Raw genomic sequence first — 144,179 nt, 5'->3', positions numbered from 1 at the left:
CTAATTATCAATTTACAGCTCAGCTAATTTTTTTTTTTTTTTTTTTTCCCAGAAGGACATGAGCAAACCATTTCTCTCCCTATTTATAAATACAGGAAAAAAAATCCTTCCAAGAAACTCAGGATGAAAGTTATATTAGTATTTTTTACCTCAATTTTTCTGTAGGCTGATTAAAAACAAAATAAAAAGCATGACACAACTTTAGTTCGTACATTTATGCAGATTAACAAACCTGTCTTTTTTCAAGAGATTATATAAACAACCTTTTCCTCTGATCTTTGCTTTCATCTTGCAATATGATAAACTATTTATTTATTTTGTACTAGGAAAGAAAAAAAGATAATAGATTCAACTAAGGAAACAGATTCATGTTAGGGCAAAAAGAAGCTTAGGAAGTAATTTCTTCCTTGGATTCCTGTGAGCCAGTATTGAAATTATACTCCTAAAACCTCACTTTCAAAGCTATGACTAAAATCCTTGATTACAGTCGCCTCTTCCGTCAGGAAATTATTTCATTTTCCACATTTCCATTTCCGTGCAGTCAAGCAGGACTACTTATATCTTCCTTCTTGAATTAAGTGTCTTGAAGGTCTCAGGTTAAGGACCTGTTATATGAACACCATTCGAATTTTGCACTGTGATGAGCTGATTCAAATCACTCCAGTATTCTCCATTCCACCTTTCTAAGGTGTGCTTAAAACCACAAAACATTTGCATGAGCAGTTATGCCAATTGATAATCTGGAAAAAAATTGTGTCCATAATTTCTTTGGAAAGCCGAGGGCTCTTTTTTCAGCTTTCTGAAGCTAGATGCAAGGATTATTTATTTATTCATTCATTTCATTTAGTTATTTTTAATTTTTTTAACTGATAAACATAGCTTTTCAGCTTAGGGCAAAAATGTGAAAAAAGGTGAAATGGGGTTGTGACTAAAAGCAATTCCACCTTTACTTTCCTTATATACCCCTTGAAATTCAAATGTATTTAAATAGAAAAACTGTAATAAAAAGGAGACATGATAATCAGGAAACTGCACCTTTTATTAAATAAAAGGCCATATATTCAGTAGTTGTGGCTTGTAAGTAGAATGATCACAAAACCTTTCAACACTGTTTCCTAGTATTTCCTGGATTATTAATGTGTTTTTCTTACTCTTCACTGTCCTTTTCAGTAATGGCAGAAAAAATTGAGCCTGACTAGAAATATAATTCAGTATTTTCTTGGAATGGGCAGATTGCTTTTTGGTTTCATTAGTGGATTTTTAAATTTTATTTTACTGAAGCAATGCATTGGGTTTGCAGAGCACTAAGTGCAGAGACAAACATGGGATTACTTTTTTGCAGAATCATCAGAGTAAAGAGAGGACAAGAACAATTTCTTTCCTCTAAGTAACAGTGATTAAGTACTAGAAAAATGAAGGACTGGCAGCACCACTGTGGTTCCCTCATTATAGCTGTTAAATTTACTTTGAAATCAGATTATAATTCATATTTATGTCTTGCATTTAATGTCTTCAGTTGAGATTAGTTTTTGATCTGCATATATGGAAACAAAAGATTATTACCTGCCTTTTTTATTGTCTTTTTGTTCTTATTATAACTGAGATTTGCATGGACTTTAGCAAAAGGGTAAACCTTCTCCATGTGTTCTTACTTCTGCAGAGAGGAAGCTGGGGAGAAAATGGGACAGAGTGAAATGGTGCCAAGAATAAGTGGTTTAGTGGTTTGGATGGCTCTTGATCCTGGCACAGGGAATGTTTTCCCCTGGTTGCCTGTGCTTTGCACCATTCAAAGCTGAAGAGATGCATAAAAATTACCTAAATGGATTAGATCAGTATTTGGTTGCTTAGTAAGAATTTGGGTGGTTAGTAAGAATGCTAAGACACAGTTGAAGATAACTGGAGCAGTCATTTTCTATATTCTTTGATTTTTCCAGACAAGTTCAACACCCTATTTAGTGAGTATAATCAACAAAAAAATTGTGGGGTTTTTCCACATGAGCTTTTCATGGCTCCTTTAGAAGCTCTTTTATGGTCCTGAGGATTTTGTACATCCTTAGAGAGCTGGAAAATAATTAGTCCACAGGGGGAAAGAGTTCCACTACAGAAGACCATGGAAATTGAGGTTCCCAGACTAGATTTTTTTTTTTTTTTCCCCCTTCTCTTTTCTCCAGCATACATTGGCAGTTCCAAGCACTTACTCTCCCGAATTTTAATCCAAGCTGTCTGCTTTCCCGTCTGGCTTCTGTGGCTTGATTCCATCAATCTCACATTGCCTCATCTTTGTTTTAGAGCTTTCCTCTTATTAAAAAAGAAAAAAAAAAGAAAAAGAGAAAAAGAAATTCATGTTACCATCTTGTCATATACTCAATAAAAGAAGAGTGGGTTTGTAAGGCAAAATTTCTTCCACACCTTAACTTTTTTTTCCTTTAAAATGCATTAATTTTTTTCACTTCCTGTTAGTCTTTCTCATATGTGTTAAAATAAAAATAAATAGCTAAATTTTAAAAAAATTTAAAAAAACAAACAAAAAACCGAAATTAAAAAAAAACCACAAACAAACAAACAAACAACAACAAAAAACACCCCAGGAAAAAAAAAAAAACACCAACAAAAACCACACAACTCTTCTAAACATTTGGGAGATGTTTTCTACATACTTCACCCAATTCGTAGGTAAGATCTTTGGATCACCATGTTTGTAGTTATCAATATTTTCAGTTATACATTCCTTATTGACACACACAACTATTTATTTATTCATTCATTTAATTCATATTCATTTATTTATTTATTTTAAATTGTCTGTGTTGTCTGCGACAATGTTCACTCTTGAATTTGAAAATTCTCTCTCTTCCATGTGTAAAATCTATCTCTGGTTTGCCAAGCCCTTCAATCTCCCCTTGATGATTTGCCAACAAATGGCACATAAAAGCAGTACTGCTAAAGTGATGCAGTTCTCCAGAGCCCCTAAATACCTTTATGTGCTGAATTAAATGTAGCTCAACCTCCCCCTGACCCAGAGTTCAGCTCTGCCTCCATGTCTGGGATCAGGCTGCTCCACAGGGAAGAGGGCCTGGGAGCTGACCTTGGCATGGCAGGCACTGCTGAGGTGACAGCAATCTTTTATCCTTATCAATTTAGATTCCTTGTGGTCATGGGGAATTCTTATGTAGGAGAAGAAAGGAAAATCTGTAATTTTACATTCACAACCAGGGCCTTTCCCAGCTCCTGTGCCACTTTGTGGGTGACCTCTGTAGGCTCAGGGACAGATTTTGTCCAGGTAGCCTGGGGTTTGTTCAAAGCAGAGCACATCTAACATGCCCCTTTTTCCTTACAAGCTCAGTCAAACCCCAACATTTTTCCATCTACTTCTATCTAAAATACATTATCAGATGGATGCTACTGAAAGTTTCCAGCTGCAGAATTTGTACTAGATGCTTTGTTTTGGTTTGGTACCTATTCCCTGTGTTTGTATTGATGCAGAGCTTTAGGTGAATACTTGTTTCTCTTCTGCATGCTCCTTTTCTTGAGTGGATCATGGTCCTAGGCTACACCATATGAATTATGATGTACTATTGTTAAACACTGATACAGTACTGGAAGCTTGAATTATATGAAGTCAGGATATTTCTTTGCAGTTTTACTTAAATACTTTGAACAACACTCATCTTTGCTAAAAAATGTAATAATACTTGGTTAAAATTTGAGCTCAGCTAAAGTGTTTTAAAATAAAGGGGATTAGAAAAAGCATATGTTGCTGATGTTTGGAGGAATCTTCCTGTGAAGTTGTTTCGCTTTTCCTTTTCCTTTTTCTTTTTCTTTTTCTTTTTCTTTTTCTTTTTCTTTTTCTTTTTCTTTTTCTTTTTCTTTTTCTTTTTCTTTTATCTTTTTTTCCATTCATATAAATCTTTTCTTTAAACCTCCTATTAAAAAAAATAGGACTTGTTCTTAGGACTTAAGTTACATGAAAATCAAAACAAATCTTTTGGTGAAATCTATTTTATTGGGCTAAAGAGAGTTAATGAATTAAAGGACTTATCTTCGGCCTTGTACGGTGTTGGTTTGGGCTGTGTTTGCCTCTTCCCCCAACACACCTGGGTAGGTGGGTACGCCCCTGGCTGTGAGGCAAAGGAGACAATTCCTACCCTGAGCAAGTGTTCATTCATTCTGTCCCTACACTGCCCCTACTCCCTCACTACAAGGAAGACATTGAGGGACTGGAGCATGTCCAGGGGAGGGAGCAGAGCTGGGGAAGGGGCTGGAGCACAGGTGTGATGAGGAGCTGCTGAGAGAGCTGAGTGGGCTCAGCCTGGAGAAAGGGAGACTTGGGGAAAAACTTATTATCTACGGCTCCCTGAGAGGAGGGTATAGCAAGACAGATTATCAGGATTCCTTTCCATTTTTTTCTGTGTAGCCCCAGTGTGCTTCAACCGCAGCATTTCCCACAGTAATTTGGAGCTACTTCTTCAAATCTCAGCTGGCATCACAAAAAAGAGAGAAAGGAGGACAAATTTCAAAAGGAAAACTTCTGTACCTAAAATCCTTTTCTTCCAGTTCTAGAATAGATGAAGTGAAGCCTAGAACAGATCATCATCTATTTATATCCTCAGCTTTAAATATCACATCGTCTCTTGATAAACTTTTTCTGTTTTTTCATATTTGAGAAAAAGTAAAGCTGCTTCAGTTTTTTGGTGCAGGATTTTGTTGTGTTTTTTAGGGTTTTTTTTTGGGGGGGGGGGTGTTGTGGTTGGTTTTGGGTTTTTTTTGTGAAACTGTCCAACTCCCAAAGCTCAATAAAGTCTTGAACAGAGTAGCCTTTAGGACTCAGACAATATCTGGGTCATAAAGAAAGATGTCAGTGACATTTTACCACTTGTTTTTAAGTTTTCATGGTCTTTCACAGTATTTTCTTGAAGTTCCTAAAACAAGGACCTAAAACTGCTGCTAACACCTCCAGTCAATTCACTCTGATCTTGTAATCAAACAAGGCTGCAGAGAATCTGCCAGGCAATTTTTCTGTAAAGTGTTTGAACCTTGCAGGCATATTTCTAGTGCCAAAAATCATAACAGAATTGAAAACCTCTTAGTCAGGTACAATCAAGTGTGAATCTTGGTCTCTGGGTGTATAAATTTTTACATTTAAGGCATGTTAGTGTTAACAACTTGACAGCTTGTCTGAAACAATTAATTCTTTAAACCAAAGGATCTCTCCTGTCATAACTTTTTACCATTATCATAGAAATGTTTGAGTACAGCCTGACAGCAGCCATCCATTTTCTTTAAAGTAACTGGCATGATGATGATGATAATGATGATAATTGCAATTCTATTATTCACTCTGTGAAACAGGCACCAAATTTTTTACTAATTTCTGCCAGATTTACACTTCCTTTTAGTAGTAATATATTTAGAAATTATTTTTCTACGCTTTAGTATTTTCCTGTTGAAAAAAGCCCTACTGACACTTTATGTGTGCAATCAATGTTCACATATTTATTCCAATTTTAACAGCTAATCAACACTTTTCTAGAATGAAATTCTACCTTCTTACAAAAAAACTTTTCCCATCACACTCTGGTTAAATATCAATAATAATAATAAATAAATCTGAAGCTAATGTCAGGTAGCCATTTGCAACCTTTGCTATTCTAGAAATGAGAATGACTCTTTGAGGCTCTATCAGCTGGCTGAACATCTGTTTGGATCTTAAAGGGAACTGATAGAAATAAATAGAAATAAAATCAATTTTCATTTATTAAGAGATATAAGGTTTTGCTTCATTTTAGTAGGTTGATTTTTTTATTTTTTCAATAAGGCTATTTAGATATGATTTTCTGAAATTAGCAGATTTGTAGTTCATATTTACTTCAGATTCATGTCAGGAAGTTCACTGAAACTCAGGCTTTTAAAATGTGGGCTTTTTCTGAATTTAGTTTGATCTTTGTAGGCTTGCCATGATACCACTGCCTCCTTTTGCTTGGATGTTATCTTCTATGGATTTTGATATGGTGAATCTTTTGAATAATTGAATAATATATTGATAAATGAGCCTGAGACGATCAAACTGCTCCTGAAAAAACCTTTATCGAGCTTTAAAAAAAAGAATAATTTCAATAAATACCAAATACAGTTTTTAACTTCATCATTTGAAGACAATTTTTTTTTTTAATCTTGATCTTAACAAATTGTTTAGGATTAAATAGCTAAAAGAAAACATTTTAGCTAAACTAAACCTGGTCAGCATCTACTTCTTTCAGTTTCCTGAGAAAGCTGTTTCTCCTTCTCTTTTTCTCACATTGTTTTATTTTTATCGCAGATTTGCAGAACATTGTTAACCTTAATTCAGAGCTCACTAGACATTCTGTAAGACAGCACCCCACTAAAAGCGGGCAGTTAATGACACTGACTTCCTAGATTTAAAGAGGATGGAGAGCAGAGATGCTGATGCTGTTTGTTCCTGCACCACTGTCCCAATCTACATCTGCTTTCTGTGAACATCTTTGTACCCACTTCTGTAAAGTCCATTCAGTTTCTTTTTCTCTTTGGAAGTTTACTTCATGCTGCACCCCTAAAGCCTTTTTCTGACTGTCCTTATCTCCAGTCTTCCTTTCATATGTGTATTGACAGTCCTTTGGGCTGTTCTTGCCTCCTTCAAAATCTGGCTCCAGAGGAGGGAGCAGCTTGAATTGATGAAGTGCTCATATCCCATTTTTTTGGCTGGATTGACTTTCAGTCATATTAAATTAATTCACATCTGTGGACTCCCAGTGCCTCTAACACACAAAACTCTTTTAGGATGCCCAATATGCAGTGATTAGAGCTCTCTTGTGGGCATTGTGGTCAGACTCTTCTTTCATGACTGACTTAACTAAAAGTTTCAGAGGGCTTTGGTGGCAAACACAAGCTGAGAGCTTCTCTCTTGGTGCTTCCTCCTCTATCACTCTCTTTCTCTTACTGATGGCTGTAACTATTGGCTCAGGATGATTTCAGTGGCCTTGAGATCTACAAAATTTATCTCTGACAGCGCTGAGATGTGAATTATTATTGATGCTGAGGCAGACCGTGCATTTATGGGGAGCTTGTTTCAGGGTTTCACCACTGTAACTATGAAAGAGTTGTCAGACAATATGATTTCTGCTGCATCCTAAGTTCTCTAATTGTTTATCATATTAACCTTGGGTGATCTTGCAATCTCCTGTCTGCAACATTAATCAGCTGACATCATCCTGTGTTCTGAAAGGACATTATCAAATCCAAAGACCAGAACACATCTCCAATGAGAAGGGCAGTGAGGCTTGGTGACCTGAGAAAGGGGATTGAAAAGACCTTTACTTTTTATCTTTGCCATATAACCTCAGATGAGTCACTCTCATCTTTGGATTGTTCTGTCTTTTGTCTGATGGAGAATTGTCTGAGCTGCTCTGCATGCAGCTTGGCACACAGGCTGTGGCTGCTCCTGGACTTACTATTGCTAAAACCAGGAGCTCATCTAGGCTGGGTCCATTCCAGGTCCAAGTTATCATCAGAAGGCACCTGCTGTTCTGCAGAGAGACCTATGCTCCAATTACAATACAGACCTAAACAACATCCAGGTTATCTCAGTGTGTTTTAAGAATTATTGTTAGCCAGCAACTAATCCTAAATGATTTTCAGTGGGAAGATTACAAAAATAAAAGATTGCTCAAAGGTGTCACAGTGTCCAATTCACGCTGACCCACGCGACCACAGGCTAGCTCAGAGTTTCACTGTGGCAATGTGGTAAGGTCAGAGCGACAGGCTTAAGCGTGCCTTGGATCCCACCCTCAGCGACGGGCACGTAGATGACGTAATTGACCCCGGCAGATAATGAAAGGCGGACTCTCCCGAGCAGGATGTAATGTAGGTTTATTGAGACAGAGGGAGTGCGGGGCTCTGCACGCTGCACCTGCTGCCCAGGAGAGACCCCGAGGCCAGGCGTGCGGCAGGTTTTAAGGGTGGGTGGAAACGGGGGTGGCGACAACCGGTCAGCCAGTCACAGGGACTGGGGGGTTAACTGGGGGTGTGAACCATGGAACTGGGGACCAATCACAAAATGAGGGGAGGGGGTCTCCCGGGCCCCAGCCTATCACTCGGCACCCCTCCTGGAGGATTCTAGAAGCCAGGGAAGGGTCTCTGAGTGACAGACAGGGACCACGAGGAGAGAGGGGGGGAATTGACAGCGACAGGTGCAGGGAAGGGATGAATGACAGAAAACGTCTGGTTTTACAGTAGACAAAACAACCAATGCGGAAGGGAAAACCAATGCAGAACACAGGGGTATACAGTGAACTAAACCATTATAAAAATAACTTTAAATCTTACAAAAATAACTTAATAACTTAATAAAAACAATTCTCACACCACCACACAAAGGTTCAAGGAATTTTAGTTTGGGCAATTTGGGCTGGTTGTTTTTACTGTTAGGTGGTTGGTTTTTGTCTTTTTTTTTTTTTTGTGGGGGGGGCGGGATTGTTTTGTTTTGTTTTCCCTTGTTTGGATTTTTTTGTTGGTTTTTCTTCTGGTGATTTTTTTTTTTTTCCCTCCATCACCCCCAGCTGAAAATGGTCACATTTGTAATATGAGCTCATATTTGATGGGAAGAAAGGTTGAAGTTCAGTGAAGTCTGGCTAATGAAATACTTTTGCCATGGACTGTTCTGCAGCATGACAAACATATAAAAGGGAAAATTGCACTAGAAGGACAAAACCACCGTACTTGTGAAATGCAAATGATTTATGTAATACTCAAAGAAATATTTCAATAATCCTCACTTGGTAAATGAATTGGTTTTATTGTGGGATGAACTTCATGAAAGGTGAAGCAGATGTAAACCTACACAGAGATCAGTTATTTGATTTTGGCTGCAAATACAACACCTTTCATAAATGGTTTGAATTCACTGGATCCCTGGGTTAAACTGATGGACGTTTGTGTATCTGACTGATACTTTGTGTATCAGTAACACAATCTTTTCCTGGCAATGATATATAGGGTTAAATGGCCTAGGGCTTTATTGGAACCAGACACAAAATATTCCCCCAAATTCTCTTTAGGGGATGAAGCAGTGTGGCTCAGAATATTTGACACTGATTGTTGGGCACTGACTTACTCAGCACTGCTCTGTCAGGTATAAAATGGGTCTTTGTGCTCCCCAAACTCAGCCTGATGCTTTGGATGCATCAGGAATGCTGAAACTTGTGCCAAAAATCACTCCCGTGAGCTACATTAGAGAGCTTTGTGGAGAGGGTCAGTCCAGGTAATTGTATGCCTGCACATGGCCCAGGCTTTGTGTAGGGGTTTGGCTCAGTCTAACTTCAGTTTGGGGAATTTGGGACCATCTGCAGCAGGTCTGCAGGGTGTTTGGGATCATCTCAGAGCTGTGCTTGAGCTACTCAGCAGTACGAACAGCAAGAAATGTCTCTCGAGGCATAAGATTAAAAAAAAAAAAAAAAAAATCATGAAATCATACCAAAACTGCTGACATAAAAGAATAAATGCAAAAAATTCCTTATGTTGGCTTCAAAATTACCAATTGATCTGACAATTGGTTTAATTTAGGGTGACTTGAGTATATTACAGATGCTAATTTATGCTCTGGGCCTGAGCTCAGCACTGTGCCCAGTGAGAGCCCTGCAGCTGAGATTTTGTGCAGCCTAAGCTCCTCACTGCCTGAGTACAAGAGGACTCGTGTTGTCAGCACCTCCTAAGCAGCTGCTTTTCAAACTGAGCTGTTTGCTAGGAATGACCTTCAGTTTTTCAAAAGCACAAACACCTGCCCCCTGTGCATATTGGGAAAAAAAAAAAAAAAAAAAAAAAAAAAAAAAAAAAAAGAGAGAGAGAGAAAAAAAAGGAAACCAAGAGCAAAGGTAGACAGAAGACCATGCACATCTTGATGGGAATCTTTTATTTATTAATATTTTTCAATTAATAAATTCTTAACTACTGCTACAGGTCTGAACCTCTATTCAGGCAGAGTGAGGCTGGCAAGATACTCATAAGATAACACTTACTGAGGAAAAAATCTATTAGAAAACTATTCAGCTATGTTGATGTGGTGAATGGAACAGTTTTATTCCATTAGTATGCATTCAACAAAGAGGAGTTAATTAGTTTTGAGAACTTCTGATATTTCAGTAAAACTTTTGACTAATTTTCAGTTGGGTTTTTTTTTTGCCTTCTGGGGATCCTGTCAGTATTTTCAATTAACAAATTTCCTTGCACAAGCTCTTCAAAGAAATGGTGTTAGAAATAGAGGAGGGCAAGGACTGCATTTTTCATTTCATACGAAATACACAATTCCTTTCTTGTTATAAAAAGCAGCAAAAAAAGAAAACAGTCAAGTTTTGGGTATAAATTAAATTTAATAATTCTGAACCAAGTTATACAAATTAATTCTCTGTAGTAACTTACATATTAGAACTGAAATGGAAAATCACTGCTACTGCCCCATTCTACCCCACAGTAAACAACATTCAAAGACATCTATCTCATTTGTTCCTCTACCAGGCAAGAGTTTATAACTCTTAAAACTTCACACGAATTATCAGTATTTCTGGGGAAGTCCTGCATCCTTTGTTGGTATTTAAGTACTTGTAAGAGTATATGTGACCTTCAGGCTTTGCTCTAGTATTAATTAAAAAGTTTTTTTGCAAACATTGAGGCTTTACTATAGTATATGTAACCAGAACCTACAGTCCACAGTGAAAAAAATGTGTTTTGTCTTTTTTTGTTGGAGAAACCTGATGTTCTTTTTAAAATGGTATGTGAGTAATAGATGCTTATGTTCCATTTCAGCATTATACATTTATCTACAGTAAACATGAACTTTGATCTATTATATTAAATGATGACACAAATGCATCAAAGAGATGGATTTTTTTCAGCCAAGTGCCTAATGTAAGGATTGTTGGTGATATAAGGACTGGCTGAATGATCCCTGGGTCTGGTACACAGGAATTCATGGTGCAGAGAAAAAAATATGTGTTCAGATTAGTTTTCTTCATGTTTACAGTCAGATAACAGTACTCAGAGGCTGCAGCTATACTGACCTGTTTCTGTATTGTTTTATCTATCCTGCAACATTGAATCATCTCTTGAGAAGAATCTACTATCCTTCAGATATGGCTTTCATTCAATTATTATTACCCCACCATAAAAATCTTGATTTGCTCCCCAAAATCTCTTTCTTTATCCTTGTTTCCTCTTCCTCCCTGATCATGAGCTTTCCTCAGCTCTAAGAACTGTGAAACTCATACTCTTTTTGCTTCCTTCATTGATTCTCTCTTCTCCAGGCAATTATCTCAGCCTTCTCTCTTCTTGCCTTCAGGGCTTAAATTCACTAAAAACTTCCTCCCTTTCAACTGAGTGTTTGCAGCAATTATCAAACCAATCATAGCTCCCAGTTTTCTGTACTCTAAAATTAGTATGTTGAGGCTGATGATTTTTTTTCTAACTTCCTTGATATTTCTATACAGTCAAAAAAATTCTGGTCAGTTCTTCTGCACTTCTTCCACCACATGCACTATAAATTACATCACTCAAAGTTCTCACTACATCCCTGACTGTATGTCTAAAATGTACATTTGTAAAGATTTTTATCTATGGTATTGTCTAATTTCAGGTTATGGAAAATAAAGAACCGTCAAGAAAGGACTGTAGCAACAGTAGAACAGTCAAGAAAGGAATGTGAGATCTGAGCCTCCATAAACCAATTCATTATTGGGCATCTAAAGTCATCCTTGAGTTCCCTTGGACACTTCTCAACTGTTTGTTTCAGCTTCCTTCCTCCTGGGATGAACTGCTCTTGGTTCTTTAGAGAATCTACTGCAGTCAAGCACTACCTTGAAAGAAAATATATGGGCTTTCTTCAGAGATAGACACAGACAGCTTTTAACATGGGTTCAAGATTTAAAAAAAAAAATAAAAAATTTGCATCATTATTACATTTTTGGATATTTTTTTAAATATCCCACATGAATATCATCTCACTCAGTAGAAATAATAGAGCTTATTTATTTCATTTGTACTAATGTAGTAGAGTGATAATGATTCTTTTCATGATTAATACTAACTTCTCAGTTAAATGTTATGGTAAACAGCTGTAGGTTAAGCTGCTTTGTATATATTTTATATTCTCTCTTACCATTTTTTAAGAAAAATCCTGCTGTAGAAAGCAACAACAATAAAAGAAGGTAGGAGTTGCACTGTATTTAACAATTATTTTACTTTGATTTGTGTGGTGTCTGTTGAAAGGCAGCAATGGAGGAATAGATATTAAAAGGAAAAAATATTTATATGATTGGTAGCAAAAAAAAAAAAAACAAAACAACTCCAATATCAGATCAAGCAAAATAATGAGAAGTCAGTTCGGGGGATTATCATGTGAAATGTCAACTCTGATATTCCAGTAATAGGAATCCTTCAGTTAAAGCAGATCAAAAAGTCTGCAACAAATCTTTCCTGACAGAGTTTTAAACAGATCTTTAATGAAAATTGTCTTGTACAGAACATTTTAATTTTCTGGGACAAATTTCATACATAGAAACTGGTGCCAGAATCTTGTAGCAGCCTTACTTCAGGTCTCTCATAGTTACACTAGTGTGACTCCCTCAGAGGCACAGACACCTTTCCCAGGATGCTCTCAGAGGGTGAAACATCTCCCTTCACACAGCACAGACATTGACATTATATGAGTCAAATTCATACTGAAAATACAAGGAAAAAATTAGTATAAGGCACCTACTACAGTAAATATGATGTGCTTTTAAGTACATTTTAAATTGAAGAGATAATTTTAAAAATATTTCAAGTTATCTCTGATAAAAAATATTGCCAATTAGTAGTATTTAAAAAAAAAAACAAACAAAACTTTTACATATTGTACTAGAACTTGTTGTCAAACAAATGAACAAAGAAAAAGAGCAGCACACAAGATTTTTTTACACTAATTCTGAATGACTTTTGAGTGATCTCATAATGATCTTGAATACTTGAATAGAAGAAGGGAGAGTAATTTCTGTTTCTATGACGTGATTGGTAAAGTATAGATTTTTTTTTACCAACTTTTTTTTTTTTTCTTTTCTTTTTTTTTTTTTTAATGCTGGATATTATGAGAAATAAGCTAGAGTAATTTTCTAATTAAATTCCATTCTCAATACAATGCTAATATCTATTTCTGCTGAGAACATATCTATCTTCCTAGAGGACAGCCTTGGAATTGTTACTCAGTATATCTAAGTATATAAGGGTTTTAAGCTAAAATTTATTTTTCATTTCTGCTCATCTTTAACAATGAGAAAGATCTAGTTGCCTGTAGATATATTTTATGAATGATTAAGTTCTTACATTTCTAAATTTAGGTGCTTTTATTCATATTTAAAAACTTAAGGTTTAGGCTTCCAAGTCTGAAATTTTTGGCAATGAGGGCTTCAGTCAGTTTATAATACAAACTGTGCCAGAAGCAGCTCATTTCTGCCAGGTTACCACCTGGAAATAAGAAGATAAATCCATGGATTTTGATGTGATTCATGTTGATCATTTGATATTATTGCAAACAATTTTGTGGTCTATAATTACACACATTCATCAGATAGAAAAATTACGGGGGAAACTGAAGGTGGGTTTATGTCAACAAGTTCAAATGCAGAAGAATGATTACCATGATGGTGTGGGATTATGGTCACACTACTGCTATCACAAGAGAGTCTGCATACAAACTGGTTCTTACACACTGCACTGAGATCTGCTTTGCACACTGCACTGAGATCTGCTCCATTCTTTTAGATGTAGCAAGTTGATATCTATTACTGAATGCAACTCTGTGTCCCTTCTTACTTGGTCCTTTTTTCCTCTTCTAATTGGGAAGCATGAAGGATCCTTCAGAATTTTCTGTGTCTGTGTGTGTGTGTGTGTGGTGGAGAAAGTGAAATTGGATCACTCCCAAAATGTCAGGTGTTTTAATTCAGTTTTCTCACAGGCCACTCTGTCACATACCTCTATCAGTAATATTTCAGAAGTGTTTTATGCTGAGATTTTGGCCCAGTGCAGCAGCACCTTCCCAAAGGGTTCCTGGATGAGATTTAGCAAACAGACTACTCCAGGGATCCCAGCAGGCAGGTTTCAAGTGTTGAGCTCTTTGGGTGACTGACAGGTCATTAACATGGGTGCAGGACTCCTTGTCAGCTTACCTCAGTGTCTGGCAATGCTTCAGGGTACACATAGGTGATTGATGTAGCTACAGCATACAGAGATTTCTCCCTGGATTTCAGATAACTTTCCACCAATAATTTTAATGAGATATATGTGTTTCAGTGGAATACAGCAATAACTAACTAAATAATATTAAAAAAAAAAAAAAAAAAAAAGAGGGGGGAAGAGGAAAGAGAAAAATGGTCACTTCTTTGAATGTCAAGTATTCTTCAACAATAGGAGAATCATTAACTAGATCCATTTTGAATATTAAAACCGAAATTTCATTTAAAAAACCAAAACATTTTTGCATCTTGCAGACTTGTGATTAAGGTGGATATTACAAAATTATTCTGTGAAGACTGGAACCAGTTATATGCCTTTGGTAAACTGGGAAAAGCAGGAGCTAGTGACTGTCTTTGAGAAATGAGATAATTCTCCTGTATTACTTAAACTTCTTCAGGTGGTGTTTTGTTTTGTTTTGTTTTGTTTTGTTTTGCTTTGTTTTGTTTTGTTTTGTGTTTGTTTGGTTGTTTGGTGGGTTTTTTTTTTTTTTTTTGTTTTTTTTTTTATTTTTGTTTTGTTTTTTTACATGAGGTAAGGAGATCTTTTCTGTGTTGTAGTGGAGGAAACTTTTAATATGATCTACACAATACAGAGTCCCAGAAGTATGAAATATGTTTTTGGATTATGGGAATTGTATTCAAAGGGATGTCCAGATTTTTAAAAGTTTTCTCTGCAATATTACCAGCTGTCCTGGGGTGACTTTATGATGCTGAATTGTATACCCATTTGTCTGTTTACCCCAGAAATAAGTTCTGCACTTTTAAGTCTGGTTCTAAGAGTGAAGCGGGGGGAAAGAAGCGCGCAGTTTGTTTTCAGAAACTGCACTTGCTGCCCCTCATCCTTCGCAGACTGTGTTGTCTGCAGGACAGACAGACAGCGGGAGAGAGCTATCCTTTGCTTTTGGTTAATTTTTTTAGCTACCTGAGGAAGAGAAATTCCACGGACTGTGGCTTTCCTTTTCTTGGAAATGATCAGCCCTGCTCTGGACTGAAAACCCAGAAAAACACCGGGAGCTCAAGCCAGTGGCCCACTGGGGTCCAAGACGCAGCATTTTCCAATGCAGGAGGGACTGATACGAGACTGAGCTGAGCTAAACCCCATGAAAAGGACTCTCTCTCTGAATTTGCCATCTCTTGAGAACAGCAGGGAATTTTATCATTTAATATTATTCATTTTTTCATGTTTGTGAGTACTTTGCTTGCTAAATAAACAGTTTTTTCTGCTTTTCTTGAAGGAAGTTTATCTCCTGAACAGGCTGGGAGAAGGGCTGCTGAATTTTGCCCTTTAGGAAAACATCTCTTTGGAAGTTCCTTTCCAAATTTGTCCCAAACCAGGACACCAACATTTATCAAACAGTGAATATTGGTCAAGAACAGTAAGTCTGAGTGTAATTCCAAAAGTCTAGCTCCCATTGAGAGGAATCCATTTGGTAGCCATTATTTCACTTGTTCTGAGCTGCTTTCCTTTCTTGCTACCCAAACGTCTTGCAACATCTCTGGGCTGATTAAATCTCTGTCTTAGTGCTGACAAATACATATCTCAGTGTATGGAAGCAGAAAAAGTATAATTTATTTTAGTTTTTACTTTCCACCCTAGAAAAAGAATGTGTGAAAAATACATTGTGAACAGAAATTCATGGGTAGAAATAACCTTAAATTGGCAGCTGTTGTTATTTTACTCTTTGTTGATGCTTCTCTACTGTGAGAAAGGCTACTTGACTGATGCTATGAGCAAAGAAGATAATGATTGTAAAACAAAACGCAAATTAACTGTAATAAAATTATTCTTTCTCCTGTGACAAAATGTAGGATTTCTGGGCATTCATCCATTCTTCATTGTATTTGATGCTGTATAAACACATGCCTACTGGCTGGCCTCTATTTTTGAAGTTTTCAGTTTTTAGAAACATTAATCTTTTTTTTTTTTTTTTTTTTTTTTTTTTTTTTTTTTTTTTTTTTTTAATCTGTGCAAAGGGAATGCTAACATGTGGCATGAGGCTTTGTCAATACAAAGGAGGCAAGTCAAATCAGGAACAGACAATTCATTGTGCTGAATCAGTGGAGACAGAAGCCACATGATAAGTCTTTATGCTCCATTTTTTACCTCTTGCCCTTGAGATCCTCATTGCAATCAGTGGGTAGTAGAGCATCATGCTTTAGGGATACACCAATCTGCTCAGAAATAGCTGAGGGATTCCCATATGACACTTTAATGTCTTCTGCAGGTATCTTTATGCCACTGTAGACATCACTAATGTCTTTAGTATTAGTGTAATAGGCCCCTGGGGGGCTTAGTAAAGACATTACATGGTCCTGTAGCATATTAAGACATTTGTCAATTGGCACATGTTCTGGTAAAGCAAATAACATCTGTAATATATTCCAAAACCATCACTGCCAAATAGAAGCAAGTCAATAATCACAGGAGTCTTATTCAGTGGCTCTGGAAAGCTGGGGTGTTCCTGTTGTGGTCTGGGAGGCCGCAGTTAATTTTCATCAGTGTGCTGGTTGCTGGATAGTTTTTAGGTCTCCTCAAACACTTCTTCCTCAGCCCTTGCTCTTTCTGTGTGCATTCAACACAGCAGATGCTTCATTACAGTCCTGTGCCACCAAAGGCTCATTCCGTGTTCAGAAATTTTGTTCCATGTTGGTCAGGGATTTGTTTTGATGGTGGAATAAACTGAATGAAGGTGAAGCTGGATTTGTTGTTACCTAATCTCCTTCATTTTGTCCGGCTGTCAAGGCCTTTATTTTTCTGTCCACCCTCACTCTTTCTCTGTGAGGCTGTGAATCTGCTGTGCTTAAAATCACTCCACAGGACACCTCTCCCAGGATAAGATGACTGAAGTGAGTGATGCCTGAAAACCAAGACATAGAGAAGCATACTCTTCAGCACAGATGTGTTTGTGAGTTTGGAGCAAAATAGAGAGCAGTTGAGCTTGAAAAGGACCGCTGGACCTCATCTTGTCTAACACCTCTGACCAACAAGTTCAAAATAACCATGTCTTTCTTTCTATACAAGACTTTCCAAATCATATTTGAATGCAAATATGCTGACATGAATGTAACGTGGCAGAAAAATACAATCCTGCATATAAGTAGGATAAAGTCCTCAAGCACTGAGATAATGCTTCTGGGAAAATAAAGATGAAAATAGTTACTCACATTTCTAAGGTAAATATTCCAATTTTTTTCAAAGGCATATAAACATTACTCTTCTTATTTTTCAGGTAGGAATCTAAAATGATGAACATTTTTGAGAAACATTCTGGGAGCCTTAAGTCGCAGGAGAACATGGAACAGGAAAAATGTGATAGCTCAGCCACCAACTCTCTTCAGTCTATCCCAGACATGTATATGTTGTTTCGTCTAAAACAAGATACCCCCCTGGTATCTGCATAGTAGAGCCTCATTTGAGCTTACCCACAATTTTACTCACTCACTGCGTTTATTTTCTCATTCCTTCTCCTTTTGTCCTGTCTCTGCACTGTAGATGAAGTTTCATTAGCATTTTCATTAGTGAGGCTAAATTAATAACATGAGTTTCTTGTCTCAGAGTGCTGCTCTCAGAGCTTCCAAGTATAGCCCAGACACATGGTTTGGGCTGGTCACTCTTGAGTGCCAACAGCTGAAAATAGAACTGAGTAAAAGTTCACACTTTTTCTAAGAGCATCAGTGCAAGTTCCATGTCATTAAACTTCAATTAAAATCTCAGACTTACTAGCAACTATGCTCAAATTCTTATGATCTCAGCTTATCTTTTGAGACACAATATCTCTGCATCATTCTTCTGAGAGACGTAGTGCTTATAACTGTATTTTTTTCAAAAGTATGTGTATTTTCTTGTGGTTTCATTGCTGTTTCTTTCAGAATGTGACTCTTCACAAAAGTCTGGTCCTTCAGAAAGTCTTTTATTCAAAAGCTGAATTTTTTCAACTTCAACTGTCATGGCTTAGGAACAATTTTGTTTTCATTATTTGTATAAGGTAGTCTTAAGTGCCATTCTCAAGAAGAGGAAAAACAACAACATCAAGAAAAAAACAGGGAAGTATTCAGTTTAATGCTGAACTGAGCAAAGAAACGTACTGTTCTTCCAATTTGAGTTGTAAGGAAGAGGGTTTGAGCTTATATTTCCCATGTGTCAGACACTGACTGTTGCTTCTTGCCTTTAAGTATCTTCTGATCACTGCCTTTTGATTACCTTTACTTTTCTAAGCTATGTGAAGAATAAGTTGAACAGTATCAGGAAAAGTTTCTGTTCAGTCACTCAACTGTTAGAATGCTCCTTGCTATGGTTTTAGCTTTGGACAACTGGAACTATCCAAATAAATTTTTGAGCATGGTTTAGTAGCTTCCCTGAATCTGAAAAGATTCCTAAATACATTTGGATTTATCTATACAATTTTAGAGTTTAATGATGTGGATGCATCTGACTCTGTGACAGATATTTCAGTATCAGAGGATCATCCTGGAAATGTTTAATTTACATCTGCATCTCTTTAGAGATTTATTTTGGTCTCAGTCAATTCCCTTTCCAGAGGTCTATGAAGTTTTTGTTATAATTTTTATCCATTTTGATATAATGCACAAGACTTTACTAACTGATCGTTGCATAGAAAAATTAATCAGTTGAAAAGTAAACTAGTATCCCAAGGAACTTTCAATCCTCAAAACTAACACAAGAGTGGGAAGAGATGATGGAGTAGAATAGTTTGGGACAGTGAAGGGCAGGAATATGAAAATAATACAGTCTAAATCCTTAAGCCTCAGTCATACAGACATTTAAATATGCACCTTTACTTTATTATCACTATGAATTCTATGTTGCAGGACAGAGCCTTATTTGATACTCAGAGGACATGAATTCCAGAAAAGTAATGGTAGGATAAATCCCTCCTGGATTCTAGAAGGGAGGCACTTTTGGATTGTTTGCAATTTGTTTGGTGTATTTTCACAAAGACAAAGCATGCTATAGGGGTTAAGATTTTACACTGAGATTTGAAATACACAGATTCTATTTCTTCCTTCACTGTAAATTTTCTTTCTGACCATGAACATTGGTTACTGTGCAGCATGGAAGAAAATGTAGGTGGGTACTTGGCCAAAACAGATAAAGCACTCAAAAGGAGGCATTAAGGTGTACTAGTTTCTCCAAATAACCAAAGAAAGAATGTAATTTCTGAGACATGATGCATCTAAAGCTGTGCAATAAAAGGTAAGAGAGGAATATACTTAGTTTTGTGGAGCTTAGGTATCCAAATTAGGTTTGCACAAAGGGGGACTTCTGCCTGCTTGGGATTCAGAAAACTGTTTTCGTCTTGAAAACATACAGTTGAATGGATAGAAATGTTCCTCCTTAAAAGATAACTGGAGGAAATAGCAGGGAAAATATCTGCTCAACTTAATTTTGGAACTTGGAACCAAGGGTGTTGCTGAGTTCCAAAGCAGGAAGAGTTTCAAGAAGAGCTGCTTCACCATATCTGCATGGAGTATGTTGAAGAACACACCTAAGACATCACCAGGCCGACTGGGGGACACACCTGGAAAATAGAGTGATAGAATCAGAATGGGAATCTCTATCTAAATTCTCCTGAAGTCCCAGTTTAGACAAGCTTTGAGATATCAGAAACCCTTGCTTTGTGTTTTCTGTGTAAAATGGGGATAGCAGCCTTTCTTAGGCAGATTGTGTGATATCTACCTCTCAAAAAGTTTTCTCAAGAAATACAGGCCACATGAAACCCAAGTCTACTTCTACTTGATCATGCTAAAAACAAGTTTGTCATCTGTCAGCCTTACTACTTTTCATATCGAACAATTGTGTCCATCTTTCTTTGTGGAAGCTTTAATTTTCACTACTCCATACATTATGTCAATGACTGATGTGTAACAATGCCCTCTCCAGTTTTGCACCAAACTTGTTGGCTTTGTGGTTGACTTCAACTGTATTTCTTCCACAGCAATCCAACTTGCATCTATAGAATGACACTTCAGTCATTAAGTCAAAGAAGTAACAATGAATGAGGCATCAGGACCTATTCCAGGTTTCTTGACTTCTCCAAGGGGCCTTTCTATTGCTTCTGTCAGGCTTGCCATTCTCTTATCACTGAACTCCTCTTTGGGATTTCATCTTTGTGCTCTAATGAAGCACCTAGAAAGTAAAAAGGAATGACAGTCTATTTCAGATCAGTGCAGTGTGGTGGTGCAGAACTGTTTTATTAGGTTTTTATAAGAAGTTTATGTTATGGTTCATTTCACTGTATCCCCAATTCTGTGTCCCTTTTGTGTTGTCTGTATAATAAGGTGTTTTGTGTCAGTCCTCCCACTCCTCGCCTGACTTGTAACATCCCCTCTGCCCCAACCCCCCTCTCTGGGGCAGCTTGTCTATCACTTTGAGGAGCCCTCCCAGGTTGCAAAATCTCAGGGAGAAGGCTTCAGGTGATAGGCCCCCTGGGGGGAATTCCTTTAGCTTTGGATTTTAGTGGTCCAAGGCTTGGGGGTGGGCACACCTTGTTACCCCCTGAATTCCCTGATTTGTTGTCTTGTGGTACCCCCCCTGGAACCCCTCCCCTGCTTATAAGGGGTAGGAGGGGGATTCAAACTCTCTCAGCCTCTCAGCCGCTCAGCTCGGAGCTCTGAGCCTCTCTGCTCCTCAGCTCTTGAGCTAATAAACATCTTTTAACCTGCTAAGCTGAGAGCCAGCCTTTTCTCTTCTGCTGCTGTTGGCTGTCACAACACTATTGGGTCCAGCTGCTAAGCTGGGAAGCCGAAACAAACTGGGACCTTCTGTGGCTGTGTTGACTCGAGCTAGCCGGAGGTCATCTCCCGCCCGGTGCGGGACGGAACCAGACACAGTGCAGTACCAGAAAAAATTTTGAGTTCTGCAGACACTGGTTTGAGTACCTACTATGAAACAAACATGAAGTGATGAAAATCAAAAAGTCCTATAAGGAGTGTCTGATAACCACTTTTTTAGATTTGGTCAATAAATTTGTGAGAAGATATTTATTTGTCTTCAGGTAAGTAGTTCACGATGCTCCCAGATCACATGGTGTCAGAATTTGACTAGAAATTCTACTTTCTTTGACTGGAGGCATTATCTGCTGAAATGTCATCTTTTTCATTAAATGCAAAGCCAAACCAAGATGCATGTCTGTAGTTATCACTACAGAGCTTTGCACTCCCTGAAAAAAATACGGCCAGGACTACAACACTACAGACAGAGTCCAGGTTTTGTTAATACATTGTGGCAATGAAACTTATTCCTCAGGTTCCATTGCTTACAGGATACTTATGCAGAATTACTGAGGATTATTAAGTGGAAGAAGGTGAAATGACTCTTACTTATATTTTGGTACCCTCAAATGGATTGTAAGTATGTCATGTGTCCAAAATATTATTTTGATCATTAAATAAGCTTCATTGAAATTTTTGTACAAAGATAAGGAAAAAGAAAGTAATTAGACAAGGAAAACAGAGCTTTACTCATTAAGATTTCTAAGAATCTGAAAACCAAAAGAACTCCTGTAATGTAACAAAGTTGTTCCAAAGAAATCAACTTCTTTGATCTATTCCTTCACAGTCTGTCTTTGAGTTTGGTGAGTATGGTGTTGATAGCAGTTTTGGTAAGTTGGGCTCAGATTTGATTCTATCTTGTCTGTGGAGGCCAGAGTGGCACTGATGAAATGTAGAAAGGAGATGGGGAAAAAAAAATAATTGAGGGAGTCCAGTTTCCACTACACTGATTTTCTCTCAGAGTGCATCAATGTGAAAATGAAGAGGTAGAATACTGTCCTCATGGAAAGCAAACAAACAAACAAACAAACAATCAAAACCAAAACAAACAAACAAACAAACAAGCCTAGAAGCAACTAGATTTTTGGATGCAATATAAGAAATGGCATCAGGATGCAACTTTTGCAATGCAAGAATTTGTGTCCCACCTTCTCCATCTCTCCAGTTTTCCATCAGTGTCATATCAAAGGCATCATCAAAGCCTTAGGATTTAATGGGGAGGAAGATCAAAAATAGGTATTTTATAACCTATGTCAGTGTCCCCTCACGCTTGGCAGGCGCACAGGCTAGCTCAGTTCTGCACTGCCACAGCGTGGATCGGTTGGGGTTACAGGCAGGGCAAGTAACCTCATCCCGGTAGGTTCTTGGTTCTCCACACCAGCGAGTGGACCTGATGGAGTTGCGACTGTGGCGACAGAAAAAGGGTAGACTCTCTTGAGCAGGGTGGAAGGTAGTTTATTAAGGGGAGTCCGGCAAGGAGCTCCGCCTCAGACCACTGCTGCCCAAGGAGAGCAGAGATCAAAGCCTGGCGGCCACTTATACACAGGGGAGGATCCAGGGTGGTGACAATGGGTCAGCCAACCAGGGAACACAGGGCTGTAACAGGGGGTATCAACTTCTAAACCATTAACAAATCACAGGAGGGTAGGAGGGGATTCCCCAGGCACCAGCCTGTCACTCGACGCCTCTCCTGGATCTTTCCAGAATCCAGGGAAGGGTCTCAAAGTGACAGACAGGGCGACCAAGAGGAGAGAGGGGGAATTGACAGGGACAGGTGCAGGGAATGACTGATTGGCAGAAAACGTCTGGTTGAATAACGAACTCATAATGGGGAAAACTATTACAGAATACAGGGGGGTACAGTGGATTGAACCATTACAAAAATAACTTATAAATCTTACAAAAATAACTTAATAACTTCATTAAACAACTCTCGCACCACTACAATAACCCTTCTAATTACCAGATGTTATTTTGATTTCAGGAGAGCACAAAGAATTAATAGCCCAGTTTTCTTATCACTGTTGATGTTGGCTCTATGGAAAAACACTTGGTCTCACCTTTCTTATTTCTTTTTTCTATTTAGAATGTAAAAACATTTTGTATGGCATGACCTATTACTTATTCATCTCTATAAGAAACAAATATATTAATTTCATATGCAACTGGAAATTCCCTTAAAAATCTATCAGCTCTCAGGATGTTTGCTTGATGACATTTGGTCAGAAATCCATTCCGAATGCATAATACCCCCAGCCTGAATATCACTGAAACCTGAAGCGAAAAAACAAATGCCTTTGTTAGAAATCTGTACAAACTTTGGCATCAAAACAACAAAATAATCCCAAAATATTTCATCCAACACTGCAACTCAGAAGGGAGAAAACAAGGAAAAAAAAAAAAAAAAAAGCTATTACCAGGAATGATTGTGTGTTCAGGACTGCTTACTTCATTGGAAAGTAAAATGGGCCATATCCAGCTCACCAAGCGTGTGGAATATATATCAAACATTAGAGCCTGACATCCTCTATTGTCCTGGTTGATGAGAGCATGTGTTTGAACAGAAAGGTCATGCCCAGTCATGTGTGCTGAGTGTTTAGCTGGTAATGCAAAGTCAACACTTTTTCTCCCCTTCCTTCTCTCTTTGTTTAAGTGGTAGAATACTGACACAATACAGAGGATTGCCTTGATTTAAAATCCTCACCTGCAGAATCTTAGAAGTTATTTAGATTCCGCTTCATAGCAAAACTTTTCCAAACAATATGTAATCTTGAAGTATTCCTTTGTTAGCAGTGTCCCTCTGTCAGTAACAGTTTTGCTGATGTATATCCAGACCTCAATAAAAGCTATGATGAAGGGCAGTAGATTTTCTTGTACTTTGTATATATCTATGTCTGGTTTTGAATCATCTCTATCTACATGCATTTCTGTCACTTATGCAAAGAGATAAGTTGAACAGCAAGGATGGTGGAGGTGAATAGTATTGCCTTCAAATGATAAGTAAGATGTCAGAGAAACAGATGTATTTTCTCTTCACATTATATATTTCTGTCCCTTTACAAAATACATGACAACTGAACATTGCTAGGCATATAACCCTTTTGGCAGGAGAGCTTTTTATCCCAGAAACAGGGAAAATAGTGAGAGTTGACATTTGAGACACTATGATCAAATTGAGAGACCATTTGATTTCTGATGGAGCAGAAATTATATTTTCTCCAATAACAAGTGTTAGATTCAATGAGTTATTATGACCTTAAGCAGTTCCAGTTCTGTCACTGATGCTTGAATAATTCTATGTCCTTATTTCCCCTCCTGTGCTTTGATCATCTTGTCTGCTCAAAAGGTACATCTAGACTACCCTGTATTAATTATGAGTACAACATTTAGTATGATAAAGTTATTAAGAATCACAATTTCAGATAAAATTTGTGATGATAAAAATGATAAATATGATAAAAACCCTGCCATTTTCTTGATGTCCGAGCTCATCAGAGCAATGCAGAATAGGAAAAAAAAGCTTTGGCCTTGGCACTTGTAATAAAAGTTTAAACTATAATTTAGATCTTCATAGAAAATATTTATTTAATTAATTTATTAAGATATCTTTCCATGAGAAAGTCATTAGCAAACTTACATCACTCTTCAGCCCATTTGGGTAATATGGTGGTCTCTTTATCTTCTAGCAATTACCATCTGTCACCTGAATGTTTTCTCTAGAAAAACAGGAAAATGAAATTTATTATTTGAAATATCAGATGGCAGAATATTGTGTTGTGTTTCATACATTCAGTTGCTACAGTTTTGAAAACACTTGAAAGATTTGACACTTATAGAAGAAATAGGAGCTTGTCCAAGACTTCAGTTAAAAGAGAACAATAAAATCTCCATGGTGGTAAACACTGCTGATTGACTGTTCTTTCTTCAAGTTAATTTTCAGAAATAAGATGTGTAATGCAGATGTGCTCTGTTTGACGGGAGGGGAAAATGACTTAGGTATAAATCTGCCAAAATCATTGATTATCAGATATTTCAAGTATAAGGTATCACAAAGGAAGGATTAGATATCTTGTTAAGGTACTTGAATGACATACCTAGTTATTTAAGATAAATATTACATGGCTTGACCATTCTTTGATATTATGGAATAGTGAGCTGTGATCCACAAACCCTTTTTACACTTGCTTTTTCTGTAGGAAGCACTCTCAGAACCATACATGACAATAGGTGCCAAGTGTTGGAGAATATATACTAATTAGGCGAATCCCAGGAAGCTCAGATCTAATCCTTGTGCTGCTGTATTGTTTCCTATGTCATGTAGACCACTAAATGAAGGATTTATCAATATCCTCTCAATATACTTCTGTACAAGATTTGCTTTGCAGCAATGTCAGAGCCTTTGGCAGAAAACGTAGAGATGGTATTGCTCCTTTCACCTGACCATTTATCCAGCATAATTCACTAATATTTTTTTCTTTCTGTCAACCAGCAAGGGATTTCTCATATTTCATGCTTCTACACTATTTGGGGTCTTCTGTGTGGTGTTTTTTTGTGTGTGTATGTGTTGTTGTTGTTGCTGTTGTTGTTGTTTGTGGGTTTGTTTTTTGGTTTTTTTTTGGTTTTGTTTTGTTTTCGGTTTTTTTTGTTGTTGTTTTTTGTTTTTATGGTGTTGTTTTTGGTTTTGTTCCCCTCCCCCCCCCCCCCCCCCCCCCCATTTGATGCTTCTGGGCTGTGTGCAGAAAGCTGTAACAGAAAGAGTCCTATTTGAAAGCCTCTGACCTCTTCTGAGACACAGGTAGGCTCCTCATGAGGGCATAGGGTGAAAAACTTTTACTTAAAGAGAAAAAGTTGAAATATGTTCTTGGCACATTTAATGTCAACACTGAGTTTCATGTAATCTCGAGAAACTCTTTAATAAATGTGCTCAGATGGAAATATCTGCCTATTCGCTAAAAGTTTGTGTACCTTGTAAGCAGAGAACAAACAAGCTACTATAATAGCAACAATAACATCAAAAACATATATTTATATTTACTCCAGAATTCAATGTATTTTCAAATTCTGCTACTATAATTTCTCTTTGGAAGCAAAGAGAGCAATCTGTTCATCACTGCAGAATGAATTTACTAGGCATAAAATGATTCAAAGTAGCTTCTCCAATCAAGATAAAAATACTTCCATCTTTTTCGTCAATAAATGCCACTAAGACCCCATCAGCTCTTATGCAGAAGACTTATGTCCAAACAAAAAAATTAATATCGCAGATTTGACTCTAAAATAAAAAAAAATTATAAAAAATATACATAAGCATTCATTTTTATAACAGGAGGAGGAAAAAAGAGTGAAGATATCTGAAGAAGTAAAGATTCTGGCTCTGATATCTTTTCCCTGTTTCCTTTGATCTGTTCTTACTCTTATTGACATATATTGAAGCAGATGCAATTAGCAGTAGAATATTTGTGTATCAGGAAAGGCCATCTAACAAACCCACACTTGGCCACAGAAAGGTGAATGTTCATCCAAATATATAGGAAGAGAATTTTTAAAAGAAAAATGACTCTTCAATATGCAGTTACTAGATAGAGGTGCTGGAGTGTGTCCAAAGAAGAGCAATGAGGCTGCTGAAGGGTTTATAGCACAAGTCTGATGAAGAGCAGATGAAGAAAGAGCTGGTCGCAGGGGAGAGAGACCTTATCACTTTCTACAACTTCCTGAGGAAGTGGTAAAATGGAAAAGGTCTCACATTACACCAGGAGAGGTTTAGATTGGACAATAGAAAAAGAATTACACTGAAAGTGTAGTCAAGGATCAGAACAGGCTGCCCAGGAGAGTTGTGCAGTCATCATCCCTGGATATATTTAAAATATATGTAGATCTGGCACTTAGGGACACATAGTGGTGGGCTTGGCAGGGTTAAGTTATTGTTAGGACTCAATTATCATAGAAGTATTTTCCAACCCAAACAATTCTATGATTTTTGTGATTTATACTGTCTTTGATTAGGTAAAAGTCTAGGAAAAGGTGCTCATCAATAGCAGGATATTGTGGGTTTCCAAAATCATCACTGAAAACCATAGTCCCCATTAAAAGGAAAACGGTATCTCTGTAGGAAAAAAAAAAAAAAAAAAAAAAAAAAAAGTGTTCCTTATTAAGTTGTACTAACTCCTTATTTAAAATAAAGGAAGGAAAATGAAGAATTCATTTCTATCTATGCCAGCTATGGCCATGTTCTGTTACTCATTTGACTTTTATTAATATTTTCTTATTCAGCTCAGTCATTAAATCCAGTGAGACTATATTACAAGGCACTTCTGTCTGAGTAAGGGTGATGTATTTTGTCCAGTGGATCAATTTCCAGAACAGCATACTTCTCTTAAAGGGAAGCAGAATTTAGCAGCTGGATTAATGAAGGAGTGAGGTCAAAAACTTTGGTTCAAGCAGAGCTGTCAACTAAAGCTTCATACAATGACACACATCACAAGTCAGGAGGGGTTTTGGAAACAGGCAGTAGAAGGTAAAAAGGGGAACAGCTTTATGCCTTGAGCCTGGAGACTAAGACAGTAACTGAATCAAGTCATGTACTGAAATAAATTTTCACTTGATTAATTATTCTCATCTAAATTCCTTAAAGAGCTTCTGGCGATGAACAAATCTCAGCATGCACAGTCTGCATGAGTGCAGAAAGTGTCTTATATTGAATTGTTGACATGAATCTTCGACCCAAGATGATTCACAAATTAGACAAGGAATTGAAATAGCAATTTGGGCTTTGCAGAGACAATTCTCCATGCCTGTGAGTCAAACTGTTCTCATATCTGTGTTGCCAAGGGCTATATCTATCAAAGACAGTGTGGCAGGCTTTCTCCATTAAGATGAGCTTTGGTCATTTTTGTATATATTTTATATATTTTGCTGCAGATATAGCTAAGTGGTTTAGATTGATGATTTTACAATTACAGAATAATTTACTTATTGAATTCAGGTGTGAAAAGAGCCATATTTTAAGCATAGTTGCCTGCCACATGTGCAGTGGAAATTCTCCCATGGTCTTTAGTCAACACTGGGTAAGTGTAGTGCCTAGAAATACTACTGTTTTTACATACAGAGGGTTCAAGCTTTCATTCTTCATAAAAAAATGACATAAAACCATGGAAAGCATATTGGGGAAAAAAAAAGTTCATAATATGCTTCATGAATATTCAGATGATGTAAAGTTACAGACCAAAAAATATCAACTTATGTATTATAGTTAACAGAGAAAAGTAAATTCCTCCAGATGAGTAAATTAAATTATCTAAGGTGCATAAAAATTGTTGTTGTTGTTGTTAGTAGTAGTACTAGTAGTGCTAGTATTAGTAGTAGGGGTATTACTTTTCTAAAAGTGTCTGTTTCTCTTTAATGACTAAGGTGAGCAGAAGAGCGGTTTAACAATTTGAGTCAGTGAAGTGAATTTTAACACTCTGAAGGTGCTGTTGATCATCCAGGGCTCACAGCCAGGAGATGTGCTAACATATTCAGAGATATAATTAACTTTTATATGTTTTAAAATAATCTTAGAACCATTAAAGTTGGGAAAGACCTCCAGGATCATCGAATTCCACCTTTGATCAAATACCCTTGTCAACTAAGCCATATCACTGACTATCACATCCAATCATTTCCTGAACACTTCCAGGGAAGTGCCATCACTTTGCTGGGCAGCCTGTTCCAACACTTAACCATCCTTTCAGTGAAGGAATTCTTCCTGATGTTCAGCCTGAACCTCCCCTGGCACAACTTGAGCTTATGTCATCTTGTCTTGGTGCCAGTTTCCTGACAGAAGAAACCAACCTGAACCTGCCTACAATCTTCTTTCAGGGTGTCGTGGAGAGCAATAATGTCTCCCCTCCTCTCTCCTCCAGACTAAAGACCCCCAGCTCCCCCAGCTGCTCCTCATCAAACTTGTGCTCCAGGCCCTTCCCTGTCTCTTCCTCTCTCTGGACATGCTCCAGCACCTCAATTTCTTCCCTGTACTGAGGGGCCCATAACTGAATCCAATCCTTTTTCACTAATCACTTTCCAGCCACTCTGCCCCAAGCCTGGAGCACTGCAGGAAGTTGTCGTGACCCAAAGACACAACCTGGCGTTTTGCCTTGTTGAATCTCACACAGCTGGCCTCAGATCACTGATCCAGCCTGTCCAGACTCCTCTGCAGACCCCTCCTACCCTCCAGCAGACCAACACTCCTGCTGAACTTAGCATCATCCATGAACTCATTGAGAGTGTATTTGATCCCCTTGTACGGTTCATCAATAAAGACTTAATTCTAGTACTGTATTCCAGTAGTGTATTCTAGTATGTTCTTGGGAACGCCACTGGTGACCGGCCACCAACGGGATGTAGCACCATTCAACACCACTTTCTGGGCCTGAATACATAAATTATTAATAGTCAATAGTAAAACCTTTAAAAATATGTGTACAGATCACATCTCAAAACTATGACATTAAAAAAATACCCTGCACTTTTTGAAAACTGTGATAACCGAAGTTTTTCCCAATAATTCAGCATCTCTAGGAGTGATTGCGAAGACAGTGAACAAGGGTTCATCAGATGGCCTGACTCCTCCAGCTTTAGAAAAAAAGAAAAAAAAAAGGAGATATCTTTCATATTTTCCTTTTGTCAAGAAATAAAATCTGATATCCCTGAGAACTGGTAGGACCATTATTGATTCATTTACTGAGTAATCTTATATTGCAATTTTACACAGCATAAAGTGCTCTTTGGTGGCCTAAACCCTGATTTTTGAGCAAAACAAATATTATAGTATAAACAGAGGAAGGGAACTACCATATGTTTCTTTGCTTTATTTAGTCCTTTATGTGGACGGTAGTGTTTCATAATAAAGTCAAAGGTTTCCGTGTGGGGGGGGAAAAAAAAAAAAAAGCTTTCAAAGCTTTCAAGGAAGCATTCTCCCTTGACAAAGACCAGTCACAAAAAAGAAGAAGAAGAAAAAAAAAAAAACCAAAACAAAACAAAAAAAAAACCCAAACCACACACCTGTCACAATCTTTTTCTTAGTCTCCTTATTTATATCTGGTTTTAAAAAGATTATTTTAATTACCCAGCTCCGTTAACATGAAATATATTAATACAGGAACATTCATTCACCCCTCATACTATCCATTCATCTAGCCTAAATTTTCCCTTCCCTATAAAACCTTCCAAAGGATGCAGAGTAAATGTGTTCTTGGTAATATGATCTAATAAAATAGTGTATATGAGAATATTGTGAACAGATTATTTTTCAATTAAATTATCTTTCTATTAGAAGTATATCTGCTGAGTATTTTTCACCTTGGCTTTAATGTACTTCATATATTTATTTAATGAAGATATGAATGACAATGCATTCATTCTAAATTTCAGTTTTTGTAATGGAGTGGTCTTTTCAGACCTCAGCAGGACCCATATATTCCTGTGCTGAGGGCTGTACAAACATACAAAAAGGTGATTGCTCTTGCTCTGATTAATTTATTATCTAAGAGATAAGCCAGACGCAGGATACATCTACATGGGCTCTTGCCTTCTGAGCAGACATGAGCTCATTCTATTTGCATCCAAAGCAGATGGAAAATTTTTGTCTGCCTGTGCTCCACATTAACTGTAAGCCTTGTGAATACAAATAGCATCGTGTTGAGCCCAAGCTACTGAGTGCTGATGAAAGATGTTTTATCTTAACTTGTGTTTAGGGTTTTCCATGACACCTTCTCTCAAGCATGGGTAAAATGAGCTCTAGTCCTCTGAAAATTATTATCTAGATAACTCTGAAGAATACAAAATGGCAGTTTGGAAGAGAGCAGCATGATTTTTGGAGATGTCTGGATGGGTAAGACAAAGGACAGGAGTGGCAGTTTCTTGGGGAAGGACTGAGTAACTGCAATTTAAATACAAAACTCAGTCCAAGGCAGCATGTGTGCCTGTGTGTGCTAGTTAGTCATGTCTGAGAGTCATTTAACTCTTGGAGTGATCATTTAACTGTCTAATAATTAGCTTTATTAATGCAGCTACTAATTTGTATTCCCTCTGGAGAGAATGGACAAAAGCAGATACTCCCAGAGATGTTACCTGTCCAATTGCCTCATACACTTAAATTACAATGAACAGAGTCATCTGCGGGTGGGACTTTTCTCTCCCCTCCTGACTACTGATTATAAGACTGCGCTTTCATTTCTAGGTTACAGAACTGCTTCCCCTTGATTTTGAAATGCTTAATATTACCTTAAGTTGGCTAAGTCTCTGTTCTGACCTGAAACTGCCTTCAGCTGCTACAGGACACTGCTTTCATTCTCCTTCAATAACCATATTTTCTGGATTTATTTTCCTTATTTTCTGCTGCTTTGCCCTGTAGATTTACAGTCACCAACCCCACTCCTAAGGAAATATAAAAAGAAGGAAGCAAAAATAAGAGAAATATAAAAGTGATTACAAATCCATTTTACACTCACCCTCACCCAAGCTGAAATTATCCTGTTCACTGGGGCACAGGTGGTGATTTTCCTAACTTGATTTGGTCATTAAAAATCCTCTAGCTGCTTCAATACTTTCTCCCTGAGGCCCCTATCAGCACTCTCTTCTCCAGTGATTAGAATAGAGCCGATTGGCCTTCTGAACTTATTACAACTCTTTTTCTAATGATCTCATAATGACTGCAAACCTGAGCCCAGCAACCTGACAGATAATGATGTCAATTATGCAAAACAGAAATGAAGGCTTTGAATCTAATAGACTGTATCGGGGGAGTGGGGGGAGGGGGCTTATTTATAGTTTCACTGAATAACTGTCATATTTCAAAATGTGTCAGTAAAAGTTAATAAAGGGGAGGTTTGGAATATACAAAGAGATTCTGGTTACAAGACCTTTGATAAATTTTAAAAAGATGGGAAGTTCTTCTTTCCTTCTCTAAGTCTTATGATTGTTTTTGACTCTTGTGCTAATCCAGTGAGATTTTACAACTTTAGTCCTCTCTTACTCTTTTGCAGTGGAAGTCCTATGGGGAATAACAAGGTCTGTAGGCATGTCAACAGTAAATGTCAATGAATTTGGTTTTAATGACCACTTATTGGTAAAATCACACTCTAATAATTTAACTATGAGGAATTTTTTTTAAAAAAAAGTATGTATCTGCTATGATTATTTTTGTTGTATGTTTATTTAGTTTTATTATTTATTATGCTCTAATCATACACTAAGTTTCCCATTCCTCTTGGTTATGAAGAGCAACCTCAACTCTGTGGCATGTTGCTTTAAAAAGTCACCGCTCATGGATTAAAATATGAGAAAGAATTTTAGACACAACAAAGAATGATTTAGCTGTCATCCTTGAATAACAAAAATTTGTTCTGCTTTCTTGGAAAGCTCCTAAAACTGTGTGAGAGCAGTGCTTATATGAGGTGTGCCATGGAGCCCAGTTTGTGTTAGGACATCTCATCACACAGCCAGTGAAATAAGTGGATTCCAAGTCCTAGCCCAGATTTCCCTTTACTAACCTGCATTGTCCTGTTCCAGTTACTCCCACCTTCCCATGATCCCCAGGCAACAGTAACCTTGTAGCTCTTAATTCTCATGGTATTTTGACAGCCCCTAGTGAGCTGTTCTTTTTAGACCTCAAAGATTAAAACATCACGGTATCATAGAACCTCTGAGACCATTGAGTCCAACCAAACACAATTAAGCAATGGCCCCATATGCCAATCCACATGTTTTTTGACCACTTCCAGGGAAGGTGGTTCCATCACTACCCTGTGCTGCCACTTCCAATGCCACCACTCTTTCAGTGAAGATGTTTCTTCCTAAGATCCAATCTAAACTCCTGGAGCAACTTGAGGCCATTTCCTCTTATCCTTCCACTTGTTAACTGGGAGAAGAGACTGACGCTCCACTGTTTTAAAATATAATTATTGCTAACAAAATATTAATTTGTCACAGAGTAGCTATAAAGTGATGGGTTTGGGACATTTTGTGTGTTTTCTTGTGTGAGAAACCAGGGCCTGCACAATGGAAAGTCAACGATACAGAGCATGATACTTGTGTGGTGAGAATAATGGCATTACAGAAGAGGGAATGTGCTTTGTTGTGGTGTTTCAGTATAAGGCTGAACCTGGGAAATGTGAAAATTACATCTTTTTTCCCCCTTACTTAATATGACCAAAGGCAGCAATCTTTCAAGCTGTCATGCTACATTGCCCTTTCTAAAAAGCAGTGATAATACTGCAGGCAGTTCCAGCAGTAGAAATAAAAAGTGCCTGTAATCAACGCAAATAGATGCATAATATTCTGCAGGTCTGATACAATACATAATGCAATTGACAAGAGAGCTCTTATTGTTTTCCACAATGCCAGCCCAAACCTCAGCCAGCAAAGATGTATCCCAAAAAATCATTCAAACTTGGTTATATTTCTCACATTAGGAAAAAATAAACACATGAATTTTTCAAAATCAGATACTCTTAATAAGGCTCTAGGATCCAATAATTTGTAGTGAATCATGAGTACTCCTTATATAATTTATTGCAACGTTTGCAGATGACTATTTAAATGGTGTTATTTATAGTAGAATAGGAAATGTGCTTGCAATGGTCTCAGTATTTGCCAGTAGAGAGAGATGGTGAGAAATCCGGCACAGGGGCAAGCTCAGAAACTGGAACTGGAAAAAAGTTCTACAAACTTCAAGTTGAAATATCGTCTCACCATAAATGTCAGATTTTTCTTTACAGTGGTGCTACTGTGCCATCCAGGATTTAGCACAAAATGTGCCAGTCTCCGTCACGGATTCTCATGAGGTATTACCTGTAGAGAAGCCTCTCTTTGCTCTGGCTGATCACAATTTGGCTCTGTGCCAGCCCCACCTTGTGACACCGAGGAGAATGTCTATGTCATATGTCAAGCGACTTTCTAGGGAGATCAATCAACAAAAAAACCCCACAAAAACTCCAAACCACTAAAAAAACACAAAGAAAACACAACAACAACAACAAAAAGAAGAAAACAACAACAACAAAAAAAAAACCAAAAAAACCACCCCACACACTCCCCAAAACACTGAAGAGAAGGAAGAGATCAAAAAAGTGAACCCTGAGACTTTAGGTTGCATTTTGGTGCTGGAACCAGAACACCATGAGTCATGGCTATTTCTCTCTTGCATTGTCAGTAAAACGGAAATTTAATATTTCTATCTCTGTATTTTTCCCAGTGATTAAGGGGTGCTGTAAATTCGTAGATCATTTCACCGAACTGATGGATTTTTAAATATGTTGCCCACAAGTCATCCATTAATTAAACAAACAAGCAAAATACTATTCATTCTTCTTTAGACAACTTGTATATGCATGCAGGTAATAACTAGGCTTTTTTTTTTTCCCAAAAATATTTTCCTTATTATTTGATCTCTTTAGACTAAGAATATTTTTATACCTTACTAGATCTTTGAAGTTACCCCATGGTACTTATGTGTTACCTCCATCAGGACATGGGTGTTTGCAGGATGTCCTATGATTAAGAGAGATAATACCACTTATTGCTGTCAGCAGTGAGACAGACGGTAAATATTGAAAAACTTAGTTTTAGAGAGCAGTTCTAGAGTAAGTAACTGAATGAGGCATCATAGATATTGTGTTTAACTTCTGTTGTGTATTACTTTTTCACAAATAATAATAAAAAAATATGATTTTGTAGGGGTTTTTTTGATACTTATAAATAGAGATGAGATTCCAGAGATATTATTGATTATAAAGCATCAAATTATTGTTCGTATTTTCATGCCTGGACTCCAGCACAATGGTACCAATGTTTTGTGTTCTTGTAGCGTATTGTAGTGGATTGTGTCTTGTAGTGTAGTGTCTGATTTGCTCTTCACTACAGCTTCTTAATATAATAAACACACTGATCCAGAAGACACTTGCTTGTACTGCAGTGCTTTGGATTGCAGATAATGACTTTATGTTTTACAAGAGAAACTGCTACTTTGTGGAGCAGTCCCACATTAAAAACTTTCCTTTGAATGCCCCAGTGCAATGACCATTTTTGGAACACAAAATACACATTGTAGTGCTTCAAAATAAAAGATATTTAGTTCCCATCTTACATTTAATTGATTATTTAATATTAGCACTTGCTGCTAAGGAGTATGTTGAGAGTGGTATTGTCAATGAAGGAACCAAAGATACATGTGTAATACCAATACTTTTATTTTCTCTACATGCAGTTACATCATCTGTGATGGGCAGGACTATTACTCTTTCTGCCCAGAGAAAAAGATATATAGCAATAGTTATTAAAGAGCAACAGGGGAAATAGATAGCACCTACTGAATGTGTCTGGAACTTTCATATCGTTGTAAAAGAAAAGCAAAATCTTAGGTTCCAGGTATGAGTAATGCTCTAGTTCAGCTTCTGTGCCCACTCCACTCAATGTTTTATTTCCTGCTGTAAGAGTTTTCCATTTGGAAAATTACAGAGTAATTTGTTTTCCTATAAGCTAAAAATTCTATCAGGTTTAGGAACAGACTTGTATGTCTCTGAGTGTGTGACTGACCCAGACGTGATTTTCTTACCATTTAAAAGACTCACAGCTGATTATTACTTATTTTGTCTATATGTTCAGGACTTTTAAAGTAAAAGCCTTCCCTTTTCTGCATTTCGGAAATACATGTTAAAAGAAAGCCAACTCTGAAGAGTTTGCACTGGAAAGAGAAAACACAGCAGACAAATATGACAGACAGATGGTGGGAACACAAGGTATCAAGAGGACAATCTCTCCCAATGTCATAAGCAGCAGTCATGACCCACCAGCTGCCTACCTGCTGTCAGGATTCCATAGATATCCTCACAGAGAGCAGAGAAGGAAAAGAAGTAAAGTGGATATTGGCTGTAAGTATTACAAAAATACTTCAGCTGGAATTCTGGAATGTTATCATATCTCACGATCTGGCAAATCCTTTGGATGTGAGGTTAAGTAGGATTGTGCATTCACCTTTCATCCTGCTGACCATCCATGGACAGCCTGACTTAATGGCTTTTGTTTTTCTTGCCCCCCAATAACATGACAGTGTTATTTATGACAGATGTGAGCATTGCAAAAATAACTCCCTGAAATTTCTTATTTGTCAGTCATTTAAAAAAAAAAAAAAAAAAAAAAAAAAAAAAAAAAAAAAAAAAACAACCACAAAAACCACAAAAACAAACCACATTTGGGACATGGGAATTTGGCGCCTTGTAAGCAGCAGTTGACACAACCATGAAACTGAGGATGCAAAATACATTAAATTCATCACTGCTCAATCACCACATAGTCCTTGTTATTTCCCGCGCATGGCAAATCCAGACTTTCTTGTGTGTAAAAAAAACCACCTGAGGTTTTATAGGTGTGAATGTACTTCAGGGCCTGGGTGTTTGTACAGCTGCTTGTTCAGTGCCAGTACAGCCCCAGCCCTGGCTGGACAATGGCAGTGGCACCCCAGCACTCAGGTCATCACCCAGTCCTCCAGGATGACCTTTGAGACTTGGAGAAAACATGTGGGACTTAAAACAATTCGTGATTGAGAGTGTCTCCCTCCATTTGACAATGATGACAATGAATTTCCTGTCCATGCTTGCCAGCAGCTAATTATTTCCTCCCTCCTCCAGATCACAGTGAGAAATGATACCTTAAGCCACAAATAACAGCAGTTCATTAAAACAAAAGGGAAGCTGGTGACCACAAGTTCTTTTGTGGCTTTTCCTAGTGAGGTGGTAACTTTTTGAGACAGGATGCCCTCTAAGGGCTCATCTTCATGACTGATGCAATGGAAGTGAAAAAATGGATCAGAACAGGCACATGAAAACTTCCTATGTGTGTTCATGCAGCTCATTCATACAGTCTGATGTTATCAAGGAAACCGTCACTTGCACAATGTTCCTGTTGGGAAATGTTCTAAAAGTATAGAGCAACAATTTGGGAAACATATTTTGGACACCATAAAAAAAGGTGAAGGAGAAACTGGAGAATCCTATTCCTTCCACCACCATTTAAAAAAGTTCAAAGATCAGATCATCTAGTACTAAATTTGCCCGGGAATACATTTGTTTTGGGTTTTTTTGTATTTTTCTTTTCTGAAGGATGAATGCTTTATTTTATCTTGTCTAAAAGACTGAGGGGAAAAGTCACTATTCAAAGTCTAATAAATAAAAATTGTCTTGTTTTAAGTCTTCCTGGATCTACAGAAAAAGAGTGAAGGGGAGGGCAAAACACTGGAGAGAATATCATGATAGTGAAGAAAAAAAAAAAAAACAAAAATGGTTTGGCGGGACCTCTGGAGGTCTTTTAATCCAACTTCGTACTTTGTGTGGGACTGCTGTTCTTCATGGGCTAACAAAGGCTTACTTAGACAAGTCTGGAAGACTTCCAGGGAGAAAAATTCCACAAAGATAGTTAGATCTGAGAAGCTGAGATTTGTTATGTTCTTAATTTCATGAGTATGACCACCATTTACAAAGAGAATATGGGGCTGTGTGAAGATGCTCCAGGTGCCAGAGCTGAGGCTCCCCCGCAGCCTCTGGTGCAGTCCATGGTGAGGCAGGTGTGCCCCTACAGCCCATGGGGGTCCATGGGGGAGCAGAGAAGGATCAGGGGGATGCCTGAAGGCGGCTGTGACCCTGTGGGAAGCCTACGCTGGAGCAGGCTCCTGGCAGGACCTGTGGCCCATGAGAGGATCCCACATGGGACCAGATTTTCTGTCAGGATTTGTGACCCCAAGGGACACCCACAGTAGAGCAGAGTGTTCCTGGGGCACTGTACCCTGTGGGAGGGACCCACACTCTAGCAGTTCAAGAAGCACTATAGCCCATGGAAGGACTCATGTTGGAGTTTGTGAGGGACTGTATCCCACAGGAAAGACTCTGTGCTAAGGCTGGGCAAGAGTGTGAGGGAGAAGGAGAGGCAATGCTGAAGCATTATGACTGACCACAACCCCATTCCTAGTTCCACTGTGCCATTCAAGGAAAGGAGGTAGGAGTGTTGGGAATAAAGGTGAACCTGGGAAGAAGGGAGAGATTGAGAAGTGTTCTTAAATTTGTTCTTATTTCTCATTATCCTACCCTGATTTTTATTTACAGTAAATTGAATTAGTCTTCCCCAATTCAAGTATGTCTTTTCCATGATGGCAACTGGTTAATAATCTCCCTGTCCTTGTCTCAACCCATGAGGTTCTTATTGTGTTTTCTCTCCCTGTTTTGTTGATGGAAGGAGAATGATAAAACAACTTGTTGGATTTCTGATGTTCAACCAAGGTTAACCCACCACAGAACCAAAGTGCAGATAACTACTCAAAGTGCTTTTCAGAAGTAACCAGTAATCTGAACTCCTCATTTTACTTTTTAAAATAAATTTATATTTAATTTTTGTAAAAGACTAGATTCTTTAAAGAAAAACCAAATTTTTAGAATCATAACAGTTAAAAAAGGAAACAAGTCCCCCCTTAACAATAATAAGGCAGCATTTCCTGTGCTGTGCACATTTGGCAGTAGGACTGGGATAAATGGAACCTTCAGTTAAACGAAATAATACAGGGGGTGCTGCATCTGTGAATTAGCTGCATAAAGATAACTGAGGCAGGTAAATGCTGAATAAAACTGGATGGTGTACATTAGAGAACCAATTGCAACTGTTAGCAAAGGTCCTTTCTATTAGGCTGTTCACTAAACACTGATGCCAGGCCAGCATTTGAAATGAATGGTTGCAGATCCTAATTTGGTAACTGGTATGGATATGCTGGAAGCAATGAAAATATGTTGATTTTGGTACTTAACAAGGAATAACTGACGCCTTAAAACAGAAACATTATTCTGTAAATGCTGAACATCTGTGTTCTCCCTGTGACTGCCATAGTAGAGATGAGATTTTCTTAATCTAGTTTCCAGGATGTATTTAAATTGGAAAATTAGACCTTCCATCTACTCCATATATGCCTAAATGTCAAACTTTGAAACCTACAGCTTTTTAGTTAAGGATATGACACAGTGTGGGTCATGTTCTGAGCCAGGATCTCAGCACAAAAAATTGTCCAAATTAATAGAATTTGAAGAAATTCCTTTCCCATTTTAACTCAGATGTCCTAAGTGAAACTCATCCTAGGTGACATCATTGCCCTGCACCCTCCAGAGAAATTTAGTTTGCTATTAATAGCATTTTTTCATTCACAACTTCACTCTGAGACCCTGTGTGGCCATTGCTGTCACAACTTTGCTGTCACAGAAATCCTCATTTTTCTCTTTTATGAAGCATCAAGTTCCTACAGCAACTTTTGTTCCTAAATAGAAATTACTTATATTGCTAAGGTAGAACAAAAAGTCACAGAGGATAAGTACTTGGGAATTATTGAATGTTACTTAAAATTAAAAGTTGAACAAATTTATTTTATGGTTATAGGAGAGAGGCCCTGATACAAACATGTACATATCCTTGCCTTTAAATTAACTCCACTGAAGGCTGTGAGAAGCGTAGCTCCATTCTTCTGATTGTGGTGGTGCGTGTTTTAATTCAGTTGTTTCATGTATTCATATATATTTAGTGTAATGGTTTGTTCTCTGTATTGGTTTGAACTTGTTTACCACTAAGTGAGCCCTCACCGTTTTCTGTCAGTCATCCCTTCCCCCTTGTCCCAAGCTGTCAACCTCTCTCTCTCCCCTTGGGCGCCCTGTCTATCACTCCAGGACCCTTCCCTGGCTTCTGGAAAGCTCCAGGGAGGGCGTCGAGTGATAGGCTGGGTGCCTGGAAATCCCCTCCCTGCTTTTTGCGATTGGTTCCCTGTTCGAAGGTTACTCCCCTGTTACACCCCCAAAATGTTCTTATTGGTTATTCCAGAAGAGACCACACCTATTTTGTTTTCCCTTTTAAGCTCATGCACGGCTGATCCCGCTGGCTCTTCTGGGCAGAGGGTCAGAGATGCTGAGCTCCGTGCTGCCTCTCCTTCCAATAAAACCCTGTTGTACCCAGCTCGGAGGAGTCGCTTTTCATTTAGCTGCCGTGGGTTGCACTTACCATCTGCTGGCCGTCGCTGTGTGGGGAACCAAGTCCCCACAGGGAGGAGGTGGCTTGCCTGGCTTGCCACCCTGACCTTACACGTTGCTGCGGTGCACGAGACTGAGCTAGCCCGTGGCCGCGCTCGACAGCGCGAGGAACTGCACCGCGACATCTGATGACTTCCTCATAATTTCCTGGCTGTCAGGTCCTTTGCAGCTGTCTCTTCTGCAGAATGAACAACCTCCAGTCCCTCAGCCTTTTCTCACTGGCCAGTCCTCTAACCCTGAACATCACAGTGCTCCCCACTGAACTTCTCCCAATTTGTAGATGTCTTTCTTTTCTGAGGGAAGACAAAAGTAGACACAACATTATAGATGCAGTCTAAAATGTGGGCTGATCCCATGCTCTTTATTAGTCAAAAAGGTGATCTCAATCTTCCACTCTATTGAGTTCAAGTTTGGGCTGCCTCTAGCTGACTGAGGAAAGACGTAAACTGGAGAATAACAGATCACTTTTACTGGATACCTCTGCTAAAGACTTCTCTCTACACAGACTGCAGAGAGCAGTAGAGACTGTTAAGTCGGGTGGTATGGTTTAGTTTAGTAGGGGTGACAAAAAATATTCAACGGTGAATGTTGGGGAGGAAGAAGCCAAAAAACCCTATAAATATGATTATATTTATATATTCTGAGAATGAGAAACCTGTAAGTGAGATAGAATTGAAAGTAAGTTTTGATGTTTGAGGTGTATTAGATACTGGATCTCTGGGAAAACAGTTATGTGACCATCTGAAAGTTACCTGCAGCCAGACCCAGAGGTCAAATGGAATGTTCTGTCTCACCCCTCAATGTATGGTTCATCCCACACCTGTACCCCTCCCCTGAAGTATCAGGTATCTGTAACCCCATTGGCCCAAGTCCTGTTCCAGCCCACCTTGAAGACCCCTGATAAGGGGTCCCGGGGGGCTGGACGGTCTCTTTGCTCTTTGCTCTTTGCTCTTTTTGCTTGCACCCTTCCCTGAGGACTTTCCTCTCTTGGAATTTCCTCTCCCTACTTCTCCCTTCCCCCACTTTCCTAGGCCTTGCCACGAGCTGCAGCCTAGCGGCTCAGAGCAAGGCCTCCACATCCCTTACAATAAACCTCATCTTCTAAAACCTAACTTCAGAGATCTCTCGTCTACATTCATCTACACCGTCCTGGAGTCCTCAGCAGCAGGAGGAAGCTATTTCTACAATTGGCGCACAACGTGGAAAACGCCGGACCCAGCCTTTCAAGCTGCGAGAGACTTCCCCATGGACGGTAACTAAACTACCAGTTGTATGCTAATCGGTGTCGTGAGCACAGTATATCGCTGCAGGGCAGCGTGAGGCTGGAGCTCTTTAAAGTTGCCGAAGACAAAACCTTGAGCACGAGGATCGTTACTAAGTAGCGAACACTCGGAGCTCTGAGGAGGTTTTGTCTGGCGTCCCTCGAGCACAGACGGCTGCTGCTGAGCGGCGGCCACTGGGGCTCACGGAGGGAGTTTTGCCGTGGTACGTTGCCACGTGCGTTGAGCGCGTGTGGGCACTGCTTTGCACTGCCCGCACTGAAGCGCCGAGGGGAGGTTGGAGTCCCGAGCACGGAAGAGCTGTTCCGGAGCAGCGCCTGGAGCCGTGACTCTGAAGGGGACCCTGCGCAGTGTCCTGAGAGCCGACTGGAGTGTCTGGCCAACCCCTACGTCGGATCTCGAGTGAGGACCTGCTTCTGCGACATCGAGGTGAGCTACACTGGTGTAAAAATGGGGCACTGCCATTCTACCCTTGATAGAGATCTCTATAAGAAACTTAAGTATCTTTTACACTGCAATCACAGTACTTTACATAAGCAAGAGCTGAAAGACCTTTTAGAATGGACTCTAGTTAACTTTCCCAATGCTGACCGTTCAGCCGTCTTTACCAGAGACTTTTGGGACTCAGTTGGAAATAGACTTTTTAATGATATTTCACTGAAGAATTTTGCTGCTGCTGAGCTCGTTCCAGCTTGTAGGGCCCTCGTTGAGATCTTTGCTACAAAAAATGCCTCTGCAGCCACGACATCTAGTCACGCCGCTCCCGGAGATCCCCTCCGCGTGGCCGCCGATCTGCAGCGGAGCCCGCCCCCCTCCCCCCCCTCGCCGCGCCACGTGGTTTCGGCACCCGCGGCCCCGCCGAGCGCCGCGGCCCCATTCCCCACCCTCGTGGCCATGGCACCCGTTCCCTCGGCCCCTACGCCCCCACCGGACCCTGCGGCCCCTCCCACCGCGCCCTCGGTCCCGTTCACGGCTGGAATTCCTGTTACCGGGGCTCCCTCCCCCCGCTCCGTTGTGCCGGGCCCCGTCCCCGTCTCTGCCCCTTCGAGCCCGCCCACTGACAGCGTTCCAGCGGCGCTTCTCGCTGCCGGCACGGCGGCAGCCCCGCCCCCTCCATACCACGCGGCCCCGGCTCTACCCCCCCTCCCTGCCGCGAGTCCCGCCGCTCCGCCTGCCATGGCTTTTGCGGCTGTGGTTGCCGCCGTTGCCGGACTCCTCCACAACCAAGCGGTCACAGTCTTGCAAGCAGCACAGAGTCCCCTCGCAGCGGCCGACGCGGTGCTGGCGGCGCAGCCGCTCTCGCCTGTGCCCGCCGCTGCCTCGCCGCCGCCGCCTTTCTACGACCCGGTGGTGCCGGCTGCAGCGGTGCCGGCGCCCGCGGTGCCGCCGGCGCCGGTACCGGCTATCCCTGCAGTTCCCCTTGCGCCCGTCACTCCCCCGCGTGTTCGGGCGCCTGCAGACTGCCCCAGCCCCACGCCGCGGCGGATGCTCCGGCCCGTCCCCGTCCCGGCTCCGCAGAGTGCCCCGGCCCAGCCTGCGAGCTACCAGCGGCTGAGTGCCGCGGCACAGACGGCGGATGGCCGGGCACGCCCAGTCCCCGCTCCGCGGCGTGTTCCACCCCGCCCCCCCCGTCCCTGCCAGAGCGACGGCTGCACCGGAGGCCGGGGCTGTGGCCGAGTTCGCAGCACGACCCCCTGCCGACGTGTCCCCATCGCACGGTGACTCTCCGGAGCCCCCAGCCGCGGCTCCGGCGTGTCCTGTGCCCACAGGCTTCTTAGAGATCCCTCCCACGGTTCCTGCTGCGATCCCTGCGCCTCCGCCACGTCCCGCGCGCCCCATGCAGCCCGCCGCCGTGATGACTTCCTACGCCGACCCCGTGCACGCAGCGCATTCGCATTTCGCGCCAACGCGCCCGGCCGCGTCACCGCCTGTGATACAGCCCCATGCAGAAACCTACGCTCAGCCGGAACTTGTTACAGTGCCATCGCAAATAGTCCACACTGCCGCGCGTGCTGCACAGCCCCCGACGCCACAGACTTCAGCAGTTTCTGCACAACCACAGCCTTCAGCAGCCCCTCCCCCGTCCACGACCCTGCACACAGCACAACAGCAACACGATTCTACAGCGACTTATATGTATCCTTCCGCGCCTCTTCCACCGTCAGACCTACATGCTACAGTGACAGCTTCATGCCTGACGACTCCTCCCGCGGCTTCAAGTTCCTCTCAGATGTCTTCACTGACAAGCTCTCTGCCTCCTGCATTCCTGCCTGTGCCTCCTGCATCCCTGCCTCTGCCGCCGCATCTTGCATTGTGCCCAAGCATGACGGAACCACAGCTTGGCACACAAGCCTTGCAACGAGAAGGGGGAGGATGGAATGTGGCAGCCACTTTAACAAATACAGGACAGACAGAGAACTGTTTTGCCCTTGCAGCTGCCAACTCTCTCAAATCTGAGGATCCACCACCACCAATCTCGATTTTGGAAGGTCCCCAGAAATGTTCTGATGACCTTCAACTGACAGACTGGCATGAAGTCACACGAGAAATTTGCAAAGAAGAAAATCTAAATCCTCTAGCTATGCCTGTGATATTCAGCCAGCAAGCCAGAGGTCCCAGAACATGGACACCTATCCCATCTCAAGACATGAAAGAATTGCGAAAAGTGATAAAGGACAGTGGCATCTGCTCTCCATATTTTAAAGAACTGCTGAAAAATACCCTAGAAAGAACACAGCAAACCCTAAAACGCATTTTAAGTCAAGAGAAAAGGAAGAAAGCTCAGTATGTTTATAATTTTCTGAACAGCTCTGCAAAAGAGCCTCACCCTCACATTTACAGACATTTCTTGAACACTAAAAAGGTAAAACTGAAAGAACACCCCCCAGTTTCAATTAAAAATTTAAAATCAAGACAGTTAGAAAGACCATATAATCCTGTAACATGGGGGAAGAGGTTTGCATTTGCCTCCACAGAAAGAGGACTCAAGTGGGTCCCAGTGAAGAACGTGAAGCAGTACCACGCATCTAAGCCCGCTGAGACCCCCACATCAGCCAGTACTTCTGCAAACCAAGAAGCAAGCACCCAGACCTGAGCTGCGCAGAATCATCAGGAGAAGATGATCCGCCAAAAGCAGCCCAAGAAAAGACTGAAGTTTTATCATTTGCGCGCGTGCATGTTACTTTTGTTCTTTTGTTTTAGTTTTTGTAGTGAAGCTTTACCTAAGTCAACCAAAGATGAATGTCTGAGTTGTTTTAGCTAAGTCTGCAGGCTCTGATACCATCTGTCTATCCGACAGAAGCCCTGAAAAACCTGTTTAGTTAGAGTACCTTTTCCAAAAGATTTTGAAGGTTTGTGCTGCATGAATTTATCTGATCACTCTGTTTCCATTCATAAACAATTGCAAGAATTGAGAGATTTAGCTAGCCAAATTACAATAGATGACCCATCCTGGTTAGACAATTTGTTTGATGGTTTGAGCTTTGCACCTTGGCTAAAGGAACTTTGTAAGATAGGTTTGATCATTCTAATAGTTGTAGTTGTAGTTTTAGTAGCGGTTCCCTGCATACTTCAGTGTGTGAAAAAAGTAATGAGTAAGACAGTGTCTAGTGTTTTAGTTGTTAATAAGAACGGGGGAGATGTTGGGGAGGAAGAAGCCAAAAAACCCTATAAATATGATTGCCTCTATTCTGAGAATGAGAAACCTGTAAGTGAGATAGAATTGAAAGTAAGTTTTGATGTTTGAGGTGTATTAGATACTGGATCTCTGGGAAAACAGTTATGTGACCATCTGAAAGTTACCTGCAGCCAGACCCAGAGGTCAAATGGAATGTTCTGTCTCACCCCTCAATGTATGGTTCATCCCACACCTGTACCCCTCCCCTGAAGTATCAGGTATCTGTAACCCCATTGGCACAAGTCTGTTCCAGCCCACCTTGAAGACCCCTGATAAGGGGTCCCGGGGGGCTGGACGGTCTCTTTGCTCTTTGCTCTTTGCTCTTTTTGCTTGCACCCTTCCCTGAGGACTTTCCTCTCTTGGAATTTCCTCTCCCTACTTCTCCCTTCCCCCACTTTCCTAGGCCTTGCCACGAGCTGCAGCCTGGCAGCTCAGAGCAAGGCCTCCACATCCCTTACAATAAACCTCATCTTCTAAAACCTAACTTCAGAGATCTCTCGTCTACATTCATCTACACCGTCCTGGAGTCCTCAGCAGCAGGAGGAAGCTATTTCTACAGGTGAAGGACAAGGAAGCTGAATATCATTCTTGTAGACTGCTCTGTAATTTCCATTCAAAATTGATTCTTCAAGTAAAAAGTTGAGGCAGCAACTGAAGGCTCCTAATGACACATTTTGTGCTTGGTCTATTGCAAGAACGAGGAGAGACCATTAGTTTGCAGTGCTGTCAAGACAGGAACCTTTCACTGAGATTAAGATGATGTGGAAACAAAAAGGATATTTTCTCTTTTTGCTGCAACCAAGGAACTTCAACTTTCAATTGATGATTCACAGAGGACTTTGTGTGTTCAATGAGAGGGAGGGACAGAAGGAAAACCCAGATTAGCAGAGTATCACTTATAATTTATGAAATATTTTTCAAAGCTGAGACTAGAGAATTACAGATCTCCTGGAAAAAGAAACCCACAGAAATAAAATAAAAAAAGAAAATTAAAGCTAAGATTTCCTGAAGAGAGATCTTAGCAGAAAATGGGTGTCATGTACAGCTAAAGCTAACCTGTAGATGTGGAGTATCGCAGTCTAAATCCCTAATCTAATCTCTTACCAATGCACATTTTTCTTCCATTCAGTAGGTTTTTAAAATTTTCTGCTCTAGTCCAAGAATACATATTCCTCCACCACCTGAATATGGTCAACACCAGCTCATAAGGCTCAGACAACAATGTCAGCTCTCAAAACACTTCAATTTTCTGTAATTAAAAGGTTCCATGAACGACCTGGGAGCCACTTACCATGGTTCCATGAACCACAAACACCACTCGGATTTCAGTTAGAGAATCAATAGTCTGTGTCATTGTATCTTCTGATATATCTGGCCCTGTTTCAGGAAATACTTCAAAATTTACAATTTGTTAGACTTCAGTGGTCATGAAAATTGTTTTTAAGGTGGAGTGATTTACATAATAATGATCTCTTTTTTGTGTGTGTAATTGAGGAGGGGTATTCTGTTTGTTTTTTAAGATTAATTCTATTTTTAATTTCACTTTAATCTTCTTTTTGATATAATTTCTTCCACTTTTTGCAAATAGACTTGAAGAATAAACTGGTCTTTCTAAAGTTAATAAAGACTTGATTCTGCTGTTGGCAGGAGAAAAAAAATCAATTTTGTGATAAAACTCCTATTTTATTAAAAGCTGTTAAAATCACAATTAAACACATGGTGTCCTCTAAACATTCAGTGATTTTATGGAACGAAGGACCTCAAAATCTTTTGAAATAAACTCTTTCCCATCCATTTAGTGTTTAAAAATAGGAATTTACTTCTCATGTTATTTAGGTGTGTTTTGGAAATACACATTAACTGTTTGTCAGAAAAATATGACCTACAAACTCTGTTTAAGAGACCTCTCTCCTCATCCACTCTTTCTGCGTAAACTTTTCTATCCCTGTATTTCACTCATCCACTCTTTAGTCAAGTGTCCAGTCTTCCGAGTCTTGTTTCATCTTTGCAATTTTTTTTCCCTCCAAATAAGAAAATAAACCAGCCACCCAGCAATTCTTGGATCTAGCTGAATTCTTCCATTCCTGGAGCCAGATTTGTTCACTCTCAAGACAATCAAACTCACTCAGCTATAAAAATCATCAGACTGAAGTAGCAAGGGTGTTAATTATTTTCAGTGTTTGTTGGAGGCTATTAAGAAATTAATAAATTAAACTTGATCGTGTTTCCAGGAACTGCTACAGTGCTGATTAACTGCTTGTTAAAATAAGGAACATAGATGAAGCATTTCCATGTAATTAATCTTTTCTACTCCTCATTTCTTCTTTATTTATTGACCAAGATATGCTTTCTGAAAGCAGGATTTAAGCCTAGGAACAGTAGTGACACAATATTTTGAACGGAGTCAAGCACTTTGCCTATATAAATGTTGTATGTATATCTTTGTGACACACTGCAGGGAGAGACTTGGGGAATATGGGATTAATCTTGTTTTATTCTTAGAAGTTTACAGGCTGGTGAGAGATATTCAGGCTAGCAATACAAGAGCCAAACAGTTTTGCATAAAGTCAGACACCCACCTACATAAACCCCCTTCACTGAACCTGGGCTGCACTTCAGCGTCTCACCATACTTCACCTGAAGTTCAGCCAAGCCAAGACCAACACATTTATCTCAGCTATATCCGTAACTCAGGGAAAACACTTCGTTCCCACAAAAAACTTTGATAAGCACATAAGAATACAAATTCCTCTCTGAAATAAACTAGAACTTTGGGTTTTACCTAACTTTGATTAAGTCTTAGTGAAAGGTTTGTTTCTAGCTATGAAGTCATGCATTTGTTTCCAGTCCTGCTACGATCCTATTCAACCTGTCACATAAAGGCAGCATCAGAATACTTAGTGGAAAGTTTGGCTACCAGCTAATAACAGCCTGGTTATGGCCTAGTGATTCACACTGATGTATTGAGAGGTCTTAGATCTTCTGTCAAGCTTCATTTACAGTGAAAATGAGCCAATGACTCTTGTCTATTTTCCTTCCCAGGCTATCAGACCAGTCATCTCCTGACCATGTTTGTTACCCCTAGGGAAGGGCACAATTGTGCTGATAATCACTTTCTTGATTCAGTCTGACATGCAATTTCTCTTCTCCAAATCCAACAAGTCCTTTTTAAAATACACTTCTTCCAAAACATGCTTAAGGATTATATCTCCCACACAGAAACAGGCATTACCTGACTAATCCTGGAGTTAATGAATACACCTTTGAACAAACGAAAAAAAAAAAAAAAAAAATTGATCCTTTTCAAGATAGTGGCATTACTTTAATGTGGTATTTCCTCTTATTTCCATCTCCTTGCCTTTGCTGGTATTTGCCTGTTAGAATTAGAAGTTCCTCACGGCAAGGATGACTCACTTCCTGTAAGGCAGCTAGACAGCTGTAGTGACAAAAATAATAGTTAAGCAATAACTGCTAATGAGCACTGCTGGTGTGGGAGTTTTATTATTGTGTTAACCTTAATAAATAGAAACAGTTGAAATTTGTTTCACAGAAATTATTTTGTTAGAAAGTTTTTTCTTTGACTGAAGGCACTTTCATGGAATGGGACTGCTTCTTTTGGGGTGAAATAAGCAGAACCCATTTAGTTCCTGAAGGAAGGAACCTCAAAAGCTCTGTCTGACATAATTACATTTGCAATAAAAAGAAAATTGTAAACACATTTTACAATATGAGGCATATACACTGCACATGCATACATGTCTTTCATTCATTCATTCTGTCTGTCTGTCTGTCTGGTTCTGGGGGCAGGGGTGAAGAGTGAACAAAATTTGAGAGTCTGAGTCCCCTTTATTTTTAATTAAACAGTTTACTATGAAAACATTAAATATTTGACTCAGCTGAGATACTGAATTGTTGTTGCATTGCTTTGTCTAATCAATAACATGCATATATATGTGTGTCTGTGTTTGTATATATTTGTACAATAGTGGAGTTAAATTTGTTTGGTCTTCCTCTAATAAGGTTTTTAAGCCATAATATGCAGATGAGATACCAACTCTTATGTCCCATCTGAACAATCTGTTCTCGGCAGAGTTGTCCTTGCCCATTGAAGAGTGGCTGGAATTGGATGATCTTTAAGATCATTTACAACACAAACCATTCTATGACTCTGTGTTTCCATATCCATTCTGCCATAACAATTTAAAATACTATCTTCACTGGACTGGAGTGAAGAAAGTTATTTAGCTGTAACAGATTTTGCCCCACAGCTTTTACAAAGTGATGGTGCCAGCCTGAACAGTCAGTTCTGAACTTTGCAAACCCTCACCCTACAAGCATAACTTATTTTAAAGCCCCAAAGGACAACTTGGTTTACACCATGGGGATTTCACTTAGTTTTTGAGCTGAAACCACACAAAATGTTCATGAATAGATATTCATCTTTGTATTAATTTAAATCTTTTACCATGTTCCATTATGACTCTGCAAAGACTCATTATATCCAAGGTGACCCTACTTTTAATTTGGGTTTTTCAATCCAAAACCTGAAAAAATTTTACTGATTAATGGTTGGCTTAACTGCAAGAAGAAATAAATGTCCCAAACATATCCATTTTTTTTTCTTTTATTTGCATTTACTGCATCCCACACACATGAACTAAGCACATTTCTATTTTTCCCTCCTTCTGCTTTTTTCACCAAATCAGCAGCTGTGTTGAGGGGGATTGCTCTCATCTAACATAAGTTGTTTATGAAGCACATATCAAAACTTAATTTCTACCTCTGTAGTTTGTAGAAAACCCATTTTATGGAGATGACAGATTATTTGAAGACTTAAAGGTAGAGTGTGGGATACAGTGAGCTTTGAAGTCCAGACCCTGAAGGACAGACTTAGAAATTGTTTGTAACCAGCAGTTTTGTTCACAATTCAGACCGTTTAACAGCTCAGCACGAGAAGGGCCATGTAGTAAGGCCAGGGAGATCACCAGGGAGGCCACCTGAGATTAAAATGTTGATTTATGAAATATGCCTTTCTTTCAGTTGCTCCTACAGGACTTCCAACTATTGTAAATGTGCCTTTCTGGATTAGGCTGTAATGATTAAAATTCTATCTTCCACTGAAAGTAAGTGCTTAGAACTGAATATGAAATGATGTACTTAAAATTTTCCATATGAAATCCAATGATAATCACACTTTACAGCATAAAACTACAGGGCCCGATTAAGTTTGACATTAACACAAACTCTAACAAGACATTACCAAGAAAAATAACATACTCAAATCAGACGATTCAGCTCTTGCCACATTAAGGAAGTAATAAGCTTCTAATATCTTTACTGCAAGACATAGCAAAAAATAGAAAAGTGTCTTTCCTGTCAGATGTTTTAACATAAAATCAAAACAGATAAAAAAGAGAGGAAATGTAGCTTAAGCAGAAGTAAAGCAAGAGTAGCCAGAGGCTGACCTATATTTGAAAAGTAGAAAAACCCAATAGCAATGCTCACTGTAGCTCCAAGAATGCAATTTCAAGTATTTTCCATGGTATCCTATGAAGTGGTAGTGATACAGCCTGAATCTGTGCAGCAGCTGCTGCAATGATCTATGAGAATTATGAGCAATAAGTCCAGGAGGAAGTTGAGAATATGCCCTCTGAGCAGCTGAATCCTTCTCACCTCCCACTGGACAGCAGATCCTTCTTACTGTGCCCTACATGTCCAGAGTACCACGGGGCAATTTTGTTGCCTTGCTTTTTCCCACTCTCTGAGCAGCATTATTTTGTAATGAACCTCAATCAGACTTCATGATTTTTGCAAGTCTATTAGTCAGAGAACCTGCTTTATCTTTCCCCCTTGTAATGGGATTTGCAAAACAATTATACATTGCTGTCTCAGTTGATGTGCCTCGGACTAAAACCTTACACATGACTGAATTAGTTTATCACAGTAACACACACACTCTAAAACACACCTCTGCTACCTGTCACAATAGCCAAAGAAATTAAAGAGAAAACTGGGAAGTTCCTAACTGTTGTTGCTGTAGCTATTTTCCAAGTCTATTGCAATTAATTATTTTAAGGGTGAGAATAACCTCTGCTCTCATCCGCATGTCTCCAAGTACATTTGAAAGGTTGGAAATGTGTTGATTATTCTTCTCTATAGAATAACTGAGGAAAATTAAATTTTCGACACAAAGGAAGAAATTCTGTGTTCTTCTGGGAAAGCATTAGGGCGAGCTCTGTACTCAGTAATTGACTGCACCTGCAGTGCAGGGGAGATATGGGACAAAGACCACCTGTAGAGCCAGTGTTTCTGCCGGAGTAACTTTACACACTAAAAAAGTCAAGAAAGATGCTTTGTTGAGCAGTTATTAGGATTAAATGGAAGTGAAAGGGGTGCTGACTAAACTGAAAATGGGTTTTATGAGTGCACACAAAAATAGTGCAATCAAAGAGTATTTTAAAGATTTTTTTACCACTCCTTGTTCCTTTAAGTCAGGAAAAAAAATCCAGTCTGAAAAAAAGAAAAAAAGAAAAAAAAAAAATCATCTTATGCTTTTTATCCAGTTCAGTGAAATGTTACTGAAGTCCAGAGGGATCAAGAATGCAGAAGGGAAGATATCCATGAACGATTGACAGAGCAGACCTACTGAGTCCCAGCTAGTAACCTCTGAATTACAGAAGAGCCAAACCGGATAGAACTTTCATCCTCACTTTGTTAGAGATTCTAAATAGCTACCCCAAGATGCAAAGGTTTTTAAAATTATTTTTTCCCTCTTTATTTTCCTTTTTACCTTGTTGTTGTTGTTGTTGTTGTTGTTGATTGGTTGCTTAGTTATAAGGAGGCAAGGAGGATGGAAATGGTTGTGATTTTATAATGTTTAAAGGTCCAGATATGGTAACTTCCCAATCAGTGTATTTTTTCCCAATATTTTCCCTGCTCTTTCTGTTGTCCTCTTCTATATGCTACTGTACATCTGTTCTCTTTTGTTATTTTTACTCAAAGCTGGCAGGATTTGTTTCTCTTCCAGCACACTAAGTTAAAAAAATAATCCTGCATTGGGTATAAAATGCACTCCCATGAGATCGACCCTTTTCTAATGAAGTCAGATGTTTTAGTTTTTTCATATACCAGATCATTTACTCTGAGATAATATAAATTTACAACTGGAATCACAGTTGACACCTGGCAGTGCACTAAACAATACAGGGCTTCCAATCTACATCATTAGTTGCTCATGCTTTGCTGAATCTCTCCTCATTAAACACCAAATCCTGTCTCCAGTGAAGTCTCAGCAGCTTGTTGGTCACTGGGGAGATCCTTGTGAAATAAAGAAGTTGGGACACTCTACAAATGCCACGAAAATCGAAGGCTGGAGCAGCTGTGCCTCTAGTTTCCTCTATTCCTGGCAGAAAAAGCTTGATGATATGCATGATGGTGGATTCATCATTTACATTTTCCATTTCCCTTATTTGCAGCAAATCCCTGATGCACGTTGGCAGACACAGGATCTGAAGATGAGCTGGAGATACTCATTACACACACAGCCTCCTCCAATCAGCAGAGATATGTTAGCTGTGGTGCAGGAATAGCTATCACTTCCCACAGAGATAAGGACCAAAGGGATATTCTTCCAAAGCTATAAAACCAGGGTAATTTGATAGCGAACTGTAGAAAAAGAGTTCTGGAATCAAGCAGCTGCAGAAATCTGCTTTCCTGCCTCACTGCTTTACAAACTATCTGTGAACATTATACATCTATGACTCAACCATGGGACAAATCTGGGGGGCATTCCTAGAGGCTTGGTACTGTTTTGGTACATGTTTCATGGCGGTGGAAAGAAGCAGATGTTATTTCATTTGAAATTAAGCCCCATGCTAGATAGGCCTAGTTAACTCTGTGGTCTCGTATTCGTCACTGGTGACCGTTTCTCAGAGCAGACCTTGGACTAGCATTGAATCATTTCTTCCTTCTGAGACAAGTTATTGACTCAGTTGGAAGGTGGCTGAGCCTTGACCACATCCAGCAGAATTTTTGACTGTGCACTCCGTGTTGCTAGATTAGGTTTACATGAAGGAATATAAAGGAACTTCTTATGAAGGGATATAAAAGAACTACTTATGTCAGTATCAACTACAGGCTAAGAAGCATTTTTCCAGCTCAAGCTCTCTCTAGTGCTTTGTATCACTGGGCAGATACAAAAGAAGTGACTGCAGAAATGAAACTTGATGAGATTTATTTAATGTGCCCAAGCAATTCATGTTAACAGTAAAATAGGCATTTGCATAAAAAAATAGCAAACCAACCAAACTTTATTAAATACTGATTGCTAAAGTGAATCAGGATCTGGAATGCATAGAGGGGAAATTTTGAAAGTGCTTTCAGTAGCAATGGAGTTATTTGAGTACTAAAACTCTCAGTTGTTACACTGGTCACCTTCAACGTTGAAAAACTCATCTTTGCAGCAGGGAAATATTGGTGATGTTAAGTGTAGACAGCTCTTGAAAGTGAAGAGAATGGTACTTTGGATTTAGCAAGGAACCCATGAACCCATTTCTGTATGTGTTTGTGTAGTTAAGAAATGGCTAGTACAGGTTGTGAGGAATTAACATACTCTTGTAATATTCAGCAATTGCATTCAACATTAAAAAATCAACATTTTTATGCTTATAAAGACTGAATGAAAACTCTCTGGACTTGTTTTCACTTCTAAAAGAATAGCAGGAGTACTAAATTTGTTTGTGGTGAACAGAAAAAGCCACAGATAAGGAAAAAGAGCATTTGGAAAGCTAATATTACTTCTGATACTGATAGAAACTGAGTGGGTTTCAATCAGTGTTCTGCAAATTGTGTGGGAATATAATAAGTAAATTTATCAGACCTATGAATGCTAAGAAAATAAAGATTTGCACTTGATCTAATTGAAATTTGTTAGGAATCTGTGTACTGAGAAAATGTGGAAGAAATTGTTGGGTTAGCTTGACTGCAGAAAAACATTCCATTACTTTACCCCTTATATTTATTGGTTTTGGAATCACAAGATTATCTGGTAAAAAGAAGAAAGGAAGGCTGTTCTCTGGCTGTAATACAACTTTTGCTTTGTTATGTCTTGAGAATTCTGGAAGTTCTTGCATAAGATAAATTTCATTACTTGTCTACCTGAGATACCTGGATGATTGCTTGTGACAGGAAAACAGGTTTTCATTACTTTGGGAATGAAAATAAGGCCTTGGACAGAGCATGACAGTGGGGTGTCCATGGAAATGTCCTAGCCTTATCTTTGTTCACACTTGCTCAAAGTCTTCTATTTCTCTTTGTTGTAAAAACAACCAAAAAAGGTTCAGACCTTTGTTTAATGGGCTTTACACAGAATCGTTTCAATGGGAATATTTTGCTTTGCAAGAAGATGAAGACAGCATGGAATAAAAGCTGCCTGGGAAAATCTAACAAACATGATTTTATTGGTGAATAGCTGTGAGTTATTGATGACTGGATAATAAATAAGGCAGACAGTGTAAGTAATTGTACTTGTTTTGGCTGGCATAATGTTGATTTTTTTCACAGTAGCTCATATGGCGCTGTGTTTTGGGTTTATGACCGAAACAGTGGGGCTGAGCTGCCTACTGGTTTATATGACAACAGTAAACCAGTAAGATACAGACAGTGGAGCAGAACTGCTGCTAGGACTGAGCAGAGATGTTTACTTGCATGGTATCCTTTCAGTCATCTTTTGTTGCTATCAGTTTTCTTTCAACATTTTCCACCCGACTTTGTGGAGTACTCAGAGCTGTGTCTGGTGGTTGGTTCCAGCCCAGCTCTTGAGGTTTGGCAGAGCCATCTGAAACACTGGTTACACACAAAGTGACAAAGATTATAGTTTTGAAAACCCACGGTGGCAACTGATGCATTCTCTTTCAGCTATTTCTATTGTTGCTGCTCCTGTCAATAGAATGGACTCCTATTGTGACATTTCTTTCTTTTCTCCATCAATCTTTGTCTTAAAAATGACAGTTAGAGTCCTTACATGTCACAATCTCTACTGCGCGGCTGAAATAACCTCCTATGGATGCTGAGATTTAACTGCCTACTATGGCAGACTTTTTTAGGAAAAAAAAAAAAACCAACCCAAAACAAACAAACAAACAAACAAACAAAAAAAAAAAACCCAACAACAAAAAAAATCCAGATAGAAACAGGTTTCTGAAGAGAGGCTTTGTTCAAAGTAAAGTTAAGCAAGACTTCAAGTTTTATACTTTGGATCTGATTTGAAAACAATGCTAGCAAGGAAAATTGATGAAGGCTAAATATCATGAGGTCTTTGTAATCGTAACCAAAGGAGTACACAAGAAGTGAATTTGTCTCTTGCTTTTTGTAGAAAATGTCTATCTCGAAATTCATAGCTTCTTAAGAGACTTTTCTGTAAAATTTATGAGTTACTTTATAGTTGAATTATTTTTGCAAATTTTTGATAAGAAAATACAAGTAATCTGGTATGAATAGCAACCCCACACTCCCCAGACCAGTAGTGTCTGCAGTAATGGGGAAAATAAAAAGTCAAGTTTAAACCTTTTTTGCTGAGGCCTGTCACAGCCTGAATGAGGGTATCATGCTAATTTAACAAAAATTGCTGTTTTGACTTTTTTTTAAAACTTTCTAGGACAGCAAATATTGATTCAGTTCCATACATACTGAAGAGTTATAATTGTACCCACATGAGGTACCCAGACCTTGGCTCCAGGAACCAGTGTAATTGGTGCAGGAGGTAGGAATGAGGAAGAAATAACTTCCTCTTGAACAAAATGGGAAGGAGGAAGATTGAGTGCTTCAGAAGATGGTTCTCTAACCCTTAAATCTCTTCCAACTTCTAGAGAAGTCAGTTGATTTTTTGCTTTTGGTTGCCTCATAGTTTTCCCTCTCCTGTGTTATTAAATTAAAACTTTAGGACATATTTTGGAACTTCATATTCCTGACCATGATAATAGATTCTGAGTGCAACCATTCATAATTGCTATCAATAACAGTCTCTGGTGACTCTAGGGCATGGTCAGTATGAAACTGCTTTTGTAAAGAGAGTTACACCATCTGTTCTTATCCCTCAGGGATAAGACAAAGTATGTTTTCTACAGAAGAACTTTCTGTGCGTAAATGGTGTGTCAGAAACAAAAGAAACAGCCAATCAGTAAACTCAGAGTATATTCCAGTGGAACTGGGCTTAGAGATGTGATTATCTGATTGAGGATGTTAGGACATTATCACAGTTTTTGGGTGTAGGGAGAATAAGGGTTGCGACCTACACCTTACTAATGGCAACACTGTGGATAAAATATCTAGAAACTATCTAAAAACAAGATGTTGACATTGTCAAAGACACAAACCAAACCTTCATTCTGTGTTAATTAGGATTTCTATTTACATAATTTCATGGGACTACCAGTACTGCACTCGTCTGTGATTTGGAGGGTACATATGAGTCAGAACCTTTTATTTTTGTGTGTCTTTTTTATGTAATACGATTTTTTCTTCTATGTCTGAGAAAGGCTTTTCCTTTTAAATAACCTATGTGAATCATAAAAAGGGAGAAAAAGTCACACCAGGTATGTGAACATCATTAAAGAATATATTAATGAGGAAAGAAGTGTATAGTTCACTAAAGCACTTGGCTGATTCCTTTCTTTATCCAACTTTGAAAACTACTACAGACTAAGTGTTTTGCATTTGAAAATATTTTTGAAAATAATCTGAAAATAATTCTGCAACTTATTCTGGTGATTTTTGCTCTATGGTCTGCTCAGTGCTTTCAGATTTTCTTGTGATTTTTGTTATCACTGCCTTTCCCTGTGTGCAGTTGCATGAAAGACTATTAAAGCTCTGCTCGGGAGCTTAGGCTCAGTAACAAATGAGTGAGGTTTTGTAACTTGTGTGCCAATATGACAGATCAAACAACATTCCTTGTTCTGCAGCCATTGGATGTGAAGGCTTCTTCAACCTGTGAGTGCTCTTGTTCCTCAGCACATATACTTTATTCATACACTTCTTACTGAACCTCCTATCTAGAAATTTTTAGGTACCCTCTGACAAATAATCTGTTTTAAGGACTCATCTTTTTTTTTTTTTTTTTTTTTTTTTTTTTTTTACTTATAGCCCCCAATATTCCTGCTTCTTCAATTTGCCTTACCTTCAAATCCTTCAAATGTATTCTCAGTGTAGTCTTCATATTTCACTGTTTCTTTATAATTGTAGCTTATCTAGTATTAGCTGGGCTGAGTAGTTGGGTACCCTGACTGATATTAAACTGGTTTTTGTTTTAGGTGACTCTGAAGAATCATTGTCTTTCTTAGATGTGTTTTGTCTGTTCACATCATTGAAACATAAGCACTTTAAGTGGTGATGGTAAGAAGAAAGGAGAAATAAAAGTGTTTAGTCTGTATAGTGATATTTCTGATATTCTTGTTCATTCATTAGAAGTACCCAAAGTCCCAAAATAATGGCAAAGTTTTTGTGTGTTTTGCCTTGTACAAATGTGTAACTCCAAAACGCTTCTGCATATGGGTGATTGGCTGCAATGATGAGGTGTGCCTGTTTGTTTTGGGTTTGGCTTGGTTTAGGTGATTTTTAGGGTTTTAAGCAGCTGAAGAAATAAGTAAGGAAAGAGGAGGAAGTGACAGAAGGCCTTACATTTTGATTCAAATTTGGTCATATGGCTGCTAAGACCCAATGACCTCTTGTATGACTTTTCATAAGCATAACAAGGGAGAGATGAATTTGTGGACCATGGAAATACAACAGCAGCTTCCTTACGGTTTCCTTACTTATTCTCTATCCATTGTGAAATCAAAATACTTTGTTGCCTTCCACAAGTATAAAAATCATTTTCCATTGTTTACCTAGGATTGTTCATCTGGAAAAATTCCTTGGCTATCTGACAAAATGTGGTTCCTTCCTCAACATTATATTTAATTTGCCCTTTTTGACTCTCATACCACAGCATTCTTATAGGTCAAGAATCAACAAATTACCTTAACCATGGAATTAAATTGACTCAATTAACTATTTGGCTCAGTCCCTACAAAGGCAGTGAACCATAAGTATGTACTTTACAGTTAAGAACATACTCAGAAATCTCTCTAAATCAGGGACAGAGTTAATTATGTTATTTTACTCTCACACTTTAAAAAAAAAAAAAAATACCCTTTCCATAAATCATGTGATTAGACAGTACCTTTATTCCTTATTTAAAAACTAGAAAAACAGAAACACAGCAACACTTCCTTTTTTTTTTTATTTTTTTTTTTTTTATTTCTGTATACTTTAACATGTAGAACTCTCTTTGTAAATGAAGAGATGAATTACTGTACAGACATTGATCCTGCTTAATTTCCCTGCAGATTCAACACACTTTATTCTTTAAACAAATATCTCCTTTGAGTTGAGAAATGGCACATGCATTGTTATTAAACTACCATTGCTCATGCAGTCACTGCAGTATTTTTCAGGTCCTCAGCCTTGGGACATCTCTGTGGATAACACATTTGGTTATCATTTTAACATTTGAGCTACTTACCCCATAAGAGGATATCTCTGCAGCATCATGATCTAGGTACAGGGAACATTTTCACAGTTCATAAACAATTATATGTGTCTCTTGCTAAGCATTATCACCTTAGAGTATTTGGATACCTAATTTTTTATTATTCTTGCAGTTGTTTTCTTCTCAGAAAGGCAATCACCATACTTAAAATGCATAATTAAAAAATAATTGTAATGCAACTCTTCTGCCAGAACTTGACTGGCAACAAGAACTAGGTTTTAATGTGAAGAAATCAATATTACCACACTCATTAGAGCCTCCATACAGAAACATGAGAGCTAAAATAAGATTTCTGATGCTCAGTGACCTAGTTTTCCCCAGTCTCAAAATTAATTAGCTTAAGAAACAATATTTGTATTGAATGAGGAAAACAAACCACCAAGAAGACAGCTAAGCAAGGCAAGCTCCAATCATAGAATGATAGAATTTTAAGGGTTGGAAAGGATCTTAAAGATCATCTTGTTTTAACCCCTCCATTATAGACTCCTCCCACTAGACAAGGTTGCTCAAGGCCTTACCCACCTGAAAACTGCCACAGTTGGAATTCATAAAATTTAACTGAACTATTTTTCAGTCATTATCCCTTGGGAAGCAACCATTCTGAAGCCTTCTGTTTCTCCACTACACAGTAAGTCTATAGGGATCTTCTTGGAAGAATCCTATGGGAGAAAGTCATGGATGGAGTCATGGAAACAAAGGTCCCAGGAGAGTTGATTGATTTTCAACCATCATCCTCCAAGCTCAAGAGCAAAAATCATGATTAACAAGAGGGCAAAGAAAGGCAGCAGGAGTCCTGTGTGGATGAAGAAGGTAGTCCTAAAAGTGTGTAACATAAAAAGGAACCATAAAGGAGGTGGGAGGAGAGACAGGTTTTCCTGGAGGAATGTAAGGGGAATTCGCAGTGTTGGGAAAACCAAAGCCAAGGTGGAACTGGTGAGAGACGTAATAAAAAAGATTAGAGAAAAGGTGGATCTCCTGCTAAGGAGGCAGGATACCTGATGATAAAAGACAAGGAATTCAGTGGCTTTTCTAAACAATCCTTTACTGATAAGACAAAATCAGGAATCCCCAGTCACTGAGAGCAAAAAGAAAGCCTGGAATAAAGAAAACTGTCTCTTGATGGAAGATCAGGTCATGTCAGGAAACTGGCTATACAATAATCCCTGCTCTGTAACAGGACACAGCTATTGGTGCTGAGGCAGGTCAGTGTTGTCAGTGAGATACCTCTGTTGACTATATTTTAAAGGCTGTGTCAGGTGGGGAAAAACAAAACAAAACAAAACAAAACCCAAAAACAAACAAACAAACACAAAACAACAACAACAACAACCACTATGAAAAAAAGAATATGTCAATCCTATCTTCAGTAAGGGAAAAATAGTATCCAAGGAACTGCCAGCTGGTCCTCTCTTCAGTTCCTGGAGAGGTAATGGAGTGAGTGATTCTGGAAGCCATTTCCAAACATGTGAAGGACAAGGAGGTGACTGAGAGGAGTCATCGAGGATGTATGATAGGGAAATCATGCTGATACAGGGGACAGTACCATTTAACGTCTCCATTAGTGGCTTACATGCTGGGATAGAACACACGTGGAGTGGATCTGCAGAAAGTACAAAGCAGGAGCAGATGATCCACAAGGCAGTTGTGATGACCATCAGAGGGACATTGACAGGCTGGAGGAAAGGGCAGATGGGATGAAGCCTTATGGAGTTCAACAGCAGGAAATGCAGATTCCTGCACCTGGGAATACCTACACAGGCTTCCCTGTATGCCTGGTAAAATGTAAGTGGTATAGAGAGGTTTCTGAGAGGTGTGGAGCTTTGTAAGGGACTTGGACTTCTTTAACATTAAGGGAAGCTGAGACTTGAGTTGTTACAGTTGGTTCCCCAAATACCTGGGTCTTATTTTTGAAACTAGCAGATTTTAAATAGGATTAGAAATTAAGTAAAAGAGAGAAGGATTCACTGCTTCAGGACTTTTTGTATCAGAATTCTCTACACTGTTTAATTTGTACTAAATCTCACAGCTTTATCGGTGACTTCAAATTAGCCAGCTGTTGTTTCCTGTTGAGCACTGTCAGAAAGCGATTGCTTAATAAATTCAAATTTTCTCTGAATAGCTTTAAAGAGATAGAGACATTCCCTTGCAAAGTTTGCTGTGTATTTGGCAAGTCATTGGTAGAACTTATTGAGCTTTTCTGAGAACTTTTGAGAACTTTTCCTATCACAGGAAGTAAAACTCCTTCTCTATGTCTAGTTGTGCTACAACCTTCTTGCACTATTTCTTTGTTACCCTAAAGAGGAAAAGAATAAAAGAAGCATGGGATTCTGTCTAAAAACAGGAAGAAAAAGCACTGAAACACTTTATAGAATCAAGAAGATCGTGTTCCAAGGCTAACTTTCTAATATATATAGACCTGAATGTGTATCTATAAATTGTATATAGCAGAAAATTTAGTAATAGAGTTTAAACATGTTATAGCTTTCAGTAATACTTTAATGATGTAATACTTTAATGAAACTGGTGGCAGAATTTCTATTGGCTTCTGTGTTGCCATAATTTTATTTAATTTTTTTTTTCATTTTGGTATTTCATGAACCAAGAAAAATCCCTTCCCACCCCAAATCTATTGTACTGATGTATCCTAGTCTTAATGAATCTTAAAGTAGTATGGATTAGTGTATGAGAATGTAAAGACCCTGAACTACACCTGATAAAAGATGCAAGTATGATAAAAAGGACTTACTAAAAATTTAGGCACCTGCTTATGAAGCTGTATACCAAAGATCCATATGCACACCTGGCCTTTTCTCCTCATCATCCGCATTTCTCTTGTTCAGAACATATTTTGGTTTTCACTATAAATTCCCAAACTGGTTTCCTGAACTAGTCTGGAGGTGACATGCACAGTGAATTGTTAAGATAGATGTTCAAGCTGCCTTCTGAAGGCACTTTGTTCCAAAGCAATATAGTTATGGTAGAATAAATTATCAGGGTTTGGTTGTTTAGGTTTGTTTTTGTTGGGGTTTTTTTGTGGTTTCCTTTTTGTTGTTGTTTGCCATAATTTTTGGTGGTTGTTTTTTATTGGGTTTTTATAATCAACTTTACCAATTGATTAGTTCAAACCTAAAAATAATAGCTCAGATTTAAAAATAGAGGGGAAGAAAGGTAATCTGGATGTTCAAGTTCATTTATAATTCTAGTCTCTGTCAACAGCACTCAAAATTAATTACTACTGATATTCTGAGAACTTAAAAAACCCTAAAACAACAAAAATGCAAATGATAATTAAAATTTAGAAATATTTTTGTGTCCTGTCTGTACTTCAGTGTCTTACACTTCAATGTGAGTCACAATTTCCTCATTCTAAACTGAAATTTACTACAACGTGATTAAGCCTCAAGTCTCTTCCCACCATTCTTTACCAGGAAGTTTATTGGAAGACATTATTAATCCTACTTTGTGATTCTTACTCTGCATTCTTATCCCTTCTTTTCTATCTCTATAGGTTTTTTATCATCCAACCATATTACAAACACTACTTACATTAGTGTTTTACAGATTAACTTTACCAAAAAATTCCTTTACTTCTGAAGTTTTGTAAAAGTAGATTTCTGATGTCTGTAGCCTTCTGGCTCTGTGTTTCATAGCTGTCATTAATGAAGTTCCTGTCTCAAATAAAGTACCCATTCCAGCCAATGCTTTTCCTGTACCTTTTGCTGGTATGGATTGTCTGAAGTGATCTAATTTTGTTGTTAATCAAGACCTCTCAACATTTCCACAGGGGGTTCACGATTTTACATCACTTCCCTTTTAGTGAAACTTCTTTGTCCTTTATAGTTGTGAGATATTTTCCCTCAAGATGCTTGAAATTGAAAATTAAGTTTTAAAGATATTTGCAGGGATGCAAAAGGAATGACAGACACATAACACACAGGCTGATCATATAGGCATCATTTGCCAAAGAAACAGGCAGACAAATGTCTGTTTTGAAAATGAAAAAATAAAAAATTCATATCAACATTGTAACTTTTTCAATAAACCTGGATTAATATTTTCAGTACAGCTTAAAATGTGCATAAAATAGTAGCTAGCATTTCACTGGGAAACTTGAGACATGTAAATTATTATGTGAATATTATAACATTTTATATGTTATATATATATATCTTAATTTCCTGGGTTTTTTTCCTTTTTCAACTCATTTTAAGGTAGACATCTAAAATTTGTTGGATACATTGCATTCTAGAAATGGGCATTTAACATTTCACATAAGCGATTTTGGTTGCTGAAACATTAACTTCTTGTGTCTTTTGATATTCTTGTGGGTATCCACAAATTTGTGTGGGGATGACAGATGTGCACAGAACTCAAGACAGTCACTTGTGTTTTTCTGGTGCAGTGTACGGAAGCTGGGCATTTCTAAGAGGACACTAGATGCCCATATTCAGTCAGTGAAATCCTACTGCAGGGGGAGAGGGTTCAGACATCTATATGAGGTGTCTTCAGTTCAGGTGTCTGTGATCCAAGCATCTCATCCCCTGCCATCCTCAACAAAGACTTTGCAAGTGCAGTCATTGAGGCCTTAGAGAGAAAGGTAGCTGTAATTGGGATATATCTCAACTTTCCTGTCTGAATTATTTCCCAAATGTCTCTGTTTGCACGATAAATGCCTAAAGTTTGATCAGATGAATTTTCAATTGTGTGTCACAGAGCTGTTGTATACTTCTCTTCACCTAAGTGAAGTCGTTATTGCTGTGTCCACACAAAGGAAGCGGGCTCAAAGGCGGGAAAGGTAATGCTAAACTAAAAAAGGGCTGATTTAGATAAGATATAAGGGAGATTTTTTTTTTTACAATGAAGGTGGTAAAACAATGGAAAAGATTGCCCAGAAAGGTGTTGGGCACCCTGTCTCTGGAAACACTCAAGATCAGATTGGATGGGGCTTTGAGCAGCCTGGTTGAGTTGAAGATGTCCATCCTCATTGCAGGGACATTGGACTAGAAGACCTTTAAATATCCCTTCCAATCCAAATTATTCTACTTTTCTGTTGTCGTGGGCTTTCCCCGACATTCAGGTGGTTTTAGAGTCTTTTTGCCCTCTGCAAAGCTCTGTGCCAAACAGATGAAAGAGATGGAGCCTTCAAGTTCTGATTTTTCAAGGTTGCATGCTTCGTTTATTTCTCTTATCTTACAATTTTCTCAGTGCCCAACAAGATGTTCGCAGCTGCCTGGACATCTGACGACTCCTCCCACCCAGGGCTGTCCTTATCTTTTATACTAATTGCTACGTATTCTTTATTTATCATTCCTTGCCAATGCCTATTACTAATACTAAACAGGTCATCTCTACCTTGACCCAATCCCCATTAACCTACTTTGTGCCAACGTCACTGCTGAAATGGAGTGAGGGAAGAAGAAAGAAGAAGCAGGAGACAACGCGCCAGATTCTCCATCTTGCCCCCATTCACTTCAATGCTAGAAATCTAAATTTACTGTTTTTTCACCCTGTGATAAGCGAAACTACAATCTTTCACACTCTTGTGGCCTGCAAACCCTCTCGCAGTGCAGGAAGCCTTTCCCATGGACTGAGATCAAAGCCAATGTCTCTCTGAGCTCTGGGCCTGGGTCCCAGACCCCCCTGCCCAGGTCTCTGACCCTCCAGGGCAGCCAAAGGAATGCCCTGGACTCCAGCATTCTGTAAGCACTTCTCAAGTGTTTATATATTTTGATTACAGAAATTACTTTTGCTATGGTACCTTCAGCAGAATTGTGAAGAGCCACAACTCTATTGTCTAGAGACTAGGTGATGAAACAATTAAAAGTTTTGTTCTCTCTCTTGGAAGCTGCATCTTACCTTGTGTCTTAGATACCAAACTTTTCAGTGCAGGGCTGCCTCTTTGTGCAGCAGTTGTTAGCAGGAGAGGCTATTTGAATAACACTGAATATTGTTTTGAATATTGTTAACCTTGAGTGTTTTTAAAAATGTGGTTTAAATAGAACAATTTTTACTTTCATCAATGTTCTTTAAACTATAGTAATAAAGTTCAGCTGTTTGGTAGTAGTAATGAATTATCACACCTTACAAACAGAGAAGACAAAAAAGAATTTAGAAGAGGCAGCAGCACTGGCAAATCCAATCATGGACATTTATTTCTTGAAAATTATTGCATATTATAAGTTTTTTCCAGAGGACTCTACAGAAATCTCATTGTACCTATAGCTGTAATCCATTTTCTGTTGATATTTCTGTTGTTGATGCTCTGTAGTCCCACCTTTCCTTTCATGGATGTCTAATGATGCCTTTTGGTGGCTGCTGGCTTTGAAGTGTTTATTTGTTAAGCAGCTTTGCTATTTGCCTCCTCTATACTGCAACAGGTTACTTTGGTGTGGGATACTTTTAGCTTTCCATCTTTATGAGATGTGTGGCTTGGCTGATAAACTGCAAGCAATGGTTTCTTTACATGCCTTTTCATCTTGTATGTGGTTTTTCATCATGGTGCTCTGACATTCAGCTGGGCTGGAGCTTGTTTAGCCTAATTGTGCTTGTTGGGGTTCACTCCTCCCTCTTTGTCTATTTCACTCTTTAATTTCATAGTCATATTTATTGTTATGTTTATGTCTCATAGAGGCTTTTGATGTAGTTCAGTGGGAGGTGATGCTATTTTAACACAGTGTTTTTCTGGTAGCATAGCTTGTCTAGACTCCAAAGTTATGTGAAGTTTTCCCCTTACTGAGGACTGTTTTACATTTACAGAGGAAGAAGCTGGCTGAGATTCTGAAATGTGAGAGCTCTTCTTTGTCTCATTACTCCTCTGTGATACTCATTTCTGCTATTCTTGTGCTGATTGGATTTTTTTGCTGTGCATTTATTTATTCTGTGGCTTATAAATAAGTCATATTTTCTTAAGTATGGATGACAAGCTTTTGCCTTGGCCTGATTTTGATCTAAAGTGAATCATAACACAGTATAAAAGCTGCTTTGCAAGTGATAATGCTGCTTGAAAAATGAGCAAAACACGCTTTAAAAATATCTTCCACCTTAATGTCCATGTAGAATAGAGACTCCAGGGTGCAACCCAGTGAATTTGGGACTGTGTGAGATCAGCTGTAATGTACAAACCTGCCACTTGTGGATTGGGAGAAATGATGTGCTAAACAGTTCATTGCCCGGAGCTGTGTATAAATATTAGATTCAGGTCAATAGTATCTGCAGCTGTTATTTCACATGGCATGGTGAATCTGAGAGAGCAGAGGATATGAAGAAAATTAGAGCTGATAAAAGCAAATGTCTGACTTGCCTATGAAATTCAGGGTCACAAGAGACCAAAGCAAAGGTTTGCAATTAAAATTAAGGAGCCTAATTTTCAGTCAGAAAAGAGACTGACCCAGAAGCTGGAATGTGTTGTTCTCCATAACACATACAGAAGAGACTTTTTAACTATTTGGTCTTTTTCTTTTGCCAGCTTTACTAGACTAGGGTAGATTTCTGTCTGCTTTCCAAAATCCTTTTGGCAGAGCTTTGCAGAATTTTTTCTAGGTTTGCATTTGAATTCAGGTTTCCAAGCACTGCATCTTTCTTTCTTTCTTGAATTCCCACCGTTAAAAACTGAATCTTCCACAACCCTCAGATTTAGTAAAGATATATTATTATGCATAAAAATGTAATTAAATCAATGCTCTCAGAATGTCTATGCTGAACAAAATTTAATAACAATCACTTGAAGAGTATAATAGTGTGTAAGACTGTGGGTTGCAGTACACTCCTCCAGGTGAGAACACATTTAAAGGGCCATAAATGTCCTTCTGCTGTCTGCTCTGAAATGAACCTTTTCCTTGTGCTGAAAGGAGATTGGGGAACGTATTTCCATAAGATGGGGAGATATGGCAGCACATACTGGCAACCCTTTAAAGGAATGTACCATGAATGACAGTTTTTAATGTCAATAATGGATCTCCAGCAGATGTTGCCAGATGGACAAGGGATCAGTAAGAGACAAGACCAAACTTCTAATTCCTCAGTGCCATAGGTTGATATTTTGTGTGCTTGACTGAAGAGTTAACATGTTTTTTTCCACTAATAATACATATATATATACACACACACACAGATACATACAAGAAAAATTCTACTTGTGGAAAAATATACGCAATGCAATGAACTTTTGTTAATTATTCTGACACATTATTCCCCAATGAGGAAAGTATCTTTTGTCTTCTACTTGTCATGTTTTTATCAAAATGTGTTGAAATATTTATTATTTCTGTTTTATATGGTAAATATATTACACCATAAGTTTTAAATTTATGTTCTTCTATTGAAATCCACTATTTTCAGCCCAAAATTTATTGATAGTCTCTATTTTTTTGGTTTGCTTTTTTTTTTTTTTCAAAATTTAAAAAAAATCTCTGTGTCCCTTCCCTTCCCTTCCCTTCCCTTCCCTTCCCTTCCCTTCCCTTCCCTTCCCTCCCTTCCCTTCCCTTCCCTTCCCTTCCCTTCCTTCCCTTCCCTTCCCTTCCCTTCCCTTCCCGCACCTTCCCTTCCCTTCCCTTCCCGCACCTTCCCTTCCCTTCCCGCACCTTCCCGCACCTTCCCTTCCCGCACCTTTCCTTCCCACACCTTCCCTTCCCGCACCTTCCCTTCCCTTCCCACACCTTCCCTTCCCGCACCTTCCCTTTATTCATCCTTATTGGCAAAGAAAGGGAGAGATGACACACCATGGGTGTCCGACACTGCTTTTTATTCTGTTTGATATAGAGACTAAATATCCACAGCAATATCCAATAGTTGTGTTAAAGCAAATTAGACTAAGAAGGAACAATTTCTCAGTGATTTCCATAATAATGGGAAACAACTGGTTGGGTCACAGAGCATGTTCTGCTCCAGCATACAGTGCCTGTCAGGTCAGTGAGGAAGCCAACACACTCTGCCTCTCTAGACAGCCAATAAGAAAGAAAAGAAAACATGGGAAAGGTTTGGGTGCTGACACTTCAGGAAAGCTGGATCAGATGTCTGAAAATGCTGCATTTACTGTTTGGCTGCTTGATAGTTTCTAGAGGGTGTCCATGTGTCTCTGAAAAGATGGAAGCTGTACTTGCAAGCTCTGGAAAGGGAGACATTTAAAAAAATGCCGAAGAAAGTAGAAAAAAGCAAGAGGAGTTTGCAGCAAATAAATAAAGTAAAATTTAAAAAATCATATAAAGAAGGACGATTTCATATGATCATAGCATTCCTGACCTATTTTTTTCTAGCCTACTCTTAAAAATATCTATCAATGATGATTTCAAAAAAGTATTCTAGTGCCTCACCATCTCTACCCTTCATCATCTTTCTAATATCCAGTGTTTGAACTTCTAACCAGAGTGGATATTATTGAGGATTAAGTCCTTTATATTTCCTCTTATATTCCATGTATTTTTGTCTCCTATCAGTCTTAGTCGTTCTAAACTAAGCAGTAATGATTTCTTCAATCTTATCCCTCAGTTCATATTCTCAAGGCCTCTAAACTCAAGGTGTTAATCTCAGACCATTCTCCATCAGTCCCACAATGTTCCTGAGTTGTTTTGCACAAAGCAGAACACATAAATGAAGACTCATCATGTGAATTTGATTTCACACATAGAAAAGTGATCAAAGCCCCATGAAAAGCAGCAGTGCAAATTTCACATGATGTCTAGAACCTGGCTGACCAACCTAACTTAAATCATGAAGAGATCATGTTAGATAGGAGCCCCCTAAGAACAAATCTTTGCCTAGTAAATTAGTGCTGTGTCAATAAAACAATTCATTTTGATATATAGCAATGATCTTGCTCAGAATTATTTTTGGCAGCATTAATGCTTACAGTAATTTGTAAAATATAGATAGGCCACATGAACTAAATCCCAGATGAAAGAAATTTGGTAAAAGTGTTCAAAATGACAAGGATCTTACCTTTATTATGGCAGTATCCTTCAAACTGTTCAAAGAAATGTTGCATATCAGAATGCTATTATGAACTCCAGTTTCTGGGTTTAACACCAAGTCTGTTTCAAATTGCCTGGGTACGAAGTGGAAATATAAGTGTCAGTCCATGTGAAATTTTATTCAACTTTTAAAAAATACTGTTTAAATCAGTCTTTGAAGAGTGAAGGGCACTCTTTTTGTTTTCTTTAAGTTGGTTTAAGGCTTTCTTGTCATATCTTAGATCGGTAATAGTCTTCCACTGTTAGGTAAACTACAGAGGAAGAGAGCCCTTAATCCCTTTCAAGTTTTTGCCTTCTCTTCCAGATAGCGACACTGCAAAAAAAGACAAAAGGACAAAAATAACATTTTTTGACAGTGCTCAGAGAGCTGATAACAGCTGCACTTTTGTGCATCATTACTGCAACATCAGAGAAGCACAGCCTGTAACTTCAGCTGCATAACCCTTGGTGCTTGGGGAATGTACAGAGAGTTGTGCAGTGAGTTCCTCATCACATAGCAGCAACTTCGAGATGCTTTTGACACATGGGTACATTGCACCTGAGGCGTGCAAGATGTTATGTCTGTAATATTGGAATAAGAGAGTAAAGCATGTTCATTGTCCCAAGTGATGTAGAATGTCTGTAAATGTGCTGAATATTTCTACCAAGAAAACGAACTAGTTTCTTCTTCTTGAAGTATTGCATTCATGTGTAGGTGATGAGTAGAGCAGGAAAACTGGGTGAAATAGGTCCCTTTTTTGATAGAATTCTGACTTTCTGTTGTGCAAATTGACATCATCGTACTGTAGTTGGCAGAAGTTCTGTGGTTTTACAGAAGATAAATAACTACCCCCAAATATTGGCATTTACTAGTATTTATTATTTATGACAATTTGTATTAAATTTTTATCTCTCTAGCCAAGTGTTTCCTGTGCATTTTCCCAGAAAAGGCCACAGACCTTGATCCCTGCTCCGAGGAACTTGCTGTCTGACCTGTAATTACTAAGAAACAGCTAAGTCTGGCAAATACTAATTTTGTGCAAAGGCACTGTATAGTCTTCAGAGATCTTCACAAAGGGAGGCAACAGAGATTGGAGAATGTCTAATCCTGAACCATTAAGTATTTAATTCCTTAAGTGAATTTGTGTATATTGCAAGAAGATGAAGTGATTTCTCTATAAATTCAGCAATTAAAATCTTTTATGGGTTTTTGTTTGGTTGGTTGGTTTGGTTTTGGTTTTGGTGTTTTTGTTTTTCATGGCTAGGGGGTACCATACCAGTCATTTGGAAGAGTTAGACACACTGTGATTGCCAGCATATATGTCATACACAATCTCTCTTACTTTAAGCTTCAGAAAACAAGGTGAGCGAAGCAGAGATGTGTCTGGCCCCAGACACCTCACAGTGATCACTTGACTAAGCAATGAAGCACCTCTGCTCTTCACTGCACCAGTGAAGTCTGTGACACTGTTAGGTTTGCGAAGACCCATTGAAATACCCATGGCATTTCCTAAACTATATTACAATGGGGAAAAAAATATATAAATAAAAATTTCAGCGTTGTGGGGTTTTTTGGGTTTTTTTTTGTTTTGTTTTGTTTTGTTTTGTTTTGTTTTGTTTTTTAAGGTCAGCCTCAGCCTTTTGAGGAAGTTCTGGCTAAAGAAAAACAGAACATTTTTTTTGTGGTCGCATCTCAATCTTCTCTGACTCACCTGCTTTTGAAAACAGGAAAAATACATGGACTTAAAAACTTTTTTTTTTTTTTTTTTTTTTTTTTTTTTTTGGCATTAAAAAGAAAATTCGTATTCCAAATCTATAGTCTAACCCTTCAAGCAAATGCAAGATTATGCTGAAGTGTGAGAACAAAACCATAGCAGTATAGCCAAACACAGATTGTTAAAATTTGCTAAATTATGCTTTAGGACAATTGATAATTCCAGATTTTTTAGAGACTGTGTCTCATTGTCTTTCCACTGTTCAAATGTATAAATGTAAGAGACTGCCCGTTGCCACAAACAATGTCATTAAGAAAGACTAAGAATACAATCATTTATCTGGGTGTGAATGAGAACAAAGGAACATCATTCTCTACAAGTAAACTCTGTTTTGTTTCAATAATGAAGTCACACACTGCCTCATCTTTCTTTTTCTCTTCTTTCTTACTAGTTTTGTTTTCCTTACACATAAATACAAAGACATGTAAATTGAGTCAAAATCTTGATTACCATGGGTGGAATATTTTAAACAAATATGTGGGACACTATAATACAAAGGCAAGAATGACACTTTGACACGGAAAAGACATAGCAGATGGAGGGATTTCAAGGAAAAAGTTAAAACCTGACAGAGGATTTCTCCATGACAAGAACATGTAGTCAGCTAGGTGTTAGCAGTATTGCAATTTGTGAAGTGAAAACACGGTATCAGGCTGAACACAAGCAAGGTGGGAACTGATGACTAGAGAAACATAAAGCAGATTACCAGACTCTCTCTTTTATGACATGAAGCTTGGCCAGTGAAGTCATGAGCAATTTACTCATCCCAAATGCAATGTATACTGATTTCTCACTTTGTTTTATTTAATCTGACAATAAATTAATGTATGTCATATGACTGGAGCAGACTAGGATCTCACTTACTACTGATTGTCCATGTAAAATTGCTGGTTTAACAAACAGAGAAAGATTATGTCCATTCTATATGTAAGGAGCTTGGGCACAGAAGGCTGAAATATGAGCTTATATTGCTGCCAAAGGTCCAACAGAAGTTTAAGTAGTTATAGTTGATCTAATTTTGGTGTAGCAGTATACTACTTTCGTTATGTTTACTCAGCTTTTGACTGCAGCATAAACCAATCTTTTGTGATTTATGACAGAAGCTGCCCATAAAACTTCAGTCGTCTAAAAATCAGACATTTATTGTAAGCTTATTATCAATGAAGAGGGAGATTATCAGGTCCCAGCTTTTAGTCAGTTCAATCAAAATCATGATAAGCTTGTACTTCAGAAACTGAGTCACCTACTTTCTGATGTCAAATTAATTTTCTCCCCTCCCCTAGGAATTTCACTCATCTTTTCCAAGTACTTTCCTGAGCAAACTCTTTGTTTTGGTGGCAAGTTTTCCAACATGATCATTCTCCATACTGTGTAGCTGAATGAAATTTGGGGGAGAGAATTCTACAGTGCTCCTCTGGCTTCCCTCTTGCCCTAACTCAGCATCTGTCATGTGGCCATATCAAAGAGGTTTTTCTCATCTTGGTTCCTCTCTGCTCCACATTAAAACAGCCTCTTCAGCTTTCAGCAAGATGAAAGGAAGACTGTTTTGTGGTCTGTAAAGTGTGAGTTAAATAATTCAATAAACAACAATGCCTGCCCCTTGACCCCTCTGACTTCAGTGTCTTGATGACACCACATGAATTCTTAAATGTACAAGATTTCATTCCCAGTTCAATCACAGACTTCTCAGGTGTTAAATACAAGCAAGTCTTCCAAGACTTTATTTTGATTTGAAGCTACATTTAGGAAATACCATTGCTGTCCTCTGCAGTTCAGTTCCTATCACATGGACATTCCTTCCCTGGCCACTGGCAAAGTATGTAAGGCAAAGCCAGGCTGCCTGCTGAGAGATATTTTGGACACCTACATTTATATCTGGGCATTTAGCCCATCAAATGTCTTAGAAATTTATGCATCAGACTTCTAGATGTAAGCAGGAATATTCATTGGTCAAAAGGCAGAAGCTCAAAACCCAAACCCTGTGGAAGAATAAAGGAGAAATATGTCTCTGAGTGTGTTGCTCTGAGGATATACCTCATTATTTATTTTTAATTCTCAGTCCTGTTTCCTTCAAATGTCAGTGGAATTTCACTGAATGTGGTTCTTTAATCTGTCTAGGCATCTACTTTCCTACATAGGCACATAATTCGCTTTTAGTGTTGTGAGTAAAGAAAATTCTGCAGTGCAGGGTTTGGTGCCTACCTGCTCCTCAATCTAACAGCCTGTGATGACTGGTTCTTTACAGATGCTGTTCCTGTCCTTGGAAGTATTAATTTCCTTGTTCTTGCAGTGTCCCCACGAAAGACAAAATACATTGGACAAACAGAAAGAAAATTAATGGAATCCTTTCAGTGGACTGCAACAGTGAATTGATAAGGTATGAGTAAAGGATAGATGCAGAGTATTTGCTGAGCAGAGTTTAAGTGGAGCTATTGGCATGCAGCTCCATTTGATTAAAAATTGGTCTCTTAACAGCAGATAAAAAGAAAAGCACTTATAGCACAATAACCTAAAGAAGTCAGTGTGATGTCATTTCATGTTTGTGTCCAGTCTCTGCAAGAATTCACAAGCAGACAGACAGGAGTCTTATTGTGCATGAGCATCAAACATCCAGCTCCTGTCTTTCCAATCAGAGCAATCAGGCAGATGTTAACACAGAGTAGACAGAGTCTCTGATGTCTAAGGATGAGAGTGGAGTGCTGCAGCTGTAAAGCAGGGGTCACTGAAGGTAGAACCTGGACAAAACTGCTGTTATTTAAAATTCAGTGTTTATACTAAAAAAAAAAAAAAAAAAATTGGCTTGAGTCGGAAGGGACCTTAAAGACTGCTTTGTTCCAACCCCCTGCCATGGGCAGAGACACCTTCCACTAGACCAAAAGCCTCATCCAACCTGGCCTTGGATACTTCCAGTGATGGGGCATTCATGATTTCTCTGGGAAACAAATTTAATGCATTCATTAATTAGTTTGTGATAAAGTTACCAGAAGAAATCAGTGAGTCATTATATGAACATGTCTAATGTGCATATATATATATGCACGTATATAAAACTTGTCCACATGTAAAGAAACACAGAAACACGGTAATCATTTTCTCAAATATGTTTTTAAGACAGCACAGTTAAGTTCCTGATTTACAGACTTGACAACAGTTCTCCTTCCATATATTTTGGAAAGTCTGTCTCTAAACAGCATTGCATTTTAAATAATATACAGTAACTTTCCCCTCAACTAGCTAAAATACATTAATTTTTACAATCTATTTTAAGCAAGCGGGCATATGCAATTCACACTTTTTTAATAGCTTAGGATTTTGTCTAAGAAGTGTTATGCAAAGATTGTTCTGTGACAGATCATCTGTGTTTATGGTATAAATTAGTGAGTGTTATGTTAGCCGTTGTAATTATACCTTTGAAAAAGAAAATTGTGACAGATAAAATTGGGTACATTATAAAAAATGGCTTTAAATTCCTGAAACAGTTGTATATTGCTAGAGATCCAAAGGCTTACACTTAATTTTTTTTTTTTTTTTTAGCAAGGAACTTTTTGAACTAGAAAGCAGGGATTCAGGGGGTGGTTAAAAATTATGTCTGCTATTAAAAATAATTTAAGGTAGTTATATTCTTTACTGTGGGAGTGGTTAGGCACTGGCACTGGTTGCCCAGAGAATTTGTGGGTACCCCATCCCTGGAAGTTTTCAAGGCCAGCTGGATGTGTCCTTGAGCAACCTGGTCTGGTGGAAGTTTTCTCTGGTCATGGCAGGAGGCTGGAAATAAATCTTTAAGATCCCTTCCAACCCAAACAATTCTATAATTTTTCTATAATTATTATATATTTGCTCAAACATCATATTTTTATTTATTTTTTTTCATGGAACAAATGATACTACTATTGAGAGAGAAATCTTGATTATATTGCTAAACTTCTCCAAGATGCTATGGGCTGTATGCCATTACACTGAATTGTAATTTACTCTGAGAATAAGGTTGTTGACTTTATTGTAACTACTGAAATACTAAAGGGATATGTTGTGTGAGCTGCACTCTGCCATTAGGGGATAATTTAGTTGTTACTGTAGGACTTCTGCTTCAGGCTGGGTATATAACAGCTTAAAATCCTAAACAGCTGCTGAGAGTTTGAAGGAGTGTCTTGCACTTCCAGGATATGATCCAAAAAGGAAAGAAGAAAAAAAAAAAAATTTGGCGAGCACAACACTGATCTCGTTTATCATCATGGGCATTGCTCCATTCCATATATTGAGGAAACCCCAAAACTTCTTTCTGCTTTTTTTCTTTTGCTCTTTTTTTTTTTTTTTTTTTTTTTTTTTTTTTTTTTTTTTTTAATCCCCAAGAAGAAACAGACAATAATTATTCTGAGGATATCATTATGCTTTTTTTTTTTTTTTTCCCCCCACTGTTGACCATGTCTGCAATTGAAACAACTTTGAAGGCACAATTAATTCTGGAAAGTCCTGAGTGAAGCTGTCATTTTATTAATAGTGGTGTGTTTGGCTTACCCCCAGCAGCATTTACAGGCTGATCCAAGGCTCAGGGAGAGGTTTTGTACCAAGTTTCTGTTGACTAACTGCCTCAGGTTCATTAAATTCTTCAAGAGAAGAAAAACGCTGTTGAAACTCAGGTAGATTTTCCAAGTATTTTTGTTCCTTTTAGACACTAAAGCCTGTCTTTCTTTGGATACTCTCTGCCTTTCAGTCTTCTGCACAGAAATCTGAAATGAAAATGATTATTTGCCCTATAGTATTTTCTGTCACAAAAATTAAATGCATTTTTTACTCATCTATATTATGGTGTCTATTTTTATCAAAACCTTTAATAATCAAATATGAGTTTAAAAAATTGCATTATTCTCTGCAAATATCTTTTTATGTCTTAGACTCCACCTGTGTCATCCTTAAGGTGCCTGTTGGCAGAAACGTGTGGACATCTTGCTATGATTTTGTGGAATACCAGTGAAGTGCTAAACACTATATTGTAAAAAGAAGTAAAAAGAACATATAAAAGTGCCCATGTGATTAACCAGTAGAGCACACTTTAATGAATTTGTAATAAAATGCTAGTAAGCTGTTTCTGTTCTATAGCAAGAACTAATAATAGGTATATTAGATATTAACTTGAGCTCCTGTGACTGGAATTATTATGCAAAAAATGCCACTAAATGTATATATATGCATTTGAAATCATGTAATGATTTTCTGAAAATCTGAATAACATTAGGACACCTCCACAAAAAGTACTTTACGGAGCTGTAAATCTTGGCTGCAATGTCCTGTTTCTAAAAACCTGATAATTTTAAATGATCAGTTCAACTATATGTTTCTTCAAACCCAATTGATGAGGACTCAACATATGTCACACATTTTTCAAATGGACCTGAGGAATAAAAAATGCAGATGACAGCATTTCAGACCTACTAGCAGCTGAGAAGTTTAAGTCTGAGCATTAAATCCTTATTCCATTGAAGCTAATAGCAAAATCCTATTGGCATTAGGAAAGGTAATTTCCACCTTAGTGTGAATTTTCCATAAATAAAAAGTGTATTTTGGTAACTATTTCTTAGATTTCTCTGCATCTTAAGTATAGTAATTCACAGATCTGGAAAATTTGGCTGGTTTTCTTTGAAACAATAGGTCTGTAAGATGTTGGTAAGGTTCAAAACATGAGACATTTTGAGGGACTTGAGGGTACACACACACACTGGCTTCCTATAGGAGCACCTTTTAGAGTAATTTGAGAGGAAGCCAGTTGTGTTGAGAGAGAAGGATACCCTAAGGTACCCTTGATCCTGCTCAAGTATAAATTTTCCTACGTAGACCCTACATTGGCCGATCAGTCTCATATATCCCATTTTTTGTTGCATACACAACAGAGAATAAAGGGGACAAGAAATTACACTCAAAGACCATGATGTGAATCCTCTCCATGCTACCAATCACTGAGGAATATTGTCTTTTTGTAATCACATGAGCCAGCAAACCACATTTACCTTTATGTCATGATTCGACTGAAAGGCTTTGTCATATCATATTCAAAATTCCACTTCCCAATACAGTTTAATACTGTTGTCTTAAAAATCAAATTTGATTAAAAATAAAATATGGTGTTTCTACTGTTTTGCTGAATTTGCCAATGCAGCAACATCTGTTGAAGCTGAGAAAAGCCAGAATTGGAGCTCTATCGAACAGAGATGTAAAGTATTCTAACTACTTTTAATAAGTTACCATCTCTGAAACATGCTGCCCAGCAGGTACTACTAATCAGTATTTCCTCTGGGAATTAAGAAAAAAGAATTGCTGTTACTAAAGAAACAGGATTTTTCTGAGATTGTGTCCTGAGGATACGTTTTCTCTTTTCTCAGATATTTTCAGTCTGATTTGAAGATCGCACAGGGAAGTTTACAGAGAGAGAAGACACAAAGACGTGTGCATAGACGTGGATGTTGTCATGGAAAAAGCCTGTGGCAGAAATTCTTGCATACACTGGTTGGTGCCTTTAATTACGTTGCTTGATTTTGTATCAATGAACTGCTAATGTCAATATTCCCTCAGGATTACTTTGAAACACAACATTAGAAATCCCAATTTGAAAATTTATATCTGTTTTTCAGGATATCACATAAAAAAATCCAGATTTAAGAAAGGTCTACAGTGTTCACAATAAAATAATTTTCAGTATAGAGTTTATTATTAATATTTGCCATTGACCAGCATATACACTTTTGTAACACTTAGATCAATAATCTATTCAAAATGCATGCTAACAGAAGTCAATAGCACTCTTAATTAGGTTTTGCTCACTAACTCAGTCATGAACTGAATTGCATAATTTATGTTTTCCCCTGCTATCCTTGAATAATCCGTTTCTTGTAGCTGACTGTGATGAACTTTGCTGCTACTTGATGTGTTTTGATAGCTGCAGCTAGAAATTATGTTGGAAAGTGAGGGAGGTAGAGTTAATACGGTAATGCAGGCTGCAGAACATGGAGGTGAGCCCTGGCAAATGAGATCAGATTTAAGAATGGTGGAAAAAGACTGGGATGTGCACAGCTTGTGTCTGGGACTGTCCAGGTATTTCTGTTTGCTACTGACAAAAAATAAGCTGAAAAAAGCTGGTTCATACTGCAGAGCCGGCACTACTTGAAGAAAATAATGTGCTGCTGGGAGACTGTACTTGACATTTTTTTCCTTTTTTTTTTTCCCTGAAGCATTGTAAGATGCCAGGAAACTTACTGAAAACTAACAGATAAGCTTCTCTTGAAAGTCACAGGATATTCTTCTCTTCCTCTAAAGATTACATATAAATAAGGATACTAAGATGTCTAAGGAACTTTTTAAATTGGTAATTGTTCCACTTCATGTCACTATAACAGAAAGCCATTTTCAAGTTCCTATTTCCTGACATGTATCATGACATCTATCTAAAAAAAGCTCCACAAAGAAAGCCACAAAAGCCCAACACACCAAACAGCAAAACATTAAATTTAAAATTATAATTTAAATATAATAGGTTATACTGTTGCCTGATAGTCTCAGGAAAGAGAAAAGAGCAAGAAAAGTGTCCTCTGTCTTTATAAATCAATTCATTCTAGGAGTTTCCTGGGTCACCACAATTTAAAAAGCAGCTTCTACCCATAAATGACTGTTGTAAAAATGTTGTCTGAGTGCGGGAAATATGCTTATTCTATATAGGCCCCTTCTGAAGTCCCATACCTGTCTTTTCTAACAGCATGTTCTTACCAGCAAACCCTGGTGAGCTCCACAGCCATCCAGCTGTTTGGGACATGCACATTGCCTCCCTCACATTCCAGTCTTCTGCAGTGAGATAAAACTCTCTTCAGCTGGTTTGACTTCAAGGCATCCAGTATGTTTTTGATAGAAATCACCATCTTTAGTGCTGTAGGTACTTCTATGAACAGTCATCTCTAGGTTCTAGGCAGGTATGGAGTTTGAAAGGTTGGACAAAGCTCCAGCACCATCAGCAACAGCCAAGATCCATATCTAGTCTGTGTTGTTCTTATCTTAAATCCTTACTAAAATTCTTATCAATGTCTTCAAAGATAGAATGTCACTTGCCTTGTCTTTTCTTTAACACTCTGAATAAATTAGGTTATATTTCCCCCTCATGTCCTTGCCTTATTTTGGAAAGTTTTATAATTTACAAGGAAAAAATAGGTGATGGAATAGAGATCCATACACATAGATTATTATAAGGATTAGGTTCCTGTTATTATGCTTTGGATCAGATTCCTGAGTTTGAGAACAAGAACAATGAAGCCCTTGATAGTTACCACTCAAAAGCTATTAAGAACATTATGAACAAATATATTACATATATCACTTACAGAGACAAAAATATAGATGTTTGTTTTAAAATGGATTTTACTTGAATTTGGCTGAAGATTTTTGAAGAATGATATTTAAAATAAGTAATTTGAAAATAGGAGAGCCAATATGTTTCTTTAAAAGGAGAAGATGTTCTAATTTTTATTTAGAAGGTAGATTATGAAGACAGGTTAATTTAGAAAGAAAATTTATCAAAGTCTTCAACATCTGGTTTGGAAATGAAAAAGAATTTCAGGAAGAGAGATGAAGACTAATATTTGTGTTGCTGTATTAGGATGTTTGGTAGCTATATGCCATAACTTCAGGACAGTTATCATTGAAAAATAGCAGTTAAAATAAATATCCTTGACCTTTCAAGCACATGGAAAATGTATTCTGGGGGCTGGATTCAGAAGAAGTGATAGCACATAAATCCAGCCTGAAAAAGTATCTTGGCTCTCAATCAGAATCAAAGAACGGCTTGGGCTGGAATGGACCTTAAAGATCATCTGGTTCCATCTAGTCAAATTAAAGACTATATATTATTAAGGTGAAGAGTGGTCCCATGTTTACAGTCCAGGTGTAGGCAGCAGGAGTTACAGGTATGGTATTCAGGTTTGCAAAACACCAGGAGCATTTTGTGCTGCTTTCCTTTGTGCTTCCAGAACATGCTCTGCTCTGGCTCACCAGCTGTCACTCACTGATAGTCTGAGGCATTTTTGCATTATAAGGAGCTCAATGCTAAGTGCCATGATTTGACATTTGCCATTGTAGCTGTCTCTCAGACCTAACCCCACTAATAACACAGTCCTCAAATGTGAGTTTTAAAAACCAAGGTCAATTAAGAAAGCTACATTTTAAGTGGATTTTTTTTGTTGTTTTATTCCCAGTGAGAGGCTGTTGAATTGAAGCCTATCTGCTTGCAGAGAAATCCTACCAAAGAATTACAGTACTGCTCACTTTTAAATTTCACAGCAAAGTAGCACTTAAGGCTCATTGCAGTGCATTAGATTTAAAACCAATTAAGTACAATGCTAAATCAGTGTAAACCACATTTCTGAATTTATCTACAACCTAATGAATAACATCTGCATCTGCAAAGAAAAGATTTACTAAGCAGCAAAACTAAATGTGTTGACAATTTGAGCAGTTTTCATTCCCTTATGTCATATGTCTTCATAATTCGGTAAAGCTTCACTACAATTCTTTGTTGTTAGAGCAGTAAAAGGGGAAAACACCCAAATGGCAACACATTTGGGTAGAATCTTCCTCAGTTCATTTCCTCTTCTCAGCAAAGGTACATCTTATTTGCCTCAGAGCTTTTCCAATCTGACATTTACTCAAGATTTGACAAGGATCACCATTCTTCAGGTATGTTGAAGGATCAAGGGTTGTCTTCTGACCTCCAAAGGACATTTTTGAACTTCCCTCTCCAGAAAACAGACTTTCAGTAAAGCAAACCCACTCCATTCCTCTCCCTGGCTGGTAACTTGCGGAACATACTACAAAGGGAACCAAAATGCTCCAGTGTTCTTTAAGGGACCAAAAAATATCTTCAACAGAAATAAGCTTCACTGCTAAGTCTGTCTGAAGTTCCATGTGTGACGTTTAACAAATAACATATATACTGCTCTGGACATAGTTTGCACAAATCTCTTTTACAGGACTGACAGTTAAAACTTGCCTTCTCCACCCTTGAAAGGAAGTAAGAATATTGGTCTATTTTACCTTCTTGGCTTGTAAGGTTTTTACCTCCATATGTCTCCTTCTTATTACAGATGTACAGCACTTAAATCAAAGGAAGGGAGTTTGGTCTGGGTGTCTCAGCCCTGGGATGCAGGAGGTATTATTTCATGTTTATGACTTTTTTTTATTAATGTCCCAACAATGCCACTGTTTGTTGGTAGTGTACATATTATAATACACAGCAAACCAGTAAGAGCTCCCACTGCTGCTGCACTTCAACTTTCTGCAACATATTTCTTTGGGTAAAAGACCAATTTTTCTGCCATTTAATTTTTAGTGTCTCTTATTTTGGAGAGCATAGGAAAGCTGTTCTTATTTGTGAGAGCTTCTGTGAGAGAGAACTGTTGTCCACAGCGAGGTCACTAGTAAGAAAGTATTCATAAGGCTACCTGTGTCTTTTAAGGATTAGCCTTTTGTGTTCATAAAGCTGAGTCCCAGTCTCAAGGAGGATTTTTGTTATTAGTGCCCTCATTTATTTTCCAAATTGAATCCTGCTGCTGTTGTTATGGGCCTACAAATCCTCTCATGCTTCTCAAAAATGGAGTGCTTGCTGACGATAATTGAGCTGCATGAAGATTGACAAAAATTGATGTGGAATTATATTGTCAAGCTGAAGTCCTTCATCCATGATACTCTTACATCTGGAATTTCTAATCTTCAGGGCTTGGATGTAGCTCAGACTACACAGTGGGAGTTTGTGTTGTCTTGGCATGAAACAGAAGATGTAATGTCAACGGAGCCTTCATTTAACAACTTATTCCTCCTAGATGGTGTCTTGTACTGAAAATACATAATCCAAGAAAAAAGTGGTTATGCACACTTGAAACCTCAGGGGGCTTCTAAATGTGTAGGGTAAGGGGTAGCATGGGGAGGGGGTTGGGTGGAAGATTAACAAAACTGCAAAGCCGAACAATGGAAACAGTAGAAATTGAATTAAAGTGCCCCATAAAAGAAAGCATTATCTGCAGCCTGGGAATGATGCTAGTGCTGCAAGGAATGCTCTGCTCTACTTCTGGGTGGTGGGAGATGGGGCTTTCAGCATTGGTCTACAATACCCAGCGCAGCACAGACACCCCTATGTTCTCTATGAAAACCATTTCTGATCACACTGGTTGCTCAGACAGGGAATGGCTCTGCAGCAGCTTCCAGAGCTGCAGCTGCTATTTCTGCCCCATGTCATGTTGTGCTACACAAACGTAACAGGATATTTTCTTACCCCCTCTGACACTGAATGGAATAGCCCAATCTTACTATACCAAACCATTATGGACTGGCCATGAACCAAGAGAAGAAAGTTCAACCTGTACCAGTATAACCTTTGTTCTTGTCCTCACATATTCCAGGGGCTCACTGATGTTAATGAATTTATCCTGCAGAATACGGGGGAGTTTAACTCCATTTCACTAGTGAGAAAAATGAAGCAAGTAAGGTTTCAGAGTAAATGCTAACACTTTTGTCTATTTTGGGAGTAACATTCCTCCAAAAAGTCAACCTAATATTTTCCTCTGCTGGATAATGTCATAAGTATTCTGATTGACATGGCTGAAATGTGAACATTCGTGACCTTAATCCCAGCATGTAGACTGATTTATACCAGAGAACACCAAATACCTGCCTGAGACTACTAGGTTTGATAACAGTTGTCTAGGGTACCTGTGCTCTTCTGGAACTGAAGCAAAGTGTCAGGAACGTATTTCATAGCATCTAAAATGGCACTGAAAGCCCATAATTTGGCAAACAGATTCTGTCGGTGGCATTCTATTTGAGAAAATCCCTGAGGAAGAAAATCAGGACAGTTATACTCAACAAGCTACGCAACAAAATTTATCAAAGAAATTTTGGGCTGGGTTTTCTCACAGGAAACTGCCATGGAAAGAAAAGCATTTTCCTTTTTGAAGGTGCTGCTTCAAGTGTTAACCCTGCTAAGTTGGTTTGTGAAATCTTGTTTGCAGAATACACAAGGGCTTTCATGAAAAGACTTATACTTTGTGCTTCTCCTCTGTAAATGGGCAGTCAAGCCATTGGCCAAAGAAAGCTGTTTTCTTCTGTACCCAAAAGGGTTCCCTGAGGCCCGTGAATAGGCTTGGGTCTCTCTGCTAATCTATTTTGAGTTTTATTGATTCTTCCTTAGGTTTGAATGGGGACCAGAAATTTACTTTTTCTAGTGGCTTTTCTTGAATTACACTGTGTTTTATACCTCTGGGGCTTAAGAATTGCTTCATTTACCAATATCAGGTAATTGCTACTGCAGCAATTTGGTACTGTAGATGTGAGCAGCTGGAAGGTATTGATGTCTTGATAAAAGGTTGTTATTTGTGTTAATTTTTCCTCCCTCATTTTCATTTTTGGCCAGCCATATTTGATATCATTTGCCATTGTTAATGGTTATGTTACCTGAAGCTGTTACAAAAGTCCATGCCAAGTGCATCCCAATGAATTGAGGAGTAATGTAGTTTTAATTTTAACTCCAATTATATCCAGGAAGATTAATTGTTGGGGGCAACTCCTTATGTGGGACCAAAAGGGAGTTATAAATCATTCAGTTAGATTATCAGATAATTTTCAAGCTCCTGTGGGTTTCAGAAAATGGACAAGAATAGCTTAAACCTGTCTCTTTCACAAAGAACTAGTAGCTTTTGATAAATTAGAATCTGTCTTTTTCCCCTCTCCAGTGATCTCTCTGAATGTGGGTGAAATGTCCACTAGTGCTAATTTAATTGCAAGTGGAACCCTCTTCTGCCTGCTAGTAATTCACATTTTTCAGAAGCAGATAATGGCAATAGCAAAAGTGTCTCCTTGCTATCAGGTCATTTTAAGTCAATGACAATAGAACTATTATGTACCAGCTGATGAGGGCTTAATTTGTTTAAGTATAGAAGAGGATTTATTAGCAGTAATATGTTAGTATTACTGTGGCCCTCTAGCTCTTACATATGCATCAGACAATTTCACCTAATCTAAGAAAATGTAAACTAATCTAGTTAGATGCATAAGTATGGACCTCATTTCCTTTCATGGAGACAAGAGATAATTAGAAGACACTTAGCAGACCTAAAGGAGAGTAACTTAGCAGAGAATCAGATCTCTTATCTTTTGTGTAACTGAATATTCCACTATAGGATCATGATTCTTAGCATAATTCAGGTCATGAAAGATGACTAATTGCATCCATGACAGTGAAATCTCTCCCTTTAGCATGGCATGCATCTGTGTCAGTTTCTAAACAGCAGCACTGCCAAGCATCCATGACTCAGCCCCTCTCTAGTACTGTACAAATTACTTATTTTCCCTCACATAAATAGATATGAACTAGAAACAACCCAGAAAAACATAAAAAAGTCAGGATGGGGCTGTGGTCAGTCCCTTACCGTTTTTCTGGGCTGCTCCTCCCTCTTCCCTGTCTCTCTGTCCCTGGATGGGCCTTTCCTGGGCTGCAGCCAAACATTCTCCAGTTGGGATCAGGCTGTGCCCAGGATCTGGAACAGGTTGAATACTCTTGCAGTGGTGAAAATCTATTGTCTCTTCTTGTTCATGCAAATGGTATTTTGAAGGTTTGGCTTGGGTTTTTTATCCCTATATTTTATATCCCTGTATATGTCTAAAAATTTGTGGCTAAGACTAGAGTTCTTCTAACTTTCCTTGAGTTTTGTTTGTTTGTTTGTTTGTTTGTTTTATTTAAAGGGTGAAAGACAAGTGGGAAAATGGAGATCTGTGAGCACAGAAAGCTCTTGCAAACCTTCCCACTGTTGAGATCATCAGAACTACAAAATTGAAAGGGAAATCTGGACAGGTGAAGAGTTCTAAATATCATAGAGGTACTGAAAAAAATACCAGCTACTCCAGAAGGGAGTATATCCATACACTTTGACAAATTGTGTCTCCTGGATCTTGTTCAGTTCCACTTATTTGAAATTTCATGGACTTTTCTTGACAGAAGCCAAATTTGGCATGATAATGGTGAAACTCATTGTCTATTTTGATTTCAGTCCTGTTAAAAAAATTCTGAGCAGTTATAGCAATCATTAAAGTATATATATGCATTTATATAGCCATAATAAACTAGTCTTATGCAACTGTACATAAACACACAGTTTTGTTTATTAATATTTTATCTTATGTTTTTCACCTCAGTATGAAAATTTGTTTCAAATATTGAAAATTAACTTCCGTTGCAACTGTTTTTGTTGAAAATGTACCCTAGAGAGGCTACTTAGAAATTCCTGTGGCTCTTTTGTCTCTCAACAACAGAAGACTGCTGCAGGATTGGGGCCACTTTGTGATATAATTTCCTGTACACCAAAGGTGCTGAATTTAAATTTATTCTTGCAAAAATGAGATCAGAATCTTTATCCAAATCCTCTTGTCAGCTAATATTTTAGCCTTTTCAAAGATGCTTTTGAAGTTACATTGTTGTGTCTATTCAGTAAATAAAACAGAAGTTCTTTATTCTGTGTTGTCATTTCTGTCTTTCACACAAAAGTAATTTAAAAGAAAGGAATGAGGACAAGTAGTGTCTTGCCAGGCTGCATTCGTAATCCGTTTTTTGGTTGTACAATGGATTTTAAAGAACAACATACTTATTCTGATGAAAAAAAGAAGCAAAATTACTGAGTGATTTTTCTAGGTTTTCAAACTTTTGAATATTAGAACATTTACAGGAAGCATAAAAAACAGTGATTTTTATAGAAGTTATCAATTTGAAAAATAAATTGTATGATGCACTGTAGTAAGGTTCTAGTTTTCAGTTTTATTTTAAAGGTTGAAGTGAGAAAGCAATACAGTTTAGTACAACATAGGTCTAATGATTTTTTTTTCAAAGGACAATTTGTTTTCCAGTTAAGCAAACAAGTGGATCTAAATTATAGAATACTCTACTCCAAATCATCTTGATAATTATTTAAATTATCTTGATTTAAATTTGTTCTCAGATATAGATGATTATGGATGAATAACTGCATGAAACCCCCAATATGATAATTTTAGGTAAAGGCAAATATTCCATATTCATTTGAGAGACAGCTTTTCTTGTTCTTTTTGCCTTTGCCAATGATTTCCTTATTCTGTCATGTAATCTTTGGAGTATCCAATTTCAAGTAGAGAGAGTAAAATTTGTGCCTTTTAGAGATAAAATTAACATCAAAATTTCTATTTGAGTAGTCAAATAGACTTTTTGGAAGCTGGACTTCATATTAGTTCTAAAGCCTTTCACTGTTGAGGAACATGTTAGAACAATAATGCTGTATACTGCTGTATACTGCATATATACTGCTCCCTTTTCTTAAAGCAGACTGGCCAGAGAAAAAGAATAGTTCTGATATATCAAAGAATGATACAGTCCCCTCAGTGATGGTGACAGTAGCTCTTGGGGCAAGCCAAGTCCATGATCCCCAAATCCAAGTTCCATTTCCTTTTCTTTTAATATGTTAATATGAACTCCAACCTAGATCATAATTTCTCAAACTTCATTTTTTATTTTCTTTGCTTCCCAATTCTAAACCACACCTAACCACCTAAAAAACCAAATAAAATTTATCTTAAACTGACATACTTTAGTTATAGAAGTAAAAGACTGTGGATAATTTTTTACACTGCATTCAATCACATTCACATTTTTTAGACATCAAATATGAAAAAGGGATCTGAGCTGTAATACTTGATGTGTTGGTTTGTTGTTTTTTCTTTCTTTCTTTCTTTCTTTCTTTCTTTCTTTCTTTCTTTCTTTCTTTCTTTCTTTCTTTCTTTCTTTCTTTCTTTCTTTCTTTCTTTCTTTCTTTCTTTCTTTCTTTCTTTCTTTCTTTCTTTCTTTCTTTCTTTCTTTCTTTCTTTCTGTGTGTATATATATGTTCACATATATATGTGGACCAGCCTTTGTTGTCAGGGTTCCATGAATAAACAGTGACAAAACTGAAGTAGATTGTAACTCTTAAGATCTCATCTCATAAATATTGCTCTGAATTGTTGCAATGAAATACGCTGCCTAAGATGTGAATTTGGTTTTAAATGTCTATTGCATTCTAAAGAGCACTGAAACAAGTAAAAATAAATCAACTTAAGGGTTTTATTCAGGTCCTTTGAATGTCTCAATGCAGATGACAGATGTGTCACAGCTGACACAAAATCTTGGTCTGAATTCTTGAACTTTGATTTTGTGTGTTATGCATTGTGTCAGTTGGACAGTAAGACAGCTTTGTCTTAACTCCAACATCCATTTTTGGCCTTTTTATTGTTTTCCTGGACTGTTTCAGGGTCCGTCTTGAGTCAAGGTTGATATTTTTTCCAAGCATGAGTTGCAAATAAGTGCAACTGGGAGAAATTTTATTGCTTCCTCTTAGTGAAATGCAGTCTGTGAATCCCAGTGTGACAAAGTGCACAGGGGTAGAATAAAAAATTCAGAACTCCCTGTTCGGAATAGCGTCCCTTGAATTGATTTATGTATTCATAATCCTCTTTGGAACTGGGTGAAGTGTGGCATATGACTAATAGATAAAGATAGAATATGAAAGCTTTTTAAAGGGATTTAAATGATGCAGTAAAATGCTAGGAATTGCCACCAGCATAACTCATATTTGCAAGCATTATAATTTCACACTGAAGTTCATATTTCCTTGTCAGTGAAGGGAGTCATCCCTGATCCTGCTCAGGAAGCTCTGATACATGTTTAGGACATCACTGAGTCATGAGAGGACAGAAATGGTTCAGAAGCAATATGGTGTGAGCCAACAGGAAAGTCCAGATTTCAAAACCACAGAGCCATAGTATGAACATTTTTGGCTGATAAAAAGTGTCTGTGTTTGGGTACTTCTGCTTCATTAGTTTTAACATGCATTTGCTCCAAGTTGTATCACGGTTTCTAATCATTTGAACCTAGTGAGATATACATTAAGGTGAGAGTTAAATATTGGAAGGATGCATCATTTTCTTTTGAAAATATACTGCTTAGATCTTCCTTCTTCAGAAGTTTTAAATACTTAAATAATGACGTTTACATAATTTTCTTTGGAAAACAAAAACATGAACAGAACAGATTTTTAATCTTCCCCTCCCGCTTCACCCCCCGCCCCCACACTGCTCTTGATCCCGAATGAAATAATTCTGCTTTCTCATTAGTAAGATTATACTTTTAGGCTATCCTCTTACCAATGCTTCTTAGTCTTCATTTATCCTCTTCATGAACATATAATCCTACGTTTAAAATAACAAAACCCCATGAAATTAACGGACATCATAGAAAACCTGTGCTTTTCCAAAATCCATATTTTTTGCACGCTAGAGTATGTCATAAGTACTATGATTTGAAGAAGGCAAATTCAAATTGTTATGGCTCTGTCTTCAATTTCATTTTTTTCAGTTCATTTACATTCCACAAATCTCCTACTGGTTTAATTACTTATTTTCATCCCAAATTCTTTCTAGTTTGTCCATTATCTTTTTTTTTTTTTTTTTTTTTTTTTTTTTTTTTTTTAACCTTAGAAGGAAAAGGTATGGAGACAAGAGGAGGCAGGATGCACTGTGAAGATTCCTCTTCAGTACAATTGAGACCTTTAGACAGGTCCTAGTTACTCCAACAAGAATAAAACATGTTAACGAGCATTCGTAGCATGCATAGACTGAGAAATTTAAACTGATTAAAGAACAGCTAATAGTGCCTAATCTCAAACAGAGCATTTGGATTTGATTCATTGGAATGGGCAGGAAGAGTCCATTATCATATATGCACATTTGCCAAAGGCAAAATTAGGTGAGTTCTTTTGTGGGCAGTTTCTCTATGGAAGGTGGCTGCTTGCTTGTCGTACCATGTAGGTACAACATTTTTTTTCTTTCTGGTCTGTGCTGTTGTAATCTCACCATTCACCTGAGATCAATTATAGAATTTGAAATCTATCCTGTTTGTGAAGAATTATTAGAAAAAGGAACAATTTCAGCCTTGAGGTTTGAGGATCTGTCCAGATCTTCAAAATACTAGACACTTCCAGGCTGTGACTCAGAAACTAGCTGTACAATATCAGTCTATGAGCTGTGGTAAACTGACTTAATTAATTCCACTATGTGTTCATTGATGCAAGAAAAAAACCCAACTGACCCAACTTTCATGACTGCTTTGTGTTGTGGATGCATGTGGCACAGAGAGAAATGCAAAGTAACAGAGTTGCCTCAGGGAGGAATGAGCAACCAAGGTGTGATTCTCATGTAAAGAATCCTGGAGTATTTTTTTGGCTTTCAGCTGTGGCACCAGAAGGGTATAGTCTTTCCTGAGCCTTTCCCACTGTCCTGCATGCTAGATACTCCAGCTCTCTTTAAAACCCACAAAGTTTAGCCCAGTGGATTGATCTTAGTAGTGTCCATGGTCTATTTTGAAACCGAATCTTAAAATGGAAGGCAGGCCAGTAAATCTCACCCTAATTTCTATACTGTACTCACATTCAGATATAGTGAAAGCTAAAATCATAGCACAGAAAAATCCATATTTACTCCTTTTACTTCAGAAAGTGACTTTGAACTGTGGATTGCTACAGGAGCTTTTACATTGTGTAAAACAACACAGCAGAATGTCTCAATGCCCTGGGGTCTCCATCACCTTTCCATGGAGGACATGGACGCATTGGAATGAATCCAGAGGAGGTCCATGAAGATGATTAGGGGGTGTCCTAGGGTGACTTTATGATGCTTGTATCCCCAGTTGTCTATTCTGTCTGTGTTGGATATTGTGTTCTGTACCTTTAAGAATGGTTCTGAGGGCAGAATGGGGAAAGGGGAGGTGCAGAGTTTGTTTGCAGAAACTGCACTCACTCCTACACACTCTGCTCCTGGACGGTGTTGTCTGCAGCACAGACAGACAGTGGGGCAGAGATCTCTCCTTTGTTGGTTTTGGTTAATGGAGGCAGAGAAGTTACCTGGACTATTTTGTTTCTTTCCATTTTCTTGGAACTGTTTGAACCTGCTCTGGACTGAAAACCCAGAAGAGCACCAGGAGCTCACACCTGTGGCCCACTGGGGCCTGGGCCTCAGCATTTTCCAGCACCAGAGGAACTGATAAGAGACTGAGTGAGCCGAAAGCAAAGACTTTCTCAATTTGCCATCTCTCTTCAGAAAGGTGAGAGGTTTTGTTGTTTCATATTATTCATTTTTTATACTTGTGAGTGCATTTTTTATTAAATTTATAGGGGTTTTTTCCACTTTTCTCTGAGGAAATCTTTTCCTGAAGCAGTTGGGGGAGGGCCCACTTGAAATTGCTATTCTGGAGGGACCCTGTTTGGAGGTTTTCTCCCAAATTTTCCCTAAACCAGGATGGGGAGAGAGCAACTTCTATGAGGAAAGACTGAGAGAATTGGAATTGTACAGCTAGAAAGAGAAGACTTTGAGGTAACCTAATCCTGGTCTTTCAGTAACTAGAGGAATCTACAAGAAAGATGGGGAGAGACTACAAGGACAAGGGGGAATGGCTTCAAAGTGAAAGAGGGCAGGTTTAGTTAAGATACTAGGGTGAAATACTTTATTCTGAAGGATTTCTATAGCTTCCCCAGAGAAGCTCTGGATCCCATCCCTGGAACTGTTCAAGACTGGGCTAATTGGGGCTCTGAGCAACTTGGTCTAGTGGAAGGTGTCCCTGTACACAGCAGAGGAATTCAAAGAGAAAATATTTAAGGTCCTTTCCAATCCAAGGAAGCTATTGCCTAATTATATTATTCTGATTCTGTATGGGAATAACTATTAGAGCCAAGAAATTCTTCCATGAGAAATACTTTTTAGCTTTTGGGAAAAGTTTTCAGGATCTTCATTTATATTTTTCAATTCCTTAACAAAAAACACATGGCAAAAATAAAACCGAATTATCCAAGCTGTAATAAATACCCCCATATTACTTGAAGACAAAAGGGATTAAGAAGAAGTGAAATTTATTGAGTGTCTTGATTTTGAAAGACAGTTGTCTGCCAGGGAAAGCTAGAGCCTCCCTTGGAATGGAGAATGTAAACCCCCTTCCCTCCAATTATTAAAATTTTGCAATTAGGGGCTTTCAGGCAAAGATATGGGAATAGGAGTAACAGTTCTCTACTAGGAATAATTTAAAAAAAAAAAAAAAAAAAAAAAAAAAAGAGGTAGTAGTACAAAAAAACAAGCAAGGAAGCAAACAAAAATCCTGGAGAACCCTGACAGAGTCAGGGATATGACCTGGCACCCTGTTGGTCAGGATGTTGGAAGCAGTCCAATTAAATCCTCCTGGGGTAACAGATGTGGTTCTGTGGAGTAGAGATGGTCCTGTAGGAAGTTCATGAGTGATGAGATGGGTCCAGTCTTCCTCCAGGAATTCAGTGGAAAAACAGGATACCTTGTGTCCTTCAGTCCCAGTTTTTATCTAGCTGGGAACAGCTGGCTCCTCCACTGTGTGGAGCATCTCCCAATGGGATGATGGAATGTGTCATGTCATTGGTGGGCCCTAATGGCCCATTATCAGAAGATGTCCCCCTGGAGGATGGAGGGGTCATGAAAGAGATAAGAAACACTGCCCCATCTGTATTTAATGGCTGGGCCATTATGAGGAGGCATCCTCCTCCTTCCTCCTGGAGGAGCAAGAGGACGACAAAACATCTCCCAAAAAACAGCTTTCAACAGATGAAATAGAATACACATTTCTAGGTTACTTAATCCACTACATTGAGGTTTTTTTCTCCAAAAAAATAAACAATAAATAAATGTAATGCTTTAAACAACATTCATATTGGTAGTTCTTTTTGAAAACCAAAACATTTATATTTAAGGATAGCATATGGATTTGTTACTGGAAATTCACATTAAGAACATGACCTTTTTGTATCTACTGTGTCTGATGTTTTTATCCTCTTTAAACGTAGTCCATAGAAGCAACACAATGAGGCTTCAGTGAAATCTCTGAGAGTTTTTGTCAAGGAACTTAAATAATATCTATTATAATTTGAATTTTAGCTCATGAATTTCAAACTTAAATAACCTTATTCTAATAAGTATTTTGCTTGCTTATTTTAGTCATAAAAATAAGCCTAGGAAGGAACTCAACATTTTGTCAAATTCCTACTTGTTCCCTAGGGCAGGATGAACAGTATGAGTGCTATTCCAGACAGATGTTGTCTAACTTGTTCTTTGAGATGTGTAAGGAGAACTCCACAATAACCTCAGGGAGTTTGTTTCAGTGTTTTATACTTCCTGTTAAAAGCTTTCCCCATGTATATTCCTGAATCACTCTTTCTTCAATTTACCTCAGATTCTTTGTTCGCCATAGGCATATAAACAAGGATTTTTCTTCCTTCTGCAGCAGCAGACATTTTGAGAGTGTTTACATAGTCTCTACCCAGTCTTCTTTCCCTTAAGTTGAACAGCTCCATCTGTTTCAGTCTTTCCTGGTTGGGAATGATTAGTAGTCCATTGCTCCCTCAAACTATTTCACACCTAACTTGAAAAGTGAAGTTCAAAGTGGAAAATCGTTGCAGCAGCCCTCTCATTAGAGCAGACACACATTCTTTTTGTTTATTACAGCATGGAAAGGATCCTGGCTTATTCCTCTTTACAGGTTAGCCATTCTGACTCCAACAATTCACTGACTCTGGCTGCAGCAAGCTCCTGCTGTAGGTTTCCCTTACAGCTTCTGGCTGCTAGTTATTTCCTGCTAAACTAAGACTGCAAGTATTAGTTTTTGGAATCTGACTGCAGGCTTTTACCTAGCTGGACTATGCCTACAGGTTCCAACAACAGCCTCTAACTGCAGACCCAAACTGATTTCACAGCAGTGATTCTCTCTCTCCAGGAACCTTCTTCTTTGCTAACATCCCATTTCCTCTTCCTCAAAGATTCCCCTCCATGACAAGTCCCCCTCACCAGCTAACCCTCTCCCTTTTATCACACTTAGCTTTATTGGATATAGCTGTGACTCATTGAGGGTGAGGCTGTATTGGATAATTAACACAGCCGTTACTTATCGGGGCAAGGTCACCTGTATTACCTTCTCCTACAGAAAACATACCTCATTTGAGAGGGAGTACCATGCAATTAGTGGGACATGTGACTCTCTTGCTGACCATGTCCTTTGTATCAGCCAGTGTTCAGTTCATAGATTGTCCACATATTAGAATCAGATTTATGGGTATTCATCCATTTACAACATAAATTAACGGAGTTTTTTATTTATATAATAGTTAAAGGAAAGAAAACTGTTTTTATTTTATAACTAGTGAGATTATTTGAAGAACTTTAGTTTCCAAATTTTTGAGAGATCCTTTTTATTTGAAGTTTCTGAATACACAAATATGAAATATAAGCAGTCATAACATTTTTGTATATCAGTCTCCATCCTTTAAAAGGTTACAGATTTTCATTCGTTGCATCACTTATGATGATGCTGATGAAATTTTTGGCTTGCTGTAGTTTCACAATCACTTTGGGAAGCTCTTGCCATAAACTCATGTACCTAGGAGCCTTGCCTTGCCTAGCAATGTCCTGTAAGAAAGACTCAGGAGTTAAATGCATTTAATCTTTACATTCTTATTATTTGTATCACATGTGCTCACTTTTGATAGAGTTCTGGGGAAATCCTCTCAACTATAAAATATGAAAATCTCTCCCTCTGTAATGTTGGTGAAACAGATTTCTAAAGATAATTCTGTCATATTCACAACTGTGGAAAAGTTTCCATCCTTCCTTTGCCGTCCTACATGCGCAGAAAAAGTTGTACAGCATCCATCTTATCTTTTCAATAACTGTATTTTAAATTATGGTTATTTGTCAAATAGTCTTAAACCTGTAGCCGCAGATCTATAAGTACCATGACCTGTCTCCACTGGAAAGGGCTGATGTAATTAGAAAAAGGCCTATATCAATCACTATGGGATAATGGGTGTTCTCTCTCTGTCCCTCTCTCCTCTCTTTCTCATCATCAATTACCCTGACTATTTTAGACAAAATATCAGACAAACCTAGTTTCTTTTAGCTGCAGTGCTGCCATTGCTATTAATGGAATCTAATTTTTTCTGTTAGGCAAAAGTTCCTATGCAGACTATTCAGTAACTGCCAGCCAAGGGAAGTTTAATCTATGTAATCTCACAGCATTAGCAATGGATTTAATAAGTATGGTAAAAACTGACATATCTGCTATGGAGTGGATTCTATTTCCAGGAGCTATTTCTCCTGGAAATAGCTATCTGGATTAAGAGTGCTTCCCTTTTAGTCTTGTTGTGGTTGATATTAAACATTGTGAGACAAAATGCTGATGTAAGGTTAAAATTGTCTTTACTATTGCTATTATTTCTAAAAATAAATGCTTCTAAAGTTGTTGAAAACACCAGTTCTAGAAAGGTATTCAATATCTCCTACTATCAACAGGAGACATCCTACTATCAGAGGCAGCCAGAAATGACTGTTCAACTAATAACTTTCATAAATTTATGCTTAGAAGATGATTTTGGGGGGGGGGGGGGGGGCGCGGGGGAGCAGCATGATAAGCATGATGAAAGCATGTAGAACTAAAGCTTTTGCAGAATAATGCAAAGTTTAAGTATAAATCAAGACATCATCTTAATCATGCTTTAATCATGCTTAAATTTAAACGTGTTTGTCCACACTTGTGGTCAATCCTGTGTGACTTTTCAAATTTTAGCTTTCAAATTGTATCCCTGATAACATGAGTGACAGTAAATAGGACTGTGCCAAGCAATTTTTTATTATGCATGTCTTTGATTTCTTTGAGACCTGGGCCTTGCTGCAAGATAAAAAAGGAAAAGTATTGCAGGAAATTATCAGGTCTTCTGACTATCAAAGGCCAAATAATTTCACTCTGGTTTTCCTCCATCAAGCCTAACCACTTACAGATATATGTCTTACCATTTTTAAAAGAACATAAAACAAATGCCAGACAGTTTCTGTAATGATTGTAGAACAATGAAAAATGCTTTTCCTAAAAGTTAACATGACTACAGCTTTGTAAAATAAAAATCCTTGTCACGTCTTGCTTTAAAATATGAGAACATTTGAATATATGAGTACCAGAATTGATTTATGCTCTAATATATTCTGTGGGTTAAACCCCTGCAGACTGGCCATGGCAGGAGAGGCAGCTTACATAGTGGTAGCCCAGAAAATGAAGAAAGAATTGCACCCAAGGTTTCTTCAGACAGAAATGGTGAAATGGTTGTCTCCCAGGTAGACGAGAAGTGGCTTCAATTTACCAACTCCTTTCTGAATTCAAAGTACTGCCAACACTCAGACGTTTGTTGATGAAGAAAACAAAAGAGTTGATTTCTCATTCTCCCCACCCATGTTTTTTTTGATTTCCCATGAAAACTCTTAGGATTTGTATTGATTCTGGGATTACATTCATACAATGACAAAATATTTAAACAAAGGCACAAGGAAAAACTTTATTCAGATAGATTTTCTTTTTTGCAGAGATAAGGCAAATAAATTAAATTTTCCTTGCATTTTGTTGGCTTGAGTTGTCAGCTCTTCAACAAGTCAGATGATAGATACCTTTAGGCTGTTGGCCTCTGTTGGTTCCAATGCTGAGCCCAAGCAATCCTTTGACAATCATATAGGTTTATTCTGAAGTCTCTTGGAGCAAATGTACTACAGATGCATCCGTTTTCTAGGGATTTACTCATTGATGAAGCAGAGCTTGACTTTGCTACAGTTCTTATCTTTTGAAAATGTTCTGCATTGGCAGGAGCCTTTCCAGATATGCAGAGAAATGTAAAAGGTTAAAAAAAGGTTTGCAGCAGAAGTCTTCTGAAACTCAACATTTCAACCTTTACCAGGCAACTGCTGCTTATCCCTTCCTGATAATGAGCACATTTGTTATCAAACTGCACAAAGGCCACCTTATAAAACATGCTGAAGATGTGTCAGAAATTTGCAGTTTGTGGGTTGGCTTATTGACCTTATCTCACTTGTATGTTCTAAACATTTTCTCCAAGTTCAGTGCTATTGCTGGTAAATTGATTAATACAACACTCTTTCTCATTTTGTTACTGCTAAATGTTAGCTTTGTTAATATGACATATAATTACTTTCAAAATGAGTTCAAAACTGATAAAGAATTGGAAGTTCTGTGTCTCTCTCAAAATCTGTGTATATGTGTCTGTATATGTCTGCATGTGTATCTGCAGCATCTGTTGCCATTTAATAGGCTATGAAAACTCCAGCTTTATGCAATTAACAGAAATAAGCCAAAGGGAAGCATTCAGTGATTCCAACCTAGCTCATACTGATATTTTTTTCATTGAAAAAGATATTAATGGCAGTTTCTTAGGACCACAGCACTACTGGAGTTTGGATTCATTTAGCAATGAATCTACATTTCCCAGCTTGTCTTCATCTTACAAACAAAAATACTTTGATTTGAACATCCCCTGGCAGAATTCAGTGATTTTATGACTGTTGAGAACAGAATTGGCTTATAACCTTAAATCCTGAAATTAGAAGACATCTGCCTAGCAAAGTCATTCACTGCTTACAGGAAAAGGGCATTTCTGTTAAATTCCACTTCTCCTTGCTCAGTCTCAGCACAGAGAGTATTCCTGCCTACATTTTTGTAATGGTTTATTAATGCACTTTGACTCTGGATATTGGAGTGTTTTAATATTGCTTGATTTGAGTGCTGCTCTTTACACTTTTGATTATAATAGCATCCTACTTGATCGTGTCTAAATGTTCTTTAGGATTAACTGGATCTACATTTTCAGTTCATTTCCATCTTACTTGTTCAACACATCAGGATTTTGAGGTTTTTTGGTGTTGTTTTGATGATTTTTGGTTTCATTTTCTTTTCAATTAGGATAGTTTTTTCAGTCTCTCTAGCCAGAAGATATATATGGGAAGGTTCTTTCACCAATTCAGTTCTGATAACTTTGTTTCTGCACAACATCAGCTGAAAGAAAAAGAATATATGCACCTTTTTTACATGATTCCCTCTTGATATCTCACTTTGAGTATACAGTAACTACAACAACCACATGGTTTTATTTTGCATAGTAATATGATACATCAGCATAAGTGTTACTCTGTGTGTTGTGACTACTTGACTATATTTCAGTGAAAAGTAAGCATCAAGTATAAACATTTTCCCAGTAATTTCTAAGAAAAAATCTACCTTCACAAAAACCAGACAAAAACCCCATAAAAACAAAAAACAAAAACAAAAACAAACAAACAAACAAAAACAAACAAAAAACCAAACCAAAATAACAACAACAACAACAAAAGAACAAGGAAATAAAAGAGAGCTGGGAAAAAGAAAGGGAATCTTGGCAAGACTGAGGATTATTATGTGAGACATCAAAAAACAAAGGTTTCAAAAAGCAAGAAGGTAATTTATCACACCTGACACACAGGTGGCAAGAATATAGAGATGGAGGCTTTCCTAACGTGAAGACCCACGTCTTCATATCGGGAGCGAGAGATCGTGCTTGTGCTTTGACTCAGGCCAAAAGACTAAGGGAGAGAAAGCTGGACACTCTTTATTGTCAGGCAAAGAGACGGCTTATTGTAGTCCAGAACTCTGTAGGATGAGTGCAAGCCTTCTACCCTGATCATCTATATCAAAGGATCATAGAATGATTTGAGTTGAAAAAGACTTTAAAGCTCATCTCATTCCAGCCCTTCTGCTAGGGACAGGGGCCCATTCCACTAGACCAGGTTGCTCAAAGCCACATCCAGCCTTGAACACTCCAGGGATGAGGCAAGAACATATTTCAGTGCCTCATCACCCTCATAGTAAGGAATTTCTGCTTAATATCTCTTCTAATCCCATCTTTCAGTTTAAGGACATTTCCCCTTGTTCCACCACTACGTATACTTGCTCAATGTCCCTCTCCAGCAGTCTTGTGGCCCCTTCAGGTACTAGAAAGTACTACGAGGTCTCTCCAGAGCCATCTCTTTTTCCGTCTGAACAACCCAAACTTTTTCAGCCTGGTACCATGAGGGAAATGCTCCAGTCCTCTGATCATCTTAATGAATCTCCTCTGGACTTGCTCCAGTTCCATATCCTCAGAACTGGATGCAGCTCTTGGCTTTGTTGAACTCTCCATGAGGTTCACACAGCCCCACCTCTCAAGCCTGTCAAGGTCACTCTGGATGGCATCCCTTCCCTCCTGAGTGTTGACTGCACAACATGGTTTAGTGTTCCCAGCAAACTTGCTGAGGGTACATTCGTTCCGTGTCACCAACAAAGATATCAAACAGCACCAGTCCCAACACCCTTTCCCAAGGAAGGCCACTTGTCACTGGTCTCCACCTGGACATTGACAGGTTGATAGCACCTCTTTGAGTGAAACCATTCACCAATTTCTAATCCACTGAGTACTCTGTCTGCCTCTCTACCTTAGAGACAAGAATGCCCTGTGGGACAATGTCAAATACTTTGAACAAACACAGACAGTTGTCCTTATCTACCTATGCTGTAAGCCTATCATATGATTTTCTCCAGAAATAATATGGTTAGGACAAAGAAAAATAAATTATTTTTTTCCAAAGGGGTATAAAAATGGAGTACACTTTGGTTCAGGTTTTAAATAAAGAAGGAAGCAAAGGATTTTTATAATAGGAGTATAAAATTAATAAAATACCATATAGTAGAAAATTAAAATTATGCCCTTTAAGCATGTGAAAATAATCTAGAAGTATCAAGTCTCTTTAAAAGTTATCCCATTAAAAAACCCTTTATTTCAAACAAATGAAACAATAGACAAAAGTCAAACAAGTGTTATGATCTGATTATAAGAGATGCCTGCGCCCAAATTAAAGTGCAAAAGAAACAATATGCCAAAGTCAATAGTACAAATTTTATTTAACAGTACATGTGAGGTAGAGAGATAGAAAGAAATGGGGGGAAGATGGAGGAAGAGAGAGAGAGTGAGAACAAGAGAGGGATTAAGTAGAAAAATCACCACCATGAGGATTCCTGCAATGTCCCACTGTCCCTTCTTCCCTCTGGTCTTCTTGGTGATAGGGGTCCATGAGTCATTCTTCTGGAAATACCACTTTTATACAGCCCACTTCCTGGATATCCACAGAGCATAGATGCCATTCCCATAACATGGGATAGCACATGTGTAGGTTCATGTGAATATGTGAGGAGAGGTGATTACAGTAAGCAGGTGTGTCCGGTTATGTCCCCGCTCCGGGTGGGAGCTGACCCCCAGCTAGCTCGGGTCAACACAGACACAAAGTTTCCAGTTCGTTTTGGCTTCTCGGCTTAGCAGCTGGACCCAAAGGTGACAGTCAACAGCAGCAGAAGAGAAAAGGCTGGCTCTCAGCTTAGCAGGTTAAAAGATGTTTATTAGCAGAGATCTCCAAGCTCCGAGGCGAGCGGCTGAGAGCTTCCAGGCTGAGAACCCCGCAGCTGAGAGCTTCTAGGTGGAGAGCCCAGCAGCTGAGAGAGCCTCTTCCTCCCTCCTACCCCCTATAAGCGGGGGAGTGTCCCAGGGAGGATACAACAAGACAACAAATCAGGGGATTCAGGGGGTAACAAGGTGTGCCCACCCCCAAGCTTCAGACCACTAAAATCCAGAGCCAAAGGAATTTCCCCCAGGCTACCTATCACCTGAAGCCCTCTGCCGGAGATTTCACAATCTGGGAGGGACCCCGGGAGTGATAGACAAGCTGCCCCAGAGAGGGGGGTTGGGGCAGAGGGGATGTTACATGTCATGTGAGGTATGGGATGATTGACACAAAACACCTTATTATACAGACAACACAAAAGGGATACAGAATTGGGGATACAGTGAAACGAACCATAACATAAACTTCTTACAAAAATCTAATAAAACAGTTCTGCACCACCACAGCAGGAGATGGTAAAAACCGATCACAACATGGGACAAGCAGTTTTTTGCACTTGGCCACCCATATGGGTTCACACACAAGCAGTGTTCAATACAAGAATTGTGGAGCTAAAGGTCTGAGGGGCTTTGATGCACCTGTGTGAGACAACAGGATCTTCCCCATGGCAAGTGAGTGCAGAGGTGAAAGAATATATCTAAATATCTCCTATTTTTAAAAAATTATTCTGGTTTTGTTTCCTCAGGCTGCCCAGTGAAACCTGCTGGATCACAGCAGTCATGCATGGGGTTTTCCACAGATTATTCTCATGACTGCCCCTCAGGATTTCTAATTCCAAGATGAACTAAAATTAGGAGATTAAATAAGAGTAAATTTTCCTTTTGGTTTGAAGCTGTGATTAATAGTCTGCTAATTAATTAGATTTGCTCCTAAAAACCTCTGATGGCCACTGTTCTCTTTAGTTTCTAGGTGGCCCAGAAAACAGTGCTTGTCTTAAGCTGTCTCTTGCTGAGTGAGAAAGGCTTTTAGCACCACAATAGCAGATTAATTTACTGCAGTATTTTCTAGCTTTGCTATTTGCAAGGATAACGTGCAAGGAAATTGTACAATATTCAGTAGCCTCTGTCCTTTGGAGACGTTACTTAGTTCCACTAATGGTTTGTACTAATTCCTAATGAATGTTGAGTCTCCTGGATGCATTTACTGGAAAAAATACATCAGTCTGGGGTTTTTTTGGGCATAGCTGCCTCTGAAAGACAGATGTTGTTTTAACAATTAGCTCTGAAGTTTTGCAAGACCTGGTTTCCTTTCAGTTTGGATTTACTTTTTGTCTGATAAGCTTTTCCTCAAAATGGGAGTTATTATTTTCTTTCTTTCAGATGGGTTCCACATGGAGTGAACCAATACTGAAGTACAGATAAGGCTTTCCTCAGAAAAACTGTGAACTTGAGTCTCCTCTCCACACCAGTTTATTTTCACAAGGTATGTAGGAATACAGCATGTTAAAGGCCACTTTCCCTGGTTGCATTTCACAGAAATTGGACTAGGAGATCAGAAGCTGATAGGAATTGATGGAAAAAGGGAATAGGTCTGGTTTCCTTGAGAAAACAGTCTAAAATTTTATCTGAATTGCCTTTTAATTAAAGCTGTATGTTAGACTACCCTAACAAGGGAATGAACTTGTTTATTTTCAGATCTTGTAGTGCAATATTTTCAAACAGAACATATGATCTCCCTCATAGCCCCCTTTACTCTCTGGTTGAGGACAACTACAAAAAATATCTTGGGCCTGGCTGAGATAGAGTTAACTTTCCCATGGCAATCCTCACATTACTGTGCTGGGCATTGGTGGCTACAAAGGTGTTGATGTCACACCAGTGTTTTGGCTCCTGCTGAGCAGAGCTGGCACAGCACCATCACTATCTCTCCAAAATTTCTTCCTTCACCCTTTTGGCTGAGGGTGGGAAAAATCTTGGGCAGGGTCACAGCCAGGATGTCTTATCCAAAGGATATCCTATATCATATGGTGTCTGCTGAGCAATAAAACCTAAGAGATAGGAGGCAGAGGGTGAAATTAATTTCTGTGTTTTTCTTCTGAAGAAATCACAATGAGTACTGAAGCCCTACTTCCCAGGATGTGGCTGGATTTTATTTGCTGATGGGAAGTAGAGAATAAATCTTTTGTTTTCCTTTGCTTCCATGCATGACATTTGCTTTTACTTCATTAAACAGCCTTTATCTTGACCAATGAGATTGTTTTTGCTGAGGAAGGGGGTAATAAAGTGGCTTGGTAGGTACATGGTGTCCAGCCAAGGTCAACCCACCACAGAAAATGGAAAGTAAGGTAGATAAAAAGCAGCAGCAGATCTCAGTGAGAACTGGCTTTCCCTCTACTCCCATTTTATTTCAGAGGAAGATCAAGCTATGTGTTGAATTGGGATTTAACTGTGAATTTCTTATATATCAGAAGAAACACCACAAGAAAAATAATAGTAAGGAAAAGCCTCAGAATATTATGCCTCTCATATGCGTAGTTATAGATCTTAAATATAATATAAAGAAACACAACGTAAAAACATACAACCTGCATGTAAACTTATGGGGTTCAAGTTTTGACCAAACAAATAAACTTGCTAGAAATTGTGGTCTCATGGAGGTTTTGACTTTGAAACTTAACAACTTCTGACAACTAAAACTACTTCAAGTAGATTTCATGCTTGAACCAGGTATTTTTCAAGTAGAAACACTAAGTGTCTTTCATTTCAGGGGAAAGCATCAAGTACCTGAATATCTACTGGCCTGTAGGAATTTCCCTTCCCTTCCCTTCCCTTCCCTTCCCTTCCCTTCCCTTCCCGTCCCTTCCCTTCCCTTCCCTTCCCTTCCCTTCCCTTCCCTTCCCTTCCCTTCCCTTCCCTTCCCTTCCCTTCCCTTCCCTTCCCTTCCCTTCCCTTCCCTTCCCTTCCCTTCCCTTCCCTTCCCTTCCCTTCCCTTCCCTTCCCTTCCCTTCCCTTCCCACACCATCCCACACCTTCCCACACCTTCCCACACCTTCCCTTCCCACACCTTCCCTCCCCTTCCCTCCCCTTCCCTCCCCTTCCCTCCCCTCCCATTCCCTCCCCTTCCCTCCCCTTCCCTCCCCTTCCCACACCTTCCCACACCTTCCCTTCCCTTCCCTTCCCTTCCCTTCCCTTCCCTTCCCTTCCCTTCCCTTCCCTTCCCTTCCCTTCCCTTCCCTTCCCTTCCCTTCCCTTCCCTTCCCTTCCCTTCCCTTCCCTTCCCTTCCCTTCCCTTCCCTTCCCTTCCCTTCCCTTCCCTTCCCTTCCCTTCCCTTCCCTTCCCTTCCCTTCCCTTCCCTTCCCTTCCCTTCCCTTCCAATAATTTCCCTTCCCACACCTTCCTGCTCCTTCCCTTTCTGCACCTTCCCTTCCCACGCCTTCCCTTCCCATAAAAACAGCTTGGAAGACTTTTTTTCTCTGTCATATAAGAGCCAGAATGGGTTCCTTTCTCTCCTCCTTGTGTAATGACTTTGGAATTTGGACATGGTGTCCAGTACTTCCTTGTAAGCCCATTTCCAATTTGGTGAGGGTAGAGAACACAACCAAACTGTGCTCTAAACACGGCAGACCTGTCTCATCAATGTACATCACATGGGCAGGTTTACTTGCTTTCCTTGCACCTAAAAACCTCAAGCAAAAAGTAGATTAAAGCAAGATATAACATCAAGGAAACTGAAAGTCAGAAAAGACAGAACATCATCCTCATTTTACATTCTGAAGACAGAGAAATTAAATTGCTTGTGGTCAAATGAAGGCAGACAGGACACCTTTGGCAGAGGTAGAAGTAAAATCACAGGTCACTCTCTTAAGCATTGGGTTAGCCTTTCCTCCTGGCTTTTACTTAAATCCATTTGACAACAACTGACTCTATTATTCTTTGTGATTAATTTCATGAAGATGTTGGCTTTTGTTAATTTATTTTATTCTTTGTGTACTGTTTTCAGACCAATCCCAGGGCTTATAAATGCATTTTTATTATCATTACATGAATAGCCCAATTCAATAATGCTGAAGCCGTAGGTGGCAATTTAGTATGAGACAATTACTAAAAGGCAGAAGCTATCAACCAAGAACAAGATACAGTGATGTCTTCTCTACTGTGCAGGTTTATTGTGTTACAATAAAACTCAATCAAAGACGAAGAATAAACACTTCTACATAAATCTTTATGTTCTTTACATATGTCTTTTGCTTGGCAATGTGTACATAATCCCTGTCTATTAATCAGAAATGAGAGAATCTGTCTCTTAATTAATCTCTCAGTGGCTAACAGCTTCTCATTTAAAAAAAGGTCATATTGCAGAGTTGTACAACGTATCAGCCAATGGTGGTGGAACAATTTGCACTAGTACATGTATTCACTTGCACTTGATAGGTTCAAGTTTCCCATGATAACCTACAGTAATATTTTGTTCTTTTTGGGAATCTTGAAAAAGACAAAAGGGCACCTAGCTGGGATGAGTGTCTTGCACATTTCTTAAGGTTCCTGCCAGCTGAGGGTGTATGCATGGAATGTTTGATGATCAAACACTAAGCTGAATTGACAAAATTATTCATATTCTTTATTCGCCAAATAAGAAAAAAACCTCTACACTTACAGGGGAATAAGTATTTTGATTGTGTCTGTAGTAATTTAGACTTCTAATTAATTCCTTTTACTAGGGAGACTGATATCACTGATTTGTTTTAGTTGACTGTGAGGTTGCAAGGATTGTTTAGAGACCTTTGTAAGGGATCACCCCACTCTTGTAAAGTCCTTTTTATAATTTCCAGTTCAAAACTTAACTTTCCCTCCTGTCTTCTTCTCTTCCTGCATGATATTCAGCTCCTCTCCTCTCCTCTCCTCTCCTCTCCTCTCCTCTCCTCTCCTCTCCTCTCCTCTCCTCTCCTCTCCTCTCCTCTCCTCTCCTCTCCTCTCCTCTCCTCTCCTCTCCTCTCCTCTCCTCTCCTCTCCTCTCCTCTCCTCTCCTCTCCTCTCCTCTCCTCTCCTCTCCTCTCCTCTCCTCTCCTCTCCTCTCCTCTCCTCTCCTCTCCTCTCCTCTCCTCTCCTCTCCTCTCCTCTCTTCTCCTTGCCTCCTTCCCTTTCCCTTTCCCTTTCCCTTTCCCTTTCCCTTTCCCTTTCCCTTTCCCTTTCCCTTTCCCTTTCCCTTTCCCTTTCCCTTTCCCTTTCCCTTTCCCTTCTCCCAGCAGTGAATTTCATCCTCCTCAGGAGTTCCTGGTGCCAGAGCTGTCTAAATATGGACTCTTCCCTGTTGTAATGCATTAATTGGGTTTATATTTCATCAGATTTGTAATTTTTTTTATATGTATCTGTCCTATGATCCCATCTGCCCATCCCCCACACTGAAATGTAACCCAGCCCTGTTCCCTCCCACTTCTCCCTTATTGGGTGGTGCCTCTGGGCCCTGCCTCTGGGGAAAAAGGCCCCAACAGGGGGGTGGCGAGGTCTCTCTGGCACTAGCAAGTCAACGGGACGGCTCCAGCCAAGCAGGGCAGGACTTGAGAATAAAAGCTGTAATATCCCACCCGAAGCCAGAGAGCAGACTCTATTACTTTTGCCATCAGTGGTCGTCTAGTCTCGTGGGGCAATACAACACTTCCCCAATGGAACCTGCCTGTCATGCCTGTTAGCAGGGGAGTGCATCTGAACCCACTCAGCTCAGTTCCAAAGGGGAAGGAGATCTCCACAGTGTGGGAAGGTGGTTACTCTTGCTGACTCCCACGCAGAGCTTCAATTACCTTCCAGCAGATTCAGGACATTAAATTTACGTACCACCTTCAACAAAAAAAGCAAAGCTGCAGTGGGTAAGACTGAGCAGTTCTTGCACATCATGGCCAAGCAGTTTGGGTGCTAGTGCTATTTACTTGGTAGGTGGGTGCTGATTCAAGTGCTGTGCTAGTCCTTGACATTTTTAGGACAAGACCATCTCTTCATAAGTTCATGCATGTTGTGCAAAACCAATTTCTGTCATCTCCTGTAGGCTGCTGTGGACAATATATCCTGCTCCAGCTCTCCTCCTACTGCAGTTTTCATCTGCCCCACTCTAGGTAGTGATAACTCAAAATAAAATAATTCATCATTTGTTACAATTATTTACTTCCTTTTTCCTCCATTTTCTGTGTGGCATCTCTCCTGGAAGGTTTTTGAGGATCAACTGCAGTAACTGTGCAGCAGCTGTGGCACTCACCAGTTCTCCAAAATACTGTACTGCAATATAAAGCAGTTTACTTCACACTTACACTCTCTTGCAAAGGATGTGGGGTAACTTCCATCTGTAATGGGGAAAACAAAAAATACCAAAAAAACCCAAAACAAACAAAACAAAAACAAACAAACAAACAAACAAAAATATTCTGGGACGGAAATGGGAGCCACCATAGACTTTGCTTATCAACAGTTCTATATAAAATACCTAAGCCCCATAAATCTCTGCTTTTTTAATAGTCAGAATTTTTGCTTGGGGAATCATGTGAGAATAAAGGAGATGAACCCACTAAGAAAAAAGTCATTTTATAGTCACGGCTAAGTATCTTGTTGTTGGTACTTTTTTTGGCTATGTGATAGAAAATTAATTCCAGTAATGTATAGCATTGTCAACCAGTTTTAATTTTAACCTCCTAAAATACAAACTGGGTTTCAGAAGCGACAGCTGATATAAAACTACTTCACAATAGAGGGGAATTGAAAAAAAGTCCTTAGGCATTTTTGGTTTGTTTTATTAAATTTCTTTTGTATCTCTTCAGAAAAAAATAATATTCTTCCTTTTATAACACAAACTACTGGTAAAGCAGCTTAGGACAAAAATAGCCACTTCATTGATGAGAGGAACCAGAATACATAAATGATGCTGTATTTAATTTTAAAAGGAATTATATGACCTGGATCTACTTATGTGGAGAAAAATATTTAAGGGGGAAGTTATTGTTGTTTCCCCATTTGCTGTATTTCCCAGAACAGCTAACAGTTTCAGAAACAAAATTCCATTTGCCAAATAATTGCAAACTTTAGAGATGGTTACGTTAAATAACCAAAGAGAAACTCAGGCCATTCTAATTCAGGAAACTCAAGCTGCCTTTAAAGAATTGCTGTCTCCTATGGGGAAAAGGTAGTAATGAAATTATATCATTAGTGCAAAGATTAATACAATTTAATGAAGATATTTTTGGTCATCAGCTTAATATAAAGACATAGAAATGGAAAGTAATCATCTGACTCCAGAAATAACTACTGGCCATGTCAGGAACTATAACATGTCAGACGTGAAACTGAATGACTAAGCCTTGGAGAAAGTTACATGCAGAAACAAAACTAGTTTTTTATTTTGTAGTGGGTGATGGTTTCTCTCCATGGTTGGAAGAGATACACATGACAGAAATCTGACATAGAAAAAGCATTTTGAAGGTATTTCTAAAGTACATTTCTCTCAGCTTACCAGGTGATTTTTTTTTTTTTTTTTTTCAGTTATATGTTTAGAGTTTATATACATGAGTTCTCAAAACTACAACAATAATATTCAGTCAAAGGGGGCAGTTACCTCCCACATACCAGCAAATGTACAGGCACAGGTCTGGTTGTTTGTACATAAGCCAGCTCATCACATAATTATTGAAAAGCCTGGAGAATATACATCCATTCTATTTGACTGTACTGGTTAAATGCTCCTTTTTCCTCCCTATAAGGTCAGGAAATAAGAAGAGGATGGGGGAAAGCAATAATTTAAATCTTTAACACATTTTGGAGAAGTCAAACAGGAAGTTATTAAGAGACAAATAATCACTTGTTTTTAAATAAAACTCAATACAGGTGTTGCTTCCACCTATGAAGTTAAAATAAATGGCTACATTTTTCGAAGACAAAAGTCCTTTCTCAGAGTGATGTTGTCCAACAGGTATAGTGAGGGGTGAAAGAAAAATTGTTGGTTCTTCCTGAAAGATCAGCACTAATGAAAGCAGGTTCATGGAACATGTGAAATACTAACCATGTGATTACTGGGGTTTTAGTGGTTATGTCTAAGGAAATTTTTAATGGTTCTATTTTGGAACATTTGGGAAATGGTATGCCACATCAGAAAGCTTAATTATTGCTTTACATCTCACATAAATTGTACTTGAAGATGATTGAACTTTATAAAAACAGATGCTCAGGAGAATTTATTTACTTCCTGATATCTTTGAACATTCCTGAAATATTTTAAAGTGTGTTTCTTTTTTTTTTTTTCCCCTTAAATTTTATTTCATATGAAGAGAAATATAGAAGTCAGTGCTCTGCATTCTGAGAAACTAAAATGTCATTTTGTTATTTTATTATGTTACTTCTCTGCTTATTGCAAAACTGTAACGCTATGTAGACTAACTTACTGTTGTTTATGACATCTTGGGCTTGCTGTTAATTCAATCACCAGAGTAGCTGGTAAATAAGTACTTAGCAGTCTGCCCTCCTTATGGATTTCTCAGCTTTATTTAAGGCAACTGAGCTGCAAAGCTGGGGGTTGTTTCTACAGACACCTGCTCTGATCAAAAGGAGACACACGAGCTAAAATTCTCAAAGCAGCCAACTTGTGGGTTTGAAATGCATGACACTCATGAACTTTATAGGAAGATGCACAGCTACACTATAAAATTTTTTGAAAGGTGAAAACAGAAACTCATGCATATGATAAGATAGTGTTGGAAAAACCTTCATATTAGATTTTTTTTGGCCTTTGAAGGCAAATGGAGCCTGATCTTTACCTCTGAGTCAGATTTATATTTACTTCTTACATGCTCTTTTTTTTCCCCTGTTGTTTTTCAAATACCATCACTTGCCTTTACCCCATGCAAGAGGGGTGTATGTACGAGACAAGCTATTAATCTGAACCACAAAGACAGGTAACTCTGGAGAGAAGAGAAAAAAAAAAAAAAATAATAGAAGGAAATAAAAAAAGATTTTATTTGTTCTGAGTGATTTTCTCTTAATTTCTTTGAGTGCGTTAACACTGATTCTCTTGGAATGGGGTCAGGTGTTCCCTTTATTGTATTGCTGCCAATCAAGCTGGTTTTGTGATGTCTAGAAGAATCCTGCTGGGAGAAGAGAACATAAAAAAATTAAAACAAACAAACAAAACCCAACCATAACACAAAGAAGAAAATCTTTTTGAAATTTGTAGTATTTTCATTTTGAGAAAGGTATCAGGTAATTTATAAAGCCATCTAACAAAGTGCCTTCAAAAATGCTCTGGCTAGCAGGTTTGAGCTGATGGTGTTATGGAAGTCTTAAATCAGGTTTTCATTACTTTATTCAGCCTGAGTTTGTGCCCAGATGTTCAGAGAATCATTAAATGTCTTGGGTTGGAATGGACCTTAAAAGTCCTCCAGTTTCCACCCCTGGCCATGGACAGGGACATCTTCTGCTAGACCAAGTTGTATGTTATTTAGATCTAGTTCCTTGTGTGTTATAAACAAAGATAAGAGCTGTTCAAAACTTAGCCTTCACAGCATACATACAAAGATTTTCTATGCTTTCATCATTTGTGCATTCTCTGCTTCCCCAGATTTGCTTTCTGTCTGATATTTCAGTTAGGCTACGAGTGGCAGAGAAGTCACTCTATAGCAGATAGGGAAAAAGGACCCTTTCACACCCTCAGGGGTCAGCAATGTATTCAGGGTTATAAATATAGAAAACACAGGCATCAGAGAGGGCTGAGCCAAGTCTCATGATATTCAGGAAAGAAATTACATGGCCTCTGAGAACTTGTGCATGGCTATTAATTGCTATGGGCATCCAAGGAATAGAGAGATGATCACCTTTCTCAGAACTATTAGCTCTATTTTGAATTTTTCAGTAGAGACCAGGCTGGGCTTTTCTTTTTCAAGAAAACTTTGGGTTTTTTCCAGTAATAGTGTTTTTGTTGGTCATGTGACTTTCCATCAAAAATTTTGACTTTCCATCAAAGTATGCCCAGATCATCTAACCTCAAACAATTTTGGAGAAAATCTAAATCAAATTACAACAATAGCAACACAAAAAAACAATTGTAGGAGGAAAAATAGAGAGGTTAGTTCAGACTAAAAATAGAGAGGTTCAGAAACTTTTTTTTTTTTTTAATGGGAAAAAAAAAAAAAAAAAAAAAAAAAAGGATGCAAACCCCAAATGAAAATGGAATGGACTTTGAATGCAAGTGGTGAAACAATGTTTCAGTAACATTATGAAAAATATAAATAGCTAACCTTAATTGACACGAATAACATTTCCAATCTCATTCTTGCAAATAAAACATTTTGCCTGGACAAATTTACAGTATTTGCCTACATACATATGTTTGTACCACCTAGATATATAGATAGGCAGACAGAAAATTTACTAATTGATTAAGGAAAGAAAATTCATTGTGTTGGGAAAAAAGACCTTTCACCATTTATGTTTACTATGATCATATCCCCACAATATTCAGTGTTTAAAAAATACAAAGTCATATGCACTGCTTCCTGAAATGAAACAGTGGGCTTCAATTACAGTAAAAATTACCTTTGCAGGCCACTTGTCATTGAAAACTTATTTTTGTAATAACAAAGTTGGGGCAAAATCTTCATCTCACATAAGATAGTTTCAAATAAAGAAGAATGGGGCAATAAAAGGTATTTCTAGGTTGTAATTTAGATTTTTCTCCCAAACCCTAAGCCACAGTAATTAGTGAAAACAAAGCCACAAAACAGCTAAAATTTCTAGGGTAAAAACAAGCCACATTATTTTATTGTCTTTAGCACCATTTATTTAAAATTCTATGTGTGTATCAACATTTTTAAGTAAATGGATGTAAAATTCCAGGCATCCAATTGAGACTACAAATGCTGGGTCAAATTCTGTAGTCACATCAACCAGTTCAGATCTTTTTGAAAGAAAAATAAATGGTAGCTTTATATGCATTTATAGTTAATGAGAAAACAAAACAAAGCATCAACTTTGCAGATCTTTGGTATTTCCGTGAGTAGGTCCATATTGCTGACATTTCTGATTTAAACAGCAATTCTAGCATTTTTCCATTCTGAATCTATCAGGGACAAGTAGTTGAAGATTTCCAATTCAGTAGAAGTTCTGCTTCTGATTAAAATGAAATTAGACTAATGTGAATTCTATTCCCATTTGAGTCCAACTAAATTAAATAGTAGTTCATGTCTTTTTCCAGTGGAAAAAAAAAATATATATTTATTGATCATAACTCTTGGACACACCAGTGCAAAAGTGAGACTTCATGAGTTCTGAGAAAAAAAGTAAAGCTCAAACTGGAGTTGGCCAAATCCTGATTTAAAAATAAATAAACAAATAAATAAATAAATAAATAAGAAAGGACAACAACCAACAAATCTCAGCCACTTTCTTGGCTATGAGAAACACCTCAGACCTCAGAAACAAAAGAATAATCATGATTCAGTCCAGCAAATGTCTCCTTTTTCATACATATGCTCTACTCTATAATAGCATGTAAAACAATCTTATGTACATTTAGACATTCTGAGGAATACTGTTGAATTTTAACTGATTTGGGCAGGTGGACTGAAAAAGTTGCTAAAGTGATATAACTTATTTGGTGAATATATTCTTTCAAAGGCTCCTGCCTGTCCTTGGAAAATATGTCAATTTAGAAGTGGAAACAAATAAACATAATAGTGAAATTTTGTTGTCTTAATGAACATTTCAGGAATAGTTTATTACAATCAATCTACTTCTCATGATTTTCTCCCTCTGTGCTGTTATTCTTGAACAAGCAACCTTTAATTTCATTCTCATGCTTTTTAGGAAGGATGCCCTCTCTCCCAACTTTGTTGAATGAATTGTAATTCCATTATATCCTAATGCATTTAGAGATTACAGTCACTTAAAAAATCCTACATAAAAAGTTCACCATACACTTGGTAACTTAAATGATAGTAATTTAAATCCAGAATATCTTTTGCAGACCTGAGATACAGTCCATGTGCAACAGACACATATAGAACCCAAATGAATACCTTATATTGTCATGAATTAAGTAGGCTTATTTCTTTCGGCATACCTGCCAAAGAGCTGCCTGAAGGTCTGACTCCAGGCTCTACTCTTGTGCAGACTTTCAGTACAATGCTGAGACAAACTGATGTGCTCTGCTCCCCATCTCCAGTTAATGGCTCTATTCTGATTCGTTCTTGTTTTGGAGACAAAAGCCATTAATTCTCTTGGGTGCTCAAACATTGTGCTAACAAGGACCAATAAACACTTCAGTTTTGGCACTGTGCAAGACCTAGCAGGTCAAATAATGACAGAGAAGGGCAGTAATGCTTTTTCATGCCTATACATGGCTAGAGTGAAAGGAATGCTTTGCTTTGCACAGACATCTCCCTTATGTTATTTAATCCTCATAAAGAAGTGAAGCTGTCTCTGAAGATGCTCTAATGAAAAACACAGCCAACATGACCACCCAAAAGTGAATCCTCCTTTTTCTCTCTTATTTCAAAAAAGATGAACTCAAGTATAAAGAACATTTTTCTGTGTGAAGCAAAGTAATTCTCTCTCTTGGTCTCTGATTTGTTTGTCTTAAAAGCTTTTTTCCCCTTCTTCTTAGAAATTAAATTATTTTCTTGTAAAATTACCAAATTAAGACCTTTCATAAAATTTGAAAAGCACAGGATATAATCTTATCTTGCAAAATAACTTTCATTTTACAAGCTCGCCCTGAGATGTAAGCAAAGAAGGCAACCATGCCAGTTCAGTTCTGAGACCATCTTAGAAAGCAGGGGAAATCGGACTCACAGAAGATGAGGTTGCTCTAGAGATGCAATTGAATTTTTTAAAAGCTGCATTTCTTTTGGTGAGGCATCAAAGTCTGATGTTGCATAGCTTTTAATCAGTACAATATCCTCTCTCTTATTTAAAATGTCATTTTCAGGGCTCAAGTTAAAGAACATCACAATGTCTAGACAGTGGGTATGTGTCCCAGAAAAATGCACTTTGGCAGAGGAAAACTCGTTTTTACAGCTGATGAATGAGCTGTTAAATGTGGTATAACCTCTTAGAGGTTATAAGGCTCTCAGGCATGGAATTCCACAAATCAAATGTTGAAAGCCACTGTGCTAGATCTAGAGAAATAACAGAATAAAACCAAAAAAATCCCAGTGTGCAAGTGTTCACAGCATAGTGACTGAACCACTTTAGAAAGTAGGAGAACAGAATTATAAACAACCCATTGAGTCCAACTCTGACCACCACGGTAAGAAATGCCAGCCTTGAAATAACCTTCTTCCGGTGTAGGTAAAAGCATAAGATTTATGAAGTGAATAATGAAAAAAGGGAGCTTCAACCTGAAGGTCAAAACCAGAAGAATTTAATGGCTTGGACTTTAGTAAGAGACTAGTCTTCTGTTTTGATGAATAACAAAACCTTTGTTCTGAGGAACCATACACAATGAAATGGGATCTTCCAGAAACAAAGAAACAAGGTCAGCTGCCCTTAAAAAAAAAAAAAAAAAAAAGACTGCATAAAAAAAAGTCCTTCGGTACCAACTGTCCATCAAGAAAGGAAAAAATGAATACAGGAATAACACACAATACTAAATCTGTGCTGTTCTCTTTGCACTGCAGGGACAGAAGCTGTTGCTGGCTGCTCTGTTCTACAAGCCACAGAAAAAGCAAGTTATCTTGAGTAGGAGAATATAACATATTGATGTGGTTTCCTCCTTAAAAAATATTCAAGATGAAGGTGGGTCGTATGTGTACAGACTAGGCATGTGGCAATACGATGCATGTGTGGGTGATTGCAAATAGTCACTGAGGCAACAAGAACAGACCTCTTACCAAGAAATCCCACAAGAAGGGGTTGCAGCCTCTTTCACTGAGCTGAGTCACCCTAGAATCCATGTGTTTGATAAAAGTTTTGGATAAAAAAAAATTGTTTCCATGTTGCAGAGCTAGTTTCAATGTATCTTTGTAGCTCTGCATTGTGCTACCTATGTGCTGATACCAACACAGATTAGAAGAAAATAGGTTGTGCTCTGGTGAGCATCCCCAAAATGCGTTAATTAGATCTTACCGCTTATTTACTTACAAGTATTTTGAAGATCTCCATAAAAACCACTGCTGCATTTGTTCAATACTCCTACCACTGTTGTGCTTGACTGCAGTGCACTCATACCATGGCTTTTTAAAAGCCAGAGCATAAGCTATACCTCAAACAAGACAACCAGGGAAACAGTCAAACCAACACATTCAGGAAGTTATTCCAAATTTAGAGCTACATCTTTATTGCTAAGGCAATACAAGTCTTGTGGGCACTAAGACCCATAGGGTTCTGGTTGAAGACTCTTGTTGCTTGGGAAGTTCCTGGTCATGGGGTTAACCTCAGCTGACTTCCAGGTGTCCACCAAATTGTTCCCCTCACTCCCATCTTCAACAGGACAGGGGGACAAAACAAGACAAAAAAATCTTATGGGTGAATACAAGTACAGGGAAATCACCAATCTAATACTGTCATGGTCAAAATAGACTCAGAAAGATTAATTTAATTGGTGATGGTCTGCAGCAGGTCTGTCAGAGCTGGTTGAAACTGATTCTCTCTTATGCTGGGGGCAGCTCCTCTTGTCTCCTCACAAAAGCCACACATGTGGCTATGCTATCAAAACCTTGTCAAAACAAACAAACAAACAAACAAACAATAACGTCTTTCAACCTGTGATCTGAGGTATCTCCTGACTGGGTCAGTTAGGGTGTCTAAGTGTGATTCATTATTTATGTCCATCTCTTCGTTTTTATGTTAAATATGTTAAATAAACAATAATCAGATATATTTATAGAACATTGTTTTTATTCAAAGAATCTTCTTTTTTTTTTTTTTTTTTTTTTTTTTTTTTTTTTTTTTTTTTTTTAATGAGGAGGGACTTCTGGAGATTCTCCAGGCTAATCTCCTGTTCAAAGCAGTGACAATTAAAACAGGTTGTTTGTCACATTATACAGTCTGGCTTTGAGTATAAAAAGGATCTAAGGTTCCACAACCTCTCTTGGCTGAACCGTTCTAGTGTTCCGCCATCCTCACAGTAAAAATATGTTTTCTTATATAACTTACTGTATTTCAGTTTTCCCGTTGCTTGTTATCCTTTCACTGAGAGGAATTGGGTTTCAAAGCACTCTTTTCAGATCATACTAATCCAGTTCTGGTGCAGATTCCTCAATGCTCCTGCACTGCAGGGCTATTTCTCTTCCTTGTTCTGTTTTTCTGCCTTCCCTTTCTTTAATTATGAGGTTGTCACAGAGGATGTCATGCACTTCCCTCATAAGAGAGAAGCAGCAGTACACCTCAGTGATATAAACCAGTGAGTTAACAAATTTGATGGTAAATGCCACATTGGTTTAACAAGATTTGACATCAAGGTACACTTGATCCTTTACGGCATAGAGGGTCTGATGAGGTTCTCAGGGAGACCCTCCCTCTGAAAACCAGAAGGACATCCCTTGCTTTCTGAAGTCTCTTTGATAGGAGTCAAGGTGCAGCAAGGAATCTCTCAGCCTTGAGGAGGAATCCAGAGAGGTGTCACCACTGAAGGGGAGGTCCTGGTGTACAGCCCAGTGCCCTGTGGGGGAGCTCAGTGGGCCCTAGGCTGTCCACTGTTTAGAACGTAAGGTGATTGTCATAAAGTCATATTTGCACACCAGCAAATCATCTGGGTCATCATTCCAGACAGCCCTTGTCTACCATGTAACTATCTGTCCCACAAAACCCAGAGTAAACTGGATCCAGCCAGCACAGTCTCCACTCGTGTTTATGGACGAAGCTGGCAGCAGGAGCACACATCACTGTCATCATTGTGTTGGACGTGACACACAGACACACAGACACAGACACACAGACTTGAACAGAGTTACAGTGGTGTCATCCTTCATTTATTCTGCATGTTTTCCAGTTTCTATACTCTTAACAAAGTGTGATCTTAAGTCATTGACTACATCACAATTACTTATTATATTCATTGGTGCAAAGCAATTTACGTCAATATATTTGGCAAAAGTTTTGCAAAAAGTTAATAAGGCATGTATACACATTTTCTTATGCACATAGCCTAATTACAAAAAAATTCTTCATGTATCTTTTTTAGTCAGTTTCCTTGCTAACTGTGTCTGGTTCTGTCCCGCACCGGGCGGGAGATGACCTCCGGCTAGCTCGGGTCAACACAGCCACAGATGGTCCCAGTTCGTTTCGGCTTCCCGGCTTAGCAGCTGGACCCAATAGTGTTGTGACAGCCAACAGCGGCAGAAGAGAAAAGGCTGGCTCTCAGCTTAGCAGGTTAAAAGATGTTTATTAGCTCAAGAGCTGAGGAGCAGAGAGGCTCAGAGCTCTGAGCTGAGAGCTGAGCGGCTCAGATGCTGAGAGAGTTTTTTCCTCCCTCCTACCCCCTATAAGCAGGGGAGGGGTTCCAGGGAGGATACAACAAAACAACAGATCAGGGAATTCAGGGGGTAACAAGGTGTGCCCACCCCCAAGCCTTGGACCACTAAAATCCAAAGCTAAAGGAATCCCCCCCAGGAGGCCTATCACCTGAAGCCCTCTCCCTGAGATTTCGCAACCTGGGAGGGCCCCTCAAAGTGATAGGCAAGCTGCCCCAGAGAGGGGGACTGGGGCAGAGGGGATGTTACAAGTCAGGTGAGGAGTGGGAGGACTGACACAAAACACCTTATTATACAAACAACACAAAAGGGATACAGAATTTGGGATACAGTGAAACGAACCATAACATAAACTTCTTATAAAAACCTAATAACACAGTTCTGCACCACCACAGCTAATGGCCTTGTCTTCTTCCTTGCTATGGATAAATTTGGAATTCATCAATTGCTGTTTCTTCTACCAACTCAGTTTGGCTTATAGGCCAGCTGTCAAGCCCCTCCATACTTCCCCTTTTTTGTATTTGAGCTACAAACACAGATGCCAAGAATTTTCACAGGACCTTGTGCAAAAATCCAAACAGCTAGGAGAGACACAAAACAATAATTACAATCACCAACAAAATTAACAATCCAGTCTTCAACAAGTTTTTAAGCCAGCCAGTGATGCTCCAACTCTTGAAAAAACTATTCAGCCATCCCCATCCTTCATCCACCTGTAATTGATTGACTCCCTCTTTCACATTTGCAGCACTTTTGTAGATTGATTCACTGTGATCTGATAAATTCATGCAACACATGCCTTCAAAATCCTGGCATCCATGATGGTGTGCTAACAACAAAAAATAAATAGGTGCTCTATTTTGCAAAGTGGCATGTCTAATAATATATATATATATAGTAGTAACCCACTTAAAGCCACAAATGTGTCATTGTTTTGTTTAGCTAACCAACAACCAAGTTTATTCAATGAAGATAAACCATGAGCTGCAGCTACTCTCGGTAAAAAAGTAGATGCTGAAGCAATAGAAGCAGGTCCCCAAAAAGCCACATCATCCTGAATTTGAGAAGTTAATTTATGTTGGAGTTATCTTTTACTTCATATTTTTTGATGCATCATTGTAATGTTGGGTGTCAGTAGAGTCAATCGCCCCAAACTACTGGGACCTCTTATTATCCTGCTTGGAATACCAACCCAAGCAACAATCACCAGAGATTAAAAACACACTTTTTGGCAGATGCAAAGACGCATTGGAGGCACATGATGTATGGCATGAGGTGTAGTTACACCCCAAGCTTGCATTTCTCTATACATCTAATGTTTCATTTACATTCTGAGGCACACCCCCTATGGTTTTGTCTTTCCCCTTATAACTAAGCATTACACAAGCATACATTTGCAATGATCCCAGCAATTCTAGTTCCTGTGGCTCAATGGTAACCTGAGGCAAGTGTGTATAGATACTATCCCAAAAAATCTACATTGTTTACAGGATTCATTGATTTACAATTACACACTTGTGAGGGACGGCCAGTTGTCAGGAGGTATACCCACAAGACACGTAGAGAATGAATTTTCAGGGTTGGAGACTGATAAACACAACATGTCCTGATGTGTAGCCTCAGCCAGTGTCACCCACACATTCTGCATCAGTTGTGTTGGAATCTTCCATCCTGTTCCTTCCTGTGCACTTCAGGTAACACTTAACACAGTGAGCAGGAATCCAGTGTGGTCCATTTTCTGTAGAGACACAAGCATACTCCTTTCCCCAGGTTAAATCCACAAGACCAGTCCACTAACCAAATCTCCTACCTGCACCAGAACAGGGTTTTGCAACTCCAAATTTGAAATTACAGAGGAAAAATGGGAAAACAGATGAGGTAAAGAAGTTGTCCCCTTGTAGGATAAAAAGTTCAGCACATAAACTTTGTCCAGTCATGCCTGGGGGGTATCTCCTTGGATTCCTCCTTTTTGTTTTTGAAGCTGACACTTCAGTGTGCCATGAGCATGTTCAACAATAGCTTGTCCAGTGTAAGAATGAGGAATACCCTTACAATGCTCCAAGGAGCTAAAATGCCGTGTTTTCTGAGATATGTAACCAGAACCATTATCAGTCTTAATTTGCTGAGGTACTCCTAAAGCAACAAAAGTTCTTTGAAAATGATGAATAACATCTACAGCTTTTTCACCTTCATGTGCAATTGCTACAATAGCATGAGAGAAAGTATCAATTGATACATGTAGATGTTTCAGTCTTCCAAAATTAGTAATCTAAGTGATGTCTGTCTGCCAGAGTTGCAATGCTGGCAGCCCTCTAGGATTGTTGCCATGATATACAGGAACATGCAAACTTTGACAGTCAAGAGCATGTAGCAACAACTGAACGAACATCATTATTACTGAGGCCAAATTGCAGCTGTAAAGCTTGAAAACCTTGATGATAAAATTGATAAGTTTGCTTGTTGCCTACAATCAGGGACTGCTAAGGCAGCATTGGCAACATGACCATCAACTACAGAATTTCCTTCTGTGAAAAATCCTGGCAAAGAAATGTGACTGCGACTGTGCAGTACAAAATATGGTTCAGTGTGTTGCTGGATTGTATTCCACAATCCCAGCAACACATCAAGTAAAGGTCAATGATCAATTTCAGATAAAACAACCTTATCTAATTTTGGGGTCAAATTTGCTACATAAGCAGAATCTGTCACAATGTTTACGGCTTGAGGGAACAACTGAAATGCAGTGACCATGGCTCGCAATTTAACAGTTTGAGGGCAACCTGTTTGAAATTTTACCACATGTTGCTAATCACCATTGATGTTCCAAGTAACTGCAGATTTCCTTGGTTTTCCAGAACCATCTTTAAAAACAGTGGGTCCATCAACAGAGCTTCCCATATTTAACTGTTTTTGACCAACTGGTGCTTCCTGAAAAAATTTCAGTGGCGGGGTAACAGTAAATAATAAGACACCTGTCCTTTAAAAGCAGCATAGCAGCTTGTTACTGATAATTGTTGGCAAGACACCACTCAAAATACCAGTTCTGAACAGGTAAAAGAATTCTTTCAGGATCTCGGCCTAGTAATTCAACACATCATATACAAGCTTTAATAATAATTTCAGTAATTAATTCAAAAGGACAAGGAGCAGTTTTTCTAGGTCTGAAAGGTAAAAACAACCATCCTAAAATATGTAAAGGAACCTCCCATTGATCATTCCATTGCACAAGAATTCCAAAAAAGAGTTATCTTGTCAATCAGAGTAAATAGTTGTACTACTTTTGCCAGATCAATATAAGAAGCAAATTTCTCACACAAAGCTTTCTCAACCATCTCAAGAACAGAAAGGACTTCTGGGGTTGACTCACCAACATCAGTAGGATTTTCTGACCCCTTCAACATTTCTAAAGGTGGCTGTAATTGTGAATTAGTAATGCCAAATAAGATCTTATCCAATTAATTGAACCCATTCATTTCTGCACATCAGACAAGTTTTCAACTTTGTTTTGTAATTGTATTTTTTGAAGTCTCACTCCTTTCTGAGATACAATGAGACCTAAGTATTTCCAAGGTTCAACAGTTTGATTTTTTTCTGGGGCTAAACTCAGGACATAATATTGTAAGGAAGTTATTGTAAAAGATTGAACATCAGTCAATTGCTTCTGCTCTTTAGTTGCTAACAAAATAACATCCATGTAATGATAACAATAACAATCAGGATATTTTTCTCTCACCACAGTTAAGGCTTGTTAAGGCTACAAACCACTGACAAATAGTAGGGGAGTTTTTCATGCCTTGGGAAAGAAATTTCCACTGATACCTCTGTATTGGTTTAGAATGATTAACTTTTGGCACTGTGAATGCAAATTTCTCCTTGTCCTGTTTGCTAAAGGAATTGTGAAAAAACAATTTTTTAAATCCATCACAATATTCCATCCCATAGGAATCATGGTAGGGGATGGTAAACCAGTTTGTAAAGCTCCCATTGTAGCCATTACAGCATCAATTTGCCTCAGGTCATGTAAAAGTTGCCACTTGCCAGATTTCTTTTTTATAACAAACATGGGAATGTTTCATGGACTGTGTGAAGGTTCAAAATGTCCTGTAGTTAATTTTTCCTGAACCAATGTTTACAGGACAATTAATTTTTCTCTAGGCAGGGGCCAATGACAAACCCACACAGGTTTGGTGGTTAACCAGGTCCAGACAAGAGTGGGTTGCTTAATATCCTGCAACACAGTGACCCCTGTTAAAAATCCATAGTAATTTTCTTTCCCCATTGGCTGAGGCAATCCCAACCGCATAGATTCAAAGGAGCAGCGGTAACATATGGCATTACAGTTGCTTTTTGCCCTTCAGAGTTTGTAATTAAAATAGTGTTAACTGAAATTCCACCCATTGTGGCGCCCCCCAGCCCAAACACCCCAGTGTCACTTGCTTGCACAGGCCATTGTGGGGTCATGACTGTAAAGACACAATTGTCACATTAGCCCCAGTATCCAGCAAAACATTCAATTGTATCCGTTGAGGTCTTCCATTCTCAGAAGTCAAGGTGCAGGTCACTGTGGGTAGCTGAGTGGTCAGTTTGCCGAAAAAACTTGCGGTGTCCCAGTAGATCCAAAGCCTCCAGTGGAAGGTAGTCAATTTTCTGTTTGGGGAATGCAGCTCAAAAAAGGAACAATTTGAGCAAGACAAGTTCCTTTAGGTATAGTAACTGGTGGATAATTAGTTGAAATCTTAGCATAAATTTGTCCCGTATAGTCAGCATCAATTACCCCAATATGTACATTAAGTGCCAATAAGGTGGCAGTAAATCTTCCAATCAAAAGAGCACGGAGACCTTTGCCAATAGGTCTCCATGTTTCCAAGGGTACTTTAACAACATCATGAATATTAATAGTTACTGTGTGTGCAGTGGGTATATTAATTCCTGCTGAACCAATTGTTGCCCCTGAGTACTGTTCACAAATGGATAACTTTGAAGTGCTGGGAGGGCTTGTGGTTGCTGAGGTATTTGTGTCCCACACATGCTCCTTTGCATTCTTTTTCCCATTTCTCTGCAGTAATTGTCCATTTGCATGATATTTTGATTTACACTGTTTTGCAAAGTGTCCAGTTTTACCACAACAATTACAAGTAAATTTATTATCTGGATTCATTTTAGGTTTCACTTTTTGTTCAACATTTCTAGGGCACTGTGCTTTTGAATGTCCTTGTTCTCCACAAGAGAAACATTTTTGCGGAGGCCTCAGGACTGTTGCTAATGCAGACATTTTATGCCGTGTTGTAATGCATTAATTGGGTTTGTATTGTGTTGTACAGGATTTGTAATGTTTCCCCTGTTCCCCTTAGAAACTGTATCACGTGGTTTGTCCCTGCTCAGCTGTGCCCATCCCCCACACTGGAATGTAACCCAACTCTGATCCACTCCCACCTTATCCCTGATTGGGTAGTGGCTTGTCTCTGCCTCTAGGCCAGTCCCTCCCAGGAAAAAGCCACGGGACAGGCGGGGCGGGGCTCTCTCTGGCACTGGCGAGGACGGGAAAGGAGCTAAAATAACTCTGGACCAAATAAAGCTATAATCCCCACCCTGGACAAAGAGCAGGCTCTTTCCTTTTGCCATCAGCAGTCGTCTGGGTCTCTCTAAAGAACAGCAATGCTGGACTGTGCCAACTTTTGAACAAGCCATTACCATCTCTGGAAAAGAGGGATCTCCTGGTCGAGCTTCAATAATTTTTTGGCAGTTCTCATTTGCATTGTTTCTGGCCAATTTTTACATAGTATTTGTCTTAAATATTCATTGTCTATCTGTTTTTCAATCACTGCAGCAATTTTTTTTACAAATTGCAGAAAAGGCTCTTTAATACCTTGCCTTACAGTGACATATCTCGGTTTTGGAGCTGTCATTTCCGTTGTTTTAATTATAGCATTCATACCTATTTGTTGAGCCCGTGTTAAAACCAGAGGATCCCACCGTGCCTGTAAGTCTGGATTAGCAAAGGCCTATTGTCGAGCAAAGCATCAACTCCTACAGCATGAGGACAGTTGTGCTGAGGTAGTTGCATATATTTAAAGCTGTTCCTCAGCTAGATGCCTCCAGGTGTTTTGAAACACTCCATGCTGTACTGGTTGAAACAGAAATGTAGCCAAATGCATAATATCATAAGGAGCCAACAGATATGCATTAATAACATTAATTAATTGCTTTACTTCGGGAGAATTAATACCAAATATAGCCACTTTCACTCGGAGGTCCTGCACAAATTCCATGCAAAACCCTGATGGCTATCATTTTGTCCTGAGTTAGGAACTGCTTTAAACACAAGAAAAGCCATTTTATATTCGGCAACATCCATATCAACATTCTGCATATCCAATGTCTTTGGTGGGCCTGTTTTTTCCAATAAATCCCAATCTCCCACTTCTGCTGCTTTCCTTTCAACATGGTCCCAGAATTGTAAAGGCTGTCAAGCAGTTGCAAAAACATGGCAAGAAAGGCAGAGTTTTTAAAACACCAAGCTTATATCTATTACTAGTTTTACAACAAACAGATTTATATTGTGTCTGGTTCCGTCCCGCACCGGGCGGGAGATGACCTCCGGCTAGCTCGGGTCAACACAGCCACAGATGGTCCCAGTTCATTTCGGCTTCTCGGCTTAGCAGCTGGACCCAATAGTGTTGTGACAGCCAACAGCAGCAGAAGAGAAAAGGCTGGCTCTCAGCTTAGCAGGTTAAAAGATGTTTATTAGCTCAAGAGCTGAGGAGCAGAGAGGCTCAGAGCTCCGAGCTGAGCGGCTGAGCAGCCGAGAGGCTGAGAGAGTGTCTCTGCCACCTCGTAAGCGGGGGAGGGGTTCCAGGGAGGATACAACAAAACAACAGATCAGGGAATTCAGGGGGTAACAAGGTGTGCCCACCCCCAAGCCTTGGACCACTAAAATCCAAAGCTAAAGGAATTCCCCCCAGGGGGCCTATCACCTGAAGCCCTCTCCCTGAGATTTCGCAACCTGGGAGGGCTCCTCAAAGTGATAGACAAGCTGCCCCAGAGAGGGGGGTTGGGGCAGAGGGGATGTTACAAGTCAGGTGAGGAGTGGGAGGACTGACACAAAACACCTTATTATATAGACAACACAAAAGGGATACAACATTGGGGATACAGTGAAATGAACCATAATCTAAACTTCTTATAAAGACCTAATAAAACAGTTCTGCACCACCACATTATATGATAATTCAGACCTTTTAATCTCTGTCATTTCCTCACTGTCATTATAAATATCAGAAAGAAATGGGGTGTAAAGAGTTAATGCTTTCATTTCTTTGTGCAGTTCAGGAGCAGAAACAAGCAGAGGAGCAGATGGCTCAATTTGTTTCTGTTGGGGGTTAAGTTTTCCTGTGGAATTTTTCCCCCTAGAAGTTGCTAGGAGACTAAATATTGATAGTTAAAGGGTGCTTGACCCGGACAAAAGGGAGTTGATCACTTAGTTTAGGAGAAAGAAAAGGCTCCTAGGAGCTCGGGGTGGGGGGGGAGGGGGGGAGGCGTTGTTTTTTTTCAGCTCTTGGTTTTCCGGGAGGAGGATGGTCGAGCGACTGGTGGCTGCGTGGATTCCATGGTTAACGGGAGGGTTCAGTCCTGAGAATTCTATCATCTGTTGGAGCACCCAGGAATTCGGAGTTTTCTCTCCTGCCCTGCTGGATTTGGGTCAGCCTGGGTCCAGCCACCACCGGCTTCTCTGGCACTGCTCACTTCGCCTGCCAGGACACCCCCCTGGCTGCTGGGGACAACCCGCTGTTTCCAGCCATCACCGCCGGAGTTTCCACCGTTTGCCCCTCGGGGTTCTTGGTTCTGTTTTACTATTATTATAATTGCTGTTGTTTGTCTGTCCTGTTATATTTACTAGTAAAGGACTGTTATTCCTTTCCCCATAGCTCTGACTGAAGTTTTTTTTAATCTTACAAATTATAATAACACAGAGAGAAGGATTTGAATTCCCCATTCCTAGAGAGGCCTGCCTCTCCCTAGCAGATACCTGTCTTTTCACACCAAGACAGTTTCTTTTCCAAGTTCATCTTAGCCAGCTGCTGTGTTAGAGACTCATAGTTAGATTTAACACTAAGTTCAGTTAGTTGCTGTGCAGGGGAGGGATACACTGATTTAGAGCCTTTCATGGACAGATATGGAGAGATATTATCAGCTTGTCGCTCATTTCCCATAGCAACAGACCCAGCAAGTCTCTGCAGAAGCAACTCCAGCAAGATTTACTTCAGGAAGGGATATATTCTCAGGCTGAGCTTCTCCCCTCTTCTACTCCTCAACAACTTTGAGTTCTTCCTCCAATTCCCCTTCTACCACCTCCTCCGAGTCTCATCCTGCTCCGTTTTCCATTCTTCTAGGCCGCCATAAAGATATCTTCAAGTAGGAGATAGACCTGCAGATGCTTTATCCTTTTTTGAAATTACATCCCAGAGTCTTTCTCCAGCTTCTTTCCAAGCTCTAACACTAAAAGCAGTAGTTGCATCAGTCTTCAAATTTTGTGACTTTGCCGAGATTAAAACACTAGCAAGAACATAGTCCACAGTTTTTTAACTCCTTTTCTTTTTAACAAAGATTTCCATGTAGATGAAACAGTCTGTTCTTCGCTTGTTAGATTATTTCCCATTGTTCCCAGTGGCTCACCTTATCTCCGGGTGTCAGAATCAGGTCCGGATTGGCCGCTGCCCCCTGCTATCCTCAGCTTCACTGGGCTCCAACGCCACTGCCCCTCACCTGGCAGTTCATCACCAGGGTATCACCAAATGTCACCGTCGGGTCGGACGTGACATACACACACACACACACACACAATTGAACAGAATAACAATGGCATTGTCCTTTGTTTAGTCTGTGTGTTCTCCAGTTAACATACTCTTAACAAAGCATATTCTTTAAATCATTGACTACCTCATAATAACTTATTATATTCATTGGTGCAAAGCAATTAGCATCAATATATTTGGCAAAAGTTTTGCAAAAAGTTGATAAGGTGTATATGCATTTTTACTTATGCACATAGCTTAACTACAAAAATCCTTCATGTATCTTTTTTAATCAGTTTCTGTGCTAATGGTCATGTCTTCTTCCTTGCTGTGGATATACTCAGAATTAATCAATTGCTGTTTCTTCTACTAATTCAGTTTGGCTTGCAAGCCAGTTGTCAACCCCCTCTATACACCACCACAGAGGTAAGGACAGTTCTCCCTCCATCCAATCTTTTCAGAACAGATTATACCTCTAAAAGATAGTCGAGCTATCTTTGGCAGGCCAACTCTAAGCTCTTGAGTTTGCTTTGGGAGTTAACTATTGGGTAAAATTTTATCACCTGTGTTACATGGGTAAGACTGGATGATTACCATAAGGGCTTTTAGCCTCTGAATCTATGATTCTCTTCTGCCTTAGTCTTGTACATTTTTCTCCCACTTTTGCATATTTCCCTCTCCTGTGGAACCTGACACAACACAGAATTATTTGGCTGTAATCCTTTTCTCTAATATTTTTCTGTTTTAATTTTGTACAGCAGGATCAGCTTTTCCCATTTATCTCAGTAGGAGACTGAAGAGACACAGTAGAAACTGCACCATGAGAGGAGGAATGAGAGGAGAGCAGTATAGCAAAACTCAGAGAATCTGCTGTTTTAGTTTGACTAATAAATAAAAATGTTGCAAAAGCAGAACTGTAATATATGTCACATGCTGGCTTTGTCTGCCTTCTGATACCGATGAGGTGCTTGATTCATTGTGCTTTTTTCCTCTCCTTTTCTTTTCCCTCCTGCTGTGTGAGCACCAGTTCATCAGAGCCTGTGGCCATTAATATTTTTCCTTGGGGAGAGTGGAGCCATTATCTGGAATCTGACCCTATACATACACTACTCTTCTGGGGATATTTGTGTACACCAGGCTCAGGGTGGCAGAAGATTGTTTAGCACTTCAGCTGTATTTTATTCAACAGTGTCTGGATAAATGACCTTCATGAGTTCTGTCCAGATGTCTTTTTGACTGGAGGGTTCCTTCTGCAGTCTGACTGCATAGAATACACACCTTGCTTACTGGTAACCTTAGACAGATACAAGAATCGACCTGTGTGAAACAGTTTACAACACAGCTTTGGGGCATTGACAGAGCTCACTGATGTCAATGAAAAGATTTTCTGCTTCTTTAGGCAGCTTAATAAAGGCTGAGGGAATAAATGTTAAACCCATTGGGACACGCACAGTTATCTGTGCTGCACCAAAGTAACACCCAAGCATGACCTCTGTGTATACAATACCTTGTGGGACTGGTTGATCATTTGAAAGGTTCTACAATGGATAACTCATTTTTCAAAGACAAAAACCTAATTTTGCTGATTTATCCTCCCTTCCCTCCCCTCACTCTTATTAGGAAATCATTCAATATATCAGAATCTACTTGATCCATTCCTAAATTTACTTTAAATTCCCTGGCCAGGAAGTGAGAGTCTACATCATAAATACAGAACAATTTCTGCATTTCTGTATTTCAATCACAAAAATGTTAGTGTTTAAAAAAAAGAAAAAAAAAAAAAAAAAGAAGAAAAAAAAAGTAGGGAATACCAGTCTGGAAAAACAACGACCATGTTGGCATTTTTCCTCATAATTGCAATTAAAAGCAGAAAAACCTTGTTCTGATTTCTTCTCCTTTCTAAAGTCAAATCTGCAATTTAGGCAAGAGACCCTCATCATCACTTGGATTTTGTTATTTTCAATACTAATTTCAGATTTACTTTCCACTTTTTTTCTTTTGAACTTCTGTTTCTTTCCTACTTGTTGCAAGTCTTTACAACTATTGATTGCTAGGCCAACCTCATGTCCTTTCTTGATGACTTATTTTGTTAGGTGGGTCCTGGGATCTTCAACACTTGGCACTGGGCATGTAAAACACATTTATAACTTATGGTGTGTGTATAGTGTGTGTCTCTTACCTGCATTGACAACTCAATCTAAGAAAATAATGACAGAATCTTCATCTCTCTGTTCTTTTCCAGATGGCTTTGGGTAAACACCACAGCACTGCTGTCCCTGGCACCATGATAGGCCATATCAGGGCCTTCCCCAGATTCTCTCTGATGGGCATCCTTAATATAAGCCACTTATTACCTCCAATAAGAATGAACATTCTCTAGGAGGTGTGCATGCAACCTCCACTTGAATAAACACTGTGATGAGAAGAAATTATTTCTCCAGCTATTTCTTTAGTCAGATGTTGCCAATACCCTTGCTAGTTCCTCTACTACTTTCTATCCATCAAAAATAAGTCTTTGTCCTCTTTGTGTCCTTGGATATTTATCAACAATCAACTTATGACAATTGTTTCTCTGTAAAATTGCTTAATTTCTTGGACCAGTCCTTAAGACACTAAGTTTCCCAAGTCACCAAATTTGTACTGTCTAATGTCAGCACATTAAAACATAAACAATACTTTTATATGATTGTTCCAAATACCGAGTAATTATTGAGAATAGTTAAAATGCAAATCCAGTCAATGATGGAACTTCATAACAGAATCACACTACCAAACATATGCACAAAAACACACTCATTTGCATGTATATGCACAGAAAACCTCATATGCAAATAAGCGGTCCAAAGCATCTGTCCATCTTTATGTTTCTGGGAAACTGATTTCATATGAGCCAAAACTGCATTCAAATCGAAGGCCTTGGGACAAAGACCACCAAAAAAAGGTAATAGGAGGTGAAAATCATCACTTGTCATAATTCCTAGTCTCAAAGAATGCAATGTGTGGCAGCAGAGACAAGAGAAGGGATAATGAACCAGTGCAAGGTGTAAATTCATTTACAATAAACATGTAGCATTCATTTCTATCAATAAAGAAGTACACAGAGTTAAAAAATAATCTCTGAGATTTCAAAAAATTCTCATTCTATGATGAATTTGGTTTTGTAAATATGATTAACTTGGTTTTGTAAATATTAATTGTACTCATACTTTCGTTCATTTTCAAGGAAGACATTTAGTTCAGACTCTTGAGTATCCTATCTTTATTCTCATGAAGAATCATAATTACCTTCATGGGTGTCTTGCCTTCATTGGATGAGTCCTGAAACATCATTGGAATCCTGGCAAACACTTCTGAGGGTGGTTTCACTCTTTTTGGGTTTTTTATGTTTTATTGTGAAATTCTCAGCCAGTGCAGTTTTTCTCATCCAGCTAAAGTTCTACTACAGAGTAAACTTCCAAAAAATATGAGTAGCAGGGGCGGGAAAGAGTTTCTGCATTGAGAATATAAATGCAAGATAAAAATGGGAGATTGCTCCATGGAAACAAGTATCTAAATGTGCACGCTGTTTGAAGGGAGATAGAGCACCTAAAAACAATAGTTCAATTCAGCCTAAAAGCTTTGATGGAAATAATGCCCCAAGTGTTGCTCACAGCAGTATATTTGAAGCTATCTTCTCATAAAACACTTATGAACGGTAATTAGCACTTCAGTTAATGGTCTATCATTGTTCTATAACGCTTACACATAAACTATCATTCTTTTATCTCTTTCATAATTTCCCAATTATAGGTACTTAGAACCTGTATCATTTGAAATGAAGTAGAATCTTGTGGTGGTGCAGAACTGTTTTATTAGGTTTTTATAAGAAGTTTATGTTATGGTTCATTTCACTGTATCCCAAATTCTGTATCCCTTTTTGTGTTGTCTGTATAACAAGGTGTTTTGTGTCAGTCCTCCCACCCCCCTTCCTCTGGGGCAGCCTGTCTATCACTTTGAGGAACCCTCCCAGGTTGCGAAATCTCAGGGAGAGGGCTTCAGGTGATAGGCCCTCTGGGGGGAATTCCTTTCACTTTGGATTTTAGTGGTCCAAGGCTTGGGGGTGGGCACACCTTGTTACCCCCTGAATTCCCTGATTTGTTGTCTTGTGGTACCCCCCTGGAACCCCTCCCCCACTTATAAGGGGTAGGAGGGGGATTCAAAGTTGCTCTCTCAGCGTCTCAGCCTCGGAGCTCTCAGCTCGGAGCCTCTCTGCTCCTCAACTCTGGAGCTAATAAACAGCTTTTAACCTGCTAAGCTGAGAGCCAGCCTTTTCTCTTCTGCTGCTGTTGCTGTCACAACACTTTTGGGTCCAGCTGCTAAGCCAAGAAGCGAAACGAACCGGGACCATTCTGTGGCTGTGTTGACTCGAGCTAGCCAGAGCTCATCTCCCGCCCGGTGCGGGACGGGACCAGACACAGAATCTGTATAAAATATGCTCAATATCCATTTGGGGTTTGCTTCCAAATTACTATTTTGGTGCTTTGCATTCAGTTTCATTTTAAAAATTCAACTTCATGGACTTAAACCATTTGGAGAACTGGACTAAGATATGTTCTTATTTCAGGGTCACTTCAAGTACACTGGGAATCAGTGTTACTGGTGGCCATACTGCCAGAATCAGTCACATATCCTGATCTCTATAAGATCCATGACACACTTCATTCCTCTAAAGGGAGGATAACATAGTCTTGGGAGGAAGAAGTTAATCTAGCTGTGTTCCTGTGAAGTTGAATACACCATCACCTGCCAGGGCTGACAACAGTTTTTGCCTTCAACAGCATTTCTGGAAGTGATTTCATTCTTTTTACCCAGAGAATCTCAGGCTTTTATTGCCTGAGAATACACCAGATCATGACATCTCATCCTGGTCCAGCTACACACCAAATGCTCACGAGCCACAGTTCAGTCACCCATGTAATATCCCATCTCTTTTTCTTTACTGTCAATTCTGCTGCAAGTAGTTTATTAGTCCAAAAGAGAACTTATAGATTCAGGATGTGCTACCTTTATTTACACTGAATAATCAGCTAGGTCTGCTCTGTTTCTCTCAGTGGTTCAAGTGTTTTCTCGGCACTTTTGCAAAGTACATATTTATTTCTGAAAACATACATCACAATAGAAAAACTATAAAGTACACTCCTGATGTCTTTTCTGTGTCTTTGTCAGAAATTAACTGTTCTGTGTGAATCTGAGGATGGGGGAAATTAGAAGGTTTTGCAAGTAGTGAATAGCAAGTGTAGGCAAAAATTGAAATATTTACACTATACAATGTTACACTACCGCAATACATCACACTACACTAGTGCAGGTGTCTCTGGTCCTGACCTGTACTCTTGGATGAACTTGGTTTTTGAGAGGTGACATTATATCAGGTCTTATGGCAATTTAGCAAGCTCCGCAGAACAAGAGGCTTTGCTTACTCATTGTGGATTTGTTATCTCAGCAAGTTCAGGCAAAGGTGCCACTCATTTAGCTGCTGAGGATTTCATAATGTTGCTAATGGGGAACATCTGCTCCTAAGTTGTGCTTTGGAAGTGATCTGGAGTTCAGTACACACGTGGATCCTCCCTCCCATTCAGGGACTGCCAGCAGCCACAGTGTGTGGGGTTACTTTGGGATTTCGAGGTTGTCTTAGGTAGCACTTAGGATGATGGGTTTATGGACTTAGCGCCCAGGAAACCACTGTGGAAATCAACAACTAATTGTAAACCATGTTAAGTTGGTGCGCTGCAGGCACCCTGTCAGGTTTAAGTGGCTTTCTGCAATAGATGAAAGAACTCCTGGATTAGGAGCTTTTGTGAGAGATAATTCCCTGTGTTTTGGGATTTTAGTTGAGGGGTATATTGGCCGTCAGGATATGAAAAGATTATTTGCTGTGGCAAGCAAGAATTCCCCCCCATGCCCCTCATACACAATTGTTTAGGAGGGCTAGATAGGTCATAGGGACTACTCATAAACCAAGATTTTCCATGTTATCAAAGTCATAAAAGAAATTAATTGTTTCTCCCCTGTACCCTGCCTATGAGTTTTCAAAAATACTACAGATATATTGCTGTAAAAGGTACTAGTGATAAGTAATTTTAGGAAAATATGAATGGTTAAACGTGTCTGTGGAAGGACTCCACCAAATGGCTTAATGTTCAGATCAGCCAGCCAGTGTCTTGGATTATGTAACCTAAAAAAATGTGTATTCTATTTCATCGGTTGAAAGCTGGTTTTTGGGAGATGTTTTATTCCTTCTCTTGTAACTCCAGGGGGGAGGGGGGTGGATGCCTTCTGATAATGGCCCAGCCATTAAAACCAGGTGGGGCAGTGTTTCTTATGTCTTTCATGACCCCTCCATCCTCCAGGGGGACATCTTCTGATAATGGGCCATTAGGGCCTACCAATGACATGACACATTCCATCATCCCATTGGGAGATGCTCCACACAGTGGGGGAGGAGACAGCTGTTCCTAGATAGATAAAAACTGGGACTGAAGAACACAAGGTGTCTGTATTTTCCACTGGATTCCTGGAGGAAGACTGGACCCATCTTGTCACCACTGGACTTTCTACAGGATCATCTCTACTCCACAACTCTGTCAGGGTTTTTCCTGGATTTTTTTTTTTTTTTTTTTTTAATTTTATTTTTAATATTCCTAGTAAAGAACTGTTACTCCTATTCCCATATCTTTGCCTGAAAGCCCCCAATTGCAAAATTATAATAATTGGAGGGAAGGGGGTTTACATTCTCCATTCCAAGGGAGACTCTAGTTTTCCCTGGCAGACAACTGTCTCTCAAAACCAAGACAGACAGATATTCTGCCTCATGTTCTGAAACTTAATTTCTCAATAGATTGGTTCCTCAGTGCTTGCAAAAGATAAGATTTTAATTTATTTATCATAGATACTTACAATGTAAGCTTTCAGTGTGGGCAAATTCCTTAATGAGGTTACAGAAATGTTTTTAAAATAATAATTGCCTCCTGTAACAGGTGCTTGAAATTAGCAAGGTGCCTTTGGAGCTAATTCTTTCCATCTCTTAAGTACAAAGTCAGCAGCCCTAGTCTAGATCAGCCTTTAGGCTGACGTTCTGAGACAAAGCAGCATGTGTCCTTCCAGTGTGCCCAAGACTGTGTTAACGCCTTTCTATGATGCCTCCTGGCTGTGTGCTCCTGACCAGAGACTGGACAGATCTTGCTCGATTTCTGGTGGTCTGTTTATCCAGCTGTGTGGTATAATTATTTCATACAAATATCTAGAGTAGTTTTGTTTTCACTAAACAAAATAATTCACAAACCTTGGGGAAAAACAAAACAAACGCAAAACAAAACAAAACAAACAAACAAAAACAAAAAACCACACCACCAACAAAAATACATACCCAAAAGAACACCCTTCTAAACAATGTTTTGAAATTCTGTATTTTCTTTCTTCCTTGCATTTTAACTTCAGATAAAATAGTGTTGTTTTTTTTTTTTCCTGTAGTCTTTGAATTTATTTCTCACTCTTTTTGCTATGGTTTACATTATGCATTTTAGCAGTTTGTCTCTGCTATAAATAAGTGTTATAATTGTGAATATAATTAGATTTGTTCCACACAATTGTCTATAAATGTAATTCCAAGGTGTTTTTAGAACTCAGTTCCTTATTGAAAGATTGGAAGCAAAGTCTGTTTAGAAATTATGCTTTTCTCTGAGGTAATGCTATTCATGAATCCTACTTCCCCCTTACTTTTGCTACAGTTTCTGCCCAGCATTTTGCTAAAACTGAGAGCATTGGCAAGTGGCTGCCTTGGCAACTGATAGCAAATTAACTTTTGGTTAGCCTACAAGGCATATTTATTCTGGGCCTTTCAACTTTAAATGAAAGCATGGATCATCTGAAATGTGTTTCTTGGAAATGGAAGAATGAACAGCTGTTTCATGCTCCTTCTTTTAAATCTCTGAGAGTTGGAGCTCCGGTTGTAGGCAGCTTTAAATAACATTTAAAGATGGAGCAAATAGCAGCCTGCAACTCTACTGTGATTCCTGTGCAGAGCTGATCTAAGATATTGGAGGTTTAAATGAGCTGGCAGCCTTTTAACTCTGTAGTGTGAATTTTGATTTTTTTCTTCTTCATAAAGATTTTTTTTTTTCTTCTTCATAAAAATTATATGTGAAAACTTATCCTTGGGTTATTTGCTTCCTCCCTTTGTTTTCATAGTATCATAAGTGATTCATTATAAACCAGTATGTTTGTTTGTTTGTTTGGTTTGGTTTTGGTGGTGGTTTGTGGGTTTTTGTTTGTTTGTTTGTTTGTTTGTTTGTTTGTTTGTTTGTTTTGTTTTGTTTTTGTTTTTTTCCTTTTTCTTTTCTTTTTTTCTTTTTTGGACAGTTACTGTTTATTTTTTAACCACAAACAAGATCTTAACTTTTAGAAAGAAAAGATTTGTCTCTGGGAAAGCAAATCTTGAGTGGGTAGGAAATGACTTGTGAACTAAATGGTTAATAGTATGATGAATGTTAAATCAAGGAGGCTGAAAAATTAAATATGCTGTTAGCTTCGGATTTATATCCTCTCCCTAAAAGCAGTCCTATCTGTACAGCAGAATTTTAACTTTCATGGTTTTATCTATTTGTCCTGCCACAGAAGAACACTCAAGAGAAAGCACAGGAGAGTAGCCCAGAGAGCTCAATGAAAGTATAATATTTCAGACCTGCTGGGCTTTGTTACACCTTTACTGAAGATTGTGATGCATTATTTGGAATATGTACCAAGAAATCTGCTCTGCTCGGTGATTCATGGATACCTGACCTCTGCCAGCAACTCTCAGAGTGATGCTCTAAGATAAACTGAGACTTGCATCCTTTTTCAACCTGTGCCTTGTTCAACTTGGGCCATAGCAAGGCCCGATTTGTGAGCATTTTCAAGGACTTACAGGTCAAACTGTGAAGTCTGAAGTGTCCAAAACTCATCTGAGGAAGGCTAACATTTCATTCTTGTCTACTCAATGTTTAATACATTGATAAACTATTTTTAAAACATAATCAGAAATGTCTGTGATGTTTCATCATTGATTTGTATTCTTTTTGGACATCCTTACTTAAAGAAGCCCTTGCTTACATCTTCATCTCTCATATCCTTAACATTTTTTTTTTATTTCTAACTATTCAGTAGTCTAGTTCTGAGTGAGCTTGGGAAGCAAGCCATTAGTAAGACATTTTTTCAGGCTTTTCTAATGTGTTGAGATGTGAAAATCAGTGTGAGACTGTTGTAGAACCTAAATATCTCACCCTCTAGAAATAAAAAAGTCTAGTTTCTTATTCAATTGCATTTTAACATAAATAATTTCACAAGTGTTGCATTTAGAAAAGAAATTGGACTTGTCAAGAGTCCTTGTTTCAGGTGTGATTGGTTTGGACATTCTGAAATGTAAAGATAATGTCTCAGTGTTAGCTCAATAAAGACAGAGAGCAGAGAGCTTTTGTGTTGGATCTGAAAGAAGATTTTATCTGAAGTCATAAGAAAGAGGTGTTTCAGATAAATATTAAGAAGACTTTATTTGGCTGGGTTTTTCCCCCTTTTTTTTTCTTTTTTTTTTTTTTTTTTCTTTTTTCTTTTCCAGTAAAGATTTCTTCCTGAGCAATATTTTGACCTCAGCATTTATTTCCTCTAGCTCTAGCCTTTATTTACTGGAGACACAGACAGATTTCAGTTTGCGTGCAGGACTGTTTTTGAAAGAAGACTTTGAGGTTGGATCCAAAGAAGGGCTGATTTGACTGTGCCTTCTCCAAGAGTCAGAAAATTCCAGGGCATACCATGAAAGACAACAACATGGAGTAAGTGTCTGTGTGCAGCCTCAGGGTGAAGTACAACCAGCCCCTATTTGGCATTCATACCACCAATTGAAGCTGTCTGGGAGTACCACAGAAGAACATGAAATTGCTTGTCTTCTGTTTTCTTCCTCAACTGTATTTTTCACTCAGTGGGGCACAATTACCTGACCACTGTGAAGTACTTCAATGACAGTGTTGGTCACCAGTAATTAAACTTCTGCACAATTGTTACTGAATACAAATGGAATTGTTCTTTTCAACAAATCTTTTTATCCTGAAAAGCTCATATTTAATGATATTCAAACCATTCTATAAGAATATTTTTCTTTAATAATATTAAATGAAAGAAAATGTTTCATGTTGACTTCTTATATCCTCACCCACAATATAGAACACTTTTCCATTATTATGAAAATGTTTTTCTGTCTTTATTTGTGACTGTATATTACAGTATAAAATGGCATTCAAAATAAAATTCTGCAGCTGTGTAGAAATTTAATAAGATCAGAACTGAAATTATGATTTTGTCTGCATTTTTAATGATCAAGCCCAATAACAACAATTATAAATTAACAAATTATCTCAATTATTTCATATCTCATATCAGTATTATGCACTGTACAAACTAATATGTTTGTTGTTCATCTTCTTTTGTGTAAATTCAATCTTCCAGGTGATTGGAAGTATTCTCACATGTTTAGGCCCTGGTCCTCCTGAGGGATTTTAACTCTTCCAGTATCTGTTTGTAGACCAAAATGGCAGAGCACAACAAACCCAGAAATTTTCTGGAAGAATGAAAACTTCTTGGTACAGACAATCTAGGAGCTGATGAGGGAAGAAACACTGCCTGACCTCATACTTGCAAACAAGGACCAAACATGGTTGAGCTCAGTATCTGGAGAGGAGGAAATGGGTCCAAAAAATCCCCAAAATCAGGACCATGGTCCAAAGGAAAGTACGCTTTGGTGACTGTAGTGTTCTGCTTGGAAGAATCCCATCAAAAACAGTCCCGAAAAGACCCAGGTCCAGGAGAGTTTGTTTATTTTCAAATATCGCCACTGAACTCAAGATTGGACCATCATGAGAAGAAGAAAATCAGGCAAAGATGGCAGGAAGCCTGGATGGGTAAACAAGCTTCTCCAAGCAAATTCAAACAATAAATGGGAGTGTGCAAGTAACAGAAACTGGGAACTGCCTAGTGCAAAATAGAGAGACTATCCAAGGATGATGTATGGGTGGGATTAGAAAAGCCAAAACACACCTGGAGCTGAATCTGATGAGGAGAGTGAAAGGAAGCAAGGAATAGCATGCTCAGAGAGCTTTCAGATTCTTTGTATTTTGAGATATTAAAAACCCCCCAAGCAGATGTGGCTCTGGGAAACCTACAGAAGTTTCACCAGCAGATCCTTCTTTGGGCATGTGAGTTAAACCACATGAATTCCAGAGGTGCCTTCCAGCCCCAACCCTTCAGTGATTCTATGAATCACCTTCACAATTATTCCAATTCCAAAGGTAGTTTATTTCATGTTCCTCTTTAATTTTCTTCATCTTCCAGCATAAAGCCTGGCTCTAGACACAGAATTTTCCCTACCAAGAAATCCTTTCACCTCTTTAGGGAGCTTGACTAATTCATAACACCCATTCAAAGGCTCATAAGATTCTGGAGTTCAATAGCTTCCAAACTGTATTCCAGTTTTTGTTCTATTTCACAATTTTCTATTTAACATTAAGGAAATTATTTTATCCATCCTACTTAGTTTATTTTTCTTCTTGTTTTATATGTTGCATTTCTTATGAGAAAGAAGGAAAATAATCTGACAAATCAGTCATTAGATGTTAAAGGAATGTTGAAACATCACAAGTTGCACCATATGGATCAGTTCCAGGTTAAATAGTATGTCTTCAATTGGTTTTCACCAGACTGAGATGATATTTTCTTCTCTTATGCTGATGTGTAGTATTTAGATCCTAATAGTAAAAGTACAAATTTACAAATATTTATAATAAAATCATAGAACCAAGGATAGATTTGGATTGGAAAAGACCTCTTAGATCATGCAGTTCCAATTCCTTTGCTATGGGCACGGAGACCTTATTTTTTTGACCAGATAACTCAAAGCCCCATCCAGCCTGGCCCTGAACACTTCCAGGGGTGGGTCTTCCACAGCTTCTCTGGGAATATTGTTCCAGTGCCTTACCACCTTCACCATACAGAATTCCTCATATCTAATCTAAACCTAGTATCCTTCAGTTTAAATCCTTTCCCCCTTGTCTTATCACTCCATGTCCGCATAAAAACGTCCATCTCCAGCTTTCTTGCAGTTCTTTCAGGCACTGAAAGTATAATAAGACCTCTCTGGAGCTTTCTCTTTTCCAGACAACTCTCATATTGTCAAAGGAGAGGTTCTCCAACCCTCTGATCATCTTTGTGGCCTCTTCTAGACTCACTCCAACAGCTCCATGTCCTTCATGTTCTGGGGACCCCAGAGCTGGATGCAGCACTGCAGGTGGGGTCTCACCAGAGCAAAGCAGAGGAACAGAATCGCCTCCCTCACCTGCTCCCCACAGGGCTTTGGATGCAGCCCAGGGCATGTGACTTTCTTGGTTGCAAGTGCACATTGATGGGTCATGTTGAGCCTCTCATCAACCAACACCTACAAGTCCTTCTCCCTGGCAGTGCTCTCAATCCATTTTTATCCCAGCCTGCACTTGTGCTCAGGATTGCCCCACATCATTGCAGAAATTCAGGCAAACATGCTAAAGAGTGATATTATTCACATTGCATTGTCTGCAAATACCTCAGAAAAGTTCTTAGGAAAAAAAATAATAATCTTAGGGAAAGTGATTTATAGCTACCATATCACAGTTTTAAAGTTGTTACAAAACTATCCTCCTGGAATGCAATGTACCAACTCATTTATCCAAGATTTATTGTCATGTGAGATATGCGATTTTTGAATAAATCCTTTCATCTGAGGCTTTCCTCTCCCAAGATTCAGCTCATGTATTTCATGCCAGTCAGATATTTATCTGATTATCAAACAGCATTCTTTTTGTTTCTGTGATTCATTGAAGAAGTGAAAAAGTTTAAGGGGAAACGAAAAGGTCATGATAAAGGCAAGGGGAAAGGGAAGGGGAAAGCCAAAAGGAAAGGGAGAAGCAAAGGGAAGAGGAAAAAAGAAAGTAAAGGGAGGAAAGAGAATGAAAGGAAATGGAACTGAAGGTGAAAGAGGAGTGGAAGGGACAGGAGAAAAAGGAAGACAAGGCCAGGATTTAGGGAAACAGCTGAAAAAAACCACTGTCTTGACACGCTGACTTGGTGTTTCTCAACCCAAAGCTCCCTGTTATCTGAATCCAGAGGAAATTGAAAAGTGTCTGTTTACTTTTGTAGGATTTCAATAAATCTTTGCATTGCTTTTTTATTCTTTATCTGCATCTCCTCGTTTATCATCACCATAAACATGTAGCAACTGATGAACAGTTTCTAATTTCAATAACTGTATTACATCTTGTTTTGTTTTTTTTTTTTTCTCCTGACAGCTCTAAGAATAATTTTCAAACACAAAGTCTACACACTTCAGTGTTTTATCAGGGAGGTTATGGTTTTTTTATTGTTGTTGGGTTTTGGTTTTGTTTGTTTGTTTGTTTGTTTTGTTTTTTTGTTTTCTGCAGAATACAAATAAGCAAATAACTAGTCTGTAAGTATGTAACAATTACAGATTATAGACTAATTAGAGTGTTATTTATGCCTGAAAATTACGTACTAATTATACATGATCTTATTGTGAAAAAACTGGCAAGTGTTAAAGAAGTAATTACTATGAAATTATAAGTAGATGCCATTTGATTTTATGATTATTTGCACCATATGAAACAGCAAGATGCTAAAAAATCAGATCAGGTTGGTCTGTTGCATCATATAACTTTGATTTTTAAGTAACATACATTCTCCAAACAAACCAGGAACTATTTCACAAATGTTCTGCAAAGACACAGGCATCTGGGCCTCTTCCAATGGTACGTTAAGTGCCGTGATTCTTCTGTGTGAGGTTTGTTTCACTTTAATCTTATCCCATGGAAAAATAAATTTGAATAGTCTTCCCTTCCCTCTTCCTTTTATTTGCTCAGAGACAGAGAGAACAAGTTTTGCTCTTTCAGCTGGCAATGGGAGTAGTGATGTTTGTGACAGGCCAAGGATCCTGCTGGAGTTCATTTTATAGCCTGAGGACAAGCCAAGCAAGGGAGTGTTTCATTCACAAGTGGCTGACAGTGTTGTGTGCCTGAGGAGAGGCAGAGCCATCTGTGGATTGCAATTTCAAGGTTTAGGCAGACAGCCACCTTTTGAGAAAATCTTTAAGAATCAAAGGTCAGATAAAAGGCTTAATACATTAAATTCTATTGAAGATTTTTTTTTTTTAATTGTGTCTTCTTAAAATAAAAAGATTAATCTCAGTTAGATAATGAAAAAATTACTTCATCACTTCAGTGCTAAGGTAAAAACAATAAACCAAATATTTCATGTCATCCAAAACTGAAGTGCATGTATGCATGCATCAGTGGTTTTTTTCCTGACAAACCTGTGATATTTGAATGAGGAAAAATATTTTGTATAGCTGAAAGTGCAGTAGTTGAAAGATAAACATTTGTAATAAAAATCAGGAGAAGAAAAAGTGAACTCTAATGTGCTACTTACAGTCTATGGTGTTCTTCTTAAGATACTTTCATAACAAAGTGAGAAATCCAGTCCTCTCCTCATTTTTTTCAGGGAGTGAAGTCAACCTCATGATCTCAAGTGACAATGAAGTTGCATAAGTTTCTGACTCAATTGGGATTTAAATATTTCATAGCAAATGGGACAGAGTCATTAAGAGAGATTGAGGCACACACAGACGCTTGGGAAGGTTTTATGAGGACACAAGAAAGATTGTTTCGAACATTTCTGTGCTCAGACAGAGGACTTGCATAGTGCTGTTCCCAGTAGATCCAAATCCAAAAACTAGAGAGGTTTAAGGAAAGTTCTTCTTGATCTGTCCTGTTAAAGCAGTTCTGCTTTGTGTATCTGTTTTACTGTTCATTCTGCAGTGCCTGGTAGTGGTCAAAATACCATCTTGAGGGACAAACTGCTCAGATACCAGTCCCTTTTCAGGTAATATTTCATGCAGTTTCAGAGGAAATGCAAAACATAAAAAAAAAAAAAAAAAAAGACCGAACACAGTTGGACCGCTCTCTCTCCTTAGGGTAATGGTGAAGAGCTCCAGACCATTTACGGAGAACTAGGACTGGTACTACACAAGACGTTCAGTCACCAGATAAAAAAGATACAAAGTTTGCTCTAGTACTTTTATGAATTCAGATGTGAACTATGTTTTTACTCTCTCACCAAACCCTGTTTGAAATTATTCAGTGAATTAAGGTCAAATCATCGAAGTAATTTTAAGATGTCTGTAACACCATTGTTTGTGAAATAGTTGTGCTCTAAAAAAAAAAAAAAAAAAAAAAAAAAAAAAAAAAAAAGTGTTCTGATCTTTTTTAGCAACTCTTATATTATGACTGCTTTAAAAGCTTCTTTTTTCCCTAACTCAAAAGAGACAGGGAGAATAGTGCTACCTTACTATAAAGGGCATCTTTCTCTTGATTACTGTTTTTGTCACATTTAAGACAGTAAAAACATTTTAATATGTTATTCATCCTATGGGCAAATGGATCACTGTCTTTTGGACGACATAGTAATTATCTCTGGAGGTTGTCACTAAATGAAATGGGTTATTTTCAAAAAGAATTAACTTATTTTCATTGTTTCTGCATTTTGCTATTCCATATGAAGCAGTTTTAAAAACTGTATTTCTTGGAGCAGCAACCAGCTACAGCTCTTGTCAGAGTCAGTGAGGGTGGTAGTGAGTTAACCCACATTATTGGGTGGTCTTAGAGATATTAACCATATGGGCCAGGTAATTAGGGAAAATAATTTCAAAGGAGTTGTTTCAATTTAGACCAGTTGAAGGTCTAATGCGAAGACTTTTTCACCTGAGTGAAGTCCTCAAGCAGCATTCACACTTTTGAATAAATTTCTTCTGCTTATGCCTTCAAGGCTGTGATGTTTAGAAAAAAAAATAGCACATTAATAACAGCAAATCTATTTTAAGAAATTACAGTGTTTTTTCTTGGCACTGTTATTACGGTAAAATTACTCTAACATAAAGGCATGTTTATAGAGGCAGAGGTGCTTAATATTATTTCCACAAGCAATTCATAAGGTTCAGAGAGAGTCTCAGGAGAACTAGTTATTTTTATTGTGTTTGATGCATGTAGTAACATTTCCTTTTCAAGTATTTTAGATTTTTACTGAAACACAGAAGTGGTGTTCAGTATTATTAAAAAACAAAACAAAACCAGACACTTTATTTACCTCATTTGTGCTCTGCATGCAAGACCCCCTGCAAGTCAGTGCAGAGGAAGTCATGTGGACTGGAGTCCTGATATGTTAACAGAGGGGAATTATGAAGCCCATTTTCTCCATCTCTAGTGGTTGTTAATGTTTTATGAAGGGAAAAGGAACATTTTGACATTCAGTAAAGACAGTTTCTAATTAAGGTTTGGATTGAACAAGGCACTTAATGTCTAATGGGACTTAGACACATGCCTGACTGGAAACCTGCCCTGCTCTGTCCCAAATTTTCCATCTAACCATGAAAACGCAGTGTCAGGTTCTTTCTTACTCACTCATCCTCTGACCCCACAAGCTTTTCTCACAGCAGCTTATCTCACGAGGCAGGCTCAGGGGCCGTTGCTATTCAGTGAGTGCTGCCAGGTTTTGTAATCCACAGTCTATGCTACAGGAACCCAGCACAGTTAGAAACAGCACAGAAAACAAGAGGTAGTGGACTAAGAAACAGCACAGAAAACAAGAGGTAGTGGACTAAGCAGTAAGACCAAATTGCTCACTGAAGGCAGAGCTTCTGCTTATTGGGGAAATATATCAACAACCAGGTTGCAGGCTCAGCCTTGCAGACAGTGGAAATGCACAAATGTCTGGCTGTGCAGCTGTCCCTGGTGAGAATATTGCTGAGCAGATTTTCTAGTGCTCAGTGTGGAAGATGAATAATGATTTAGGATATCTTTAGGTAACAAAAGTTATCTGTGGATACTGGGTGATTGTGCTGCCCTGTTTACTCTTTTGGGTGCATTTTTTCATGTGCTATTCTGCAAGTTTTTTTATATATATATATATGTATTTATATATTTATATTTATATATTTTTGTTTTGTTTTTGTTTTTGTTTTTGAAGGGAGTCCAGGTACGTTACTTACTTAAGTTCAGGGAAATAAGGAAGACAGAGCCAGAGAGGAGAAGTAAAGATACACTATGAACTATGACATAAAGTTGAACAAAGGGAGTGCTACTGCCAATGTGTTTTAGGAGGAAGAGTGAAACTTTCTCACTCTTTTGGAAGAGTTGTTACTGATATACACCTAGGGGAATTAGGCTTCAGATATTGGAGTAAATTTTTGTTCCAGAACTATACAGTCCTGAAATTTTAAGCTTTTAGACCCAGTCATTTGGCTGTGTTTCCCATTGCCAGATTTGCTGTATCTTCTCTCTCAGAATAAAGATGGATCTGAGTAGACACTCAGAGGTACTTTGCTTTTCCCTAATTTTGTTCTTTAGAGAGATCTGTCTAGGAGCCTGTTGTCTAAAACTTAGTCACTGTGATGTTCAGTTTCCCTACCAGGACAGGGAGATTGTAACTAGAGGATCTTTCAAGTCCTTTCAACACCACTCATTCTATGATTTTATGATAATTATACATGTATATATAAATATATATAATTCTATATATATATGTAATATCTTTGAGAGGTTGCAGACTCACTAATTAAAACAATTTTCTGTTCCAAATTTTAATGCCTATTCTATTTAATAACTTTTATTTTTTTTATTTTTTTTTAACTCTTCTGTCATTTCAGAAATGTTAGCCATAAATCAGTTTATGGCTTGGTCATTTGCGTGGACATACAAGATCTCTTTCTTACAGTACTTTTAGATATAGTAAAACAAAATTCTCTAAGTTGTAAAATTTTCATTTGTGTTAGTGAAAAAGAAAATATTAAGAGACTATGTCCCAAAAAATATTTTGCAACTCTAGATTGTTCTCTGATGATGTTACTTGCAAAAAAAAAAATAAAAAAATTACAATTTAATGCTCATAATTGACATTGTCATCTTGTTTATTCCATAGAAAAGAGGCATTCTAAAAAGAGGCATTCTACAGTCTTATGTTTACAGGATGAATAGAAACAAGAGGGAGGTTACTGGATCATATTTTGTGTAATGTAAGCTCAAAGAAGTAAGAACAAAAAAGTCAACAGTAGTTCATGATATCATAATTAAAGGACAGACATAATGTAGAAAACCTAATTACTGTAGGGCATTGTACTGTCCCAAATTACTCTGAGCATCAGATGTTAGACATGTATCATGTTTCCCATAATGTGAGGATCTATACTTCACAGGCATCTAGCAATTTGGGCAAGAAAGGGAAGAAGTCCAGAAAGGACCCATAGAATGAGCCATATGTTCAGGAATTACTAAGGACATGTTTTTAAAAATCTTTCCCTTTAAAGAATCACCTGCAGGATCCTCAAAATACAGCCATAATGAAATATTCTTTAAAAGCAAATTTGTCTTCTATTGTTTCAGCTGAATCATGGGCTTTAGGCTCCTTTCATTACTTAAGAATATATTATTATATTCGTATGATTATAAGAATGATTATAATTAAAGAGTGAGATCTAATATTAGAAATATTTTATAGACTGCTCTGGATAGGAAAACACCTCAAAGATCATCTAGTAACAGCCCCCCTGTAATGGCCAGGGACATTTTCCACTAGAACAGGCTGTTCAAAGCCCCATCCAGCCTGGCCTTGAACACTTATGGGGAGAAAATTATTCTACAATATTTTATTTTTATTGTATAACTCTTACTGCTTTGCCTCAAACACTGCACTAAATTTGTTCTTTGATATTTTTCAAATTCTAAAAAAAAAGTCAGAGTTTTAATTTTCCATGTTACAACATAGCTTGCTTCTTTTATTACTTTAACTTCTAAGAAAGTTTTTCATAAATTTATTATATATTAAATTTTCAGATCCTAACAACACAATTCAAATCTTCTGTTAGAAAGAAATCCCATCAGAAATTTTTTTTCACCAATTCTGGTCACTATATCTTTTTTAAATTGTAAATTCAGTCTCTTCAGATGAGTCTGTACCTTATAGCACATGCCACCCAATGAACACTGCCAGCAAAATCGTAGCTTTTCTGACAGGTAAACTGATGCAATCCTAAAAATTCTGCACTCTGCTGTCTCTGTAGGAAGTATCTTATTGTCCAAGTCACATTCATTAAATACTGTCTCATGCTCTAGGGACTGTTATATATTTTGTATGTATATCAAAATGCAAGATGCAGCTCTTTTTTTAATCTAAAAGTGCAGATAAAACAGATTGGTTTGTTTGTTTTTTGTGTTGTTTTTTTTTTTTTTTTTTTTTTTTTTTTTTTTTTTTTTTTTTTTTTTTTTTTTTTTTTTTTCCCCATGCAACATAAAATGTGAAGTGTATGGGTATCTCTTCTAGGGAGAAAAAAAAAAGTTCTTATTTCATATGTGTGACTTTAATGACATACATTACTCTGTTAAGCTTGCAGTTGTTTATGGCTGCCTGCAGTTCTTCAACTATAATTAAGAGTTGCTGGTCCCTCAGTCTATGTTTTTAATCCTTACAGCTTCAGGGTGCTCATCATATGGAAAGTTTTTTTATGAGGATGAGGATCCAGCCCTTAGTGTTGATCACTTTCTATTTAGCACCTAAATAACAACACCAACAACAAGGTATTCTGTTTGCTTGTTTGGTCCATTTTGGGGATGTAGAGAGTAAATAACAGCTTTAACAATAATAGAGTGATTTACAAAATAAGAAAATGCATGTGTATGGAGATTTTCTTGAAATCTTTTAGGAAAAAATAAAACTAAAACCAGCAGACACCTGTCAAATGTAGGCACAGGAAATTACCCTCAGCTGGAAAAGTTCCCTCCTTCCACACCTACAGCTAATAAAATCTTGAAGAGAATATTCTTCAGTCCTTTTACACCATAAAGCTCAGCAGAAACCTCAAGTAGGTTGGGAAGTCCTGCATTGTTAAATCATCTTGAAGGATTGGGCAAGTGCATTTTGCAAGGTAGTGCAAGAATGTCTTCTGTGTCTGAATTATTATCATTAGTTGAACAGGGAAGCATCACAAGGCAGAAAAAAATAGGAATGTAAAAAAAAAAAA

This window comes from Hirundo rustica, chromosome 1, assembly GCF_015227805.2.
Source record: "Hirundo rustica isolate bHirRus1 chromosome 1, bHirRus1.pri.v3, whole genome shotgun sequence".
Classification (NCBI taxonomy): Eukaryota; Metazoa; Chordata; class Aves; order Passeriformes; family Hirundinidae; genus Hirundo; species Hirundo rustica.
The sequence above is the reverse complement of the archived record's forward strand: the minus strand, read 5'-3'. Positions refer to the sequence as shown.